The following is a 142,625-nucleotide window of genomic DNA, read 5'->3' as shown; positions in this document are numbered from 1 at the left end:
GACTGCTCCACTTCCCTTCCAGCTCCCTATTTGTGGCCTGGGAAAGCAGTTGAGGAAGGCCCAAGGCCTTGAGACCCTGCACCTGTGTGGGAGACCCAGAGGAAGCTCCTGACTCTGACTGGCTCTGGTCGTTGCAGTCACTGGGGGAGTAAACCAGCAGACAGAAGATCTTTCTCTGTCTCTCTTCTCTGCAAAGCTCTGACTTTCCAATAAAAATAAATCTTAAAAAGAAAAAAAAATGCTCCTCGGGGCGCTTGCACCCCATGTCAGAGTGCCAGCCTGGACTCACACTGCAGCTCTGGTTCCAGTCCAGCTTCCTGCTACTGCACAGCCTGGAACACAGCAGGCGATGGCGCGAATAGCAGGATTCTTCAACAAGGGAACTCTCCGATGGACATCACAGACTGGCCCAGTCCTGGCTGTTGCAGGCACTTGAGGAGTGAATCTGGATAAAATATTCTCTGTCTCTTTCTCTTTTTTTTCTGCCTTTGAAACAAACAATAAATAAATGCATGCAGAAGGCTTCAGAAATGGCTCTTTGGCCTAGTAATTGAGAGCTGCCTCTATCCCACACTGGAATGCCTGGTTCAATTCCTGATTCTGGCTCCCACCTCCAGTTTCCTGCTAACACAGACCCAAACAGGCAGTGGTTTGTCACTGGTTTTCTGCCCCCCGCATGGGAGGCCCGGCTTGCGTGCCTGACTCTGAGCTTCGGTCTCCAGCTGCAGCAACTAGTGAGCAAGGGAATGGGGCTTCTCTCTTCTTATAAATCACATGTATTTAAAAGATTGCTTTTTAGACTGTAAGATAAAGAACCTAATTACATCAAACACACTGCGGGAGTATTTACAAGAGGAAAAATGTATTTCCAATACCCTGAGTGTAAAAATCTTGGTCTTTCAGAAGCTAATTATGACAGAACAAAAACAATACTGTACTATTGCATTAATATAGGGGAAAACAGTAGGGGGGAGGAGGCCTGTAAAACTATCATAAAATAAGGAGGGAGGGAGGGAAAAGAAAAGAAAGTAGGGGAGGGAAGGAGAGAAGAGGGGAGGGGAGGGGAAGAGAGGAAAGGGAAGAAGAGGAGAGGAGAGGGAAGGGAAGGCGAACCGAGGCGAGGAGGGGCGGGGTGGGGCCGGGCGAGGCGAGAAAAAAGTGAAATTTGGAGAAATAAGTCATAAGTGCATTAAATAGCATTGACCACTAGAGGGCAGCCTAGGCCCAGAAAAGAAAAATGAGGGGCACTAAGTCGTGAATGAATTAAATAGCGTTAACCACTAGAGGGCGGCCTAGGCCCAGAAAAGAGATAATGTGGGGAAATAAGTCGTGACTGAATTACGTAGTATTGACCACCAGAGGGCGGCCTAGGCGCGTGTGGTGTACATGTCAGCCTATGGGGAGAAAGAAGTTTCCTGGGTGAGCCTGGGGTCTTGATTTGGGTATCTTTTCCCACTTTCTCAGAGACCTTCACCAAAAGGTCTCTTTTTCTTAGGACAGAATGTAAATACTGTTATCATTTAGTAGGTAAAATAATAAGACCCAATAAGATATCTATTTTCAGGATTTTAACAAATGAGGAAGAAAAAATAAACCAAAAAGAATATCAGTGAAATCAACAGGAATCTCTAAACTGCTCTTTTTTTACCTATTTTTTCAATCTTTGAAAACATTTTTAAAGATTTATTTATTTTTATTAGAAAATCAGATTTACAGAAAATAAGAAAGAACCTCCATCTGCTGGTTCACTCCACAAATGCTGCAACGGCCAGAGCCGAGCTGATGGCCAGGAGCCAGGAGCCTCCTTCCGGTCTCCCACACGGGTTCAGGGTCCCAAGGCTTTGGATCATTCTCCATTGCCTTCCCAGGCCACAAGCAGTAAGCTGGATATGAACCATGCAAGGTGAGGACTTTAGCCACTAGGCTACCACTCTGGGCCCTGCTTCTTAGCTTTAAAGTCTTATGGTTCACAGGGAGCCTCAGAAATAAGCAATCTGTTGCTTTCTGTTGTCATGCTTTGTTCTATTTTACTGCATTGAGCACTCCTCGCGTATTTTCACATCAAAATCTTCAGTCTGCTTCTTCCAGATTCCATTTCTCGACTCGTGTCCTTCCCTGTTTTCTGTTGTGGTCACAGATTTCCCCTCACGCGGTGCTTGACCCACGCAGCACTCGAGGCAAACGAGAGTCACCTTCACCTCGCCACTTCCGCTTTCTGGTGAAAAAGCATCATCGTTCATGACATTCAGACTTCAAATTTTTTTATTGTTGTTTTTAAATAAAAAGATTTATTTATTTGAAAGGTAGTTACAGAGAGCAGAGGGAGAGAGAGAGAAAGGAGGAGAGAGGGAGAGAGACCTACAGCTGAGCCAGGCTAAGCCAGGAGCGTCTCCCCAAGCGGGAGGCAGGGCCGTCTGCTGCTGCTCTCCAAGGCACATGGACGAGGACCTGGATCTCACGGGGAGTGGCCAGGCTTGGAACAGGTGTCTGTAGGAGATGGCAGAGTCAGCCCCCACAGCACAAAGCTGACCCAGACCTGAACTCTTCACTGCTGACGCACTTCTGGGTCATTTCCATCACCTGCCTCACTCTAACCCAGACCTGTCAGCAGAGTCTAGTGAGTCATTCTTCCCATTTCTTTTTAAAAAAGATTTATTTGTTTATTTACAGGAGGGAAAGAGAGAGAGAGAACCCTCCATCCACTCCCCAGCCATCCACAGCAGCCTGGGCTGGGCGAGCTGGTAGCAAGCAGCTTCTTCCAGGTCGCCCACACGGATGCCAGTGGCCCAAGCACAGAGGCCATCCTTCACTACTTTTCCTGCACTGTTAACAGTCATTCCTCTCATTTTCCCCTGAAGATTCGTTATATAAAAGGTGGAGTCACAGAGAGAGAAGATGAGACAGAGAGAAAGATCTTCCATCTACTGGTTCATTTCCCAAGTGTTTGGAATGCTTGGAGCCGGGCCAGGCTGAAGCCAGGAGCCAGGAATTTCCTACAACGTTCCTGTATTGGTGCAGGGTCCCACAGACTTTGGGTCACCCTCTGCTGCTCTCCCAGGCCAATAGCAAGGAGCTAGATTGGAAGTGGAGCAGCCATATGGGATGCTGGTGCCGCAGGTGGAGGATTAGCCTGATATGCCGCCTTGCTGGGGTGAAGCCTCTGTCCACGCCAGCCACACTAGGAAGGCCCATTAACCTCCCAGCCCAGCACACGCGCTGCCACAACAGTTCCGTTTTCATTCTGCTGAGGGTCTCTTTCACATCAGTTTCTGAGGATGTGGAGAGGCAGCCCTTAACAGGAAAAACGTCTTAGGTGGCGAGTTGGACAGGAAACGCCTGGCTCAGTGTGCCCTCAGAGGGTCTGCTCAGGAGTCCTCAGTGGACAGACCCTGGGAAGACCCTGGGTGTTAGAGGAAGTGGAGGCAGGAAGGGAAGTATGAACGTGGGGCTGGAACTTCTCAGAACTCCAACCGCACAGACACAGGAGGTGCTGACGTCCCAGACTTGATCTGGACCCCATGTCCAAACCCTAACCTACAACTCCAACATGACTGTCTGGGTCTTACGCCTGCCACTCAGAAGAGAAGCACAATGATGCATATAGTAGAGGTTTTCTGTAAATATGTAAAGGGACTTCAAATGATTAATGAAAAAAGCTTTGCCTGGACTTCAACATTTTGCACCAAAATTAATTTTTTATTCCAATTTCCTCAAGATAGATGATATGTATACTTTGATTTTTTTTTTAAGAATTTATTTGAAAGGCAGAGTTAGGAGAGGAAAAGCAGGAAGAGAGCAAAAGGGAGAGGAAGAGGAGGATAACAGGCCAGAAAGCCGAAGAGATAGACAGAAAGAATGTTCCAGCTGGGCTCGGTGCGGGAGCCTAGTGGCTTAAGTTTTCACCTTGCATGCACTGGAATCCCATATGGGTGCTGGTTCTAATCCCAGCAGTGCCGCTCCTCATCCAGCTCCCTGCTGGTGGCTGGCCTGAGAAAGCAGTCGAGGATGGCCCAAGGCCTTGGGACCCTACACCCACATGGGAGACCCGGAAGAGGTTCCGGGCTCCTGACTTCAGATTGGTTCAGTTCTGGCTATTACAGCCACTTGAGGAGTGAATCATCAGATGGAAGATCTTCCTCTCTGTCTCTCCTCCTCTCCATATAATATCTGAGTTTTCAATAAAAATAAATTAATCTCTCTTTTTTTTATGAAAAGAATATTCCATCAGTTGGTTCATTCCCCAAATGGCTATAAAGGCCCAGGTTGGGCCAGGCTGAGGCCAGGAATCAGGAACTTGTTCCAGGTCTCCCATGTGTACCGGGGCTCAAGGACTTGGGTCATCTTTCACTGCCTTCCCAGGCACATTAGAAGGGAGCTGGATTGGAGGTGGGGCAGCTGAGACTTGAACCAGGGCCCAGGATGCACTGACATCACAGGGAGAGACAACCTGCTACTCCACAGCGCAGGCTCTCTCTCTCTCTCTCTCTCTCTCTCTCTCTCTCTCTCTCTCTCTCCATATATATATGTATATATATCCTCCTACCATCTATATGGGAAATGGAACTAAATGGAAAAACAGTACCACATTTCCCAATCTCCATGTCCTCAGAGGAGTGTGGCATACATTTTACCATTTTACCGGAGAAGCTCAGTAGGCTGAGCCTCGGGAGGCGGAAGGTGGATTGGAGGCATCTCACGAATGGACATGAGTTCTGGCGGTGTTGCAGAACAACACCCCAAACTGGTCAGAGACATAGCTGTAGAACCCCCAAACTGGGTCTGCTAACCTGATGTGCAGAAAGCCAATACTGACATCAGGTGGTGGAAGAAAGTAGGTCTTTTCTGCACAGAACAAGGAGCCAGGCAGCTATTGCTTAATTCTGGGCTTCCCAAGGAGTTAGAGGTGAAAAATTCTCATAGACAGAAACTTGGGGCTGAGAAGTATGTTATGTGCGAGGTTCCTGATTGGGCAGCCATGCTGTGATATTCAGGGAGTTTAGGATGGCCTACTGTGCTCCAGCCCACCCGGGGGGGCTTAATGTGAATGTAGTCACATTTCCTCCAGGTTTTCCTTCCAGACCACACTGGCCATTGAGGTTCCTGTCTACCAACGACAGGAGACTCCCTGTGATTAGAATCTTGTAAGATCTGTTTCCTCTTATCTCAAGTCAGTGAAATCCTTTGATAAAAGGCGGGCACAGAAATCTTGTGCTCAAGGAGACAGACAAGGACACCTGCGGCTAGGGAAGGACGTGGGTCTGGGCCATGCTTTTACATTGTAGGATTCCTGTATTAGCAGCCGTGGATATGAGTGGAAGACTTTGCACTCTGGTGGGGGGATGTGGAAGGGCTGTGATGCCAGCAGAGGCTTCCCGTGAGGTCTGGGAAGATGCCTGACTTCTGGAAGTTAAGGCTGTGTGCCAGCATGTGACGCACTTCCTGACAGTGCAAGAATCCCCTGCAACAGAGTGTCTGCGGGGTTTTCTCTGTCCTAACAGGACTTTGATTGGTGTTGTCAAATTGAGTATCACTGACAGGACCTCATTCAGGTGCTTTCAAAAATTCCCTATGCACACAGGAAGCAAGTGAGAATTTAGGGAAAAACAGGAAACCATGAATAGTGTCAAAAGTAGGGACTTCTGCCCTCACCCGGAGAGGGGGAACTGAAAGTCCTTTGCAGAGTCTTCCAAATTTAGTAATCTCATGAGGAGAACCAATCAGTGTCTTAGGACTACATGATGTCACCAGTTGCTGAGCAACACCTTGGGATTGAAGGAGCCAGTACAACACAGAAAATGTCTTGGGCTTACCATGTACTTTTTAGGCAACTTATCATAATAGGGCATTATGGAAGCCAACAGCAACTGTACTAGCTGGCTTTTACCTCTGGATGAGATGGCGCCAAGTTTAAATACAGAGCCAAACACTCAGCACAGACAGAAAGTGGGGAACTCCGACCTTATTTGTTCCACACCTCAAGGAAATGGGTTTCTGAGTAATTTTATGGCTGCAGTGTGTGATGGGTCTCCTCTTCAGTGACTGAGAAGCTAACCTCAGAGGATGCTTTAGGCCCTGGGAGGTGTGAAGATACCCCATCACTGAGGGGTGTCTGCTCTCACAGTGTTCAAGGGCAGCTGCATAGTCAAGGCCAGGTGCAGCGCAGCCGTGTGGAAAGCCCTCCTTAATCATGTCAGGGCTGGTGTTGGCCATGGACTTGGAGTCTGACGGACTGCCTCACACCTAGGTGACTGTCCACTGCACCTGTCTGGATGCCAGTCCTCTCTCTACACGGTCTAACATTTCTCCTTCCTGGTACCCTACCTTATCAGAAAATGGAGAGATAGACTCATTACCACCCAGTGTTCTCTTTGGTAAACACCGGGATCTGTATTTTGGATCAGAACTCATAATTCTATGACAGGAGAGAAAGAAGATAAATGCCCTGTGGATTATTATCGTCGGTGCTCCCATAAAATGAGCTTTAATTCACTCTACCATTTTCCAGTATTGACCCAACTCCTTTCAAAGACGTCCTAGATGCCAGCCGCACTCCCTGCCATGTCTGACATGATAGAGGCCGAGAGAGGATGCCACCTTTGGACTCACCACCTCTGTTGGCCACTTCTCATGCCCAGGGTATGTATCTTTGCCATACCTCCCCAAGCCTGGGAATGTTGAAACTCAGCATTTCTTCTAGGATGTTCTCTAACTATAGGACCGTGTCAGGGAACCCAGGATCTTGATCAGGAGCGTCCTGAGTGGAGCTCTGTCACCCAGCACCACTGGGATCCAGGTACTTCTCAGGGCCCAACAGTGACCTGCTTCAGCTGGTCTACCAGCTGTCACACCACAAAGGCACAGTTTGTTTCCTTAGGATGTGTCCATTAATTCTGTCCTCACATCTGTGTTGCACACATGTTTTTTCCAGAAGCTGAATTGGGATGAAAACCTCTAGCTGATAGCCTAAACTTCTCAAATGCTTTTTTTGTTCTCTTTCAAACTTCTCTAGTGAACTATTTTCTTTCTGTCCTGTACCTGTTGCAAGGGCCCTTCCCCTAGCAACAGATGTGTCATCTCAAAACATTTTTCTGATTGGCTAATGTTCAGTTGATTTGAATTTTTAATTATGCTGGACTCTGTTGCACCCCACCTTCTCTTTCTTTTATCTTTGTCTATTCTGCCTCACTGTTGAGCTCGACTAATGTCCACCAGGGAACCCACGAAGAAAATGACCAGATGTGGAGTGCCAGTCCTGGGCCTTTTCATCACGGCCTTTCTGATGAGCCCTCAGGGATCTTGGGCTATCAAAGGTAGGTGCCAAGAGAATGGAAGGGCCGTGGGAGGCATGAGCTGGGGGCATCGGCTGGAGGATCTTTGGAGAAAAAAGAAAACTGTGACAGATGCTATGAGGGTCTAAATCCACAACAAATTGCAGGTTTGGTGGCGGGAGTCCTTCCTTTATTACTACAAGTTGAAGTTAAATTTAAAGAACAAAAGCTGAGTTGACTATTTACTAATACAACTAACTTGAGAGACTGTATGGAACCTGACTTGTAGAGAATATATACTGGCAGACATTAAGAAATTCTGTGAGATTTAATCTTTCTTTCTAGAGAATTATTAATATTGAAAACTAAAAACCTAGCATAATTTTGTTAGAATAAGCAAGAAAAAATATGAGACATTCTTGGCACAGTTTTTAGCTCAATGACAGCCACTTTGGGGATGCATATCCTGTCATCTTTGAACACGGACATTGTTGTAGATTACTAAAAAACAGTCACCCCAAAGGACGAGCTACCGAAGGGAGAGAGTGCAAACATCCCGACAGGCACCATGTGTAATTAGATGTCTCTTGAGAAAGTGTCAGCTCTCTCCTCCTCCCTGGAGTCCCACCCTGAGCCATAGTAGATCTTACATGATTTGTCCTCTCTGTTACTCAGTTGTGTTTCCAAAAGAGCAAAAAACTGAATGAGGAACTGGAGAATCTGTCATTATTCTGTCACCCACACAATGAACATTTGCTCTACAGTGATGATACGTTGCACAAAGAAAGGATTCTTCACTCAGCTGATCCCTGCACAAAAAGTGAGGGCAGGCTGGACATGAGCAAGTAACACACCAGCTCTCGGGCCCCTGGGGGCAATCGCAGGTCTCTGATGCCGTAAAGAGGCTGTGAGGATGTTTACTGGGACAGACAAGGAATCTTGGCTGAATTGAAAAAGGTCAGACAGAACTTCTGTATTTGAGCATAAATGCAAATGCAAACTAAATGCCTAGGTTTGTCAGTATACAGTCAGGTGTGTGTTTCCTGGGTGCCTCAACCTTGGTTTTATTTTCTCTGCATTTGGTCCTTAAATATAAGGCCGTTCTAATAAGGAAAGCTTAGAACCAGACAGGAAATGGTCAGCATGGATTCATATATACCTTACGAGGTAGGACACAAAGATTAGTTATTCCTCATTAGGGTTTTGAAGATTTCTCTACACACCCCTCCTAAAACTGTTCTGCACCTAAACTGTTGACAAAGGCCTTGTTAGAGTTAGAAGCCAGTTTAGACTATCCTAAAATCTGCCAAGTTCAGCAAAATTATGCTTCAACACTATAAACTGCTAAATACTAAAATGAAAATAGACACGAGACAGCTGGATAGTACGCTATAGCCATTTAAAGATGTATAGCAGCCAGTTCTGTATATAAACTAAAACTGAAATGTCAATAAAGTAGTCACAGGATGTGGTTAAGAACTTGCATTTTTTTTTTAACATATTGGTTACTCAATACCATGTCAAGTAACTCCATAGTGTTGTAAATTGACATGGACTTTTGTGGCTTTTCACTAGACGGGATGATATTCTGCCAGCTCTACCTTCAGACCAGAGATGGTCTCCCCAAGAAACCATTGAATTTATCTGGACAATAAGATGCTGGACTCTATGCTTGGTATATGTTTGCAAAGAAAAAAATCTTGACTGAATTTGAAATGTAATACAGCCATAAGGTGGAGGAATCCACCATGGAAGGAGGGCATGGGGAGGGATTGGGGGAATCCCAGAACCTATGAAATTGTGTCACATAATGCAACATAATTAATAATATATAATTATATATTATATACAATTAATATAATATATTGTATAAAATATATTGTAATTGTGTGTTATATTATATTATATATTTTATAGAGAGAGAGAAAGAGAGAGATATATAGATATATATAGCCGTTCTGATCCTAAAGTGTGAATGGTGCTTGGTACAGGCCTGATGATATACTAAGAAATTATTTTCCTTTCTCTTTGAATCTTAAAAACAAACCTATGGTAAAATCAAGACCACAGCAGCTCTGTAACAGAAAAATTGCATACATGTCGACAGAATAATTTGTTCAAGTCTACTAAGGAGCTACATAGGAATTCAAGATTGTGTTTGAGTAGTCTGTATTCCAGAGTTCAGAAACCACCCTTTGGAGCAGTGTTTCTGAGACAGTGACACCTTGGAATCCTGACTTCAGCTTGTTTAATGCCCGGGCATCAAGAATGAGAGGCCATTTCCCTTTTAGGGTCCCTCAAAAACAAAAAAAAGGAGAATCAACTGGGAACCAAACATGTTAGCAAGGCTGTGCCTTCCCGGCCCTCATCTCATTCAAATCGCCATCTCTAACACGGTGCTTTTCGCTCCCAGCTTGTTCAACACAGCTGAACCAAACTTCACCCTTCCACTTGGCATATCCGTCCACCACTCCACGAATCTTGGTCCTTTCCATCCCCGCCACTTCCTCCCTTCATGATGCGGGTTCTTCATCTCCCTCTCTTGACCCCTCCCTAACTCTCTCCTGTCATTTCAGAGGAACACGTGATCATCCAAGCTGAGTACTACATGTCACCTGGTGATTCAGGAGAGTATATGTTTGACTTTGATGGTGATGAGATTTTCCATGTGGACCTGGGGAAGAAAGAGACCGTCTGGCGGCTTTCTGAATTTGGACAGTTTGCCAGCTTTGAGGCTCAGGGTGCGCTGGCCAACATAGCTGTGGACAAAGCCAACCTGGAAGTCATGATGAAGCGCTCCAACAACACCCCAGACTCCAGCGGTACCTCTCTCTGTGTTACACTCCTGAGCACAAGAGTGCATGACTAGACTAGATGTTTTCGCTCTGTCGCAGGAGCTTCAGCTTGCCACAAGCAAGCCCCTAATTCTAATGCTGCAGGCCTGGGAAGTTGAAGGGTGTGTTCCTTTACTAGTGTGCTCAGATCTTGTCTCAGCCATCCCTGAATACTCTCAAAGTCGCTGCTTTGCTTGAGGAATGAGTGGCTTGGCCATTCGATTTCCCAATCTTGGCTCCAATTGCTTCCGCAGGGTGTCCAAGTTAAGTAAGTGGCATAGACCTCTCAGAGCAGCAACCGCCCTACAACTAAAACTTCCTCAGCTTTAGCATCTGTAGACAGGCCTGTTTCACAGCTCACAGAGGGGAGGGAGAGTGGCATGTCTGAACAGCAAATGTTAATTTCTGCCGTGTTTCCCTCAGTTCCTCCAGAGGTAACTCTGCTCCCTAGCAGCCCAGTGGAGCTGGGAGAGCCCAACGTCCTCATCTGCTTCATTGACAAGTTCTCCCCACCTGTGATGAAGGTCACATGGCTTAAAAACGGAAACCCTGTCACTGTTGGAGTGTCAGAAACAGTCTTTCTGCCCAGGGATGACCATCTTTTCCGCAAATTCCACTATCTGCCCTTCCTGCCCAAAGCCGAGGACTTCTACGACTGCAAAGTGGAGCACTGGGGGTTGAAGGAGCCAATCGTCAAGCACTGGGGTACGGACCATCCTTAGGGTCCCTTTCTTGGACAACTTCTTCCTTGTGTGTTGACCCCTGGATACAGGATGTCCCATTTCGTGAAGTCTGCAACACTTCCATGCCTGTCTTCTCTCATTACCCAGCTGCCTTTACTTTTAACCACAACTCCCTAAGCATATTTTATGCATTCCTCTTTTTCACTCTTTCAGTAATTCTTGTCCTGTTTTAGTACTTTTGCTCTCAACGCTGTTCCCTACCCACATTCTTCACCACGCACTCTGTTTTATTTTTCTCCAGAATTTGAGCCTCGAACCCCCCTCCCAGAGACTAAAGAGAACGTGGTGTGTGCCCTTGGTCTGGTCGTGGGTCTGGTGGGCATCATTGTTGGGACCATCTTCATCATCAAGGGCATGCGCCAGGGCAATGCCGCAGAACGCCGAGGGGCCCTGTGAGGCACATGGAGGTGGGTAGGTATGTATGCAAGTACTGGAGGGAGCACAATAGTGCAGGGAAAGGATGTGTGATACTTTAAAGAAAGAGATGTCGGAAGTATATTTCTCTTTTGCTGGAATGGCAGATATTGGAATCATCTGGGATCCCGAAGCTTCACAGTCCTTTATTTCCTTCCATGGCCCTGTCTCTGGTTCGCACTTTCAGTCTTGGGAATTGTCTCCAGTAGTTAAAGCCACTGTTACACCTCAGAATAGTCAGTCCAGTGACGTAAGAAAGGAAGCCTCAAGTTTGGGACCCTACTGGCTTGCAGTTCTTGAGGGAGGCCGACAGCTCAGAAGCATGTCCAGGCCTAGATCACTGAGGTTAGAGGCCATCTCACCGCATGCAATGGAAATGACTGAGACCGTGTTGTTCCTGTCCTGCCTATAAACTGATAAGAGCTCTAAAAAAAAGGGGGGGTAGAGGGAAAGATCAGAGGAAAGAATTAAATGAAAAAGCTTGGAATATTCATCTGAAGCATTTTTGTAACTGTGTGTATCTGATTATAGGAGATGACCTTTCTAAGAGAGAAGATTGAGAATTAAAATCTGAACCATGAACTTGACAGATCTGCAGTGTTTTCCACCATAAAGGCCCCAATGCCTTCCCTCATCCCTCCTTTGTGTAACTTCTAGTTGGCCCTGCCTGTTTATCACCTCCTGTTTCCTATCATTTTATCATCACTAAGTAATGCCTCTGTAATAAACCCCAGGAGATTCTTCCACTGCTACGGAACCTTTTCAGCATTTCATGAGATCATGTTCTGTGTACTTACTGCTTAGGCTTTCTCACAACTGTAATTCTTTTCTAAATATAATAAACTATTTTGATGAATTTAGTATCCGAGACAGTCTGGGGTGGGGAAGTTGGGGGAAAAGATTTGAGGAATGGATGTGATCCTTCCACCAAGAAATGCCTGAAAATTCAAAATATTTTATATACTCTGAAATTCATCAGAAATATCCAGGTTCATTAGAGCATGTGTGGTTCCATCTGAACACATCCCTGCTGCTGAGATTTAATCTTCTCAGTGAATTTGACAGCAGAGCGCAATTGTTTGGTGATCGCTGCTGAGCAGTGTGTTCAGCATCTCCTTCCAGTTCGTAAATCTCCAAGTCAACAAACTATGTGTGTCTTCAGTAGGATAAACCCCAAAGCCTGGAGTTTGGCCTCCGTAATGAGTAAGACAGAGAAGGGGGAGAATATAGTAGTGGGATGAGGAGCAAATGAGAAGAGAGCCCATTCACATTATAGGATTTACATATCAACAGTAATCACTCCAACATTAATGAAAAACGAAACAAAACATTGAAAGTTGGCATTATCCATTCCATAAAACATAGTCTCAGGTCTGGTGCAATGGCTCAGTGGATAAATCCTCACCTTATAAGCACTGGGATTCCATAAGGGGGCTGGTTTGTGTCCCAATTGCTCCACTTCCTATTCACTTCCTGGCTTACGGTCTGTAAATGCCTTGGGATCCTGCAGCCCTGGGATACCTGGAAGAAACTCCTGGCTCCTGACTTCAGACCAGCTCGGCTCTAGTCGATGTGGCCATTTGGGGAGTGAACCAGTAGATGGAAAATCTTTGTCTCCATCTCTCCTCTCCATAAATCTAATCTGCCTTTCCAATAAAAAGAAAAATAAATATTTCAAAAAACATAGTCTTGAGCACCTATTTCATGACCAAAAAAGGAGTCCAACTTATTACTGGAACCATCTTAGATCCTGAAATGTGCCATTGAATGGGAATATAGTAACGGGTAGAAAGATAAGATGTTACATTAAAATGAGAGGAAAGCATATTAGAAACACAATGAGCTATTGCTCCCTTGATTGTGACAATATGATGATTTTTATCTGTAAGATGGTGACCAGAACCTAGAAAAATGAATTACCTTTGTAAGTGTGGTAGACTGGCAAGTGCTGCTGAGACGTGTTGGCCTTGGATCTCATCCTGGCTCTATCACCCTCCAGCTGTGCCTTCGCCACATCTAAGCTTCTGATTCCTCATGAGAATATGGATGTTATTGTTTATCACACAGGGTTATTAGGAGAATTTAAAGAAAAACTCAGAAGAAGCAATTAGGTACCATATTTAATGATAAAATATTGCAAAAACTATAAAATCTGTTGTTCCTCAAAACTTACATGGTCTGATGATAAAAATCTACAAAAACCAGGACAAAATAATCACAGACTGAGGCCAAATGACCTTAAAAGACTTACCTTGATTAACTGAAACCCACTTGTCCATCTCCTACATTCCCAAAGAAAGAGTATCAGTGACCAGTCCCTAGAGGGGATAGAGTGCTGTGAGTCACCCGGAGGCCTGGGCATGAGATGCACACACAGCTCCATGTCAACTCGCAGCTATAGGAAGCCCTACCTGTGATCACATGGGGTGCCAGAGAAGCAAGGGACAACTTCCCAGCTACACACACACACACACACACACACACACACACACACCTCCTGCAACTGTTCTGATGTCACTAATGACCTTGCTGTGCAACAGGGGAACAGATCAAGGATTGAAATTATAATTGTAGGAAAAGAAAGCCAATTGTACAAGTCAGCTGACAAATAGATAACATATGTAAAAAAAGTAAAGGTCTCCCCTCATAAGTCTATGGAGAGACTCAGGTTCCATCCATGGAGAGACTCAGTTCTTTTAAAGAAAAATAAAAAGCATTTCTTTATTTTTATTTGGAAGACAGATTTACAGAGAAAAGGATCTTTCATCTGCTGGTTCACTCCCCAAATGGCCACATTGACCAGAGCTGAGCTGATCTGGAGCCAGGAGGTTCTTCCAGGTCTCCTGTGTGGGTGTAGAGGCCCAAGAACTTTAAGCCATTTTCCACTACTTTCCCAGGCACTGGATAGGAGCAGCATATGAACTGCATCCATTTGAGATACCCACACTAGAAGGAAGATTAGCCGGGAGAAACACACTGCCAGTCAGCTCTACCAAGTTCTTATCTCTGTTGAATCCTGCCTTGATGGACAGTTCAGCCCCAGGGAGAACAGCCCCAGCACCAAGCCCCCAATTCTACCTATCATCTTGGTCTTCATAGAATCAGTGTCTGCCCCTGAAAAAAAAAAAATAGCCAAATTTGGTGAGTTTACTGAAATTCAAGCTTCTTTCATGAAACCCTGAGATTCACAGATTTGACACTGCAATAAGACATCTCTACTGAAAGGAACAGAATTTGCCTTTTCTGAAAAAGGTACTTAAAAATCACACTGAGGACCCGGCGCGGTGGTGTAGTGGTTAAGGTCCTCCCCTTGCACGCCCGGGATCCCATATGGGCGCCGATTCTATCCCGGCTGCCCCGCTTCCCATCCAGCTCCCTGCCTGTGGCCCGGGAAAGCAGTCGAGGACGGCCCAAAGCTTTGGGACCCTGCACCCGCGTGGGAGACCCGGAAGAGGCTCCTGGCTTCAGATCAGTGCAGCACCGGCCACTGTGCTCACTTGGGGAGTGAATCATCGGACAGAAGATCTTCCTCTCTGTCTCTCCGCTCTATTCGCCTTTCCAATAAAAAAAATAATAAAAATAAATCTTTAAAAAAAATCACACTGAACATCTACAAGCCTCAAGCATGCAACACACTGAACATCAGAACCCTGAGATGACAGCTGGTGTGTGAGGACTCTGGGGCTCTGGGAAGGTGGAATGGGGGCTTGTCCAGCTGGCAGAGCTGATGGAAGGCAGAGCTGAAACCGGGGGCCTCTCCAACAGGAAGCCCCTACCTTGCCCCTCTCCTCAGATCTCAGTGATCCTCAGAGCAGGAGAACCAGAAACACAAGCCCAGCCCCAGAGGCAGGGATGGGAGGCCTAGAGCCAGGGCTAACCATGACCTGACAGGCATAGCCACTCCCCAGGGGTAGAGGTGTCTGTAGCAATTATACAAGGTTAACCTCAGTAATCTGTGCTAAAACAAAGAGAGAATGGAACAGATGAAAATATGGCACCAGGAGAGAAGAACAGACACTTAGAGACAAGCACAGTTCCTTCCTGGAAGAGAGGTTCATGGGTCAGGAAGCTGCTCACTCCATTCCACAATGACAGGGCTGCTCACGCTCGGGTGCTCCACATGACAGCTATAAACCTCTCCACTCTCAGGAACCGTCTCCAGCATCACCAGGGTCTGGAACGTCCAGTCTCCATTCCAGATCAGGCCTGTGGACACCACACCAGCCTCCTCTTCCTCCTCATTGCGGAACCATCGCACCTGGATGCTGCGTGGGTAGAAGCCACTCACTGCGCACACCTGGAGGTTGTGGTGCTGCAGGGGCTGGGGCTTGGCAGGGTACACGGTGACCTGTGGCACAGCTGGGAGACACAGGGAGAATGGATCAGGGAGGGAGAAGGGATCAGGGAGGTGTGCCCAGGAGTCCTCCCTGGGTGCTCCTTCTGCCTCTGTCCACACCCAGGCTCCAGTCTCAGGCAGACCTCTCTGAAAGCAAGCCATGTGCCCAACAGCTCTGAGCCTTGATTTTGATTCTTAAGCCGGGGAGCCATTAGCTTTGTTAATGTCAAGGAAAACTGTGTTCATCCAGGTTTCTCAATTTGGAGAAGTTATTCATTATTGCAGTATTTACTAATCTGCAAAACAGATAGCAAAGGAATGGAAAGGTGCTTTCTGGAGTCAACTGTTTGCATTCAAATTTTGTTTTTGCCTCTTACTACAGATCCTGGTTGAGATTTATGATTTTTCTCTAATTCAGTTTTCTCACCTATGAAAAGCTAAAGTGCACGTATTTACATCTGTGGTTGCATGAAGATCACTGCATCTAGAATACGTAACACAGTGACTAGAACTTAATCTCCACTATTAGCTGTGTGTTATCCTTGTTTTCTCTGAGGAAAAACTGTGACTCTGCAGGAAGGCAGCCTCCCCAGAAATGGTTCTAGCCTGGGGAGCAGGGATGGAGTCTTGGGGGTCCCAGAGGCAAGGGAGAATGACAGAGATCATTGAAATAACATGTCTTTGAAACTTTTAATATGGGAATAGCTTGATATTTACAAAACAAAAATTGTAAAGTGATTTATAGTCCCCATGCCTCTGCCGCTCCCATCTCTACTGTTCACATCTTATGTTAAAATAGAAAGTTTTAAATTTATCCTCAGCTGTCCCCTGCCCTTAGCATATGTAGATTAAAACCACTCTATTTTTATAATGGTGTCTTTGCAGACTGGAATTTGAGGATAAGGTCAACTCTGGGCCTCAAGAACCTGAGTGCATCACGCCAGGAACAAGCCCAGAAGCTCAGCAGACATTCAATATATGCTATAATTTTATAAGAAAAAAAAAAGATCAAGAAACTAGAGAAAACATTTTTACAGCACATAAAGTTGTAATCTTTAAGAAGGATGGAGGTTAACACAAAGGCTTAGCTGGCTAACCCTCCACCTTCGAAACCAGCATAGGGATTAGTTTGTGTTCTGGCTGTTCCATTTCCCTTCTAGCTCCCTGCTTGTGGCCTAGATATGACACCCCTTAAATATGTGTGATTTCTGTATGTCTGTTAAAATATTTTAACACAAATTTTCTAAAAGTTAGTGGAAAAGGTGAAGAAAAATAAGATTGCATGGATCTCAAAAAATTTTGAGCCACAATAAATGTATCTTTATATTCAAAATTTTAAGTTCATAACTTGGAAAATATGAGAATTAGGCTGCAAACCAGAACCAGGAGGAAATTCAGAAGCAGCTTGCAGTGGTATGTAATTCTTACTGTACACAAGGGCCTTAAATCACTGAGAAAAGAGCTAGCATGGAAGGCACAGTGGAAGACGGATGCACAAAGGGGTGATTACAAAAGGCCACAGAAGATGAGGAAAAAGTTTAGGGGCCTTACAAGTCAGCACAAGATAAATAAAATGAGAAAAGAGATCTAAATTCCTAACAGAGCATGTGACAACACCAAAGCAACATCCCACAAAGGGGCATGTGGGTTATGTTAAAACTACACGAAGAAATAATATCTGAACACAAGAATTAGAAGATGTGGCTATGGTGTCTAGACTTTAATTCTTACACAACACATAAAACCTCCTAAATATAGCGAAGTATGTATTTTTCTGGCTGGTCTTGCAGCTGCAGCTCACATTTACCTCTTACTTAGATACTAAGAGGGATCTCAGAATTCCTACATCTAGTCTATTCTCTGCAATCAGTTTTAAAGCAGCTTTCAACATTATTAACCACTCCATTTCTAAGTTCACTCTTCCTTTGAAATGCTTAGACTTGTGTATTTTAAGATGTTCTCATCATGCCTTATTTTCCCATATTCTCTCATACCATGATATATTCAATGCATAAGCTTTAATCAGGAGCTCCCCAATTTTTACGCTACTTTTGAGTAGGAGAGAAACAATGAAAGAAAAGTCAATTGACTCCCCATCTGGTGGCTTATCAAATGTTCAGTATGACCCAAAACTAGGTCGCAAGTTGAAAGCCCAGAAGTGAATCCAGGTCTCCCACATGACTGGCAGAATTCCTATAGCTTGAGCCACCACCGCTGCTTCCCGAGAGCTGTAGTCAGGAGCAAAGGTGGGACCCAACCCCAGGCATGGCACCGTGGACATGGATGGCCTGTCGTCTGCCTCTACAGCTGAAGTTTTTCAAAAGTTTATTTGAAAAGTAGAGAAACAGAGATAAAGAGATGTTGGCTCACTCCTCGCATACCAGCCAAACCAGTGCTTCCCACTCTTCCTCTCCTTGTACCACTTGTTGTTGAGATTCTCAAGTGCCAGCTGTCTTCTCTCTATTTTATTCTCTTTGCTCTTAGCTATTGGGAGGGGGGACCCTAGTCACATGAACCTAAGCTGAGTAATGCAAACCTCTGTGCACGCACCTGTTGAGCCCTCCTTTCCTTTGTTGCTCTCTGAAACGCCTTCCTTGTTGAGTGTTTATCAGGCTCTTATCTGTATCCTCTTATTGAGTTCCATCAGAGAAAGGTCCTTTCTATCACATTCAGGTAGAATTCCCTGAACCCCAGTTGTAGGCAACTGCCTAGGTTGCCTTGTACCTAGGCAAGTGTTAACACATCTGGAAGAAAAACAACCAATAGCTGGTAGACATTCTGAGCCTAGTTAATGCCAAATTTGTGTTAACTATACCAGTGTGCAAACATAGTTGTGTATTCCATTTTTTAAGGATATTTTGGGAGCAGACACTGGCATGCCAGCAGGCAGGGTTTGGGGTCATGTGTGTGAGCATGTGTAGGCCCCAGGTAGGCAGGCAGGGCCTCAGGCCAGCACAACATGCCATCAGAGGACTGGACTTGAAGATCTGCAAGCCCACAGGCATTGGGGGCTGTGGATTGCTCCAGGAAGGGAAAATGGGGATGTGTGGGAGGGAAGAAGGACTGCGGAGGGAGAATGTGACAGGTAAGGAGTGACTTCTGGGGAATTTCCACCAACCAGGCCACAGCACTTACAGATAACAGAGGGGCTGAGACCGGGTAGTTCAGAGGAGGGAAACTAGAAGACCTTTTTGAGGCCAAATTAATATACCCACCCACGTGGGAGTCCTGAACTGGGCTTGTTGGTATCAGCCACCATTCTCCCATACACATGAATGCTAGGGCTCGAGGAGCTGCCTGGTAGGGCTTGACCACAGTATCCACCAGTGAATGTCAGGGCAAGGGTTGAACCATGTTAGGTTGGTCCAAAACACTAATAGCATGTAAAAGAACTGGGTCTGGCAGCAGATTCTGTGGGGAATTTGTGGGCTCAACTCAATTGAACTGCAATAACAGACGGTTTGCTTAAGAGCTGGAAGTGGTGACTGGCGGGACTAGGCAACATCCACCAGCATACACAAAAGCTGACACTGTGGGGCAGACTGTGCCAGATAGGGACTACCACCCATTGGCATGTGTGAGATTGGGGTCTGGGAGTGGGCCTGTTGGGGGAACTTGGGGAACTCCTTAGTGGACCATAGCACCAGCTGGTGAGCACGTGAATCAGAGTTGGTCAGGCTGGGCAGGACTGCTTCACATGTCAGCAGATGTGTGGGTTGTCTCGGTGGGACAGGTCAGGCAAGGCTAGTCCAAACCATAGCACACTGGCATGTGCAAGAGCCAGGGCAGGGAGTGGGCCATGTAGAGCTAGGCTAGGCATTCATACCTACTGGTTTACAGGAAAGCCAGGGATGGGGGCAAGGCTAGGCTACAGCATACACTAGCGAAAGTTGGGACTGGCAACAGGCCTAATTGGGGAGCTAAGGGGACAGCCCAGCTAGGGATTGTGGTTCCCACTGGTGAGTGTGAGAACTGGAATAGACATGTGGTCCAGGCTGGAAATGGCTATAGTGTCCCTTGGCAATGGTGTGGACTGGATCTGGAGTGTGCCAGACTGAGCTAGACTCCAACACCCACTAGTGCTCATGAGAATCAGAGATGGTGCGGGATGGGCTGGGCTAGATTTTGGCTCCCATTGGGCCATGTGAGAGATGCATCAGGATGTGGAATAGATGTGGCTGGGCTGTAACACCCAACAGTAAGAACCAGATTGGGTGCAGGCCAGTTGGGCAAAGCTAATGTTCCTGCCAAGTTAGAAGGTAGACTAAGTCAGCCTGGGTCAAGGACCCACCAGTGTGCGTGAGATCTACCACTGGGAGGAGAGCCAATAAGGAGTTTGGGGAGTTTGGGGAACTCCTTTATTAGGGTGTAATTCCTGCAGGTGAGCACAAGAATCACGGCAAGGAACAGCCCAGATCAGGGTACAGTACCTGCTGGCACACATGTGCCTCAAGTCTGGGGGCAGGCCAGGCTTCACCAGTTCATAACACCCACTGGCAGGTCTGAGAACCAGAATTTGGTGCAGGACAGACTGGATATGGCTGCATCACCAGCCAGGTCACATTAGGACTGGAACTGGGGGCTGACTGTGCCAGATTGGGCTGCAGCATGCATCAGCATGAGCTAGAATGAGGGCAGACCAGGCCAAGCCAGGTTACAACAACCACCGGCAAATGCTGAGGTGAAACAGGCCATACCAGACTAGGCCACAATATTCACCAACACACCCAAGATTGGGGTGGGAAGGTGTGTGAGCCCAGTAAAAGAATAGTGGGGACTCCCACTGCTGGGATCCTGCTGCTGATCATGAGAACTGAGAGTGGGGGCAGACCAGGCTGGGATGGGCTATAACATCCGTTGACGTACATGTGAACTGGATTAGGAGAAGATCATGTTGGGCTGACCGACTGTATCCACTGTACAGGCATGAGCTGGAGTAAGGGCAGGTGGGTTGGGCTTTGCCACAGCATCAGCTGGCAAGTGCTGGGACTTGGAAACAAGTCCTATCAGGCTAGACTGCAGAACCACCTGGAGAGTACAACAGAGTAGGGAGTGGATTTAGTAGGGAGGCTGTGGGTACCGCTCTGATGGGCTGCAACTCCCACTAGTAAGCATGAGAACCACAAATTGTGGTGGGCCTGGCTGGACAGACGGTGGCACCCACTGGCATGAGTGTGGGCTGGAGGGTGGAGTCAGTTGGGTTGAGTTAGGCTACAATGCCCAACAATGAGTGCGAGAGTTGAATGGAATGTGGGCTATACCAGACCAGTTCACTTCACATGTTGGCAGGCACAGGAGCCAGAGTTGGGGGCCAGCCTAATGGGGGTTGTTGGGGGGTCCCTGTGACTGGGCTATAGCTTCCCCTGGTGTATATGAGGGTCAAGTGTGTGGTAGGCAGGGTTGGGCTGTGTTACGGTACTCATCGGTTTGCAAAGGAAGGCAGACAGAACAAATTGATCAACTACTCCAGTGAAGCTTAACAGCAAACTCCTGGGTCAAAGGAGACTCTGAGGTAGACTATGTCAGCCATCCGACCTTGGAAGGATTTCCTCATCCTTGGAGCAGTGATAGCAACAGCATCTCAGAATTATCAAAACCACTTGAGCAGAACCCTCAGAACATGCTCCACAATGGGGGCCCTGGGATGACACTGGGTACTGGGGAGGCTGGGCGCGTTCTCTCCCATTGTATCCCCTCCCCCAGACACAGGAAGAAGAAAAAGAAAATGTGCAAACATTGGTCTTGTCCACTTCCCGCTGATCCTTGACACTTTCCCTGATCCTCAAACCTTCCCACCTTGATCAACTATGTAAACATCGTCAAAATAAAAAAAAATAAAATAGGACAGTAAAAAAGAATCTTAAATATCTTCGAATTAACCTAACCAAAGATATGGAAGACCTCTATGATGAAAATTACAAAGCTTTAAAAGATGGAGACATTTTTTTTGTTTTTTAAATTGATTACATTTTTATCTTTGTTACTAATTTTCTCACTGTCTCATAGGTTACACAATAGCATCGTTTGCTTCAGGAAGGTCTCTGACTTTCATTTCTTCATCAGCACATTGGTCATTCAGTAGCATGTTATTCGACTTCATGTTGTTGCACATTCTTTTATTTTTCTCTGTTAATTTTGTTTTATGGCTTTTCATTTAAGGGAATGTATAGTAACTGTGCAGTAGAGACTATCACATACAGCTGTGAAGATACAATGTGGTGTACATCTCTACTTGCAAATAAAAAAATGGACTCCTGGGCCTGATATGGTAGCCTAGCGGCTAAAGTCCTCACTTTGAATGTGCCTGGATCCCAAATGGGCTCCAGTTCTAATCCCAGCAGCCCTGCTTCCCATCCAGCTCCTTGTTTGTGGCCTGGGAGTTACACGAGCATCCATTGTCTCTAGAACCCCTCACGACCTTGACAGAATGTGATGCAATGCTGCAGAGGTTTTATTGGAACGAACTTCAGAAGAAATGGCTGAGGGATAAGGTGTCTGACTTGTCAAGGCACCATTTGTGACATCTGCAAGTCCCCAAAGCGGTGGCTCCCATCCACACTTTATTTTCATGTTAATGTGCGTTCTGGGAGATTGAGTTTCTGAATTCCAGCTTTGGTTTGGCCCAGCCCATGATTGTGGACACGTAGGATGAACCAAAAGATGGAAGTTCTCTGTTTCTCTGTCTCTTGCATTCTCCCTCTGTCTTTCCACCTCTCAATCAAATACATATTTCATAAGGTTTTCAAAACAAAGAAATAGTTCAGTTGAAGACCCCTTGCACAGGTCTTACAGAAAATGTCTAGGTCCCTTAGCTATGGAAATAGTATTAGGATCCGTATGATGAAGAAGTGTGGACAATGAAGAAGATGTCAGTTTGAAAAGTGACATTTGCTGAACACATGACGAAGTTAGCTCCATGTCTTCCTTAATCTGGTGATGGCTCAGAAACCAGAGTGTGTCTTTATCTTGGCGCCCCCTGGTGAAAGCTAGGAGAAGGCTCAGCTCCATCAGAGTCTCTGACAGGTGCCGGGCAGCAGCCTCCAGGAGACCACAGGCGCAGCGCACTGCTCGTCAGCAGAGGGCTGGGTGGGAGAGGAGCAAGCAGATTTCACTCAGTGAGAACTCAGATCCTGTTCCCTTCACATCCCACATCACAGAAATCAAGATACTCAATTAGTTAAAATGTTAAACTAACACAAGTGAATTTCAGAAGAGGACCTTGACATCGAATCCTCACCCAGCAGCTTATCATGGTTTTATTCTTTGATCCTGGTTGACTGAGTCATCTCAATCAGCTACAAAGAATTAACTGCCGTCTTCCAATTCTGGGAAATGCTATGATTCTGCGGACACCGCATGAGCAGCAGCCCTAACTACTGATGTGACAGAATTAGAGCTGCCCATTAGACAGTGGAGAACTCTGAAAAGCACCCAAAGTTTTTTTAAAAAGTTCCTCAATAATCAAGGCCAGGTGTTACAAAGGTGTTTTCTTAATTAATTAATTTATTTTTATTATATTTGACTTCTGGCATTGAGCCTCAGACCAGGCACGTGCAGAGCACACATAAGGCAGAGGCTTAGAGGTGACCTACATGGACTGGAGGATCCTGAAGCTGCCTGGGTGGGACACTTAGCCCCACAACATGATAAAGACTCCAGCAGAATCAGACTGTGCATAGAGAGCTCAGAACAGGACTCAGGTTCGTCCTTCAACACAAGAGCTGTTGCTTTATGTGAAAAACCATATGTAAAAAATGTATTCACTCCCTCAATTGTGATTCCTATTATGGTTTGTCATTTTATTGAGAACCTGCTCTTTCACTATTCCCCTTTTATCGATTTATTCTAAGGAAAGATACAAGAAGACTTTACTAATGAGTATGTGAAAGAATATTCAGGAAACATTACATTACAGAAAAACTGTACATAATATCATTCAATGAAATCATATATTTTTAAAGCACTTCTACTTGTAATTATTGCACATTATATTAACATATACATAATGACTCAGATCCAGAATGTATTTGTTTTGTCAAGACGTTCTTAGTTTTTTTTTGAAAGACAAATTTTCAGAGAGTAAGAGAAGCAGAAAGATCTGCCATCTGCTGGTTCACGCCCCCAAATGGCCACAAAGGCGAAAGCTGAGCCAGTCTGAAGCCAGGAGCCAGGAACTTCTTCCAGGCTTCTCACAAGGGTGCTGGGGCCCACAGACTTGAGCCATCCTCCCTTACTTTCCCAGGCCATAAGTTGAGAGCTGGGTGGGAAGTGAAGCTGCTGGGACTAGAACCAGTACCCACGTGGGATGCCAGTGCAGATCCTGTTGAGTCACTGTGCTGGCCCCTACAATGGACTTTATAGGTCAACTGTGCATACATAATTTACATTAGTTCACATTCTATAATAGTTCTGAGAAGCCATTGTGTATGTGCTTTCGTATTTCTAGTGACAAGATAGTAACAATACAGCAATAAAAACATTACCCACACTTAAGGGCCATTGCTGCGGCGCAGTGAGTAAAGCTGCGAGTTGTAGCACTGGCGTCTCACATGGGTGCCACTTCGAGCCCCAGCTATTTCTCTTCCAATCCAGTTCCATGACAATATGCTTGGGAGGGAGGGTAGTGGAGGATGGCTCAAGTGTGTGGGGCTTCTGCACCCACGAGGGAAATCCAGAAGTTTCGGACATTTTTTCATTGCAAATTAAAAATTCCACCAAGGAATTTTTACATGTACCATTTCATTTATTCCCACATTAATATGGGGGAAAATTACCATTTACATCCATACAGATGAAGAAAAATAAAATAGAGAGGATGCAACAACTTTGACAAGAATACCAGGTAAATAACTGATCCATCTAGAAAGATCCCAGATACATCCCATTCCAAATCTCAAACACTTAATCATTCTATTACACTATCTCATGATCAATTTATGAAATTGTCAGTGCTGGTTAAAGTACTTTTTAAAATCATGTTTAACTCATGTCTAGGCATATCATCAAGACTACCTTTTATACACAACAGCATTTCCTGCATTTGGGGGCAGGTATGTGTAGCAGTGCCAGTTTGGTCCAGAGTGCCCTCTCCGGTGTATTTATCCTCTGCAGATGGAACATCAGTATTTCCATTCTATAATGACACCCACGAGTCCCACACAAGTCTTCACCATATGTAAGACAACAGTGAACTCCAAATTCCGTCAAGTCCCATCAGTTTCTCTTTTAAACATTACTTCAGATTTCACAGTATATCACACTAGAATATATGCTACTCTTTTTCAGAAAAAAATACATTTCTATCTTCCTAGAAAACTGAAAAATTCTTCAGAGTGGATGGGTAGAATTCACTTTCACTTTTGTTTCAGGATGTGAGACAAACTGGTGTCCTTAGAGCTTAAAAATAATTCAGCATTATTGGCAGTTGTACAGTTTCATAAAGAATTCCACATTTAACAGAAAAATAGCCTAGAAAATAACTGCTGTGTGTGATGATCTAGGAAAGCCAACTTAAAATGCACCACCATAATACAGAGGCTAAATCCTAGTTTGTCTGAGTCGTGACTGTAATTCTGTCTTTTCCAGTGTGTGGACAAATGGGTATAACTGGGAATACTAAGAGAGGTGTAGTCGCTCCTCTTGCGAAACACTCAAGAACAGTTTCCTGCACCTGCCTGCCACAGCAGTTTTGAGAGAATCTGAGACCTGAAACTGCCATAGTTATCCTTCTTCCATCTCAGGGAAGATGACTTGGTGCAAAGGAACAAGAAAGAAACAAGAACGAACAAGAAAGAAAGTTCTAGAATCATTAGTGATGTCTCTGGCCCACTGACCTGAGCAACCCTGGAAATGCCCTACATTGCAGCTATCTGCTATGCTTTTTGCCACAAGCAGTTAAAATAAAGCCAATTTGATTGGGTTTCTTTTTATTAGTAGCAGATAGCACCATCATTGAAATATTCCTGCCAAGTATTTTCTCTCTTCCAAAAAATTTGATATCCTGGATCTCAAATAAAATCAGACAAATAATTTGTTCATCTCAGGGGACAAAGCCAAAGTAGAAGCTATAGTTAACCAAACATCAGAGAGGATTGTCGATTTACCATATTCCTATAGAGTAATCTACTTTCCACCAAGAATATATAATAGAGTTCAAAACCAAACACATATAAAATAAACTCAGAGTCTGTCTGAATGCAAAATATGAGACATCTCATTATATTTTGAACAAATTTCTAAATTAATGGCCTGTTTGTAGTTTGATCTGCATTTGAAACACTTTAGATGGAACAGCAGAGCTCTTCATCTTAACTTATTTGTCTTTCTCTGAAAACTTTCCAACTCCTTTAAAATAGTGTGTTATTAAAATCTGTGGAATTCAGAACTATACATGGATTTATAGTTGCAGCCACACAAGGCTTTAAATAAGAGTCTTTTTCTACCCTCATATACTTCCCACCAAATTTGTCCCAGATGCTATAGTGTATTTTTTGGTGTTATGCGTTACCTACATAAACTTTGCATTCACTTTTATCTGAACTTTTTAAATTTACAAATAAAAGTTGCCCACATTTAAGGTACACAACATGATGCTTTGATACATGCATGCACTGTGGAGTGGCTAAGTCAAATCACTTAACATACGCCTCGTCTCCCATATTTAGATATGAATAATTATGTGGTGTGATCCTCCCTCCTTCTTTTCTACTACTTCTTGTCCTTGAGGCTGTGTGAAGCAGATGTGTTTTCACTTCATGTTTATTTTGAGACAAATACTTTTAATAAAATGATGTGGCACAGGCAAAATGAGATGCAGAGGAAGCAGTAAGGGTTGGAGACAAAGGGGGCCAGGAATACTGACAGGAAGGCCCTGCCATCCGTCCTGGGGTTCCAGGTCAAGGGCAGAGGCTGAGGGAGCTAACAGGGAGGGCGTCTTCTGTGGAGTCGCTGACCAGGAGGGAGCCTGTCCTGAGAGGAATGAGACCCACCAAGGAAACCTCTGCATGAGCCAGATCATGGACTGAGGGTCTTCCTGGAGTGTCGCCATCTTCATGTCACCTCAGGAGAACTGCAGATGACAGAGAAAAGTGTTATCTCCTAACTCTAAAAATGGCCTATTTCTCCCTTCTCAAGAACTCAGTCTCCTCCATAAGGAAGAAAAGGGAAAACCTGGAGCTTTCCCAGCCAAGGCTTTACTTTACCAAAGTAGCAAAAGCATCATCAGTGCAAACTGCCTCTCCAGATGTCTGGATCCATTGTCTTCCCAACATTCCTGCCTCTTGTCCTGTACCCAGGCTATCTGCTCAGGGTAAACTGACCCTATCTCTAGAGAAGACATAAGAACTGCACATATCGACCAAAGCCCACAGTCTCTTGGTAAAGAGAGGGGAAGGGTGCGCTTAAATGGCAATGAAGGCAAAACACATTTCCAGATATAATGTCCCCAGCTCCAGATCTGTTTCCTAGGATTTCTCCAATATCATCCAGGGTAGAGAGGAGAGCAGAAACTGTCAGTCATCAAATCAATTTTATCACTTTAGTGGCTTTGCTGTCATTGTCCTGAGACGCCACACTGAAGACCTCCAAGCTTGCTCATTTTCCTGTCACATCCATGATCATTCACTCCTGGCTTCTGCCATAGTAACAACCATAAACTGTAGATTCTGCATTCCCAAGACATTTGAGGTCCTCTAAGGAATGCAAGATTTTATATAGGCCCACTGGTTTACAAATAATTAATCTGAACAAAGCCAAATTTCTTCCTGCAGAAAAGGCTAGAAGATTTTCCACAACCAATACGTCCTCACCATTCTGAGTCCTGAAGTAGATAAACAGCCACAGCCCCAGGAAGAGCAGCCCCAGCACCAAGCCCACGATCCCAATCAGCATCTTGGCCTGTGCGGATCCAGACTGAGCCCCTGAGGGAGGAAGGGAATGTGGTCATTTTTACTAAATACAACTTCTATACAGAAATCTCGGAGATTCAGATCTTTGAGATTTAAATATAATTGCCCATTGCTTTTTGGCCTTTTGGCTAAGATCAAGTGTAAATATAATTGCCCAAAATACAACTTTCCTAACTTAGACATAGTGGCAGAGCTTTTAAAATGAGCAAGAAATATGAACTAGAAGCTGTTAGAAGAGTTAGCCTTCCCTAGGGGTGGGGAGGAGAATAATTTAAAACTCACAGAGCAGGTATAATCATTAGGCATGGAAAACATCCACATATCAGAGTCTCAAGATGATAGCTGGCATGTGAGGACTCTGAGACTTACAGCAGGATGGAGTAGAAGCTTGTCCAGGTGGCAGAGCTGATGGAAGGCAGAGCTGAGACTGGACTCCACTTGGCTCAGAAAGCCCCTACCTTGCCCCTCTTCTCAGATCTCAGTGATCCTCAGAGCAGGAGAACCAGAAACACAAGCCCAGCCCCAGGGGCAGGGATCGGAGGCCTAGAGCCAGGGCTAACCATGACCTGACAGGCATAGCCACTCCCCAGGGGTAGAGGTGTCTGTAGCAATTATACAGGGTTAACCTCAGTAATCTGTGCTAAAACAAAGAGAGAATGGAACAGATGAAAATATGGCGCCAGGAGAGAAGAAGCCAGACCCTTAGAGACAAGCACAGTTCCTTCCTGATGGGAGAGATTCACGGGTCAGGAAGCTGCTCACTCCATTCCACAGTGATTGGGCTGCTCACGCTCGGGTGCTCCACATGGCAGCTATAAACCTCTCCACTCTCAGGAACCGTCTCCAGCATCACCAGGGTCTGGAACGTCCAGTCTCCATTCCAGATCAGGCCTGTGGACACCACACCAGCCTCCTCTTCCTGTCCATTGCGGAACCATCGCACCTGGATGCTGCGTGGGTAGAAGCCACTCACTGCGCACACCAGGAGGTTGTGGTGCTGCAGGGGCTGGGGCTTGGCAGGGTACACGGTGACCTGTGGCACAGCTGGGAGACACAGGGAGAAGGATCAGGGAGGGAGAAGAGATCAGGGAGGTGGGCCCAGGAGTCCTCCCTGGGGGCTCCTTCTGCCTCTGTCCACACCCAGGCTCCAGTCTCAGGCAGGCTTCCCTCAAAGCTGTTAGAGTTGGGAATATCCAGGAAAATTGTGTTCACTTGGATTCCCCAGTTTGGAGAAAACGTTCATTATGGAATTTCTAAAAGCATATACCATATTAACTTAAAGTGCCATTTTGATGTTATACTGTATTCAAGTTCAATATCTAACTCCTGCTTTTGCCATGATTCTCACAGTTCACACCTACACAGAGGTGTAACAACTTCAACTTACCCTCAGGGTTATGTGAGACTCTATGCACCTACAGTATGTAAATCTACAACTGATGTTTACCCCTCAGTATGCGTCAAGTATTTATTCTCCTCATTTGCTCTTAGAGCAAACAGGATCCAAGCAACACAGCCAATGTGGAGAGAGTGGGCTCAATGGGAAGAACATGGGGACCCAGGAGTGCTGTCCTGATGCACACGCACTCTCGGGCACAGGAGATGGTGCAGCCTGAGCAGCAGGGACAGAGGTGGTGCTCTTAGGCTGTGAGCTGAGCCCCAGTTAAAGCAATCCTGAGGAGAGGGAAAGGAGCCTGGGTCCTCATTGGCTAACACATGGATACATTCACACACAGGCGAACAACCCCTTTCCTTTGCAGCACACGTGCAGCTGTTTTGAAAATCATTCCTAATTAACAACTTTCTAAGCTAACATTTGGGATCAAGACAGGAACCAGGATTCATTAAGATGAGTTCTTGATATCTTGACCATCCCTGACATTGTCAGTCTAAACAAACGCACTTTTTTTAAACGGGCAGAGACTAGGAGAGAACTTCTTTACAATCACAAAATGGCAAATTTGAGATTGGTGATAAATTGTTATGAATGATTTTCATTAAAACATTTAATTTCTTAGCATAGAGAGTAACTAGTAGAGCCAAGACATAAACTAAAGAAAATACTGTATCAAGTGTCAACAAACTGTCAATAATCTTACATTACAGAGAATCAATAAAACACTGGGAAAAACCGTGAAGGTAGGAGATAAGTGATTATTGCGCAAGCAGTCATGAAAACTCACCTAATAACTACCAAAAAAAGTTCAAGAAGCTGAGAAAATGAAGATCGAAATTTTAAACTAAAAACCATACAACTTTTTAGAGTATGGTTAGCCGTGTGTATACACAGGTGTAGTCCACAGAAACTCAAACAACCAGGCTCAGAAAAAACATTCAGAAAAAAAAAATATTTGGGGCTTTTGTTCTTTATGCTATTTCCAAAACAATACACAGTTATGACTATTCACATAACATTTACTGTGTATTGGGTATTATGTGTTGTGTGTCATTAAGAGATGATTTAGTGCATGCGTGAGGGTGTAAGCTATATGCAAATATTGTGACATCTTATACAAGGAAATTGGCATCCTGGGATTTTTATGTCTTCCAGATTCCTGGAAATACACTCCTCAGAGACTGGGAACAGGTGTATTGGCGATACTGATGAGAAAATCTAGCAGGGGAATGGGCAGGGGAATGAGTGTGTTACCTGTACAAAGAAGTAAGCTGCAACTATGTAAATACTATTACTGTGATAAACATAGTAACATCACTGTGTAAAACTGTCATTCAAAACCACCTTCATAATCACTTCAACCGTGTAATATTACAGACAAGAAGAAAGATAGCAGGAAGTTTACACCTAAAATAGGTCTGGAAAGGTCAAAAGGTTAGGTGCTGTAAAGGTTCAAAAGTTCATTCACAAACACACACACTGGTACTTTCTCTCTGTGACATCCAGTGCAGACAGCAATCTGCACTTTGTTTTCAATGGTTTCAGTGTGAGACCAGCGTCTCCATAGCCACCAAACACTCGCTTCCCTCATTTGCCCTCCCATAAACCTCTGGAAACTCCCGACCACAGGCACTGAAAATATCCCCTCTGCACATCTCGCAGACCCAGCGCAGGTGCGTCTCCTCTCCCAGTGCTGCCTGGGCACTGTCTCCCATTTGCACTCTCCCTCCTAACAAGTCCTGTCCTCCCTCCCACGCAGCCATCCCCTCACACACGTGTCCGCGTGCGCCCCACACAGCAGACCTCGCAGCATCGTCGCAGCACACAGGTGCGCTCACCTCGCCGAGGTACCGCGAAGGTCTCCAGAACTTCGTAGTTATATCTGCACCGGTCCACCGCCGCCCGCGCCCGCTCCAGGAATTCCTTCTGCTGGTTCCAGTAGGCGGCCGACTGCCTACCCAGCTCAGTGACCGCGCGGAACTCCCCCACGTCACTGTCAAAGCGCGCGTACTCCTCGTGGTTAAAGACAGCTTTGACTATGAACCGCACCTGCTGCGTCCCATTGTAGAAGTAACACTCGCCTTTCACCTGCTCCAGGAAATAAGCTGTGGGGATATAAAATCGGATTACAAGGGCTTCCCGGGACACCCGGGCTCCCCAAGCGCTGCCAAAGGACAAGAGAAACCCCTATAACCCGAAGCTATTTGTGATTCACACATAAATGTATGTGTGTTAGGAAACGTGCATGCATAAATACAAACACAGCATACATGTACCAAGCATATGGATATTTTTTAATTGCAAATGTCACAAAGAGGTTAAAACAACTGACCTTGTGGTTAAAGGTGAGAGAATAAGCGGAAGCGTCTAACACTATTAATAGAATTTCTGTAGAAGTCTGAGGTATTTTACTGAAAAATATTTGTGGCAGTCATCACTATTAATGCCTTAGAAAGGTAAATTTTTGAAAGATGAGTGAGATCATTATGATCAACAGCCCATGAAACACTGGACAACACTGCATAAGGTCAAAAAGAAAAAAAAAAGATATTCATTGTGCATTGATCCAACAACACAGTGGTGGAATTTTGCAACTGTTTTTTTACCCTGCTGATTAGCTTGTTTTGTAACAGATCAAGGTCAAATAAAACATGAAAAACTGACTTGAAGGTGAGCATCTGTACAACATGAGAGTCTAAAAGTTTTTGTTTTTAATTGAAAAGGCAGATTTACAGAGAGAAGGAGAGACCGAGAGAAAAATTGTCTGTCCACTGATCTACTCCCCAAGTAGCCACAACGGCTGATGCTGAGTCAATCCAAAGCCAAGAGCCAGATGCTTCCTTCAGGTCTTGCACGAGGGTACAGGGGCCCAAGGCTTTGGGCCATTCAGCACTGCTTTCCCAGGCACAAGCACGGAGCTAGATGGGAAGTGGAGCAGCTGGGATTAGAACCCATGCTGATATGGGATCCCAGTGCATGCAAGGCAAGGATTTAGCCACTGAGCCATCATGCTAAGTCCAAGAGCTTACATGATTTAGAATCAGCTAGAAAGTTTAAAAACTACTGGATAGTTTCCTTAAGAAAAATGTACTAGAATGTCTTCTGTATTTATTTCATTACTTCACTGACCATTTTTATAGTGAAAATATTCTGGATCACTATTTGTATCACTAGCATGAATACTCATAGGAGTGTAAACACATTTATACATTTAATCCTAGGCCCTTTAACTCACTGAGCAATTATTTGGGAAATGGACTATCATCCTTATAAAAGCTAAAATCCCCATTTCTAAACCCCATCTGTCCTCAAGAGTGTCAGAAATACAATTGCAGCTCTGGATATATTGTAAGATGTCACTAATGACAGTGTAAGATAATGATTTTGATACAGAAGAAAGGAAAGGTAGAAGAAAACGGATATAAGTGGAGGATGCTGGAGCAATCAGATGCAAGATGATGACAGGTGGAGCCAAGGCAAGTAACCTGCTACCTAGAAGGTGGCAGCCAGAGTTGAGAAACCCTCTGAAGACAGTATCAGTGGGCTCTGTGAATGGGTGAGATGGCTAACGTTTAAAATAAACATACAGTGTGGCAGATGCTATTCCCAATGCTTTACACATCATCTCTGAACCCTCCCATCAGATGTGTCTTCCTCATTACAGTTGAAGCCACTGAAGTGTAGAGAGTTAAAAGGACTTGAATACAGTCCCATAGTTAATGATAGAATCTTATAGCCACAAATTCACTACCATAATGCTTGCAATAACCAGGGATAGATCAACACAAAGTCAGCAAACAGAAACTCTATTCTGGTCTCCCATGTGAAAGATAGGGAGCCAAACACATGAACCACCATTTGTTGCCTTCCAAGATGGGAATTCACAGGAAGCCAGAATGAAAACTGTACTAAGGACTCAGATCCAGCACACAATATGGAAGGCAGGCAGTCCAAGGGGCAGCTTAAACCACTGTTCCACAATACCTAACCCTTCCCACAGGATTATTACTGGTGAAACTAATGATTCTTCCCTTGTTGATCACATAACACCCAATAATCCTAGTACTATATTAATCACAAGATGATTCTATTATTTAACAAGAACAATTTTTCATAATTATCTTTTATTAATTTTATCAGATTTTCATTTTGAACACACAAGTATAGAAACATCACTTTACGATATAATAGTGAAATATACTCAAGCCCAACCCAGAAGAATAGGTGGACATAGTAGGGGAGGCTATATATACTATGCTCCATTCTATATTATGAGCTTGAGAATTAACTATTCCACACTGGGTATTTGAACTTATATTTGAGTTGTAAATTTCAAAGGCATATATATCTTTGAAATTTACAACTCAAATATATTTCTAATTCAGTACATATAAAAAATGTAATCTTACATTGAGATTTATAGACCTGATACATGTTAACTAAATTTTATAATGCTATATACTGACAGAGTTCTAATTCGTTCCTTATTTCATCCTCATCCCCTTGATGACTGTGCATCACAGGTCACTAAGAAATAGCGACCACTTGGGTTCAAGACTTTGTGCAACCAGTCACATCAGAACCCTTCAGTGTTCCTTGCCAAACACTAAACTGGTTCTTTCTGGTACTCTAGTATTTCTTCTTTTGGGACTCCTTACTCTTTTCCTTAGTTTAGCTGGCTTCCTGACCTCAAAGCATGGTCCATTCTTGAGTCAGGCCTTATGTCTTCACTCCTCTCGTTTAGGCACTCAAGTATAGTTTACATCTGGGATATTCAACTGAATCTGCAAACTCTGATTTCATCAAACACCAACGCTCACTTTCCTGAGCTCTTGTTTCATACACCTGTTAGTGAGAGTTTCCACAATTAACTATTGGTGCTGTTAGAAAAAGGTTACTTTCTTTGACTTCCGTGTGCCACATGCTCTTGATTTTTAGCAGTAAACCTTCATGGTCTTTGATGGCCTTTGGGACTCTTTGCAGCATGTAGACTATTTCCATTTGCAACATCTTCACTTTCCTGAAATGTATCCAGCATATATCCTTCTGGTGTTGGCATCACTCTGAATTCCAGTCTCATACTCTTGACCTCTTGCTCACCACATAAATGCCTAAAAGTCACCTCAGATTAAAATAAAACTGCATTCTCTCTCATTTTTTCATAGTTCAGTAAACAGTACCAGAAAACTCTTGGGAATAAGTTTGACTAAATCTGTAAACAAGTTAGACAAAAGCATGTTCAAAATTGGTTTCCCGATTCATTGTCAATGTCACTACTGTTACTGCATCATACCATGCACTTGTCTTCCCTGGAGCTTCCTATACATACATGCTCATTCTGTCTCCTTATGCGAGCCTCAGTAATTGTATATTGTTTTTTAAAAGTTCAGTATTAATGGCCTCTTTGCAACGCTACAGTAGCCTCCCGCATCTGTTTGAATAACCTCAAATTTCTTGTTGGGGCTCTCAAGACCCACCATGATTTAGCTCCTAACTTCCTTTATAAGCAACCCCAACCTCAACCACTCCACCCATGGGACCACTTTTCTCATTTCACTTCAGCCACTCCAGCTTTCTTTCTTTCCCTTAAGTACAGTGTGTTTCTGTATGTATTTCCACCATTCTTTTTTTGTTCTCCCTTAGACACCTATCCACAGGATCGCCACCTGGCTGTCTTCTCTTTATTCATGCCTCCTTAGTCACACCAGCCAAAGGTGGATGAATCCAAACCTGCCTATTCCACCAGCTGATGTCATTTTCTCACAGGATTTCTTGCTCTCTGATTCTGCCATCCTTGTTTTGTGTTTATTAGACTATTGTCTGTCTCCTGTTTCTAGTCGCGCTCCCTCAGAGCTGGAATCTTTTCTACCTTATTAAGGTAGAATGCTGTTGAGCATAAAATGGAACCCCATGCTTAATATTTGTCCAAAAAAATCTGGGTTTTAAATGAACAAGCTAGTAGTCTGGGAATGAATCATTGTGGAGATTCTGGAAACAAGAAAAGGCCAAAGTTCCATCAGTTATCTATTCTGACAATACATTGTATCCTTTACATTTCTGGTGAAGAAGTAAGACCAAGTCTTCCTTTTATTTCTTCTACTCCAGACAAAGTCTTCCTTCTCTTCCTTCTACTCAAATTTTCCTGGATAACCAAAAGTGGTTTTATAAAAGTTAGAAATTTTCTTTAAGTTTCCTCTCTTACAGGCCTTTTACTGTGTTAAGGATCTGCGCAAATTTGGGGGATTTTCATTAATGTAATAACCTAATTTGGGAAATAATATGGAAAGGTTCAAGGTAGAGGGAACTAGCCCTAATTAAGGACAGCAAGTGGGCATGTGTAATGAACCCATGAAACTGGCACAGCACTCCAGTAAGCCAGAGTCCCCTTGATTTACTTACTTACGTTCAACACTATGAGATGTTAAAAATCTCCATATTCTCTGTACCTCCTAGTTCAAACATGTGAAATTGCTGACACTTGGCTATTTGTTTTATTTTTTAAAAAATCGAATTTTATATATCTTGTCATATACTAGTTGAATCTCTTTTTGTGACTTCCAGTCAGAAAAACAGCAGTATGGAACTATTACAAAAAGTAGGAGGGATTCTAAAAAGGCCCAAAGATATGTGTGATGAATTCAAACCTGTGCCAGGTTTTCAGAGGATGACTTCAGTTGTTTAAGGTGCTAAATGATGCCTAACAGGTATTCTTTAACTACGGGACATTTCACATAGTGAGGGCCTCTGTGAGGGTCCCTAACAGCAGGACTGCCCCCAGGGAGAAGGAAGGGACGCCAGCCTCACATTCTGTCCAAGAACCTCCAGGGCAGGGACACAGGCTTCATTACCAGTTTAGGGAGAAAGGAAAGGCGATGATAGAGGCTGGCCCTTGCTGTCTCCTCACACAGGAGAGAGCGGCACCACACGTCCCAGTGCAAGCAAAACACAGGATCTTTCACAAGTCTTTCAAATCCTTGTGATTTCCTCTGGAATTTTAAAAGGCACCCTCTTTCTATGACAACATAATAAAGGAAAGTGCAACATGAGGGATGTTTTAATATCTCTATTTCTAAATCTCCCCAAGACCCTGTGGGAATGTGGTACGAGGTTGGAGGTTTGTCAGAGGAAAATTGAGAAGAAACAGCCCCACAGAGGACACAGTTCCCCATATTCCTTTTGATGTGAAAATGATTTAGCATCCATCTAAAGGAGATATACAATCACCAAAGAAATTATTCCTGCATTCGAGGGGCACTGGCTGGACACAATGATAAAATGAGCTGCACTCCTTCCATCCCTCACCAGCTCAGAACCCAGGTGTGCACTTACGTTGGAGGTCCCTGGCCACAGTTAGGGGCAGGATCAGCAGCATCAATGACACTGTCACAGCTGTCACACTGGAGCCTCCGTGCAGCCACAGGCACGGCATGCTGGAAAGCAGGAGGGAGCAGGCAGGTTTCACCTTAGAGTAACTCACCTGCCTCCACTCGCGGCCCACACTCGAGGAACCCAGGCAGTCATTGCTTTGTCGCTGCATTGGGTAACCTCAGTGCTGAGGAATCAATCAGCACCAGAGAAACACAGCATCATCAGTTGCTTGTCAGAGAATCAGCATGAAGGTCCTCATCTGAAACTTGCATTGTCTTCATTACATCAGTTATATTAATTTGCGATCCTTAAGATTGGGTCCAAGTGGGAAGTGAAACTCTTTAACTGAGGCCCTGAAGTGACCCAACTCTTAGCTCAGCGGTGTGTTCCCAAGTTGGAGCCTTGTAGGAGCATTCATGTGTCAGTTGAGGTAAGCACTGTTCAGACAGCGGTAAGTACGAGGCTGTTAAGGGGTAAAGAGGTGGAGAGAAGATGATCTCAGGTCAGGAAATCATGAATCTTCTAATTGTGGCATTACATTGTTACAGATTTGGGGGTAATTCCTTAACCTCTCACAGGTTAATAAAAGGTGCTTCAGGTGTTTCAATACTGGAAAATGCTGTGAATTTGAAGATCCTTAAGAAGCAGCAACCCCAAGAACTGATGATGTGACAACATGAGGGCTGCTGGTTACAGCGATAAGCCTCCTTACAGTCAAGTGACGGATAAGAGATATGATCAGTCAATAACTGAACCTGAGCGGAAAGGTTTTTCATGTGCATCACAGTGATATCAGTTAGCATAGCAGTCCCTCTAGAGCACGCGTAGGCCGAGGACTTAGAGGACACAACCTGTGTGGAGTGGGGGATCTTAGGGTGCCTGTGTGTAGCACTGAACCCAACACAGTAAAGCCACTGCAGAGTCAAGTCATGCAGGATCTCGAGGTCAGCTTTTGGTACAACAGCTCTGCTTCACGGTGATGAACATTGTAAATGAACAAGGGTTCACTCCTTAAGTCACGTTTTGCAGTATGATTTCCTCATTTTATTGAGAATAAATAAATAATCCTTTCCAGTTTCGTTTTTCTTACATTATCCCACAATAAAAAAAGCAATCTGTTAATGAATGTGCGATATAATATGCAGGAACTAGAGTACTATGGTCAAACTGCAAATTATATCATTTGATATAATCATATATTTTAAAATATATTTCTACATAGACACAATCAATACATATTTTGTTAACATAACTGTAAGGTCTCAGATTTAGAATAGCATTCATAGGACAGCTTATGCTTAGCAATCTTCTACTACAGTTCTGATGAGGAGTTATTGTTTAGGTGCCTCATATTTCTAATGACACCATCATCACCATACTGTAATAAAAATAGCTAAAATTTATTGAGCAAATTTTAAGCATTTGATTTCATTCTCTAAATTTCTGTATTTTAGGATTTTTAAACATAACGTCTTTATCTAGCTCTAACATGAGTATGGGAGGCCAGTACTCTGAGCTTCCCTCCAGATTGAGAGAAAAATTGGAGAAAAGGATAATAACCAAGGCACACCAGACTAAGCGCAGTTATGTGGAACTTCAAACCACACACACTTCCTAACTCAACTTCAAAAGACAGCAATTACCATTACATTAAATCAGATCAGCATTTTAATTTGTGTATCACTACATTTCAAGTTATTTGGGCAATTATGCAGCAATGTTCATTCTTTCAAGAAAGTCCCTATAACAGTATTTCTACCCTCATCTGGAAAAGCAGAAATTGGTACTTAGCTTATATAATTCCACATGTTGCCCTCTCACAACAGTGGTTTCAAAATTCCTCAAGTATAATCATTTGTTCTCTCAAACACCATCAGGTTTTTCAATATACTTTAGCAAAATTTTGTCATACCAAAATAGAACAGAAGTACTGACTCGCTTCTTTTGGAGAGATACATTTCTCTTTATGTAGAAAGTTCAAATCTCTCAGAGAGACTAAGTGGAGTTCACTGTGTCCCTGGATTTGAGAAGAAAGTGTGTCTCCAGAGTTCAGATATAACTCAGCCCAACTGGCAGCTGTGCAGTCACAGTCAGAAGCATTCACATTTAACTTAACACAGAGAAAAAGTAACCTTTTCAGAAACTCTGATGTGTGATAATCTAGGGAAAACAATCTACTGTTTGTTAGCAAAAGAGAACAAATGACTAGACAAATAAAAAATATTCTACATCACGAATACACTGAAATACAGTTAAAAAGAACACAATCAAAATTTGGTCCTATAAATGCGACACATAAATTACAAACCAAATTTCTTTCCTTTCTTTAAAGAAAAATGGCCAGACCATACATTGGAATGTGGATAATTTCTTCAATAAGTGGTGCTGGCAAAACCGCATGGAAATTTCTCAGAGATCTGAAAATAGATCTACAATATAATCCAGCCATCCCACTCCTGGAAATTACCTAAATGCAGTGAAGTCAGCATATGAGAGTCATTTGTAACCCAGGTTTATTGCCATTCGATTCACAACAGATAAAATACGGAATCAATCCAGGTACCTGTCACTGAATGATTGGACAAAGAAAATGTGGTGTATGTACACTTTGAAATACTACTCAGTCATAGAAAGAATAAAATCATGTCTTCTGCAACAAAGTAAATGCAGCTGGAAAGCATTATGGTTAAAGAAATAAGCCAGTCTCAAAAAGACAAATATCATGTTTTCTCTGATACGTGGCAGCTAATCTAGAATACAAAAATACATGGAACAATCATCTTGTGATATGATTGCCATTTTTATTCTGTGTTTATACGCCTGTGGAACTGTGGTCTTCCTACTTTCTTACCTTTTGAATGTTATGCTTAGTGATTAATTAAACCTATGAATATAAAATAGATTAAAATTATGTCTTTGCAAAACCTGATGTGGAAAGGGAGGGAAACTAGGGATACTGTGAGGAACAGAGGAGTGCAGGAAGTGTAGTTGTCTGCTTGGAACTGTAGCTATAAGATGTTTAAGATATTTTATATTAATGTAAAAAACTGTGTAAAACACCGATGTTGTTAAACAGGTGAATGAACAAAGTTGTACAAAACAAATAACATAATCTGTGCACCAAATTCATGTGGAATGCAGGTTGCTGTCTTGTGCCTATTAAATGCCGTCCAGGGGACTCTGCACAGGTTCAACAGAGACGCTCATCCATCACCTCTACAATTGACAACAGTGCAGTAACAGATTTTCTCAGCTGAAAAGCCTCATATAAAAGGAGACAGAGCATCTGTGGCTATGAAATCTGAAATAGAAAGCTGTCCTGCATTGTCTTCAATTCAATTTCCCACCTCAAACAAGAAACTTAGAAGATCATGCATTTTTGCGATATCTGTTATAAATTAACTGATCCAAAAGTAATTGGATCTAAATCTTATATTTGCAGATAGCAGATACAGCAAGCCTGAAAGGAAACAGTCACAAAACTCAGACCCAGTTGTTGCCATTAAACATTACAGCACATTCCCTGAGAAGCAGCCATGAGACACACCCACTGGCCTGAAAGAGCTGTCCGGAAAAGGCACATGGACACCTCTGACAGAATCAACAACTGGTCTTAAACTCTTAAAAATCTATTAATAAACTTGCATTCAAGAGTTACTTTCTCAGCTAAAAGAAAAACAAATGTCCTTCGGCAAAGATCTAGCTCAGTGACGAGATATTTAACACTTTTCCTTAGTTATCTGTAAATTAGAGACATTATTGACATGAAAAATGACAAGGAAAATAAAAGGTATAGAATTGCAAAATAGCAGGAAAATGCAAGTAACAGGAAATGCACAATTACTGTACTAGAAATTATCAGTGGAAAAATTTCTAAACTTAAATGAAGAAAAATGTCTGATTTGTACATGATAAGGATAAATATTTTAACAATGTCAGTTCTCTGCAAATTAGTCTACTTCAGTAAAAAATGACATTGAAAATTATGGCAAAAGTTTAAATTTTCCTGCTTGTTTTGCTTCCTTCCTATTTCTGTTTCCTTTTACAGGGATGGGGAAATCATCATGCTGGATTAAAATGTATAGCAAATGATAAAACCTTAGATTAGTAAAGGAATAATTTGAAAAATAACAACAAAATTGGAGGAAATTCAACCCTAGATAACAAGACTTTCTACAAAGTATTACTAAAAGTAAAATAGCATCAAATGTGGACAAATTTGGCAGAAGAGCAGAACAGAAACTTTACATGCCTGTTCACAAATACAATATTCTGATTTATGTAAGCAGTTCGTTCAGACCAAGGGTAAAAGGATTGTCTTTGCAACAAAGCCCGTTAGGTATTTGGATATGCATGAAGAAATCTAGTGTAACCTTTGCTTAAAGACAAATTCAATTCCGGATGGATTGAAATCACTTAGTAAAATGTAACCCTGAAATAAAGTATGCCTTTAAGTTTCTTTGAAGAATGCTTTTAGAAAGCCACAAATTCTATATCAACAGTAGAATTATGTAGATTGTTTTTTGAGTCAATGTTGAAGAATTGTGTGTGATAGATTAAGGAAGTTTATAAGTTACTTTCTGTTTACCATAATAGATAGAGTGCATTTTCCTGGCTCTTAAATACAGCCTGACTACCTCATTTGTTCAACATAATATGTTAGAAATGATGCCTGACAAAACCTGACCTTCATCTAAAGAAATCTTGCCGTTTTTACTTTCCCTTTTTGGACAACATACTTCTGGGACCATGAGAGCTTGAGCAAGACCATTGTCTCCATTGCTCTTGAGACCACATGGACCACATAGAGACATTCTAACCAGAGTGAAAATGCCCCAGTGTCCCAGTTGAGCCTCTTTGAGGACCTCAGCCTCAGCTACCCTCCCACAGCAAGCAGAACGCCAGTGAGAGCCACCAGGATGAGCTGAATGTGTAGGATCTAATCCTAATTGGAAGTCCTGTATCATCTAAGCTAATCAGAAGGGAAAATCAACTCAATCTCTTCTTGTCATTCACAAAATCCAAACGCCATCTTTGAAGTTGATCATCATTTCACACATTTCACAGTGTTTTGAATACAGAAGTTTGTTATCATGATGAGTTTATCCTAATGGAAATCATTAGGATCTGAATTTTTTTTTGCATTATTCCAAATACTGATACAATAATTTATACCCCACCCTAATCCTTGGACACCCACTAATGTGCTTTCTATGTCTATTAATTTACTTTTCTAAACATTTCATGTAAATAGAATTATATGCCACACAGCCTTTTCATGGTCTTTTCCCCTTACTGTTACATTTTTGAAGTTGGATCATTTCCATGACATGTATTAGAAAATGGTCCTTGCTATTACTGAATAGCATTTAAATGTACTTGTATGGTAATTTTTTTTAACAAATTTGCTAGTAGATGAACACTGGGATTGTTTCCGTTGGTGGTGGCTACAATGGCTAATGTTGCTATAAACAAGCATGCATGATGCTTCATGAAGATCTATCTCTTACTTTCTCTTGGGTTTTCTACAGAGTATAATTACTAAGTCATATGACAAATGTCCCTTAAAATTGCCAAATTATTTTCCAAAATATTTATTACTCTTTATACTCTACCACCAGTAACGTAGTAATATTTAGGAAGATTTCTATTGTCATTGTGGTGTAACAATTTTAGCTTCTGCTTGGCTAAGCACCAAAGTTGTTGAAGACATTTGGGGAGTGAACCAGTAGATGGAAGAATTCTCTCTTGCTCTTACTCTCCCTTTCCTTATCCCTTTTCATCTTTGTTCTACATTTCAAATAAATTGTTGCTAAAAATTTCACACCATAGGTCTCAAACAAAATGTGACAAATAATTCATTCACTTCAGGGAACAAATAAGAGAACAGTTGTAGTCAAAGAGCAGACAGGACTATCAATTTATCATTCCTACGGGGTAATATGCTTTCCACAAACAATACAAAACAACTACAAATTAAATAACCATAAAAGCTATCTTCGGTTTGAGCTACTTGAAAGTAAAGTATAAGTATAAGTTGTCTCTACCCACAGAGAAACTGTGTGTTCAAATCATTATTATTTTGAGATACATTTCTGAATGATACACACTGCAGACATTGACACAATTGTTCTTCTTTTATAGGACTGATGGTGAGGGGACCATTGCTAGCTATGTGTTGTGTTGGAGTTATCCTAGAACTGAATGGATCCTGAAGTGCATTTTTAAAAAATATTGCTTATTTGTTTGACAGAGATGGTGAAAGACAGAATGACAGAGATGAAGATATACAGAGAATGTAAACAGATTCACTTCTCAAATAAGAGCAACACATGGGGCTGATCTGAGACTGAAGTTGGAATCAGAAATACAATCAAAGTCTCCCACAACTAGTCTGACAGATGAGCTAAAATCACTCCCTAAAGAAACGGCAGCCTCTTCAACATCACTGGTGTTTGGAAAAGAGGATCTCTGCATGCAGAAGTATGAAACAAGACATAGTACCTTATATAAAATCAACTCACAATAGAGCAGCGATCTAAATCTAAAACCTGAACGCATCAAATTACTGAAGGAAATCATAGGGAAAAGACCACAAAACATTGGCATAGGCAAAAAAATTCTTGGCTAAGACCAATAGGATTACATCAAACTAAGAAGCTTCTAAATTGCATTCAACAAAGTGAAGAGACAACTGACAGAATGGGAGGAAACAGTTGCATGCTACACAACTGATAAAGGATTAAAACCCACGATCTATAAACAACTCAACAACAGCAAAGGAAACAATCTAGTTAGGCAGTGGGCACTAGGACATAATTATGATGATGGTAAAAGTAACATAAATGACATTTTCTACAAGTGTTTCACTTTTTATGTTTAAAGTTTGTTTCAACAATGTTGAAGTAGGCATGCCTACCAAAAACCCACAGGGCTTCAGAAGGAAATTACATATATCAACATATTATTAGTACCATAAACTGTCATTTCCCCTTCTAAAATAATTCTCTTACCTCACCCACCATTACTGCCTTTAAAAAAAAAAAAAAAAAAAAAAAAAAAACAAGAACCCCGCCAGGGTCTCGGCCACAGTCCCCACCGCAAGACGGAAACAGAGACCCCGGCCTTCTCCTGGCCCAGGAGCAACTAAAGCCTCCCTCATGGGTAAGTACCCGCGGGATATGGCTGGGAGCTGGGGGTAAATTCCTAGCTCTCCCCTGCCCCCACCAGCCAAAAGCTGGTGGCAGGACAGGTAGGGCGGGTCCAGTCTCAGGACAAGGGGCAGGCTTAACCCCCCCATCAAGGTGGCACTTGTCGGGGGCACCCCTGCCGGATGGAACCCCATCGGGGTCTCGGCCACAGCCACCGCCGCAAGACGGGGGCAGGGACTCAGGCCTTGGGCGGCCAGTGCACCAAGTGGTGCCAGGCTCTGCCTGCTGGCCACCCAGTGGCGAGCTCTGGGGTTTTGATGATATGAAATAGCTGCTTAGGGACATTCATAAGTAAGACCAGCGTTAGCGTAGGTGAGACACTAATTTCTGATGATTCCCAGGACCCAGGACATGAAACCTTAATGCAAGTGTAGGACTGAGACCTGAATGTTCGGAGTGTGCAAACCTTAGTCCACAAACATGATTGGAACACAGGGTGCAGCTCAGGACATGCCCAATTTGGTTTTGGCTCCAACTGGTCCACATTAAGCACAGAGTTGAGTCACGGTGTCTAAGGCAGGGGTCGTGACAGGTAGATGGGGCTGCGGTTGGGTCTGGATACAGCTGTCGTCTCCCTTGGCACAAATGTGGACTGGAAAAAGACGTACCGGGCCAGGCCAAACCGCAACACCTTCTGGCACTTTGGAGTACCAGGGTAGATGTGGGACAGACTAGGCTAGGTCCCAACCCCAACTGAGCCATACACAAGCTATATGGGGGTGTGGACAACCGTGGCTGGGCTGAAACATCCTTACAAGAACCATAATGGATATGGCCATTAGAAAGGCACTGTTCTGCTTAGACATGAGGCCAACTGGCACATGACCCACAGTATGCACGAAACGTGCACTTGGAGGGGTTCTGATAGAGAGCCCGGGCAACTCCTCTGGCCAGACATCAACCCCCCATGTCAGCGCCAAAAATTACATGAAGTAACAGCCAAGAGGTCATGGAAAGTGTCCCACTGCATGCATTTGGCATGGGTCGGGCGGAGCACAGGCTGAAACTGCTCAGTCATCCACTGGTAAATCCCGAACGCCAGAACAGATGTGGTGAACAAGTCCAGTCGTGACAAGAAGCAACACACAATTTGAATGCCAAGGGAGTAAGCCTGAGCCGAGTGCACCGCAGCACCCAACCAGCACACAAGAGAATCATGAAGGGAGAGGCATAGCTGACAGGGAACAAGGTGTCCCTACTGAACAGCTACTTTACAACTGAGAGCGTGAGTTGGGTAGGGTAGACCAGACCAGCAGGTACACGCACCTGCGCACCTCCTGTGGACCAGAATTGGTGAAAGCCAGGCTGGGCTGACTATTCCCATTTGGTGCAAGCTACAATCAAGTAGTGAGAGTTGTTTGGGGCTCTGTCGTAGCATCAGCTGGCGAAGCCTGATACAAAGGTTTGACAGTCGATTGAATCACAGGCCAACGGAGAGGTACAACGGAATGGACGAACCTGGGAGGGAAATAGTGGGCTCCTCCTCTTGTCATCACCTTCCATGTGAGGTCACGGAACTAGGACAGGGGCTGGTGGCTAGACAGACACCCAACAACATCCGTTAGGTCCGAAAGAGGAGATGGTTGGATGGAAGTAGGTTTGCAGGACCCGATGGCAAGTATATGTACAGAAGGTATTTGGGACAGACTGACTATATGCCATACATACGGCAATCCAGGGTAGGGGTGGCCGGTTGGGGTTACTGGTGAGCCGACCGACTGGCGCAACTCCTACTTACGTCGAGGGACTATAATGTCCAGCCGAACCAGGCCCGACTACAAGAGACACGTGAGACAGAACCAACCCAACAACTGCAACCACCAGCTGACCGGCAATGACTGTGCTGCCCATGCTACTAGAACACGCAGAATCTGGACTGGAATACCTCAAATTTTTTGAGATCCCCCAGTCGAGCTCACCGACTCAAGAGTCCTAACCAAGAAAAGACAGAACAATCAAGCAACAACCTCAGCATCTTTGGCAGCAAAAAACTCAAATGGAGACTCTACAGGACTGTCCAATAACTGACTCTTCAATGACCACATCGTGCTTGGAATGGCGAGACTGTCACGACCCATGAATGTGAACTATTGGAAACCACATTGATTGAGTATCGCAGAGCAGGCCCCACATCCGGGACTAGTGGAAGGAAACTGGTGGGTTTCTTCCTCTATATCCCCCTTTAGGCCTTGAACCTTTTTTTTTTTTTACCCCAATTAAATATGTAAAGATTGTCAAAATTAAAAAAAAAAATACGAAAAAAAACCAAGTTATGACTTTTCTCCTCCCTCATGACCATGTGCTTCAGACTCCTTCCACAAGGACTGAATACTCTGCCTGAACCTTCCTGTGTAACTCAGGTTCCTTCCAGTGCCTGAGGAAATGGGTCAACTGGAAACATTAAGAAAAGTTCAGTTGCACCCAGAAGCAGCTGGTTTTCTCTAACCGTCAGAGCGGCTGTGAGAGAATCTGAAACCTGAAACTACTTACAGGTGTCTTCCTACTTGCTCTGCCATGCAGAACGAAGATGAACTAGACAGTCCCAGGATCACTGATGATGCCATTGCCAGCTAAATTAGCAAACTTGAAGATATCCAACCTAGCCATATATCACAATCAGTTAAAGGAAAAAAAACCAGGTTGAGTTTCCTATATTGTTAACAGAGGAAGCATCTCCTTTTGCAATATGCTGCCATGTATTATAAGTCTTCTGATTCATGTTTCAAATTAAATGTGACATTTTTTTTTTCATTTCAGGAAACAAAGCACGAGTTAAGTTGTAACCCTGGAATCAAGAAGTAGACATGACTATGAGTTTATTATTTTCCTGTTGGATAATCTGCATTCCATAAATGATCCATAATATATTTATTTTTAAGACTTATTAATCTTATTTGAAAGAGTTGCAGAGAAAGGGAGGGAGGGAGAGAGTTCCTCCGTCTACTGCTTCACTTCCCAAATGGCCACAATGACCAGAGATGTACTTCTCCAAAGTCAGAAGCCAGGAGCTTCTTCCTAGTTTCCCATGTGAACGCAGCAGTCCAAGCATTTAGACCATATTTAACTGCTTTTCCAGGTGCATTAGCATGGAACTGCATCAGAAGTGGGGCAACCAGGACTTGAACCAGTATCTCTATGGCACCACAGGCAGTAAGTTTTACCCACTACACTACAACACCAACCCAATGCATGACGTATTAAAAGTAATTATGAACAAAATAAACTTAGAGTGTAAGTCAATGTGAAATGCAAGATGTCTTGATACTGCTGTATTCAAATCATTATATGCTACTTTTAAATTTTTAATTGATTAATTCATCTTTCAGTTGACAATGACTATTATGATGATACACAGTAGCAGAATTCCCCATCTTCTTAATATGTTTGCCTTCCTCTTAACCAACCCAAATGCTTAAAAATAGTGTATGGAATCTGGAATGATATTCTGACTTATAACTACAGCAGTAAAATGTTTTACACTGGATCAAATAAATTCTAGGTAAAAAAATGCACGTATTGAAGGTATATAACATAATTGTTTGATGTTTATAAACATCGTGGAGTACCTAAGTTATTTACTATAGATATCATTTCAATGCTTAGTGTGTTTGAATGAAAATAATTTATTGCATTAAGATATGAATTTCCCTTATTTGTAAATATTGTTTCCTTGCAGCTGTATGAAAGAGATTGTTCCCTTCACATGTACTTGAGACAAATGCATTAAAATCTCATCGCACCAAGTGACAATCAATTCAGGAGCTACAGTGCTGGTTGAATGCAGGTAAAGGCTCGAAACCATGTGGAGAAGGCACTGTCATCAGTGTTAGGACTTCCAGGCCCAGGCAGCAGCCAAGGAGGACATGTCTGTAGGTCGCTGAATCAGGAGGGACCCAGGTTCTGAGGAGCCACTCTGGGGAAGAGTAAGGCCACCCTCAAAATTCTCATGATTAGAAGAACCATGGACAGAGGGTCTTCCCTGGGCATTGCAGTCTTCATTCCAGCCCACGAGGCCTGCAGGAAGAGCAGCTCTTCTCAGTCCTAACTGCTGGTGGCTTTCTTTGTCTCTCCCTCAGGGCTGCAAGTGATAACCCTGAAGGAAGAAGAAAATTCACAAATCTCCTTGAGTCCATGCCATCTCAGTTCACAAGTCCTTACTAAGGGCCAGAGTGTACTTCAGTGTAAACATCTGATTAGAAATTGGCTTTCAAAATTTTGGCCATTAATTCTGCCATACAGCTTGTCACCTCTGTCATCCATTCCAGTAAAACCAAATTTGTACCCGTTATTGAAATTCCCAATCACAGGCTAGTTCTATTTTTACTTTAAATTAAATTATTAATTAATTATTAATTACATTAAACTGTTTCATGCCAAAAAAACTTTCTTTCATGTCAAGAATTTGAGCAAATTATGTGGCATGTTCTTTTTCAAAAACAGATTCAAAGGACACATTAGAAATGAAAATATTTAGAAGAAATATTTAAGAAATTAAATTTATTTTTAGAACTATACTACACATAACCAAATTCACTGGTAAATTCTACTAAATGTTTAAGTAAGAAATAATAACAGAATATATTCTTCCAGGAAATAAAGGAAGATCAAATGCTTTCCGAATCATTTTGAGAAACCAGTATACCTGATGTAAAAATCCAATGAGTAAAAGAAACAGAAATTTAGAACTGTAGCCCTAATTGGAACAGCTGAAAAACCTCTTTACTCAGTATGTAGCAAATAAAATCCAGAAGAAAATGTATTATTGCATCTTTCTTTTCTTTGATGTACCTGCTCATAGTTGAGATTTCTGCTTTCCAATGTCTTCATGGCAGTAGTTATTTCACTGTTTTTCTTAGTCCAAGAAACTTTAATGGATACAATATTTAATCATCAATAATTATTTTTCTTTTTATTTTTATTAAAGTGAACAAATTTCATATATCTCATGATACAGATCTGAGACAATAGCAATACTTCCCACTCTACCCTTCCTCCTTCCCATATTGTCTACCCATCCTCCTACTTTTTACTACGGCATATTTCATTTCACTTTGCAAGTCACAGGCTTAACACTCTGTTAGTACATATCAAGTAGGAAAAAAAACCTATCACTCTTCAGGACTATAGACCAGAACTGCAAACAACCAAATCCCAGGAAGTCAGTCTCACTCATAGAGCTTACATGTTTTCACACTCTGTGTATTAGTTATCACAGAGCAGAGAAAATATGATATTTTTCTTTGGGGAGCTGCCTTCTTTTTTTCTTTCTTTCTTTTTTAAGATTTATTTTATTTTTATCACAAAGTCAGATATACAGAGAGGAGAAGAGACAGAGGAAGATCTGTCCCATGATTCACTCCTCAAGTGACTGCAACGGCCAGTGCTGCACAGATCCGAAGCCAGGAGTCCAGATCCTCCTCTGGGTCTCCCATGCAGGTGCAGTGTCCCAAGGCTTTGGGCCATGCTTGACTGCTTTCTCAGACCACAAGCAGGTTGTTGGGTGGAAAGTGGGGCTGCCAGGATTAGAACCAGGACCCATATGGGATCCCAGCACGTTCAAGGCAGGGACTTTAGCCACTAGACCACCACACCATGACTGGCCTCTTTCTTTCAGTAGGCACAATGGTTTCTTATTGGATTCATTTGAATCAGAAGACAAGGTATCATTTTTTTTTTATAGCTGAGTAGTGTTCCATAGCATAAACATGTCTAGTGTGGCCAGTCTGGAGGGGAGGTATTCTTAAAGCTTGGCTTATTGTGGAAAGTCCTGTTTCTACTTCATTTCTGAAAGACTGTTTTACTGTTCATAGTACCTCAACTGGAAAGTTTTTTCTTTCAGACTTTGAATCTTGTATCTCATTCCTTCCTACCCTGCAAGGTTTGTTGAAGGAGTGTGTATCCACATGGCAGACATCCCCTAACAAATGACTATGGAGAGCGGAGCCCCGCCTCAAAGATGGCGCTTGTTGACCACCGCTTCGTGGCATAAAGGTGGTAAACAGGTTTTGGGAAGTTACTGAGGATTGGGCCTAGCACACAGGGAAGCTACGTGACCTAAGTCATGATTGGTGTGCTTGCCACATGATGCGAGGAGCTGTGTATGGATTGGTTTGTGTAATGTAAAAAGGTCTGGGTAAAAAATGGTTAATGAGAAGATTCTCCCAGGCGGGCTTCAAGGCTAGAGCTAAGGCTATTGCTTCAAGGCTATGTTGTAGCTGCTATTGCTAGTGCTAGGCTGTGGCTGCTTTCACTTTGCTGCAATAAATCTTACAACTGTTGTAACTGTTTTTTCTTTGTAACTACACTTGAAGTCTTATCCAATAAACTTTTCAAAGAATCTAAACTGTATCAGAGTCTTGCTCACGGGAAGAGGGACCCCAATAAATGACTTGACATTTCTCTTGCTATTTTAAAGATTCCCTTCCTGTCTTTGTGTGTGATTGTGTATTTGCTTTTGCTTTTTCTTTTTTGGGCAGGATGCCTCAAAGAGGATCCTTTACGATGGAATCTGTTGGGGTCACTTAGGCTTTCTATACTGCATGTCCGTAATAATTCCCAAATTTTAGAAATTTTTTCTAATTATTTCACTGAGAGGGAGTTATGTGCCTTTTTTCTCTATTTTCCTTTTGGAACACCGATATTTTAAAGACATTCTATTCTTTAAAAAATTTTTTTTAAAAATTCTGAATGGGTTATTTCAAAAGACCTGGATCCAAATTCAGAAATCATTTCTTCTACCATCTCAATCCTGTTGTGAGGATTTCAACCATATTTAAGTGTTATATATTGAGTTCTGTAACCATAAGACTTTTTTATTTGAAAGATAGAGAAAGGATCAGAAATACACAGAGATCTCCTGTCTATTGGTTTACTCCCCCAAATGCAAGAACCCACCCATGTAAAAGAGCGAGACTATATCCCCTACTTCTGGCTTCTGCTTGGCCCAGCTCTGACACTGGCAGGCATTTCTTTCTTTCAAAAAAGGTAGGTACACTTTCCTTCATTTATCCCCATGTGCACTACTACCTCCCCACTTCCTAACACACACACACACACATACACACACACACACACACACACACGCACACACTGCCTTCCACGTCGGCACATCTCAGTTGTCCTTCTATCATCTCAGGAGTACAGGCCAACTGTACATGACGGGAATTGTAATCACAAGCTTCTCTTGCCCTTTTCACATTCTGTCCTTTTGATAAGATCACATTGGCAATTATAGACATAAAACACATATTCCTATTCTTTTCAGCTTCTAATTACAAAAGCTGGCTATTCATCTTGTAGCTACAATGGATCCAAGAGAAGAAATTTTAACAAAACACTGAGTTCTTCCAGATTTCATATGAAAGATCTCCTTGAAACTTTATAGCAAAGAAAAATGCCCCCATCAATGTTATCAGGATGATTATCAGAACAGATCCTGCAGACCACAATGAAGTTTTTTGTTTGTTTGTTTTTGTTTTTTTTTTTTTTGAAAGGCAAGTTTATACAGATGAGAGACAGAGAGTAGGTCTTCCACCCACCGGTTCACTCCCCAGGTGACTGCAATGATCAGAGCTGAGCTGATTCGAAGCCAGGAAACTTTCCTGGGTCTCCCATGTGGGTGCAGGGTTCCAAGAGCTTGAGCCATCCTCTGCCACTTTCCCAGGAACCTTTCCTTGCTACTTTTCCAGCAGGGAGCTGGATGGGAAATGGAGCACCAGGATGCACATCAGTGCCCATATGGGATGCCAGCGCTACAGGGTGAAGGAATAGCCTGTTGAGCCACAGTGCTGGCCCATGGAGACCTGAATAATAGTCAGTTAGGCTCATAATCTTAACTTTCCCCAGCTTCCTCTTCTCTGCAAATCCTCACTAGTTTGCAATATCGAAGGACAGATGTATTTGGAACTTGCCCTGCATGGCCACTCTAACGCGCTCTTTGCATTAACTATGTTTCTGTAGTGACTCTCTGGCATCATCCCACCAGAGCCTAACTTTGTTCTGGTAACAGGTTAAGTTAGAAAGTTCCATCTGGACCACGTGGTTCTATTTGCTGTGCACCATACTAAGTTGAAGAAAAACTAAATCAATTAGATTGGATTTCCTGTTATCGCTGAAACTGAGCCTCCAAACAGTGCCTTGAATGAATTAGGCCCCATCTCCTAGCTTCACCCTTCTCCCCCCTCAGTTTAACTCACTGAATTGAGGAAGGGTATAGAGTCAGCCCTAAAGGTCATAATATCTTGACAGCCTGTGTTGTCCCAAGGGGTTTTAATTTAGGGGATTTCCAGGTCTGGGCAGGGAAATTCCAGGGTCAGGACAGAAAGTACTGAAGCATACTTGGCTATAAAAAAAAAAAAAAAAATCCCTGAGGAGAACAGCAATGCTGGTCAACCAGGAACTTAGGCACGAGCTAAACGTGTAACTGGACCAAATAACCACTGGGACTCCAGCCAGCCCTTTATCACCTGGCCAGAGGTCAACATGCTCTTGTCTCATGTGTTGTGCTGCTTACTGCTGACTCCTTCCTCCTTGCAGCCTCTTTGAAAACCCAAAAACACCCTTATTCAGAGGGACAGGAGTTTTGGAGACTTCTTATCTACAGGTAAATTAAACTTTATCTTCCCATTTGTCTTCAAACTTTGTTATTTTAATTTGGCACCAGGGATAGGGACCAAGCTTTAGATCGCATTACCAGAGAAAGCATCCTCATTGAAATATTTCTGTAATGCATTCTAGCTCTTCTTAACAATTTCACATTACAGTTCTCAAATAAAATGAGAAAAATATTTTTTTTTATTGAAGGAAATGAAACAAGAGTAAAGCTAGAACCCCAGAATCAAACAGAACAGACCAATGGGAGTTTGTCACAGTCCTACAAAATAATCTTTCCACAAATATACATGATATAACCTATAAATCAAATGTGCATGAAATAAAATTTGAATTTGCTTGACAGTGAAATAGCTGTCTTTCTTTTAAGAATTGTTTATTTGAAAGGTAGATAGACAGGGAAATGAAGATAGATAGAAACAGGGTGGCGAGGGGCGAGGAGAAGGAGAGTTTCCATCTGCTGGCTTATTTACTTTCATCTGCTCTGAGAGTAGAGCTGCTGAGGGAACCCCAGAAACATTGCTGTGACAACAACATGAGACTCCCACCGTGAGAATCACAAGCAATGTCCAGGCCAGCCTGTGATAGCCACAGAGATTAACATGCAGCCTCAGAAAGCAGCCGCAGCCAAAGTCCATCAGAGCCTGTATGGAATAGGCAGGCAGTCAAATAGAGAACAAAAGACCTGGGAGATTTCTGACAGTTTCGACCTCTAGACTGCACCCCTAAATACAGCTCCTTCAGTGAAAACTCAGCACACCCACTTTCCAATGCTGCACCTAGGTTTCTTCTAGCATGACAAAGATGCCATGGACAGCATATGTATACTGAGCTCCACATGCAGACGTCATGAAAAGTTTCGCAGAGGACAGCCTCACACACAGGGAACCCCACACAAACTCCAACTCATTTGTATAGTCCATTCAGGTGCCACCTCCACCTAGCAAAGGGAGTCACCAAAAGTGGGGCATTCCTCCCCTTGTGGATGTGGTGCTTCCTCTCCTCCTCTTCCTCCTCCTCCTCCTCCCCCTCCCTGTCACACAAATATATTTTCCTCAGGATGTGGAGCTCTTTCCATGGAGCTGCCTCCACCAGCGTCCAAGGGCATACAGTGTATATAAAATTTCTTTCTTTCTCTCCATAAGTCTTGTTCCCATTTCTGTACTTTAAGCCTCTGTTTTGATGTCTCCTCTCACCTAGGGGCAAGAACCTGCAATGCAAAAAAACCATCTTCCCACAACAGAGCTAGGGAGACGTGGAAGCTCCAACCTGGATTTCAAAGGACTGGGGATGTCTCTGGATGGAGTCACTACAATGAGCCTCCACCAGGGCAATACCATGTCAAAATCTGGGGGGGACACTGCTGCAGCATTCCCATGAGCAACAACCAACAGAGTTGTAGACATCAGAGTCAGTTCCAAGAGAGAACAGAAGTGTGGGAGCAGCCAACAGGCTGCAGGGCAGAAGCTGCCCACACCACCAGGTACTCAGCCCCCAACAGTGTGTGGAGAACTCTGAATGTGGATCCTCAGGAGGCAATGTCTTCCTGCTGGTATTCAGTCTCACTTTCTTCCTGTTAATCCTTTCTACTTGCTAGCCTGCTTGAAAGCAAAATGCTTGACCTCTGCCCACCTCATCACTGAATCTTGAAAGTAAGTACCTTGTTTTCCATCACATGGGCTCACAGCCTAGGGAGTTTATCTTGAGTCTCCAATGACTTTGAAATGAATATTGCACTGAGTTAAGACTTTGGGACTTCTGTTGCTGAGGTGATTTTTATGTTGCATGTAAGAACAGAAATTTTGGACTGTGAGGGGTATGACATTATGGATTGAATAGAATGTGACTACACAAAACTCAGGCACGTACTTAAACCCTGCTATCTTAATACTAAAGGTTGATAAATTAAAGGTGGAAATTTTCTCTAATTGTGACAACTGAGAGGGAAATATCGTGGGAGGTCTTTAGATACCTGGGGTTGTACCCTTAAAGGGTTGTTCTCAATGGTGGGTTGGTTATTGGAGCCGAGTTCATCTAACTTTTCTCTCTGCTCTCTGACTCACCAAATGATTATCCCTCCTAACCCACCAAGGTCAGTCTCCACCAAATGCCAGCCATGGGGCACTGGATCCTGAACTGGAGTCTTCAAACTGTAAGAAAAAAAAAAAAAACATTTCTTTTCCAAGAGGCTACTCTTTGGAACTTAACAAAAAGCTAATTAATATTCCTCTCCACACCTGTATTATAATAGCATATTAATGAAGGCCATTGTCTTCTATATCTATATAGTGGCTTACAATTATAGTTACTGGATGATCTAGAAGAGAGCCAAGAAACAATTTTGATTTACTTTTCTGTCTTATTTCCCAAGCTTTTGTCATTTGTTTAAACTGCTACAGCATATAGTCAGCTGACCTTCTTAAAGTTCTGAATTTATCTTCTTTTATTTTTACTTGACAAGCAAAAAATTGTGTATATTTCTAGTGTGCAACATGGTAGTTTGATTTATGTATATATAGAATGACAAATCAAGGCATTAAACATCTGTATGACTTTCTCATTTATTCTATGGGAAAGAAAACTATTGTTGTACGGTGATGCAGCCTGCCCTCTTTTTTCTAGTTCTCCTCCTTGAAATTATGTGACACAGATGATATTTTGCATTATTTGTGAAAAATGCATTAAAGTAATGTAACACCAGGTAAGACCCATGCAGGGGAGGTAGTAAGGGCGTCCTATAAATGAGAGCTGCAAACAACGCAGGGAGGGCACTGCTGTGGGTACCAGGATTCCAACACAAAGCAGAGGCTGAGGAAGCCATCAAGGAGGCCGTCTTCTGTAGGTCACTGAACCACGAGGCAGCCGGGTACTAAGGAGCCACCCTCTGTGGGAAGGAAGAAGAGTCACCAAGAAAAATTTTTTTTCATTGTGAGGAGTCAGAGTGTCTTCCTGGAGAGCTGCCAACATCACCTCAGCTCAGGGTCCTGCAAGGACAGAGAAGCTTGCTTCAGACCTAGCTGGCATCACGGTTTCTCATGAAGTCTCCTGAAGTCTCCCTGAGTCAAAGCTAATTCAGAGCACACAACATGTTTAAGTAAGCAACAGAAGTTTCACTGCAAACTGCAAGGCCAGATGAATGGCCCCAAACTCTTCCCAGCACCTCTCATCTACTTAAGGTAAACAACTGTGTCAATGAGGAAACAAAGGAGCATTACCTCTTAGCTGAAGTCCAGAGTGGCCTGGGAAAGACAGGAAAGAATTATGCTTTTAAGTCATGAAGGCAAATATTTCTGTAAATATAATATCCCTTACCAAAGATTTGTCATGTTATATTTCTCTATAACTACATCCCACACACAACAAATCAAAGTCAGGAGCAGAAACTGAACACCTGTGACCAATGAAGCTGCTGTTACACACACTTTAGTTAGCCCTAGTGGTGCTTCCATTATTGCCCCCAGGATGTTGACCCAAAATATCTCTATGCTTATTAAGCTTTCCATACTCTATGAAACATAATTTGTTAGGTTTTGACACAGTAATCATGGTGATTGCATTCCAAATTTCCAAGAAATTGCAAAAACAAAGACTTTATGCAGGAGGAATGATTTACAAATAAGCAGACTTAGCAAAAGCCATATTAACTCCCCATGTAGGTCTAGGAGAGTCCTCACCGTGATCAAGTCCTCACGTTTCTGACTCCTGAAGTAGATGAGCAGCCCCAGCCCCTGGAAGAGCAGCCCCAGCACCAAGCCCCCTACTCCACTCAGCATCTTGGTCTGTGCAGATCCAGACTGTGGCTCTGAGGGAAAAAGCCAGGGTCAGACATTTTAAACACAAAACCAACCTCTCTGATCATAACCATGAGATTTAGAACTTTTAGGTTTAGTGACTTTGGTCTAAGATCAAACATTCTCAGACCTGGATACACAGAGCTTTGAGAATGACACAAGTTACCCAACCAGAAAAGAAATAGTAACTAAGCATCTTTAGGGGAAAAAAATCAAAATCATACTATTTTACAAGACTCAGGCATTTAACACCCTGAAATACAACAGCCCCAAGAAGACGCCTGCTGGTGCAGCAGACTCTGGGACCCTGGGAAGGTCACGGGTCTTGTCCAGGTGGCAAAGCTGATGAAAGGCAGGGGTGATACCTGACTCCCTGTGGGTCAGGAAGGGCCTGTCCTGTCCCTCTTCTCAGATCTGAGTGAGCATCAAAGCAGTAGAATCAGACAGGAATCCAGCCCTGGAGATACAGTCTGGATCTGGGCCAAGGACCTGGTTCAAGGCCAAAGGGTGACAAAGATGTATGATATCACAGGAAATCTCAAAAAATTTCCACCAGCCATGCATTATTGTCTTCTCAGAGAGTGGGTGCTGAAATGCCACGGTGCTCGCCCAATGATCTATTTAGAAGCAAAGAAGAGCAAGGAGCCCATGGAAATGTTTGCTGGAAGAGGAGAAGCCTGACACTCAGGGACAAGCAGAGTCCCCTTCCTGGTGGGGAGGTTCATGGGTCAGGAAGCTGCTCACTCCATTTCACAATGACAGGGCTGCTCACGCTCGGGTGCTCCACATGACAGCTATAAACCTCTCCACTCTCAGGAACCGTCTCCAGCATCACCAGGGTCTGGAACGTCCAGTCTCCATTCCGAATCAGTCCTGTGGACACCACACCAGCCTCCTCTTCCTCCCCACTGCGGAACCATCGCACCTGGATGCTGCCTGGGTAGAAGCCACTCACTGCGCACACCAGGAGGTTGTGGTGCTGCAGGGGCTGGGTCTTGGCAGGGTACACGGTGACCTGTGGCACAGCTGGGAGACACAGGGAGAATGGATCAGGGAGGGAGAAGGGATCAGGGAGGCAGGCCCAGGAGTCCTCCCTGGGTGCTCCTTCTGCCTCTGTCCACACCCAGGCTCAGTTTCAGGCAGGAGTCCAGAAAAGAGGAGAAAGGGCAAGGAGGTTTTCATTAAACTTCTCATTTCACAGCCATCTGTTTAACCCCTTTCCTTTGAACATCAAGCACAACTATTCTTAGAACTTAGGCTTTTACAGCTGTCTCTTCTAAACTGTCAGTTGATGGTCGGTCTGACCCTCAGTAATAATGTGTTTTTATTGCATGGCCAATCCCAGACACAGCCAATCTCAGTAAAGGCATTTTTGTAAAGGGACAAAATATTTTCACAGCAACATAAAATGGTAGATTCAAGAGAGATGATAAATCATTATCAACAATTACGCAATAAATTTCAATAAACAGACCTTTAAATTCTTACATTTCAAATATCAGAATCAAAATATAAACTATAAGCTGTAGAGAATGTTGAATATAATGTCAACTAAGTATTCATAATGACAGAGCAGAAGAATATGTACAGAACATGTAGAAAAACCCTCCCAAACAGACCTAAGACACAATATGTAACTGGGAGCAGTTTAACAAGTGCCAATGGAAGCAGAAAAGGCTCAATAAATATAGACATCAACAGAAACTAATATAACAAAGGCCGCTGGTTGGAGGCTGCTCCATTTCCCAGCCAGCTGCTTACTAATACACTTGGGCAAGCAGCAGAAGGTGGCCTCAGTACTTAGGATCCTGCACCTACCTACTCAGGAGAACCTGAAGGAGCTCCAGACTCCTGGCTTCACCTGACCCAGTCCCAGTCATTGCAGCCATTTAAGAAGTGAACCAGCAGATGATAAACTTCCTCTCTTTCTATCTCTCCGTTACCCTCTCTGTAACTCGGATTTCATATAAATGGAACATCCTCTATTCCTATCTCTCCTGTAACTCTGTCTTTCATATAAATAAAATCTTAGAAGAGATATCGACATTGCAAATGCATGTAAGTCTTTAGAGTGCAGCTGGCTGCAGTGGCATTCAACCCTCTAGGGATGCATGATACTTGGAGACAGATCATTGGGATTGAATGATTACAGAATTCCCTGAGCAATGATGTGCAACTTCTGCTCATACCACACTCATGCTGTGCTGTGTCCAAAATTATCTAAAGGTGATTTAAAGTCTGAGGATGAGGCGAGGCGCTATGCAAAAGCTGCCTACAAAGGACTTCAGCTGTCTCCACTTCTGTTGTGTTGGGGCTCCTGAAAGTGCTCTTCCCCTGCCTTTAATACATGAACCAACACATTTGGAAGTATTTTGTATGTATCACATGGGAAAGCGAGATAAATTGTATTATGAATGTACAAACCAAACCATGTAGCTGCTTACATTCTGTTAAAATTATTCACATCATAACATTAACTATGTTAAATTATAATGCCAAACCGGATTCAGGCATTTCAACTATGAAATATTTTACACTAAGGAAGCAAAGCAAAGATGACAGTATAATTAGACCTAAAATAAGCACCCCAAGGTTCACCCCCATCCTCTCCCTGCAGACAGGGACACTGGCAAGGTTGCAAACCCACAGCCAGCCCGCGCTCACTTCGCCACTGCAGCACGAAGCTCTCTAAGGCTAGGTAGTTGTATCTGCAGAATGTGTCCACCGCGGCCCGGCGGTCCTCCAGTTTGTCCTTCTGCTTGTTCCAGGCTTCAGCTTCCAGCCGCCCCAGCTCGGTCAGTGCCTGGAACTCGCCCACGTCGCTGTGGAAGCGCAGAAACTCCCTCCGGTTGTAGAAATGCCGCTCCACATACCGCACCTGCTGCGCGCCATGCGAGAAGCCACACTCGTATTTCATCTGCAGCATGAAACAAGCTACGGGGATACAGGTAAACAGTAGATAGGGTCACACTGGCTTCTTGCGGGGAAAGACTGATGGGGATGAGAATGGCAACAGACGCTTATGAGGCACCTTGAGAGGGGACAAGTGTCCAGGACAGCCCCATGGACCCTGGCTTCCCCAGCTCTGTGCCCTGTGTCACTCCTCAGCTGGTGATACAAACAGCAGTCAGCAGCCAGCAATGCACCTCTGCCTCCTCGCTGCCTTGCAGACCCCCAAGCAGGGCTGCACCAGGCCCACACCATCTGCTCCTGCTGCCTCACCAGGTCCCCTGCCACCTCTCAGTGCAAAGCTATAGGTCTTTCCTCCTAGGGACATCTTTAGAGCCCACCTCATGCTCAGTCTGACCTGTATCACCCCTAGGAATCTGAAGAAAAACAGAATAAACCTCTCTTTGAAGCTTGAAGCCCAACAAAAGTGATGAACAAAGAACAAACACAGAGTGTGCACGAGGACACATGCTTCTGTCATCTCCATTTATACAGACATACATACTTGTATAACACATACATGTGTATCTATGAAGAAATTCATCCTATGACTGTGCACCTTAAATTTTATTTTTCAAGTAATGAAACTGATGCAGTCATTTAAAAATTAAAAGTGGGGGCTGGCACATTAGCCCAACTGACTAATCCTCAGTTTCCAAGAGCTAGCATCCCATATGGTCACCAACTCCTGTCCCAGCTGCTCCACTTCCCACCCAGCTCTCTGCTAATAACCTAGAAAAGCAGTCGAGGCTGAGACAAAGCCTTGGACCCCTGCACCTGCATGGTAAACCAGAAAGAAGCTCCTGGCTCCTAGCTTTGGCCTGGCTTAGCTCTGGCCATTGCAGCCATTTTTGGGGGATGAACCAGCTGATATATTCTTTCTCGCTGTGTCTCCTTTTCTCTGTAAAACTGCCTTTCCAATAAAAGTAAATAAATTTTAAAAACAAAAAAGTAAAAAAGTTGATCCTGTGGTGAAACAAGTAAATGTGAGATCTGACGCTGTCAGTAGTACAGCATGTGGAATTTCTGCAGAAGTTTGAAGCAATTTGAAGAAGTTTGAAGACTGAAACAATTTTTATAGTAGTCATCACCATTTAGGCCCTATAAAAGCAAATTGTTGAAATGTAATAGAGAAGGTAATAACTCAGAACATACAAAATTCCAAATTCTAAGAATTATTGTTTCTGTTCCAGAGTACTTTGTATAGGACAAAGAACACCAATCACTTCCAGAAGAGCATCTCAAGTTCAGGAGTCTAAGCTTCATAAACATCAAAATTCAGAGAGGAAGGGGAGATGATAGAGGACAACTCACACTGACATCATCACACCTAAGGAGAAACAGCAACATAACAGATCCTGGTGAGCTCACAAGGTTTATTCTGCAGGGTCAGCATAGTGGCTAATCCTCCACCCTGCAGAGACAGCATCCCAGATGGGTGCTGGTAATACCAGCTGCTCCAGTTCCCATCCAGCTCCCTGCTTGTATCCCTAGAAATCAGTGGAGGATGGCCCAAAACTTTGGGACCCTGCACACATGTGAGAGACCCAGAAGAAGCTCCTGTCTTCTAGCTTCAGATCAGCTCAACTCCGGACATTGTGGCCATTTAGGGAGTAAACCAGCAGGTGGAAGACTTCTCTCTCAATCCCTCATTCTATCTGTCAATATGCCTTTCCAATAAAAATACATAAATTATTGAAAAAATCTTTTTCTTTAAGGATTCCTTTGTAGTTCTTTTGGTTCCCTGCAAAGCACTCAAGGAAACCCTCTTCTTCATGTCATAACCCAACAGAAGGACTGTGTGAGTTGCTATTTTAAGATGAATATTTCTGAGTGCCTTCAGGACTAAGAAAACATAGTGTACAGCTAGATGAAGTTACTGGAGGAGGCCTGGAAACGAATGACCTGAGCAAGGACACCCTGGTACAGATCTCACAGAGAGGGCAAATACGTTTGCCTTTGGGGAAAAATAATTAAGGTTGCATATAGTAAGCACAGGTGTCATTGAAGAAAATGTCATGTTTTTAAAAGGATCGTGGTGATGTCACTCCCTCCCATCCCCACCCCGTGATAGCCCAGCATCCGAAGCCTGCACTTACGTTGGCTGTCCCCGACCAAAGCCAGGGCAGAGCTCAGCACCACCAGTGTCACTGTCACAGCTGATACACAGGAACCTCTGAAGAGCCACAGACACAGCATTGCAGAGCAGGAGGGTCCTGGGCACCTAGGAGCAGGCAAGTCTCACTAAGTGACAACTCAGACCCAGACACAGCTCAAATCATAGAAACCAAGATGCTCACTGATTCACAGCAGTGTGGAGCAACGATACTTTGGAGAACCAATCAGCATCAGAGATGAAAAGCATCATTGGTTGCTGGTCAGAAATTGAGTGTGAAAGTCTTCTGAAATTCAAAGGATTGTTTCGACTTAGTGTTGTTGAGCTTGAAACTTGCAGCTGTGACACTGTCTTTTGGCCCAGCTGTGAGCCAGCTCTGAGCCTGTAATATGGGCATCTGTAATATGGGCATAAACTGAGCCCTGTTGGAGCCTTCGCCTCTTGCTTGGTGATGTTTACTAACATAGAGGCGCAGGGAAGATGACCTTCGGTCTGGTCTGTAGTGTGTAAAACTTTAGGCTGTATTCGTGAGAAGGCTACTTAGATTCTCACAGTTCAAACGTAGTCCCTTTGATCTTCTGTATTTCGATATTATTACAAATTAAGAATAATGCAAAGCTGAACTTCACTGACTGCAAGGGGTCAAGCCATGCTACTCTGCTTCTGCAGTGTGTGGCAGGTGACAAGTGGGGGCTCATTTCCCGAGGAAAATGCAACTTAATTTTTTGGGGAAGGAAGTAGGTATCAGTATACCCCCTGACCTTTATTTGTCAGCTAATTCTACATTTTTATTTTTGTGTACATTGTTTTCATATATGTATACGATTAGGAGAGATTAAATCAAGTTCATTAACACATCCATCACCTCATGAGCTTAACTTCTTTGTGCTGAGAACATCTGAAATTTACCATCTTAGCAATTTTGAAATATATATTAACTATCAAAAACTTATTCTACCTGTCCCTTGAAACTCTGTACCATTTGATCAATACCCCCTCAATTAGCAATGCATGTAATCATATTCATATTTTTACAGAAAATGAATTTATTCTTGAAAAAAATGAGTGATCTCAGAAGCAGACTGTTTTATAACTATAGGAAGAATTTGTAATATCCATGAATGCCTTGAATTGCATCCCTTTTCATAATGGGACTCTGGGAGAAATGGATACTGGTGACCATCAGCAGGCCCCAACAAAGATTTCTGTCCCTTATCCAAGCACTCTCAGGATGCTCACTTAAGCTTTCAGAGCATACCAGGAGCTGAAGATACTTGGCAGCAGATATCTCTACTCCAAAATAAAGGGAAGAGTACCTGGGAAACGCCTAAGTGCCTACAGTGCCATGATACACTTAAATCGCAGAATGTTAACCTTGTAAATATTACTAAAGGACTATACTAATGTGACAATATGGGGGGAAATGGTGGGAGGGAGGAACCACATATTTATTCATTATAACAATTGGCAAATAATTTTTTAAAAAATCCTACCTTCATGTTCCACTAGCCATGGCACAATGATTCCAGGTGTTGTGGCAGTGAAGAAATGGATGCACAATGGGAGTCTGACACAGCGGTGAGATGCCATTTGGAAAAACCACGTTCCATATCACAGCACCTTGATCTGACTGAGTTCTGGCTCTGGTCTTTTAGTATGTACCTGAGAGGCAGCAGGGGATGTCTCAAATAACTGGGTCTTTGCTAAAGCATAGGAGACTCACACTGCATTCTAGACCTCTGCTTTTAGCCTGGCCCAATCCCCCAGTCTCAGGGCATTTGTGGAGTAAAGTAGCAAATACAAGACTCTCTTTTTCCCTTTCTTTCTCTCTTTTTTTTTTTTTATCTCTCTTTTTCCCTCAGTCCCCTCTTCTGTGTATGTGTGTGTGTATCTACCTTTCAAATAAAATCAAATAGTTGGATAGGTAGATAGATAGATAGATAGATAGATAGATAGATAGATAGATAGATTTTTATCTTTGTTATTTTAAAGGATGGTGAACTGGGCCTGATGCAGTAGCCTAGTGGCTAACATTCTGACCTTGCACACATTGGGATCCCATATGGGCTCTCACTCAGGTCCTAACAGCCCCACTTTCTATCCAATCCCCTGTTTGTGGCCTGGGAAAGCAGTAAAGGATGGCCCAAAGCTTGAGACCTACACCCACGTGGGAGACTTGGAAGAAGATTCTGGCTACTGGCATCAGATTGGCTCAGCTCTGGCTGTTGCAGCTACTTGGGAAGTGAATCAGCAGATGGAAGAATATCCTCTCTGTCTCTCCTCCTCTCTGCATGAACTTTCCAATAATAAATAAATAAATATTAAAAAAAGAAAGTTGATAAATTTGTCAAACCTTATCAAACTATTGTAAATCCATCACACAAGCCCACAAAGTCATCTAAGGCTCTGTTTTCCCCCTTATCCTCTTCTCTTCTTTAGGTTCTATCTTCCACCCATGTTAAGATTCAGAAGTTTTCATATCCTTTGGGTAAACACACAATAGAATACTGCTCAGTCACAAAAAGGAATGATATCCTTTCTCAACAAAATGGATGCAACTGGAGTTGTGTTTAGTTCCTAAATCTAGTTCCCAAAAAGACAAACATCATATGTTTTCCCTGATGTGTGGTAATATACTGAGTAAAAGAGGCAATATATGTAAGTGAAGTTGACATTTTGAGATGTGCTTGTTTGTAGCACTCATCCACACCCTAGGGACCTGTGGTTTTTCTACTTACTACCTGTTGATTTTTTTAATCTAGTGGGAGGTTAAGCTTGTGATTATACGGTAAATTGAAGCTATGCCATTGTAAAAATTAAAAGAAAACTAAGAAAAATGGAAAAAGCAGTGTGAGAGTAAGAAGAGGAGGAAGGGTTAGGGAGGGAAATATTGTGTTTCTACAATGATACATATGAAATACATGGAAGTTTTTCCTTTGTATGTGAAAAGCTGCATCGAAAGATTCAGCAGATGACTCAATGCCCAAGAGCAGACATTTCATTCTGCTCAACTCAAGAAAACATGTCCAATTATAATTCGAGAATTTTAAACTTCTTAACATCTGTAATTCTTTGGAGGCTTTAAAAATAAAATTTTTCCCGGTTCATCCAACTGATTTCATTAATAACTTTTTTTTCCTCATCATTATTCCTAGTAACCTTCATACTCCTGGCAGGTGTTAAGCTTATGAGTGTTTTGTGGTTCACTCATTTTCTGCCTCATTCACTTAAAGTCCTATGTAGCATCTCATGGTAGCACATGTATATAATACTATTATTTATGTCCTTTACCAATAAATATAAAATGTATCTTTTCCTTATTTGTGTTTCTCATGTGCCGTCTTGAACACAGGTGAGACTCTATATGGGATGTGAACATCTAGGATGGAAGGAATGAGTTACTCAAACCACCCAACAGGATATCGCCATTTGTGCTCATATTGCCATGCACAACACACAATTGTCATCTTGTACTATGTTGTCACTTCAGATATTTAATACTTTTATATAGTAAGACATTTTATGATTAAGACACAATTATCATCTATTCTTCAGAGTCTGGAATGCTTTTACTTTTCTGAAAAATTAGTGCAAAGGAATGGCCTATCTATCTCTTTGTGCTCTTGAAATATTGTTTAAGATAGCTAAATAGACTTGGATTTTTGCTCTTGATAAGCCAGTAGCATTTCCATTGAAGGTTTCAATAGGTACTGCCAAGCTGCCTCCCATTCCCAATCCTAGTAATAGTGCATGAAGGAATTCATTCCCATGAAGTTAATTTTGATTTTTAAAATACAAACTACTGCATTTCTCAAAATAAACAAGTCATTGTTGCCTGAGTTTGCATTTATTTGGTTATTGGTGAGTTTAGGCTAGTATATTAATTCACAAATGGGACATTCTTTTCTGTAAATTGTGAGTCGATTTGTATCCTTGGTCTGATTTGCTGTTGGGTTAGTTATTTCATGTAATAGGAAGTTCAATGTCTGCCTTGTGTTTTTCAGATTTTTTCCTGAACTTCATGCATTTCTTACTGCTTACTTCTTCAATGAAATATACATACATACTATCCTCTCCAATACTTTCCTCAGCTATGTCCTCTAGATTTTCCGTCTTGCTTAGAAAGAACTTATCTTAAATTATTTTAAGAAATTTCTTAAGGCAAAGATATATGCCACAAATTCATTTATGCATATAATTGATGATTTGAACAAACTAACACATTTGTGCAACTGCCACAGAAATCTAGTTTTAGAATGTTTCTATCACTGCAGAAAGCACCCGTAATGAAATCCCGCAGTACACTTTAACTCTGTCTTATCATTTCACATCACAGTTCTCATACGAAATGAGCAAAAATATATTTCCTATGAGGGAAAAAAAAGCCAGATTAAGCTGTAACTGAGACCAAACAGAGCAGACCAATTGTATGTTTATCACATTCCTGTAAGGTAATCTGATTTCCACACTCATGATGTAGTTAAACATCATATATGTGAGATACTCTGCCTGAATTTGCTAGGCAGTGAGGTTGTTATCACTCGACTGGACGAACAGTGCTCTGCTGTTCACTAGTGGGATAAATTCCTGAGTTAAACACTTTTCAGATTTAGTTTGTACCTGAACTGACTCCTCAGATGGAACTTACTAGCAGGACTCTCCAACTTCTTATCAATTTACTTGCAGTTCTGGAACTTACTTTTTAATTTAATTACTTTTCTGGAATTAACTTACTTTTCTGGAACCTTTTTGTGTGGATTGAATAGATCTTAACTCCCCAAAACTCATTCAGTTGTTTAAACTCTGCTGTCTTAATGTTACAAGTTGTTAATGAAAGGCAGAAGTGATTATGGCATTTGAGGAGTAGTCTGCTGTGTTTAGGTCACTGGAGGTGTCTCCTTAGAGAGTGAATCCTGCCAGGGCATTAGTTTCTGGTACTAAATTCAGCCTGGCCTCTTTCTATCATGTGGTTCACCAAGTAACCATCCCTATATATCCATTTCAGTACTGCCAGTCTCTACCAGATGCTAGATGTAGCCACTGAATCCAAAAGTGTAGATCTTCAGACTGTAATCTTTCACAAAAGTTCTTCAAGGATATGTCAGTTACAGTAATGAAATGCTAACTAATACATGAAACTCATGCAAAGAAGTTGGATTGCAATCATTAATTCTTAACTGTAGCTGGAAATTTGGAGGAGCAGTTAGAATTGGTTTATCGGGAAAGGCTGAATTCATTAGAATGTGCAGATTAGAAAGACTTGGTTCCTGTGCAAACATCTGTCTCAACAACAGTCACTTAGACTTCACCTAGGTAATGCCAAGCAGAAAATGTGGGGGAGGAGCTGCCCCAGAGAGTTCCCACAAGGTAGTGCCTTCTGGGCTGCAGAAATGAGACTTCAGCCTGTAAGCACAGAATACAGGCTAAGGCCAGCCAAGCTGGTAGGCCTGTCCAAAACCATGAGATCTAAGAACAGTGTCCCAGGATTCTGAACTTCGGATCTTAACATTTGCCCTGCTTGTTTCAGTCATGTTTTGCCCCTATTAATCCTATCCCCTTCACCCTCACTTAGAATGAAAATGTATGCCCATTCCCCATCTCACCACTGTGTCTCAGAAGTAAGTGATGTTTTGCTTATATGGACTTTGCGTTAACTTTTCTTGAATTCCAGTTGAGAATCTGGACTATGGACTTTAAAATTCATGTTGGGCTAAGACTTGGAACTTCTGCATGGTGTTTTGAGAAATGCATACATACAAAATGTACAAATCAAGCAATTTAAAATATGTATTACTTTATATGTTAAATTTATAAGAAAGAAAACTAGTATTGGGTGACGATGATGTCATCTTCTGACTCTGTTCAGTTTCTTGCCCCGATGTTATATGACACAAGTGATATTTCACTTAATCTTTATTTTGATAAAATGTAATAAAGTAATGTGGCACAGCTAAAAGCATATGCAGGGGAGGTAGTAAGAATGGAATAGAAAAGAGCACCACAAAAAACAGAGGGCGGTCACATCAGTACTGGGACTCCGAGGTCAAGGACAAGGGCTGAGGGGCTGTCAGGGAGGACATTTTCTGCAGGTGGGAGCCAGGTCCTGAGGGGCCACCCTCATTGGGGAACTTGACAGCCACTCAAACTTCATCATGATGGACAAAATTAGCTTCTTCCTTGAGTGTTACCATCTTCTCTTCAGCTCAGGAATCCTGCAGATGCAGAGGAGAGGGTTCATTTCAAATCTAAATCTGAAATGATCATGTTTTGCCCTCTTATGGGGAAGCATGTGATCATATGCTAGCAAAGAAAATAGGCCTCCTTTTTTAAAAAAAAAAAAAAAACGAGGACAAATTTAGCAAAAAATTTCCTGATCAGAAGTCTGGATTCAAAATTTTCCCACTGCTTCAGTCTCTTGTTATACCTGCCATCTGTTCATGGTAAACTGAATGAGCCGCTGCAAGAGGATAATGGAACATTACCTGGGGGCTGCAGTTCAGTGAACCTTGGGAAGGGAGGAACATGCTTTAAAAGAAAAAGAAAGAGAAAAAGAAATAAGCAGACATTTCCCAAAAATGTGACGTCTCCTGTTAAAAATCTCTCTCTACGGACTCCTCCACCACCTTGACCTCCTCCACACACAGGCAAGTCAGAGACAGGAGCAGCGACTGCAAGTCAGAAGCAAGCTGCTGTGTGATTCAATTCATGTTATTGCCTCTAGCCTATAGAAGCTCCATCCATGAATCTCTATGCTGGTAAGCTTTTCCTTCTCTCCACGAAGCACAACTCTTTGGATTTTGTCACAGGGGCTTTGTCACATGGGCTAGAAACTAGATTTTTGGATTTCCAGGAAATTTGTGATCAACTGAAAAAGATTTCTTTACAGTCCAATGATTTAAAAAGAACTAGCTTGAGCAAAACCACATTTCTTTTCTCTAAGCCTAGAAGAGTCCTTACCACCACCAGACCCTTACTTTTCTGGTTCCTGAAGTAGATGAACAGCCCCAGCCCCAGGAATAGCAGCCCCAGCACCATGCCTCCAACTCCACTCAGCATCTTGGTCTGTGCAGATCCAGACTGTGCCCCTGAGGGAATAAGCCAGATTCAGGCATTTTCAACATAATTGCAATTACTTCAACTGAGACCCTGATGTGTGGCTGTAAGACTTAATATATTTTCCTCCAAATTCAACTAAGCCTAATACAAAACCTCATGATGTAAGTCTTTGAGCTGGAGGCAGAACTCTGAACTGGAAGAGCAACCATAAATACCTAAGTTTGGACACATATTTTAAAAATCACACTGAGCAGCTACAATCTTCAGGCATGGAACACACTGAACATCAAAACCCTGATAGGACAGCTGGTATACAAGGACCTGGAGCTCAGGGAGGGTGGGGGTTTGTCCAGGTGGCAGAGCTGATGCAAGGCAGAGCTTAGACTAGACTACCCTCAGGCCAGGGAGCCCCTACCCTGTCACTCCTGTCAGATGACACAGAACATCAGAGCAACAGAAACAGAAATATGAGCACAGCCCCAAATAAAGGTTCTGGAGCCCAGGACTAACAGGTAATCCTGACAAGTGATGTCATGGGAAAGTTCAAAAATTTTCCACCTGCCATTCATAATTGTTTTCATAAGGAATAAGTACCACAATTACCACAGCTATACAAGTGAACTATTTAGAAACAGAGAAAGAAAGAACGAGAGAGAAAGAAGCAGAGAAGGAAGGAAGGAAGGAAGGAAGGAAGGAAGGAAGGAAGGAAGGAAGAAAGAAAGAAAGAAAGAAAGAAAGAAAGAAAGAAAGGAAAGAAGGAAGAAAGAAAGAAAGAAAGAAAGAAAGAAAGAAAGAAAGAAAGAGGAGGAGGGAGGAGGAGGAGAAGGAAGGAAGGAAGGAAGGAAGGAAGGAAGAAAGAAAGAAAGAAAGAAAGAAAGAAAGAAAGAAAGAAAGAAAGAAAGAAAGAAAGGAAGGAAGCAAGCACATGCAAATATGCTGTGATTAGGAGAAGCCTGACACTCAGGGACAAGCACAGTTCCTTTCCTGGTGGGGAGGTTCATGCGTCAGGAAGCTGCTCACTCCATTCCACAGTGATTGGGCTGCTCACGCTTGGGTGCTCCACGTGGCAGCTATAAACCTCTCCACTCTCAGGAACCGTCTCCAGCATCACCAGGGTCTGGAACGTCCAGTCTCCATTCCGGATCAGGCCTGTGGACACCACACCAGCCTCCTCTTCCTCCCCGTTGCGGAACCATCGCACCTGGATGCTGCCTGGGTAGAAGCCACTCACTGCGCATACCAGGAGGTTGTGGTGTTGCAGGGGCTGGGGCTTGGCAGGGTACACGGTGACCTGTGGCACAACTGGGAGACACAGAGAGAAGGGATCAGGGAGGGAGAAGGGATCAGGGAGGTGGGCAGAGTCCTCCCTGGGGGTTCCTTCTGCCTCTGTCCACACCCAGGCTCCAGGCTCAGGCAGGAGTCCAGAAAAGAGGAGAAAGGGCAAGGAGGTTTTCATTAAACTTCTCATTTCACAACCATCTGATCAACCCCTCTGATTTGAACAGCTAGCACAGTTATTCTTAGAACCGTTAGGCTTTTTTCTAAACTGACAGTTGATGGTCGGTCTGACCCTCAGAAATTGTGAGTTTTTAGTGCCTGGCCAATCCCAGTAAAGACATTTTTATTCAAAAGCAAACATATTCATACTATTACAAAATAGTAGATTTAGGATTATTGATCAACTTTTATTAATGATTTTGCAACATATTTCAATAAAGACGTTTATATTCTTATCATGTCAAATAATAAATAGAACCAAAATACAAACTATAAACTGGAGAAAAGGTTGAATCAAATGTCAACTAAGTGTTAATAATATTGCAGAATAATAAAATTGATTGAGCACTTAGAAAACATTCTTGCCCTAGATTAAGACATAACAGGTAATTAAGAACACTGGTAAAACTGGCCAACAAATGTAAGAAATATTCAAGAAGTGTAGATATAAAGAAATCAACATTACAAGAAGCTGCTGCTGTTACATAAAGGGTTAAGCCAGCAGCAGCACCTGCATCCCATTTGGGTGCTGGTTTAAGTCCAAAGCTGCCCCCTTGGGATCCAGCTCCCTGGTATTGTGCCTGGGAAGGCAGAAGTAGAAGACAGCAGGGCTTGAATCCCACATCCAGGGGAAGATTCTGAAGTTTCCAGCTTCAGCCTAAGTACAGCAGCCATCTGGGGAGTGTACTATGCAACAAGGAGGGCCTTGCATCTACCAGTCTGGACATCAGCATGGTTCCTGACACTACTGCATCTAGATGCACAACAACTGGTACATTTGAAAATATCTGTTTACTATTTAATAAGGGAATGTTACCTGTAAATTGAGTTATGACTGTATTAGGGGAAACAGTAACTAATTAAATTCTCTTAGCATTATTGAAGTATTAATATTGGTATGCTAAATTATACTTCTATGAGTGCCTCACAATTATTGCAATTATGTCAAAAAATTACAGTGAGAAAGCAAACAATCAGAAAATGGCAGGAAAAATAAGCTTCAAAATTCACAGCATACCAGGAAGTGAAGCTATCTGTCAGAAGGCATCTCTACTCCCCAATAAAAGAGGACTCTCACTGAAACAGTTAAATACGTCTCAATAATGTTACACCAGATTCTCTATAGCTACAATGCCATGAAACAGATAAATGTTAAACATGTAACTGTTACTGGAGGACCACACTACTGTAATCATATGAAGGGAAATGATGAGTGAGGAAGGTGAGAAAGGAAAAGGAGGAGTTGCTGTACCTACAAAGCTGTTATCATGGAATAAAATAAAATAATTTGAAAAGAAATATACAAAACAAAGGAGAGAGGTGGGGAAGAGTTCACTGGCCCAGTACCCTGCTGGCAGGATCAACAGCCCAGCAGGCCAGCACTCACCCAGCCTTTGCAGCAGGTTCCCAAACACCCTCCAGTTGTGTCTGCAGACCGTGTCCACCTCGGCCCGTGTCCGCTCCAGGATGTCTTTCCGGAGGTTCCAGGACTCAGCTTCAGGCCTCCCCAGTTCGCTCACTGCCTGGTACTCCCCCACCTCACTGTCGAAGTGCAGGATCTCCTCCCGGTTATGGATATATCTTATCAGGTACCGCACTTGCTGTATCCCGTTTAAGAAATAACACTCATTCTTAGCCTGCTCCAGGAAATAGGCTGTGGAGACACAGAGACAGGGTCACCAGGTGAGAGGAGACTGGCTGCGAAGCCCCTGCATCCCATCCAGCCGCCTCAGCTGAGATGCATGTGGGACACCAGGGATCTCTAACACTGTGTTCTGGATCCCTCTTGAGCCTCAGTTGGAGGTGTCTCCAGAACAGGAAACTCCCAGACTCCTGATCGCAGGGACTCCTTGGCATCAGCGATGCCTGTGCACCTCCAAGCAGGACTGCACCAACCCCACCCCTGTGCAGCCACCCTCATTGCTTGCTCTCATGGCACCACTAGAAACCGCCTGCCCTCTCTCCCTGTGCAGCTATGGGCCTTTCCTTAAACACCTTCACCTCCTCCCCCAGCCTGGGAATGCCCATAGCTACACAGGGAGAGGGACCCTGTGAAGAGCCACATGAAGTGTAATCCCAGGTTGCAGAACCTCAGCTTCTTCAAAGCACCAAGGAACGCTACTTTGCTCCTGACCTGGAAACTCACTTCAAAAACTAAGAATCTTTGCCTGCGTTCCAATGTGCCTTCCACAAGAGAGAAAGAACACAAACTTCAGTCTCCTATCAGAGAACTTCCAGTTCAGGGCACAGGCTTCACAAAGCAGAGAGGAAATAGCAGAGGGTGACTTGGGATACTGCCTCACAGTAGGGAGTGATACCAACTGCCCAGATCCTATTGAGCACATGAGACCAGCTCTAGGATTACTTCAATCCTTCTTCCACTTACCCCAAAATAATTTCAGAGAAACTTCTTTTTTTTTCTGTAAAAACTCCACATAAAAAAGTCAAATGCTGTATAAGGCATTGATGTCATGTCATTATTTCTAAACACCTTTGAGACTCTGAGGGAAAATAGTGTACAGTTAGAACGGTTCCACTGGAGAAGGACTAGGAAAAAATAGCCTTGATAATAAAGCCCATCAAGCAGATCTCCCAGAGAGGACAAGCATACAGGTTCCTTTCAGGGGAAATATATAGGAGTCATAGGATAAAGACAGGTGGTCACTGAAGAAAATGTCATCATTTTTTAAGGAGCACAGCCCAGACCCAGTGGAAAATCAACTCCCTTCCTCCCTATCAGCATTCAACAGTTCAGCATCCAAAGTACACACTTACATTGGCTGTCCCTAGCCAAAGCCAGGGCAGAGCTCAGCAGCATCAGTGTCACTGTCACAGCTGATACATAGGAGCCTCTGAAGAACCACAGACACAGCATTGCAGAGAGCAGGAGGAGCCTGGCCACCTAGGAGCAGGGAAATCTCACTAAGTGACAACTCTGACCCAGACACAGCTCAAATCACAAAAAACCAAATGCTCATTGCTTTGTGTTTGTATTGGATAATGATGGTCTAGAGAACCAATGAGCATAGGAGATGAAAAGCACCATCAGTTGCTGGTCAGAAATTCAGCATGCAGTTCCTCTTCTGCAATTTACAGTTTCCTTCATTTAAAGGATTGTTTAGATGTAATCAAGCTTTGAAACTTGCAGTTACAAACACTTTAATCTAACCCTACTGTGAGCAAGCTCTGAGCTGACCAATTTGATAGATTTGGGAACCTTCCTCTGATTTCATGTAGAGCTGATTCAGAGGTGTGTGTGTGTGTGTGTGTGTGTGTGTGTGTGTGTGTAGGCACTTAATGGAATAGGAATGGAGGGGTCAGCATTGTAGCATAATAGGTAAACATATCGATTGGGATACAGGCATCCCATATGGTGTCATTCCAAGTCCCAAGGCTCTACTGATTTTTAACTTTCCATGTAATTTACTTAAATTCACAAACATTGCAAAAATATGATGTGTAAGAAAACAGACACAAGTTACAGTATTGCTAACAAAAAAAAGCAGCAGTCGCTGCCACAACTAGCCAGGTTGCCAAAAACATAAAACTCAAGCTCAACCAGAGAAGAAACAGCTGAAAATGTGTGTTAATGCTGCACGTGGAAGGTCCTGACATCCACAGAGAAGCTCATGACTTCTTTGCAAGATTCTTCTTGTACATGACACTTTCTTCCAAAGGGAGCTGGAGCAGCTCTTTGTCAAATGTCAAACCTCCAAAACTAAACAGTACTGCAGGAGTACAGGCAAATCCTAAAAAGTACATGGTCTTCTGAGCAAGCACCAAGACTGGGTGCAGCTGCTAAATGAGTTGTTCACCCATACAACCCTTCACAAATACTGCATCTGATTCATGCACATCCATCCTTTAGTGGAAGAAGTCATGAAGAAATGGATGAGAAAGGGCTATTGCTTTTAAACAGTATCCACAGTAAAGCTATTCTACCACCGATAACAGCCTAATTGCATTTTACAGAAACTATGCTGGATAGGGAAAGAAGCCTGCCATGAGTAGGAGCACTACTGACAGGGGGCTCACACATCCCTCCTCATCCAGTGCTGAAAGAACTGGACTATTTTATACTTGATAAAAGGAGCACGGTAGTCACTCTCTCACTTCCCATGTCAGTGGCCAGCAGAGAGTACCCATCTCCTCAGTAGACGAGGCCACTGTCCACATCATGGAAAGGTTGAGTTACTCCAACACTTGTTGGCTGCTTGGGGGCAATGCCATGTTGCTCTGATTCCCTGGTTGTTCCCTCAAACAAGACACCATCAAAGGGTTTTGTCAGGAGTGGAGAAAGAATATTTTTCGGTCCCCATAGCATTTATCAGTGATCACATTAGTACTCTGTACTACCTGGAAATCAAGTAATTTCCACCTGTTACCTAATGAGTATAGAGTGGATAAATCCATATGAGTCTCTAATGGAAACCTGCTTTCTTTCAGAGCACGGATGATCTGGCACATTCACAGACATGGTCAATGAGGCTGTACTTCAAGCAGGTGACTGAGCTTTCTGCTCTATAGAAACCCTTTCTTTCAGGAGATTAAATCTGGCTACACTGAACAACAGCAATGACCTTGCCCAATTCCCTCCCCCTTCCTGAGTTCCCCTCTATCATTATTATAGTATAGTTCTTCATACACAGTCATATGTCCATTATTGTGGGCATGGACAATGGCAAAGAGTCCAACATCCTATTGTCAAGATATAGTAAACAGTGTAATTGGGAGTTCATCTTTGGAAGTAGAGGTGCATACTGCATTGTATCCTCACATCTGGATATGATAGTCTTCATTACACAGTTACTATACATCCCCTTTGGTTTTTCTTTTCCCAGCTGACCACAAGTTTCTAAGAATTTCATTTATGATAAGTGTAAGAGGTATTGTATATGTAAAGTACCTTGATATAGGTATTCCATTTGTGTACATGTATCAGATTGTCAGGCAGCGTGCTAAAGAAAGGTGCTATTTTCCCTATCAGTTAATTTTTAAAAAAGGAACACATAAATGGGAAGTTTAGGGAGGCAATGCATAAAGAGAGAATAGGCTATAGCAAATGCAGCAAACACCTAGAAGTATGTCCTGGGAAACAAGTAAAAAGTCCATCAAAACAGTTGTTGGCCTTTACCTCAAACAACTACAGTTGTAAACACTGTTTAGTGCACTTCATTCATGTGCTATTGTAAAGTTGAGGAGGTGTAAGAGTCAACATTTTGTGTAACTGAAATAGGGCTTCTTTTGAAGGAAAAGGTTTATTTCACCTTACATTTTGGAGGTGGCAGTCTGGAATGGGCAATGCCATATCTGGCTTGTGATGGAGGCTGGCAATGGTGGAGTGGGTGCACAGGGATGAGCATCTTGTGAGCAGCAGGCAGAGAGAGAAGCTAGGAGGGCACGGGTCCATTCAGCAACCCTCTCAAGAAGCACACTGTGGTGGCACATCCCAAATGATTCAAAGCCTTCTCATCATTCCCAGGTCCCAATTGCCATAATTAGACCAAATCTGAGATTTCTGAACACATAATTTAACACAATTAAGGCATAAAAATGGAAAACCTGAATAGACCAATTACTAATTATGATGATCTCAACAGATACAGAGAAAGCATCCTATCAAATACAGCATCCCTTCAGGAAAGCAACTTAAAACTGTTGAGTGTAGGGTCCAGAGCAGTATCCTAGTGGCTAAGGTCCTCGCCTTGCATGCACTTGGATCCTATATGGCACCATTCTAATCCCAGCGGTCCCACTTCCCATTAAGCTCCCTTCTTATCACCCAGGAAAGCAGTCAAGGATGGCTCAAAGTCTTGGCACCCAACACCCATGTGGGAGATCCTTCCAGCCTTCCAGCTCCCTGCTCTGGGCATTGTGGCCACTTGGGGAGTGAATCAATGTGCCTGTAGCTACACAAGTCTCTTTAGAAATAAATTAAAACTTCTTGTCTTGATCACCGTGGTTTAATCAATGTGATTTGGCTGCTTTTTTTCTAAATTCTAGGCTATTCCACTTTACCCATTTCCTCCTGCTGATGGGCATTTCGGTTGCTTTCATGTTTTTGCAATTACTGATTGTGCTGCTATGAACATGGGGGTGCATGTTGGTTTGTTGGAGTGCTATTGCTGGATCATACTTAAACAACTCAAAATCTGCATACCCATTTTCTCCTAATACCTCTGTCACTAAAGGCTCCTTACAGTCTCTTAGACAGTACTAGCTTTATTACATTTCACCCATTCCTCCAACCCCACAGAGCTGATCTGAAGCTGTGAGAAGGTGGGAGATTCCAATCCCCTCCAAACCTAACCACAATCTCTTCTCACACCATTCATTGCTGTGAAATTTTGCTCTTGCTAAACATTTTTTGGATTATAATTTTCTCCTGTCATTAATTAGGTTCCAAGAGATTAGACGTCCTTTGCATTATATTAAGATTGAGTTATAAGCTAGACAGAATCTGGGATTTAATATTTGCTGGGACTAAGTCCTGTGTTCTCAATGAAAATCTAACATTCAGGGACTCTGTGCAGGCATTCCTGTTTTCATTAATACCTTTTATTCTCCCACTTCCAGATATGAAGACAAGCTTTCTCTGTTTTCTCCTTCTAGTCAGAAGGACACACAGATGAGGAAAACATGATTTCCAGAAGGAATATTTTCATTGCTTCCTCTCCTTGGGTAGCTCTCTGGCACTGCTGAGAATCTGTGTGAAATCAGGTAATTTTAGTAACTAATGCTGCAGCTGGATATAGAATAGGGAGTAAGTGATCAATGATTAAATCAGACATGGTTAACTGAGAGAACAGAGCATGATGAGAAACCATGAAAACTGGGGTAGGACCAGGAGGCCAATGAGTTCCCATGAAATCTTTGTTGCCGTTCAGCACTGGGGATGTGAACAACCTGCACTATGTCTCTGACACATGAATATGGTGTGTAGGATGACCTATGAGTTTGATGAATTTGTTCTCTTTTTGATTTGCAAGGAAGAATTCCATGTAAGCCACCCTACATTCTTTGAATTCCTCTTGTTGGGACTCAGCCAGAGAATCTGGAGACATGAGGGAAACTTACAGAACAAAAAAATCTCCTGTGGATATGGAAAGAACTCTACCCTCAGCCAGGCTTCCAGAAGATGCTTTTAGTTTTACAAGGTACCAAAGAACAATAAAGATCCTTGCTTCAGTGGCAAGGGGCTTTCCATGACAGAGAGAGGACACTAATCTTAACTCTGATCAGAAAACCATTTACAACCTTTATTAATGTGGAGAAAAGTAAGGAGCTCACAGATGAGAGTCCATGATTCATCCCCTATGGAGTGACACCAACTCCAAGAGAATGTTGAGCACATAAGGCTGGTTCTTTTAGGATCCTTCAAATTCTTCTTGGGTCCCCACAAAATATTCAAGGAATCTGCTTCCTAAAGAGCAGTGCTGAGATAACGTGATAAAGGGTGAGAGCAGTGAGAGTGAGAGAGAATGGGGAAGAAATGGCCAAGATCAGGAGTTCCTTTTATGCAGGTCTCATAGAGTGAACAAGCACCCATATCCCTAAGGGAGAAATATTTTAGAATTCATAGAATAAAGTTACATTGTCATTGAAGAAAATGGCACAGATGTTTAGGGAACTCGGTCCACAAATTTACTTGTGTCCTCCCATACCATCCAGATGAGTATAAGAGCCCAGCAAACAAAATCTGCACTTACATTGGGTGTCCATGGACAAAGCAAGGGCAGAGCTCAGCACCACAAGTGTCACAGTCACGGCTGATGCGCAGGAGCCTCTGAAGAGCCACAGACACAGCATCGCAGAGAAGGAGGGCTTGGTCAACCAGGAGCAGGCAAGTCTCAATAAATTACAACTCTGACCCAGACACTGCTCAAATCTTAGAAAGCAAGATGCACACTCCCTCATGACAGTATTGAGTAATGATAACTTGGAGAACCAGTCAGCATAGGAAATACCATCAGATGCTGATCACTCAGTATGAATGCCCTCTTCTAAGATATACAATTTCCTTCCTCTAAAAGAATGCTGAAATTGGGCCCGGCGCGGTGGCGCAAGTGGTTAAGTCCTCGCCTAGCACGCCCGGGATCCCATATGGGCGCCGGTTCTAATCCCGGCAGCCCCACTTCCCTTCCAGCTCCCTGCCTGTGGCCTGGGAAAGCAGTCGAGGACGGCCCAAAGCTTTGGGAACCTGCTCCCGCGTGGGAGACCCGGAAGAGGCTCCTGGCTTCGGATCGGCATAGTATCGGCCCGTTGCGCTCACTTGGGGAGTGAATCATCGGATGGAAGATCTTCCTCTCTGTCTCTCCTCCTCTCTGTACATCCGCCTTTCCAATAAAAAAATAATAAAAATAAATCTTTAAAAGAATGCTGAAATTTAGTGCTGTCCAAGTGTGAACCTGCATCAACAGCACTGTCATTGGGGTTCTCCTGTGACCACCTCTGATCTGACCCTTGTAGCCGTCACGTCTGAAGACGCAGGTGTGCATACAGGTGTGTTTGTGAGAATGCTTATAGTTCGCGGCTGAAGGGGTGATGACAGCACATCTACTCTTATTATACCAGAACATAGTATTGTAAATTTGAGACAGCTTGGAGCAGTGGCATGGGTGGCTGGATCCCTCAGTCATGTGGCTGTAGCTGAGGGTGCCTTTGTTGGCCCAGGCTTCCTGCTGGGGATTCTAGCTCCCCACCCACTGCTGCTAGGCAGCGGGAGGGTCCTAGGTTTGTTCAAGCACAAGGTCTGGTGTTTTCCTCTGTTCACAGCGACCAGCTGGAGATGGATCTCAGACGGATTGGGCATGCTCAGGATCATGGCTCTGTGTTGTGGGCTAAGGAGTTGATTAGCACTAGTTGAGCTGGGCGGGAACAGGAACTGGGCTTGTGGCTAAAAACACCTAGACTACTTGGACTCATCTGTATCCAATTTCCTGGCTAAATTAGGACTTTGGGGGGGGGAGAGCATATAAGGAGAGGTAAAGGAGCAATAAAGAGAGACTTTGCAGAGACATCTACCATCACAGGTCTCCTGTAGGTGCTTCATACCCAGACCCTCTGCCTGTCCACATTACTGCTCTGCTGGTCAGAGCAGCTCTGCCCCCTGCTGCCAACTTGATGCATGGAGTGCAGGTAAGTCTGAGCAGCAGCACAGGTGACTGTGTCTTGAGGTACCCATGCCAGCCCAGGCTTCCTGCTGGGGATCCTAGCTAGGCAGAGGGAGGGTCCTGGACTTGCAGGTGGCCAGAGCACCAGGTAGTGCTGGACTCTGCCTGCTGGCCACCCAGTAGTGAAGTCTGGAGTCTTAGGGTTCTGGAATTACTGCCGAGGGACATCCATGGATAAGGCCACTGTATATTTAGTTGAGGAATGAATCCTGAAGGATACCCAATGACAGGGCCACTGTACTTGTAGGTAAGCAAGGAAATTGAGACCTGGTGGTTTGGAGGGGAGAGACCTGAAGATGTTTATGGGTCAGGCTGATGCACCAGCCCATATGGAAGTCCTAAGTTGGGCTTGTTAACATGGAACATGGCTGACCACCACATGCCAGCACACACACAAGGTTTGGCTGGGGGTCTGTCTGGCAGGGCTAGATCCCAGTACCTGACACTGAGTGTCGAATCAGGAACTCACTGATGCTCACAGGTGCTGGGACTGAGAACAAGCAGGGCGGCTCCAGGCTGCAGCAACTACATGAGCACCCTAAACAGGGTGTTGGGTGGGCTGGGCCGCACCAGATCATACAAAGGGCAGGACAGATGGGCAGATCACATCATGTAAGGGCCAAGCACCCACTGGCATACATGAGACCTGGGTCTGGGAGTAGTCTGAGCAGTGGAACCTGGGAAATTCCCCTACTGGGTCACAGTTACCACTGATGAACAAGTGTTACAGGCCTGGATGTTGGGCAGGTTGGGCAGGGTAGCTCCATCTGTTGGCTAGGGTGTGAGTTGTTTTGGAAGGGAGTGAACTGGACAGGGCCAAGAAAACCATAAATCACTGGCAAGTGCAAAAATCAGGATGGAGTGCAGGTCATATTGGGCTAGGCTGTCACACCTACTAGATTGCATGAGCCAAGGATGAGATCAGACTGAGCGGGGCCAGATTGCAACACCCACCTGTGAGAGTTAGAACTGAGGCCAGGTGGGCCAGGCTAGGCTATAGCATCTGAAGGCAAAAGAGGGGGAAGAGATTATGCCAAGATGGGTCAGAGCAACTACTAGCACGTGCAAGATCTGTGTTGGGTTCAGGCCTAGTTGGGGAGCTAAGGGTATGCCCTGGCTAGATTGTGGTTCTCACTGGTGAGCATGCAGGCCAGAGTGGGGGTTGCAGTCAGGTCTGAACATGGATGCAGTCTGCCTTGGCAAGGGCGTGGACTGGGTCTGGGGTGTGCAGGATAAGTTAGGTTAGACTGCAGCACCAATTGAAGCTCATGAGAACCAGGATGGGTGTAGGATGGGCTAGGCTAGGTCACTGTCCCTGCTGAACCATATATGAGCTTTGATTTGGTATGGACCACACTTGGCTGGGCTGTAGCACTCAACAGTAAGAACTGAAATGGGTGAAAGGGATCAGGAAAGCCCGCTGTTCCTGCTAGGACAGGAGGTAGACTAACTTGGGTTGGCCCATGAATCCACCAGTGTGTGCCAGATCTGGCATTGGGAGAGGTTCTGACGGAGGAGCTTTGCAATTCCTCTGTCAGGACACAGTCCCTGCAAGCGAGCACAAGAACCAAGAAAGGGAGCAGCCCAGACCAAGCCGGGTAACCATACCCACAGGCTTACTTTTGGCTCAGGTCAGGGCAAGCCAATTGGATCGTAGTGCTTTCGCAGTTTTCCCTATTACGCATATAGAAACTGCTAGTGTATTTTGCTCACCTCATACGTAACAGGTGCCCTGTTGTGCTGTATCCTGTGTTTTTTCTGTGGTACCTTCCATTCAGGAACAAAGAGCACCACGATTCCAATCTTGTGTGTATTTACTAACCGTTCCCTGAGATTTGTCTATGTTGGATATTGTGATGTTTTAGTCACTGAGTGTACAAAAGAGAATTCAAACAAATATTGCTGTTATCCAGTTTTGTTTGTAGAATTTGAAGTTACTCCAAATTAAAATAAATTACTGGACTGTGGGGAAAAAAATCCAACATAGATCTGCTGACTAGTGTAGCCTTTGTCGGCGCTGACAGTCTTACATGATCACATACCAGTATTTCTGCTGTAACTTTTCTTTGGATAAAAGACTTAAATGCATTTAGACATATTAAATGCATTTAGACAGCTTACATATTGTAAACTGTTTACATACACTAAATTTAAGAGATTCAGTATTGGAGTTTCTTTGCAATGAAAAATTGTTATGAGCAATTTTGCATATATATTTACTAAGTAAAAACTTAATTTCTTATCATGACAAGTCATCTGTAGAATCTAAATATAAACTACAAATCTGAGAAAGTAAAGAATCAAAGATTAGCAATTTTTCATAATGTTGCTTAATATGAAAACCATGAACCACTTGGAAAAACTGGAAACCCAGAGGTAAAAGACCATAGACAATCCCAGAACACTCATAACAATTAGCCAATAAACATGAAAAATACGATGACAGTGGTGTGATTTATTGGGTTAAGCCACCACCCAGAGCACTTACATCCCATTTGTATGTCAATTTGAGTCCTTACTACTCTACTTCCAATCCAACTCCCTGCTGATGACCTTGGAAAGTGGCAGAGCATTGCCCCAGTCCTTAGCTACCTGTCGCTACATGGGAGACCTGGAACAATCTCCTGGCTCCTGGCTTCAGCCTGATCCCTTGTGGCCATTTGGGGAGTGAGCCACTAGAGGAAGATCTCTCTGCCTCTCTCTCTCTTTCTGCCACTCTTCTCCCCCTTTCCCTCCCGCCCTCTCTCTCTTTCTTCCACTCCCTCCCCGCCTTTCTCTCTCTCTTTGCCACTCCCTCTCTCTCTATAACTCTGACTTACAAATACATAAATAGATCATTTAAAATTGTGAAAAATACTAAGGAAAACTAGAAAAAAAAAGAAATGGACAATAAAAACAAAGCATGTGAAATGTTTTAGAGTGTAGTAGCAGTGTGCTGTCTGGATCCTCAAGCTTGGTCCTGCAAAATTCACTCCTGCCAGAGAGCAAAGATCTCTTTTTTGGGAGAAGAGAGGGTGGGATGAAAGGTTATTGACCATACTGAACACTTACACATTTCTTTCTTGTCATAATTTCCATGTTTGCACAGCATTTACTCTGTGAACATTGGTATCCCCAGCTACCTAGAGATGCTGTGAAAAGGAGGAGAGGTTGTGTATAGATCATGTGGAAGACTGTGCCATTTTATATAAGCATCTTGAGAGGCTCCAAAATCTTTAAAAGATTGATGTCTTCCTTTTTACTTATTGATTTAAAGGATACAATGAGATTGAGAGTCTTCCATTCACTGGTCCACACCCCAGTGAGGAAGGCCAAGGCTAGGTCAGGTCATAGCCCTCCCCCAGCAACTTCATCTAGGTCTCCCAAGTAGGTGAAAGAGATCGCAGTATCTGGGCCATCCTTTGCCACTTTGCTGGGCAGCTTTACCAGGATTCCAACTGGCCCTGTAGCAACTGAAGTCATGACTTAGTGCAGGCGTGAGAGGCGGTGGTACTAGGAGTGTTCTCAACCTTTCATCCGAATAACTGTGAAGCTCCTGGAACTGCACCACCCCCAGAAACACAATGGGTTTGGGAATAGCTTTTAAAAATATAGAACAAAGGGGAAGTGAGGCAAATTGCACGCTGAATCCATATAAGAGTTGCATGACTAATTCAATCCTGCTGGTATTATTATAATACTAACGTAAGGATGTTAAATCAAATTGAAGCTCTAAACAGGCTTCCCATGACATGGAGAAAGTGACAGTGAATCAAGGCAAGTAACTCAAAGCTAAGATCAGAATCACAATGGGCACCTCCAGGGCCCCTTCACCCCCACTCTGCTCTGCACTGCACCGAGAAGCTCTAAACACCGCATAGTTGTATCTGCAGCCCACTCATTCTGCAGTTTTTCCTTCTGGTGATTCCAGTCCTGGGCTTCCGGCCTGCCCATCTCCCTCAGTGCCTGGTACACTCCAAAGTCACTATCAAAGTGTACATACTCCTTCTGGTGGTAGAAATATCCAGGAATCACACCCACTGCTTCCCATTGAAGAAATGACATTCAACCTTATACTGCTGCAGAAAATTGGCTGCGGCGACACAGAGACTGGGCCCCATGGGTGGCCTCCAGGAGGAGACTAATGGTGACACCCACGCTGAGGGCACCTGGGTCAGAGTGCACATAGAAACCCCACCCCCACCCCATGGACTACTTCACTCATTGGCTCTGCTTCATGTATTGGCGCTGCTTCACGCATTGGCATTAGGGAAAGTGAGACCTTCTTGGGGGGTGGGGGAAAGCCTTTCCAAGACCTCTGCGCCTTGATGCTGCCTGGGTACCCACACGCAAGGCTGCACCTTCATCCCTGCCCCACCCCTGCCCAACCCCACCTGCCTCCTCACCTGAAGCCACCACCAGCTCTCACCTCACTGCTCAATGCCTGTCACCACCACCTCCTGGGAGCATCCCGCAGTGTCCAACTGGTCAGCCTACACTTACAACCCACCCTGTTCCCTCAAGAAGGAAACTGACATCGCCCCACCCGTACAATACTTGAAGCAGAAGCCAACACTGACATATCCAGCTGTGAGCTGAGTGAGATGTGTAGAGTCGGGACGGGGACTAATGGCTAAGTGCAGGCACTAAGGCACCCAGGAAGTGTAAAGCAACATTAAGATTGGCCTTGAAAAGCTACCACCATTGTTGGGAATCTTTACTGCCAAAAGCCATTGCATATCTATAAGAGCATTCCTGGTCTATATAAAATTATCAGCTTAATCAGCCAGCCATAGATTTGTTAATTTTTGAATCCCATCTGGAGTTGCCCTGCCAAAGCCAGACCAAGTGACCTCATGGCCTGTTCCCCCAAGGAACAAACCAGAATTATGTGGGGATCCTGGAAAGCAAGAAGTCTCTTTTCTCTTTAACACATTGTATCCCACACCTTCTGTGGAAATTCAAGACTCTCTTGCCCCTCCTTGTGGTCAGGATTATTCATAGGTTACAAAGGATGATTTTTAAAAAGAAATTTGCATTCCTGCTTCTCCTCTGATGGGTTCCATGAAGTGATGAGCAAAGTCAGGTGTTTGAGGTCATAGTCATGGCAGAGGAAGAACGGGGAGGGGCTGGTGAGAGAGGGAATGAGAAGAGATGGTTAACTGGGGAAAACTGTGATCATGAACACAAGGGATCCGGGATAAGACACCTGTAGGCCCTTCTCTTCCTTAAAGTTGGAGCATGGGTAGTGTTAGCCACCTGCACCTCATCTCTTCTGCAGAGTGTGTAGTTTGACACATGCGACGCTGCTGCTTTCTGATTTGACTTACAGAAATAGGATTTAATGTGATGTACACTACATTAATGGGACACCTTTTGTTGGGACTTAGCCAGAGAATCTGGAGAGATGAGGGAAACTAACAGTACAGAAAGTCTCTTGTGGATTTGAAAAAGAATTCTATCCTCACCCAGGCTTCCAGAAGATGCTTACTGTTCAACAAAGCACCAAAGAGCAATTCACAGATGCTCTTTATTTATCCAGCCGTGGCAGACATTCATGATCATTGCTTCAGTTCCAAGGGGCTTTCCACAAAGGAGGGAACATTAACCTCAACTAAGATCAGAGAATTCTCTATACACCTTTCACTAAAGTGGACCAAAGTAAGGAGCTCACAGAGGAGAGCTCATGGTTCTGCAGGGAGTGACACCAACTCCAAGAGCATGTTGAGCACATAAGGCTGGTCCTTTTAGGATCCTTCAAATTCTTCTTAGTTCCCCACAAAATATTCTAGAAATCTGCTTTATTTGGCATCACTATTAGCTATGAGCAGTGCTCTTTAGGAATTACTTTAGGAGCACCCATTCAACACTCTCAAGATCATAAAGTAAATTGGTATAGGACAGAAAGGATGAGAAGGGAAACAGGTTGGGGAAAACAGCCTAGACAAGATCCCTTTATGCGGATCTCACAGAGTAAACAAGCACCCATGTTCCCTTTGGAGAAATATTTTAGAATTCCTAGGATAAAGTTAGGTTATTATTGAAAAAAATGCCACTAATTTTTAAAGAACACAGTCTAGTCACAATGACAAATTTATTTGCTTCCTCACCCATTATCCAAATGGACGTAAGAGCCCAGCATACGAAGTCTACACTTACATTGCTGTCTCTGGACAAAGCAAGGGCAGAGCTCAGCACCATCAGTGTCACTGTCACAGCTGATACACAGGAGCCTCTGAAGAGCCACAGACATAGCATTGCAGAGAGCAGAAGGAAGGGCCTGGCCACCTAGGAGCAGGCATGCCTCACTAAGTGGCGACTCTGACACAGACACAGCTAGAATCAAGATGCTCATTCCCTTGTGCCTGTATTGGACAATAACTTAGAAAAGCAATCACCATAGGAGATAGCATCAGTTTCTGGTCAGAAATTCAGTATGAAGGCCCTCTTTTGTGATGTATAATTTCTTTCATGTAAAGGATTGCTGAAATTTAGTGCTATCAAGATTTGGGGCCCAGCGCGGTGGCGCAGTGGTTAAGGTCCTTGCCTAGCACGCCCGGGATCCCATATGGGCGCCAGTTCTAATCCCGGCAGCCCCGCTTCCCTTCCAGCTTTGTGCTTGTGGCCCGGGAAAGCAGTCGAGGACGGCCCAAAGCTTTGGGACCCTGCACCCGCGTGGGAGACCCGGAAGAGTCTCCTGGCTTCGGATCGGCATAGCATCGGCCGTTGCAGTCACTTGGGGAGTGAATCATTGGAAGGAAGATCTTCCTCTCTGTATATCCGCCTTTCCAATAAAAATAAAAATAGATCTTTTTAAAAAAATTTTTAAAAAGATTTGGATCTTCAGCCATGTTATGTAATTAGGATCCCTATTCTGACCACCTCTGAACTGTTCATAGATATGACCCTTGTAAATATCTTATCTGACTGAAACACACAGCTGTGTGCGTATTTGCTGCATGACAATGTTTGAAGTACAAGGCTAGAGAGAAAAGACAAGTGCAAGTCAGCAGCTCATTAATCACTCCTAGTGTAACACAACTTAGTGTTACAGATTTGAGGAGATGACTTAACTTCTCACAGTTGAGGTTACTTCAATCTTTTTAACATTTTAATATTAGAAGATGCTGTGGCTTTCAGGAAGCCCAAACATGGCTCTGACCCTGCCAGCTGTGCACATTGTCTGTCGCTGTTACCTGGTTCACAGCAGCATGAAAGCCCATCAGCCATGGAGGTGCCAGTCAAGTACAATGCCAGCTACCACCACAGAAAACAACCTGTCTGCCAAAGTACAAAACCTCAAGGTCAAACAGAGGAAGAGCAAGCTGAAAATCTGAATACTAAAGCTGAACAGGAAACCCTGAAACTCTCAGAGAAATTCACGACTGCTTTCTGAGGTTCTTCCTGGTCTGAGAGACCGTAGTGCTTCCTGTCTAACGTAGTTGGCATCATTACCACCAAATCCAAATTCCAAAATTCAAGAGTAATACAACAGGAGTAATAGTGGATCCCCCATCATGTGTGGACTTGAAATCAAGCAGAGACAAGAATGAAGCTACCAGATGAGTTAGCTACCAAAAAAAAAATTTTTGAATACTGGAAGATTCATTCATTTTTTAAAGACTTATTTATTTTTATTTGAAAGGCAGATTTACAGAGGAAAGGAGACATAGAGAAAAATCTTCCATCTACTGGTTTACCACCCGCCCCCATGTGGTCACAATGGCCTGAGCTGAACAAATCCAAAGCCAGAGCTTCCTCCAAGTCTTCCATGCAGCTGCAGGGTCCTAAGGCTTTGGACCATCCTCCAGTTCTTTCTGGATTTGAACTAGAGGAACCAGGACATGAGAAGGAGCCCCTATGCTGTGCCAGTGTGCTTGTGTGTTGGAGACCAGCTCCAGCAGAGTTTGGAGCTCAAAAAGGGTGTGTGGATTTGGCAAGAAAAGAGAATGGACCATGGTCACTTGGTGCTCAGAATGAACAGCTCAAGAATCACTTGGTACTCAGAATGAATACCTCAAGAAGCTGTCTTCTTGGAGAATCAAGATGGTGGAATAGGGTAAAGACACATTTAAACAGACGGAGAAACATTACCCAAGGTGAAGCAGAGAGAACACATTCTAGGAAATAGGAGGGGACAGGCCAGTGGCAGAGTGGCACCTGGAGACTTATGGACACAGGAAAGCAGTGGAGATAGTGGTTGTTGCAGTGACCAAAATACCCTAGCAGCATTCAACAAGCAGTGATCTGAACTCCATCAGCAGCTGGAAATACACAAACAACCAGGTGGAAATGGAAGTTTACCAGGACCTTGGGAGGTGAACCCAGATGAAGATCTGCTTTCATTTGATTTGACCAGAAAGATAGACAGAACAGCAGATTCCAAACAGGTGGCACAGAAACAGGGTGGATTTCACAGCCCAGACCGCCACTAGAGGCAAATCGGGTGACATCATGTGTAGGGAGGCAAAGACAAAGTAGAACAGGACTGCACATGCATTAAGCTGGGAGTGAACTCATTTCTGGATCAGTGTATTACAATAACATGGCATCCTACAGGTTCCATCCAACATAGGACTGGGTAGTCCCCAAAACTAATGTCCAGTAGATCCAGATTGCCACCAGTGACACATCAGGTGCCATTTTGTACAATATGGCAAAGACTTTGAGAATGCAGGGATAAAAGTAGGCTGTGCATGTGCTGACCAGGGAGTGACCTCACTGAACTCAGTGCATTGCACTCAACCCACAATAAAAATAATAATTTGGGCAACTTATGACTCAAAAGAGGTACATGTGGCCCTCAGGTCTAACAGCCAGGAGATTTTGGCAAGAACAGTACCACCAACAAACTATTTAGGAGACACCTATTTAGGATTAGATGTCTCCCTAATCCAGAAGTAGGGAAAGGTTATACAGATAATGGCACAACAGCACAGGATCACAGGAGGTAGAGAGAGGTGAACCAGGAGCTGGAGCTCAGAATCCATGGTGAAAGTCTAACATAAGAGCCCAGACCTGGAACTCACTGGAGGGAGTGACACAAGCGACTGCAAATAAAGAACCAATTACTAACCACAATCAGTAAAACTGAATTGGAGGCCTGTGGGTGACACAGCTTAGAAATCTGTCTCAAGGAGAAGACCAGAAGTACAATGACCAAGAGCAGAAGAAGAGACAGGCACAGTGAATACTGCTGAAGACTTGCAAAAGAGCAAAAGCCTTTGCCAACTTCTGAGTTAACTGAAGAAGACATTGAGAAAATGGGGGACACAGAATTCAGAAAACTCATTATAAAGCTTCTGACCAAAAACAAGAAGCACCTAAGACAAATTCAGGCAATTTAAGGATTATGTCACACAGGAAATGAATCAAATGAAAGCTGATATTTCAGAAGTTAAGAATACAGTGTAGCAAATTAAAAGTACAGTGGAGAGTCTCCAAAATAGAATGAAGGAAGCACAAGAAAGAATCTCAGAATTGGAAGATAGTTGCTGTCACCAGGGGAAAACAATCAAAAAGCTGGACGCAGAGCTGGGCCAAGCTAAAAAAATGTTTCCAAGAATTAAAAGATATGATTAAAAAGTTCATAAGAGTTATGGGAGTTTCAGAAAGCACAGAAAGAGAAGCTAGGATTAAAGGTATATTCAATGAAATAATACAGGAAAGGTTCCCTGATTTGGAGGAAGAATTGGGAAACAACATCCAGGAGGGGCACGGAACTTACAACAGGATTGATCAAAAGCGATCTTCACCAAGACACATGATAATCAAGCTCTCTTTAATTGAACATAATGGAAAGATCCTTAAATGTGCACATGGAAAAAGTCAATTGGCCTATAGAGGAAGGCCAATTAAGCTCATAGCTGACATCTCACAGGAAACTTTACAGGTCAGAAGAGAATGGAGTGACATATTCTGGATTCTTTTTTTATAAAGATTTATTTATTTTTATTACAAAGTCAGATATACAGAGAGGAGAGAGACAGGAAAATCTTCCCTCCGATGATTCACGCCCCAAGTGAGCACAACAGCCGATGCTGCACTGATCCAAAGCCGGGATCCAGGAACCTCTTCCGGGTCTCCCGCATGGGTGCAGGGTCCCAAAGTTTTGGGGAGTCCTCGACTGCTTTCCCAGGCCACAAGCAGGAAGCTGGATGGGAAGTGGAGCTGCCGGGATTAGAACCGGCGTGATATGGGATCCCGGGGCGTGCAAGGTGAGGACTTTAGCAGGTAGGCCACACCGCTGGGCCCATATTCCGGATTCTAACAGCAAAAATTGTTGGCCTAAGATAACATACCTAGCGAAGTTTTCCTTTGTCTTTGAAAAGGAAATAAAATTCTTCCACAGTAAAGAAAAGTTAAAAGAATATGTCTCTTCCAAACTTGCCCTACAAATGATACTTCAAGATGTTCTCTTGACAGAGAAAAGGAATAGCACCCACCAAAACCAAAGGCAAATGTGAAGCCCATTCCAGTAAGATAACAAAGGAAGACTAAATCAATGAACAACCCATTACTAAAAAACAATCAAATTACCTCCTATATATATTAACCCTGAATGTAAATGGCTTCAACTCATCAATCAAAGGTCACAGATTAATAGACTGAATTTTTAAAATATTTGTTGCCTACAGGAGACACATTTCACCAACAATATCAGCAGAAACTACATCTCATGGATTTTGATGTTTTTTGTTAGTTTCATTTCTTCCAAATGGTTTTTTTCCTCATTAAGTTCTCCACCCACTCATAGGTCATAAAGTAACATCATTCTCTTCAAGAAGGTTTTTTCTATTCTTTTTCATTTCTTCAGCAACACATTAGTCATTAAGTAGCATATTCTCTAACTTCATGGCATTGAAAATTTCTTTTCGGTATGGGAGGGGTGGGGGGAATCCCCAGTGCCTATAAAACTGTATCACATAATACAATGTTAATAACAATAAAAAAATAAAATTAAAAAAAAGAAAAAAAAGAAAATTTCATTCTTCTTGTTTTGTTTTGAGGCTTTTCACTTGGGGGATGTATAGTGACTCTGTAGTGGAGACTGTCACGTGCAGATGTGAGGACACACTCACATCAGTGTGTATCTCTACTTTCGGATTGAGGATGGACTCATAGTGAAACTGTTGGATGTGTCTTGACAATAGGATGCCATTGTCACTTTGCCATTGTCCATGCCCGCAATGAAGGAACTACACTGTTGTAATTGTATGGGGGAACTCAATGAATAGGGGATTTAGGAAGAGAGCAGGGGAAATCCCAGAGCCTATAGAACTGTACCATCAAATGATCATAACAGGGCCCAGCACAATGGCCCAGCAGCTGGGATATAATATGGGCACAGGTTCTAATCCAGGCAGCCCCACTTTCCATATTTCTCCCTGCGTGTGGCCTGAGAAAGTGGTCGAGGAGAGCCTTAGGTCTTGGAACCCTGCACCCACATGGGAGACCCGGAGGAGGCTCCAGGCTCCTGGCTTCAGATGGGCTCCACTTTGATCATTGCAGCTGCTTGAAGAGTAAATCATCAGACGGGAGATTTTCCTCTGTCTCTCCCCCTCTCTGTATATCTAACTTTCCAATAAAAATTGAAAAAAAATATTTAAAACAAATGATAATAATAAAAATTGAAAAACAAACAGAGAAAGGAATTACTGGTACTACTTTACACAACATCTTTGGAACAATTTATAAAGAAAGCAAAATTGTCACCCTGCGGGGCCTGCAAGGACCCAGCTGGGGGGACAGGAAGGGGCCAGAGGATGGTTGGTGGTCGGCTTTCTCCTTTGCCTTTTCCTCTTCATACCGCCATAGTGAGGAGCGAGCTCTCTGGCGACAGCTCCAGGGTGGAGAGATGAACCCCGGAGTCGGAAGACAAGCTGGCTTTGCTTCCTGGGCCTGGTCCCCAGCTGGCTGAGTGACCTTAGGCCGGGCGCTCTGTCGCCTGTGTGCGCCTCAGTTTCCTCCTCTGCCTATCGTGTGTGGGATTGAAAATGCTTTGGTCATGGCAAAATGAGAAGGAGCCCCTATGCTGTGCCAGTGTGCTTGTGTGTTGGAGACCAGCTCCAGCAGAGTTTGGAGCTCAAAAAGGGTGTGTGGATTTGGCAAGAAAAGAGAATGGACCATGGTCACTTGGTGCTCAGAATGAACAGCTCAAGAATCACTTGGTACTCAGAATGAATACCTCAAGAAGCTGTCTTCTTGGAGAATCAAGATGGTGGAATAGGGTAAAGACACATTTAAACAGACGGAGAAACATTACCCAAGGTGAAGCAGAGAGAACACATTCTAGGAAATAGGAGGGGACAGGCCAGTGGCAGAGTGGCACCTGGAGACTTATGGACACAGGAAAGCAGTGGAGATAGTGGTTGTTGCAGTGACCAAAATACCCTAGCAGCATTCAACAAGCAGTGATCTGAACTCCATCAGCAGCTGGAAATACACAAACAACCAGGTGGAAATGGAAGTTTACCAGGACCTTGGGAGGTGAACCCAGATGAAGATCTGCTTTCATTTGATTTGACCAGAAAGATAGACAGAACAGCAGATTCCAAACAGGTGGCACAGAAACAGAAAGAAAGAAAGAAAGAAAGAAAGAAAGAAAGAAAGAAAGAAAGAAAGAAAGAAAGAAAGAAAGAAAGGAAGGAAGGAAGGAAGGAAGGAAGGAAGGAAGGAAGGAAGGAAGGAAGGAAGGAAGGAAGGAAGGAAGGAAGAAAGAAAGAAAAGAAGGAAAGAAGGAAAGAAAGAAAGAAAGAAAGAAAGAAAGAAAGAAAGAAAGAAAGAAAGAAAGAAAGAAAGAAAGAAAGAAAAGAAAGAAAGGAAGGAAGGAAGGAAGGAAAGAAAGAAAGAAAGAAAGAAAGAAAGAAAGAAAGAAAGAAAGAAAGAAAGAAAGAAAGAAAGAAAGGAAGGAAGGAAGGAAGGAAGGAAGGAAGGAAGGAAGGAAGGAAGGAAGGAAGGAAGGAAGGAAGGAAGGAAGAAAGAAAGAAAAGAAGGAAAGAAGGAAAGAAAGAAAGAAAGAAAGAAAGAAAGAAAGAAAGAAAGAAAGAAAGAAAGAAAGAAAGAAAGAAAAGAAAGAAAGGAAGGAAGGAAGGAAGGAAAGGAAGGGAGGAAGGGAGGAAAGGAAGGGAGGAAAGGAAGGAAGGAAGGAAGGAAGGAAGGAAGGAAGGAAGGAAGGAAGGAAGGAAGGAAGGAAGGGAGGGAGGGAGGGAGGGAGGGAGGGAGGGAGGGAGGAAGGAAGGAAGGAAGGAAGGAAGGAAGGAAGGAAGAGAAAGAAAAGAAAAAAAAATCATTGCTTATGTTAAAAATATTTCTTTTTTGAGTTGTGAGAGAACTGACCAATTGCCCCATCCTAGGATTTCCCACACCCTGAGAAACCTTGGATTGGAGCTGGAGATCCCCAAATTTGTATGCGGAAGTTTGTGCAGAAGTGCATTCCTCATTGCTAGCAGGTTTTTCTCTGTGGGCCATGACTCCAGAGGCTATTAAGAGCCACAATTCCTTGATGCCACAGGGAGGAAACTGAGGCCTAGGTGTCATTTGGGACCCTTCGCAACCCATTTAAACACCCTTGTTTGAGTCCCTGGGATTATGTGAGCTGTTTCAATGCATAATGGATATTGGGGGGTAACCAGTGCTCCCCTGCTTGGCTTCTATTCCGAATCCCTTCTTTCTGCCACAGGGTTCCTAAAGGGTAGCTGATGCGTATATATATATGGTGCAGTAGCACCCAAGGTAAAGCAGCTACAAGAGGAGAGGATGTGTTCCATAGAATCAAGAAGTTCGTTTAATCTTCTTTGAGCCAGCAAATCCTTTGTGTTCCGCTGTTTATACTGGTGCCTGACCACCTTTCCCCATTCTTTATTGACCTCCCTCCCCCCCAGTGACTGTGTTTGCCACCTGTTCCTTGCTCTTATTTTGTCTCCCTGGTCTGTGTGGTTGGTAGTGAACAGGCTTACTTTCAGCAGGTGCTGCCAGGCCCAACAAATACTGATGCACGGGGGTTTTGTGTTTTGGTTTGCAAACGTGCTCACTGGAACAGACTGAACCTGGCATGGAATTCCTGAAGATGTGTTTGGGGGAGATTTTCTTTATTTAAAGTTAACCTTCTTTGAAAAGTTGTATTAGAACTGCTGAACTTCAAGATCACCAGATTTGGAAGTTATTCCAAATCTTTAACTTTCCTTCAACCTGCCTTGTATTCTTATTGCTTGTGTGATGATTCAGATGGCCAAACTGCCAATTTTTGCTTCTGTGTTAATTGTCAGCTGCTTTTATCAAATTCCAGGCCATTATCCAGTAAACACTATTACAAAAATGTTTGAACGGTTGGATTTCAAACATTTTCACTTTGTGGAGTGGTGCTTAGCAAGTGGTACAGCTCTAAGCAAGTGAACACAGACACATTTCAGTGTATTTTGTCTGATTGGAAATTAGCCAATTCTGCTATTTTGTTCAAATGTCTGAAAAAAGTATCAGTTGGATTATCCCCTTTATCTAAAGGGCAGAGACAAATTATCTCAATTCCAGAGAAATGACTGTTGGAGAAAAATGTGTTGGTCTTTTAGCTGTTTTGTAATTTAATCTGGATGTACCTCAAAAGAACCTTAAAAGTGTGGTGATAAGGTGCTTTCCTCAAGAGAAACGAGGAAATAAGCAACTGGAACTCAAAAGCTTGAAATTCTGAGACAGAACACAACATGTCCAGGATTGGGATTTGAAAAGGTTTTTGCTGCAGCATTCTACAGCAGTTGAAGCAGATATCTTTCAGTGCAGCCACAGTGAGCAATGACAGATTTTCAAGAACTTGACCCAGAACCCAGAAGAGTTTGTCGGGTACTGGCAGGGACTCTGGAGGTAGATTCTTTTTGTACCAGGAACAGGGACTGTTGACCTTGCTGTGAGAAAAGAAGCAACAACTGAGCAACACTACCACCAGCGCCATTTGAAGACCTGAGTTTCTGTCCAGACTCAGTGCACACTGATGGCACTCCATCCAAAGTGAATTACGTCATGTGCCTCCTCTGATTGCTGAGTGTTCACATGGACCTTCTGATCACCTTCCTTGTGCTGTTCCATTGGCCTACAAATCTGGTACTGGATTTTTACCCATGGTGATTTCTACCACCTTACTACTGATGAAGACACCATTCCAGCAGACCACTGTGATCCAAGAGGCATTCAGCCATCATGATGTGGCCTTTACCTTGTTCCACACAGATTCAGCACAGCCTTTTATAGTCATGTCAGAGTCCTCCAGCCAAATAGCTGAAATGATTTCATCACAAGGAACCAATTTCTTGCATAAATACGCATTTCATTTCTTCAGTTAAAGCCTTCAGAGACACATAAGTTTGGATCAGGGGATTTTTTTTTTAAGTTGTCTATGCTTTCTGAAGAAGGCAAACTCTGTGAACGGCATTGGATCATATTCCACAGTATCAAATGATTGAAGTTCATGAACTGGGATTCCATCAAGGTCACTAGACCCTGTTCATTTTCTATATCTGTAGTAGCCTATTGAATAAGAAAGCAAAAATTCTGACCCGTTGGAATCAAAACAAAGGCACAGTGAACTCAACACCCTCTTCGGGATTACTCAGAAACCAGAACTGATTTTCACACAAATTATAAGAAATTCTACCAAGGAATCCCTTTTGCCAGACAGCATTTCACAAGCCTCCAATCAGATTCCAGAAAAGACTTCTTGATACATCAAGGTGAAACCTATATGGTAATCCCTTCTGTTTATATATAGCACTTTACAGTTTAAAGCACTTTTGCATGCATTTAGCTCACTTATCAAAATAATATAAAAATTATCCTTTTGTGAAATGAGGAAATAGAAATATGTAAAGGTTAAGCAGCTATCCAAGGTGGCACAGCTATAAAGTGGCAGAAGCTAAGCCTTCTGACTCCTAGTCCAGTATTCCCCTTGGAATTGGCCTCATCGTTACCTAAAGCATTAAAATGGTTAGAGACTGAGATCCCCAGAAGAATTTCTAACTTCATTTTTCAGTACCCTTAAGGCAAAACAAAAATATTTACATGATAATAGTCATGATAGCTGCATCTAGACCAAAATCTCCACTTCCCTGAGATCTCGAAGCAAACTCCTGGTGGCAATAGATGCTTCAGTCATTAAGGCTGAAGCACAGAACTACTTTCAGATCTTTAGTTACTTTCATGGTCTTTCCAAAGATGGTCTAACTGGTTGGGAAATCTCTGTTCATATTATTTATATGTATGGTTTTAGGGTTTTTTTTGTTTTAATACTCATGAACACAAGAATATATCTGTGGTCTGTTGTCCAGTAAGGTGGTAAAATATTATAAATTGTCTCCCTTCTCCTGCTCAATAGCATAGCAGTGTGTATTAAATATCTTCATACTTGCAGCAGAGAGCCCCATTTCACTGTTTAGCTCACTAAGTCCCAAGTTGAATCATACATAAAATAATACTGTTTCAGCATTCCTTTTGATGGAATGGGAAAACTGCTTTAAAGCACTATAGCCAGTATAACTGACAGCAGATTGCTCTAGAGATTCCATAATATGCAGAGTATGGGTACACAAACACCACTCGTTTCACCTTGTCATGAGTTGCTTGAATTAGTGTGTTTCTGAAGATTCTACATCTTGAATGTTATCTTACATTCTGAGGGGAATAGGGCAAAACTAGCCAGCCCCAAAACTGGGCAAATTCCATGATATTTAACAGCATACTTCTTTGTCCCTACACTTGTGCCATAAATTTTGCTTTTGAGCATTGCATCTAGGGGGTGGATAAGGAACTTGGATGGGGAGAGTGAGAGATGGGATGGAGAAAAAGATAATTTTGAGATAGTAGGAGTGAGTTGTAGCCCACTGAGATTTTTATCATTGCTTGAAGAGAAGTCACCTAGCCACTGACTTCTTGAACTAAAATTGACAAAGAAATGGATTCATTTTATAGCTGTATGTGGGCTAGGGCGGGAGCAAGGAAAACTAACCGCTATGGCAGAATAAAGCCAATAGTTTTGTTCTCCAATAGTCATTTAAAAGCCAGCTTCAAGGAATTAGAATTTGTAATAGGCTTTGCTCACAGTTTCTGGTTTCTGTGATCTATTTTTTTCTATTTCAGCATTTTGTGAACAGCTTATTCTTAGATCATTGGTTTTCCAAAGGCTTTGTAACCCTGATGCCCTTTGAATGAAAAGTTTACAGAAGCCCAGAATAAAAGTGAAGCTCTTTGGGTGAAGCAGTGAAGCAGTAATGGGGTCTTGAAACCTGCCAAAAACATCTTTACCACCGTGGTGACACCTATGGGGACTTCTTAGAACGTCTAATACTCTAGAGAACACAGTTTGAAAACCACTACCCTAAGATAACATTGTTGACCTGAATGACATTATGATGTTTTCTATACCTCTACTCAACTTGCTCCTTGTCTAGTCGATGCTGTACATTGTTAGGAATACTTACTGTGTGCAATCTTAAAAAAGTTGCAAGAAGATGAACATGAACTCAACATTAAGGAACTTTTCTCACACCAGAAGTTCTAGTGGTACTTGCAGTAATGACATTGAAGTCTTGGCCCTTCAGGATACTGGTATTGAAGCTGATACCTCATTGAGGCCATCTTAGACCAGCTTGTACATTGGACCTCTCATCATCAGCCATAGTACTCTACTTCATGTGCAAGGGAGATCCATTAATGATGAAAGCAGAATTGCAGTGTTGGCAACATTTTCTAAAGTGGCTTAATGTCTGATTATTTTTTCAGACTACAGCTTGCTACATGATTGAACTAGTGGCAGTTACACTAGTTTTTGTTCAGTTTAACTGCTGTTTCCAAGATAAATCACCTAAGTACTTTAAACCAAAATAATTCCTCCATCACTGTTATATCTGTCCATTCTACAAAAGTGTGGCTGCTCGTAACTGCTGCTCCTCAAGAGATAATCTTTGAACATCCCCTCTCACGTGTGATTGAAATTTACATTTGGAAAGTTTCCTTTGGGAGATGTTCTTTCAAGGTGCAACTTGATGTCTGATAACAACTACATGTGGAGTAGGGATAAATGGAGGAAGTCCCTTTGACCAAGCCATGATAGCTTACTTGCTGGTCATTTTTAAATACTCGTATATATGTTTTGTTTTTTGGCTTTTTTTTTTTCTGGAAACACAGACTGACTTGAAATCTATAAAGATTGCAGCTAAGAATTTTCAGTAGGGATAAGATCTATTGTTGTGGATGTTTAAAGGAAACACATCTGTCTCAATACTGTTATTTTACACTGATTGAAAGCAACTGACTCTAATCCTTGGCAAGAAATCATGCTTCGATATTAAATCAACTAAACTTTCTACAAGAAGGATTCACTTGAACTCTCAGACCAAATCATGTTGAACAGAGACTAATTTATAAGAAAAGTTACATTCCTTCAGTCAACTTAAGGGCCAGCTGTCAGCTACTCTGTTGAATGCACTGGTCAAATATGGAAATGGTTTCTTTATATCCTTTCTCCTGATCCTCTGGACTAAGTGTTGGGTATGTGATTCACTGCAAATCATCAAGCAAGGCCTAGGTCTGGTTTTTCTACATTACTCACCTTCAACAAATGAAAATAAAATCTGAATAACTAAAAAAAAAAAAAGTAAAGAAAAAAGAAAGCAAAATTGGTCATTTAGAGTGCAAGTTTCAAGTCATCTAATAATGTGCAATTCCCTATGGAAAGCTCACATTTAGAAGAAATAAAATCTATTTTTAAATGGAAATGACTGACAAACTGTTTTTAAAATTGCGAGCTGTTGGGCCCCACGGCATGGCCTAGTGGCTAAAGTCCTTGCCTTGAACATGCAGGGATCCCATATCACGCCGGTTCTAATCTTGGCAGCTCCACTTCCCTTCCAGCTCCCTGCTTGTGGCCTGGGAAAGCAGTGGAGGACGACCCAAAGCCTTGGGACCCTGCACCTGTGCAAGATGCATAGCATCGGCCGTTGCACTCACTTGGGGAGTGAATCATCGGACGGAAGATCTTCCTCTCTGTCTCTCCTGTCTGTATATCTGACTTTCCAATAAATAAATAAATCTTTTTTAAAAAATCGCAAACTGTTTAGAAGCCAAACTAACTATAGCTACTGGTACACAGTATCTGAATAGTCTATATAATGATTTAATTAAGTAAATTCTGTTTTTTCCTCAGACATAAAAGGAAGCTGTGTCTTTGTTTTCACAGAAAAATTAATAACCACAAGCTTCTACACAAACATCTAATTGTTATATTTTTTGCATCATGTCTAAGCAGGCATGCACAGACATTCAATTGTTTTATTTTTTCCTTCATTGTCAAGCAGATATTTTTAAAGATAATTCTGCAAAATACTATAATCATTTTTTTTAAAGCAAGCCATTACTCATCCTTCAGTAGTAGCCACTGGGAGACAGCCAGGACTCCAAGGTCAAGGCACATGCGGCCACCTCTTAATCAGTAATACACTAGGACTACATTTCTGTTTCTACAATTTATCTACCACTTAATGGGAAAAGGATGTCACAAGTGAAAAAAAACATAAATTTCCAAAACAAAAGTTTCAAACATTAAACCCTCCTACAAACTAGGAGCTATATAACCCCATAAACAATCAAAAAATAAAAATATGCTTCTATAATACTGTATAAGCAACCTTTAACTCCTCTAGCCAAAGTGTTATAAAAGCAGCTGAAGCAGATACATTTTCTATGCTCTAAAGAGACTGCAAAGACCAGCTAGCCCTTAAGCTTATATTTATCACTGTATCAGTTTTGGCTTGTACTCAAAATATTTTTATCAATTTTTAGCCATTTCCCAGAAGCCATGCTGAGTATTTGGGCCAGGTTTCAGGATTATAGTTACATATACAACAAGGTATCCAGAATGAAAGGGGCTAAATTATGCATTAATTTTCATAAATTGTTAAAGGCCAACTCACCAGGATAGTATTAGCAACATCAGCTCCTAAACTCATATCAGTTGCAGAAACCATCTCACAAGAACAAACAACAATGCCTCAAAAGATTTCAGAATTCTTTTTTTTTTTAATTTTTTTTTTTAATTGGAAAGGCGGATATACAGACAGGAGAGACAGAGAGGAAGATCTTCCATCCGATGATTCACTCCCCAAGTGACTGCAACGGCCGATGCTATGCCGATCCGAAGCCAGGAGACTCTTCCGGGTCTCCCACATGGGTGCAGGGTTCCAAACCGGCGCCCATATGGGATCCCGGGCATGCAAGGCGAGGACTTAACCACTTGCGCCACCGCACCGGGCCCGATTTCAGAATTCTTTAACAGGGTGGCTAATTGTCCATGGAAACAGGGTGAAACTACGCTGAAGCAGTTGGAGAGATATCCGCCAGGCCTTGCCATACAGCTGGAAGCTTCTCGCAGTCTTGCCAACAGAGCAGCTGTTCTCTTTACACTTTTGTGTCATTCACCCCTCTGCATGACCCCTAGCACTGGTGCATGCAAGCCACTGAGCCATCATCCCAGGCCCAGAACATTCATCCTTTTTTTTTTTTTTTTGGAAGATTTATATATTTTTATTGCAAAGTCAGATCTACAGAGAGGAGAGAGGAGGAAATACAAAGAGGAAGAACTTCTGTCTGATGATTCACTCCCCAAGTGAGCGCAACAGCCGCTGCTGTGCCAATCCGAAGCCAGGAGCCAAGAAATTCCTTCAGGTCTCCCACGCAGGTGCAGGGTCCCAAGGCCTAGGGCCGTCCTCGACTGCTTTCCCAGGCCACAAGCACGGAGCTGGTTGGGAAGTGGGGTGCTAGGATTAGGAGGGGCACCCATATAGGATCACAGTGCATTCAAGGCAAGGACTTTAGCCGCTGGGCCACCACGCAGGCCCCTAGAACATTCATTTTAAAGGGCTTTCAGTTTCACACAATATCCACAGCACAACTGCTCTACCATGAACCGCAGCTCAAATACAAGTTATACATACTAAAATGAGAGGAAAAGAAGCCTGCCATGAGATGGAGCACTACTGACAGATGGCGCACACATCTTATTCTCATGCAGTGCATTGCAGATCATGTTCTGAAAGAAACAGGATATTTGAAAAAAAAAAAAAAAAAAAACATGGAGTGGCCGTTCTGTTCTCTGCTTTCTTACTGCCAATGTCAGTGGTCAACAGACAGGACCTTTGTCCTCAAGAGGTAGACAGCACTGTCCAGAGTCATGGAACCCTTGGTCACTGCAACCCCTTCCAGCTGAGTTAGCAAAGCAAGATTGGTCAGATATGCTGCTTGGGTCCTCAAACAGACAAGGCCACCAAAGCGCTCTGTGGAAAGGAGAAGCAGAATCTCATTTGCATTCCACTAGCATTTATTAGTGATTACACTGAGGTTCTATAGGAATTGGATATCAAGTACTTCCAAACATTAGCCAGTGAATGCAGAGTTGATCACTTCAGAAGAGCAGAATCTCTCCATGGAAAAGCATTGTTCTCTAAGGCCCAGGATGACCTGAAGCCCTCTGACATTCAGTAAATGTTGTGCTCCAAGTAGCTGACCCTGGGTTGTCTGTTCTGTATAAACCCTGTCTGCAGGAAGATTAAATGCTTTGGCAGCCAACAGCAGTGTGATCCTTCCCAGGATCCCCAGGGGAATTGACAAAGGACCACCTCCATACCTCCAGTGTGTTACTTAGAGATCATGAAGTAAAACCACAGGAGAGGAGTTTTCACATAATTAAAGAAAAATGCATATTGGAAAAAACTATGCAACTGGATCACCAAGCCGGGCCAGACCCCAACACCATCTGGTGTCCTGAAGGACCAGGGTAGATGTGGGATGGACTAGGCAAGGTCTCAACCCCTACTGAGCCATGTGTGAGCTGTGAGTGGGTATGGATGAGCTGTGGCTGGGCTGAAACATCCAACAGCAAGGACCAGCTTGGGTTGAAGGCCAGTCAGGAAAAGCCGCTGTTCCTGCTAGGACAGGAGGTGAAATGAGTAAGGCTGACTCATAGACCCACTGGTGTGCGCAAAATCTGGCACTGGGAGAGTTTCTGATGGAGGAGCCTGGGCAACTCCTCTGGCAGGACACAGACCCTGCAGGTAAGCGCAAAAAACATGATAGGAAACAGCCCAGAAGAGGCTATGGAAAGTTTGCCACTGGCATACATTTGGCATGGGATGGGGACAGACCAGGCCTGAATCTGTCCACATCATCCACTGGCAAATCCAAGCACCAGAACAGTGTGGGTCGAGCCAGGTTCAGTCACAACAAAAACTAATGCACAATATGGAATGCCAAGGTGAGGTTGCCTGTACTGGAAGTGACTGCAGTGCCCAACCAGCAAGCGTGAGAACCAGGAAGGGAGGGGGGTTACCTTGCTGGACAGCTACTCCCACTGGAGAGCATTAGCTGGGATGGGGGCAGACCAGACTAAGCAGGGCTACAACACCTGTGGGCCTCATGTGGACTAGATCAGAGAAAAGCCAGGATGGGTGGATTATTCCTACTGGTGCAAGCATAAATTAGAGTGGGTGAGGGTTGTTTGGGACTAGCCACAGCATCAGCTGGCAGAAGCTGGCACTGGGGGCTAATTCTGTCAAGTCAAACCACAGAACCACCTGGAGAGTGCATAATCCGGGAGTGAAAGAGACCTGGGAGGGAAATAGTGGGTTCCCCCTCTTGGGTTACCACTCCCATGGGAGGGCACAAAAACTAGGACAGGGGCTGGGGTGGCTAGACAGAGAGGCACTCAACAACATCCATGAGGGCTGGATAGTTGAGCTGGTTAGATGGAACTAAGCTTCAATACCCATCGACATGTACGAGAGCCAAATGGGATATGGGACAGACTGGACTAGTCTGCTACACATACTGGCAAACCAGGGTGGGGGGTTATTGCGGGTTGCTCTGACTAGGCTGCAGCTCCCACTGGTGCTGGGGTCCATGTGATGGATGTGGAAGACAGGAAGGTGTGAAGAGTATCGTTCTATTGCAGGCAAGGCCGCAAGGAACTTCCCGCTGTGTGGCAAGACCCGGCGGATGTCTCTACAACACCTGAATGCAGCTCTGCCTCCCTTTGCATGGACACCAGACAACCCCGCTGAGTATTCTGTAATCTATGTAGGCATTGCCTGCCTCTGCGGAGTTACTGTTTAATATCAATAGGAACTTAGAAGCTAATGTTGCTGGTGCCGTTTTTAGCCAAAGAGCTATTATCGCTGTTAGGGCTGCATCCTGTGGCAATATGCTAATAAAGGGTGCTAACTCCCCTTTTGATCCTATGCTAATCAAGGGTGCTCTGTCTTCAGGTGTAGTGGAATCTATTCTTTCCCTCTTTCTTTGATCTTTTAGGTCCCTTCCTTCCTTGACTGTCTCAAGACCTAGCTGTAAAGTAATTGTGGTAAGAATGTGCTACTGACTGATATGCATCATCTATTGAAAACCTTTTCCTAGCCAGGCGCCAGGCACCAGGTGGTTAACATCCTAGCCTTAGGTGAAACAAATGGCAGAGTTATCTTTAGAAACACCCACTTGACCATGACGTAAAAAGTCTGAGCCAGAGTTTGACTGATTTTGTATAAATAAAGCGGACAGCTTTTGTGCGTGGTCCATTATGATGATGAAGAGTTACTAGTGGTCCGTCGCTTTCTTTGCGCCTCATCCACGCACCCTTCGCGAGTTCCGAACTCAGCTGGGGCTGGACTCCGGCACACTGGTTTATGCGAGGGCTGAGTATGTGCTGGGCAGAACCAGGCTAGACTGCAACACCCATTGGTTCCAGTGGAGGTCAGGGCTGAAAATAGAACCAACCCGGCAATTGCAACCACCAGCTGAATGGGACAATGGACTGTGGTGAGCCCTGTGCTTGATAGTACATACAAGAATCTGGTCTGGGAACACCTCAGAGTTTTTGGGGGGATCTCCCCAAACTGCCGGACTTAGAACCCTATCCAAGAAAAGACAGAAGACAGAACAGGTCAATCAATCACCTCAGCTATATGTTGGCAGCGAAATACTGGGCAAATGGAAACTCTAAGATGGACTACGTCAATCAGCAGATTCTTCAACAACCTCATAGTGCTTGGAGTGGCAAGATTGGCAGCAATTCATAACTGGTGAACTATCAAAACCACTTGAGCAAGAATCTCGGAGCATGTCCTACATCCGGACCTGGGGTGGGTGGGAAACTGGGTGGGCCTTCTCCCTTAATAACCCCTTTTAAACATGAAGGAAACAATAGGGAAATAATTGTCTTGCTCACTTTCCTATAGCCCTTGAACCTTTTTACCCTAATTAACTATGTAAAGATTATCAAAAATATGATTAAAAAAAGGGAAAAAAAGAAAGAACTATGCATTTCAACACAGATTTCAGACTTTTTGTACCAAAGTAAGCTTCATAACATTTTTCCATTAGCTTTTTGAAGTGCCCTTGTAAATGATGCAATTACACACGAGCTAAATTTTAGAGGGCCCAACCCTGAAATCTTTGCTGAGTGATTTCTACTTTGATCAGTCTTTTAGGAAGCTGTCAAATTCCATCTCTCTGTGTAGAGTAACATATGTGGAATGCCCACTAGGACATGCAAAAGTGAGCTTTAAAATAATCTTTGCATCTCTATCTTTATTACAGATTTACTTATGTTATCTAAAGCCTCCTGCTTTAGGTAAGGAGGGTCCACTCTGTAGGGGTCTTCATTGGGAATGAGATTCATTTACAACCTTGTGCATATAGATGCAGCTCATAATGAACTCAGCTGAGCTTATGAGTATAACCTGACTCAGGAATGGAGCTGATCTTCCCATAAGCCCACGGGTGAGTGGATGTTGATGAGACTATAAGGTGCCTGTGCAGGCTGATTTTTCCACTATTCTCTAGTCAGGTGGATATTTGTGTATTTTCTTTTCCTCCTCAGAGGACTGAATCAAGGACACATTTCCCGCATTGCTCTAATATCACACAGGCACAGGAGGCTCACAGTCAAGTAGCAATCCATGATGTGAGAGGAATCAACAAAATCTTCTGAGCACATTTCAGCTCTAGGATTTGTTCTTAGAATAGCACTAAGGACATTTTATACATCACGTTCTTATTTCCAGCCATCCCTGCAGAAGCAGAGAATACAACTATGGTGATTACAGATTTCCAAAATGACCATATGTGTTAAATGACACCCCACTAAACAAGTTCTGTGATTCCAGATTCCCTAGGTTCAGCCATACCTCATACAGCATCATGTTCACTTTCTGAAGACAACCAATGATTCTCTTATGAAAATCACTTTTATCAGTTTAATTCATGGGTATGCCTGATGCCTAATCAAAAAGATTACCCACTTGATTGAAGAGCAAAACTTCATAGAGTTCAGGCCAACAATGAATAGCAACTTTAACTCCTTCTAAAAATTTCCCTCATCACCATTGTCACTCTCCTCTGCAAATGACATTATTTCGTTTATCTTCTAGAAAGTCATCCTTTGTTCCTGTCTAAATCTCACTCTTGTTAAAGACAATGTTGCCTCAAAATTCTGAAATCCAATTATAACTCTCAGTAATAATTTCAGTATTTAACAATCAGTGAATTCTTACCAAATATGCTTATTAAAACACATCTGTCATGGTTGGCATAATAGCATAGCACATTAAGCCCCCACTTCAAAGGCTGGCATCCATTTCAGAGTGCCAATTACAGTTCCAGTTGTTCTTTCTTGATCTGGCTTCCTATTCATGCAGCCTCTCTGGAATGCTGGTGATTGCTCCCAAGACCCTCTCTGCATCTGCCTCTGCCTCTCGCTCCCATGTGATCATCCCAGGGCACACCCCACCACTGCCAGTCTTCATTACACAGCAGACTAAGGGCTGCCCAGTCCAGAACTGTGACCTCCTAACTGTGAACCACAATAAACCTTTCCCTACCCAGAAGTAGATTTTGGCTATTTTATTAAAGCAACAAGAGCCGACTAATACATATCACCAACACCTCTAGAACACTAAACTAATGAAGCTGATGAAATTTAGATGTATGTGGTGCTTTCCGACTGTGGTTACTCCACATTTTACACAAAGGCCAAAACGTTTTTTGACTTTCAACATGTTGCTCATAATACCACCTTTTGTTGTTTAGTTCCATTGTTACATCCTGTTTTCCATTTTTATTCATGGCCTTCTTAAACTTTTCACTGACCTCTCTTCTTTTGCTTTTATTTTCTTAGTTCACTGACAAGAAAATTGTGTATAAAGTGAGCTGCATGATGTTTTGATATCTATACATGTGGAATGCACAACACAGACTATTTGACACATACATCATTTAACATAGTAAAGAAAACTATCATTGCATGTTATATGATCTTCACTCTCCTCGTTTCTTCTTCTTGAAGTTGGAGCAAGCAGAAGATATTTTTATTTCATGTTTATTGGGGAAAATGTCATAAAGTAATGTGAGATCAGAGCAGGGGAGGCAGTAAGGGTAAAACACAGAGCCAAACAGCAAGCAGTCAGGGAAGGCACCGCCCTCAGTATCAGGACGTCTGTGTCAAAGTCAGAGGCTGAGGAAGCTGGAGGGAGGACTCTTCCTGCAGGTCACTAAATCACACGGGAAACAGAACCTGAGAAACCAAAATCTCCAGAGAACAACAGGGCGCAAAGAACCTTCCTCTGATATGAAGCCAAGGGCAGAGGTTCTTCCCTGAGTGTCGCCATCCTCACTTCAGTTCAGTAGCCCTGCAGATGACAGAGAAGAGTGTTGCTGTCAGAACTAACTTTGAAAACTGTTGTTTTTCCCTCTCTCATGGCTACATGTGATCACAGCACAGCGAGAAGGAAGATCAATCTTTGCTTCCCTCAACATAAGTCAACACAGAGCATGTGCCTCTTGATGAATGAAGAGTCTCATGCAAACTTCCTGATCACAAGTCTCATTCCCATTTGTTCCCCATTATTTCTGACTCACATTGCCTCCACTCAGGGTAAACCATATTTGAAACTAGAAGAATATGAAAGTGCATTACCTGTTGGCTGAAGTCCAGAGCGCCCTGGGAAGGAGAGAACATACTTGCTTAAAAGATGTGGAGATATCTCAAGACCCAAAATATAAAGTCTCAGTCCAATATTTGTCAAATTAGGCCTCTCTACAAACCACATCCCGCACCACACACATCAGAGATTAGAGCACAACACAACAGCCTGGGAACAAGGACGCTGCTGTCACACAAAGTTGGTGCAACTTAAATTGCCTCAGTGGCTACTCAGTGCTTGGCCCAGGTTCACAATCCACCAACCTATCTTTATTAACTTTTCATTATCTCTATGAAACATAACCTCTTCTGTTTTGACCCAGTCCCTTGCACTGTTGATGTCTATATTTTCAGGAAATTTAGGATCAAAGGGTAAGTATAAAGTGTCAATAATGAACACATAACTAAGCTGACGAAACATCCTATCTCTACCCCAGCTAAGGCTAACAAGGTCCTCACCACGAACAGGTCCTCACCTTTCTGGCTCCTGAAGTAGATGAACAGCCCCAGCCCCAGGAACAGCAGTCCCAGCACAAAGCCCCCAACTCCGCTCAGCATCTTGCTCTGCGCAGAATCAGACTGAGCTCCTGAGGGTGAAACCAGAGTCAGGCATTTGAACATAAACCCAACCTCCCTCATGGAGACCAGAGACCCAGGGAAGTAGCCTGAACCAGAAGAGCTACAGGAACTGGCCAATGTGAGACAGACTTGAGAATCACACTGAGCATCTACATGCCTCAGGCACAGAACACACCGAACATCAAGGCCTGAGACAACACCTGGTGTGTGAGGATTCTGGGAGAGTGGGTTCTGATCCTGTAGCAGAGGTGAGAGTGGACTCCTCAAGGGTCAGAAACCCCTGCCCTGACCCTCTGCTCAGATCTCAGTGAGCATCAGAGCAGCAGAACCAGAAACACAAGCCCAGTACTGCAGGCAGGGTCTGGAGCCAAGGGCTAAGGGGATGACCGCGATATGTGATGTTATGGGAAGGTTCAAAACAAAGACAATCTATTTGTGCCATGTGGGGGCATTCCTTTCCACAGAGGTAAAGGTAGAACCTTCTACAGGGTTTTCCCCGGTGACCTGCACTAAAGGAAAGGTGTCATGGTAAGGAGAGGCCTGACACTCGGGCACATTCCTGGTCAGGCAGGGGTTTGTAGGTCAGGAAGCTGCTCACTCCATTCCACAGTGACTGGGCTGCTCACGCTCGGGTGCTCCACATGACAGCTATAAACCTCTCCACTCTTAGGAACCGTCTCCAGCATCACCAGGGTCTGGAACGTCCAGTCTCCATTCCGGATCAGGCCTGTGGACACCACACCAGCCTCCTCTTCCTCCCCATTGCGGAACCATCGCACCTGGATGCTGCCTGGGTAGAAGCCACTCACTGCGCACACCAGGAGGTTGTGGTGCTGCAGGGGCTGGGGCTTGGCAGGGTACACGGTGACCTGTGGCACAACTGGAAGACACAGGGAGAAGGATCAGGTAGGTGGGCCCAGGAGTCCTCCCTGGGGGTTCCTTCTGCCTCTGTCCACACCCATGCTCCAGGCTCAGGCAGGCCTTCCTCAAAGACAGCTGTGTGTCCTACAATGCTGAGCCTTGATTTTGATTTTTTGTTTTTGTTTTGTTTTTTAATTTTGATTCTTATACCAGGGAACCTCTAGTTTTTAGAATGTCAAGGAAAATTGCATTCATCTAGTTTTCTCAACTTGGAGAAATCATTCATTATTGAAGGGTTTACTAATCTGCAAAACAGACAGCAAATGAATTAAAAGGATACTGCTGGGGTCAATTGTCCACATTAAAATTCAGTCTTTGCCTCTTAGTATGGATCCTGGGTGAGATTTATGGATTTTCTCTAGTTCATTTTTCTCACCTAGGAAATACTGAGACTGTGGTGACATGGGGATGAATGCATCTAGAATATATAATGCAATAACTGGAATTTACGCTCTGTCAGCTGTATGTCGTCCTTGATTTCTCTGAGGGAAAATGTGACTCTGTACCACCTGCTGCAAAGGAAGGTTGCCTCTGCAGACTCACAGGTTAGGACACCCCAGAAACATTGTTATTTTTGTTGGCTGCTCTCTGCCTCTGCCCATACCGAGGCCCCAGTCTGGAGCAGGAGTCCTGAGCAAAGCGAAAGGAGAGAAGAGCCTATATTCTGAACAGCTCAACAACCACTGCTTGCAGAAGAAACACAACTATTATCGTCAGGGTTTTACAGCTATCTCTCTTTCTAAACTTGAGAACAGTGCATGGTCTGCCAATCACCAACATGTATTCTTAACACCTCTCCCATCCCTGACACTGACAGCCTCAACATAGCACTTTGGCTGAGAGAAACCTGGAGGGGACATATTTAACACACAAAGTGATAGATTTAAGACTGCTGAAAACTCATTATGAACAATATCACAATGCATTTCACTAAGTAGAACATTACATTCTTATTATGTAGAGTAATATATGGTTTCTAAATATAAAGTATAAGCCAAAAAAAAAAAATCAGAATCAAAGACCAACAAGTGTTAAAATGCTGCTCCATATGAAAACCACGGCTCAGAAAAACTCAAAACCCAGAAGTAAGACAAAATAGGTAATCACTGAACAGTCACAATTGGCCAGTAAATGTGAAATAGAGGGGAGAGTTTCTGTGGCATAGTGGGTAGAGCCACTGCCTAGAGCATCTGCATGCTTTGGGTACCAGTGAAGTCCTGGCTGCTCCACTTCCCATCAGCTCCCTCCTGACAGCCTGGGAAAACAGTAGAGGATGGCCTGGTGCTCCAGATCCAGAAACCATATGGCAGAACTGGAATAAGCTCCTGGCTTTGACGTCAGATCAATTTAGTGGAAATAGCAGATGAAAAACCTCTCTCTCTCCTGCTTCTCTCTCAGTGACTCAAAAATACAAACAATGAAAAGCTTTCAAAAATGTGAAGAATATTCAAGAAACCTAGAAACAAAGAAACTAGACATTAAAAGTAAAGTATATGGGTCCAGTAAGGTCGCCTAGCGGCTGAGGTCCTCACCTTACGCGTGCCAGGATCCCATATGAGCACTGGTCCTAAGCCCGGCACCCTTGCTTCCCACCCAGCTCCCTGCTTGCGAAAGCAGTCGAGAATGGCCAAAAACCTTGGGACCCTGCACCACGTAGGAGACATGGAAGAGGCTCTGGGCTCCTGGACTCTTGATCAGCCCAGCTCTGTCTATTGTGGCCACTTGGGGAGTGAGCCAGCAGACAAAAAATATTCCTCTCTGTCTCTCCTCTTCTCTGTATATCTAACTTTCCAATAAAAATAAATAAATAGATAAAGCAATGTGAAATGTTTTAGAGCACCATGTGCTGTCTGGATCCTCAAGCTTGGTCCAGTGAAATTCCCCCTGCTAGAGATCAAAGGTATCTGGTGGGCAGGGATGGAACTGACCACACTGAACACTCACACCTCTGATTTTGCCACAATTTCCTGAGCAACACTGTGTAACCAGTGTTTGCCTGGTATTTACCCTGCCAGTCTTGGCATCCTCAGTGCCCAGAGACGCTGTGAAGGGGAGAAGTTATCCACAGGTTGTAGGGAAATACAGCATCATTTTATACAAATAACTTGGGCATCACCTGGTTTTTAAATGATTCACTTTTTAAATTTTTATTTATGTATTTGGAGTCAGAGTGATAGAAATGGTGGGAAAAAAAGAGGTACAAAGGATGTTCTATTCGCTGGATCACTCTGAAAATAACAAGAATGGCCAAGGGCGAGTCAGGCCAAAGCCAGCTCTGAGCAATGGCATCACGAAAGAGCAGCTGCATGGAACATTCCTGGAAAATCATTTGTGCTGGCTCTCCCAGACAGGTGCAAGAAATCGCAAGCACTTGGTGCATCCTCAGAAGCTTTCCCAGGACCATTATCATAAAGCTGGATCCTACATGGAGCAGCCTGGATCAAACTAGCTATGGGTGTCTTAAGCAGCTGCTTAACTTCAGGCCAAAACGAGCACCCTGATCCTTGGACCCCACATCTGCTGTGGCTCGCCGAACAATCCCCCCCCCCCTTGCCTCCCTGACACATACGCGCGAGCAGCGCGCGCGCGCGCGCACACACACACACACACACACACACACACACAGAGCAGTGTAGTGAGGAATATTTTTAAAACACGAAACATGGGTCTGGTGCGATAGCGTAGTGGTTAAAGTCCTCGCCTTGCATGTGCAGGGATCCCATATCGTGCCGGATCCAATCCAAGTGGCCCTGCTTCCCATCCAGCTCCCTGCTTCTGGCCTAGGAAAGCAGTCAAGGATGCCCCAAAGCCTTGATACCCTGCACCTGAGACCCTGCACCTGTGTGGGAGACCCGGAAGAGCTCCTGGCTCCTGGCATCGGATTGGCTCAGCTCCGGCTGTTGGTCACTTGCGGAGTGAACCATCGTACAGATCTTCCTCTCTGTCTCTCCTCCTGTCTGTATATCAAACCTTTCCAATAAAAATAAATAAATCTTCAAAAATATATATGAAACAAAGGGGGAATGTTCGGTAAATTGCATCAGGGATACACAAAGGGAAATATCTGACAAATTCAGTGCCACTGACATTAAAATGTTAACATCAGGATGTTAAGTCAAACTAACTCTAAGCCAGCTTCGTGGTCCTTTTAACTACGTAAACACCTGACACGGAGAAAGAGACAGTGAAACAAGGCCGGTAACTCAGACCGAAGGTTCTCCTCACAGCGGGCAGCGCCCGAGGGTCCCCACCCGCCCGACCCGCTCACCTTGGCGCGGCACCAAGAAGCTCTCACTGATCTCGTAGTTGTGTCTGCAGTACGTGTCCACCTGGGCCCGCCGGTCTTCCAGAGTAGCCGGCTGGCTGTTCCAGTTCTTAGCGCTCGGCTCGCCCAGCTCGGTCACCGCCCGGTACTCGCCCACGTCGCTGTCGAAGCGCACAAACTCCTGCCGGTTGTGGATGTATCTGTCCAGGAACCGCACCCGCTGCGTCCCGTTGTAGAAGTGACACTCATGTCTAACCTGCTCCAGGAAAAAGGCTGCGGGGACAGAGACCGGGTCACAGGGGCGGCCTGCGGGAGGAGACTGACGCCCACGCCCGCCAGTAGGGGGCGCCGGGGAGCGGCGGCCTAAGACACCCGATGAACCTCGGCGCCCCAGGCTGTTTGTCCCTTCTCGGCTCCTGAGGGTCCAACACGGGGCGGGCAGCCTCCTGATCAGCAGCCATGCTGACCTCAGTGTCTCCCCGCTTCCTGGGGACCCCAGTGGGGGGTTGCACTGCCGGAGGCCAGCTAGCTCTAGCCAAGTTCGGAACTGGGGAAGGGTGGGTGGAGTAGACATAAATTAAAGACAAATGGACAGCCACAATTTTAGGATCATAATGAATAATGTAAGAAGCTGTTCCCTATATACAGAAGCAGTCGCAAACTCTGACACAGGCTTTTTATGTCATGGTCAAATGGGTGTTGTGAGAGAGGAGTTAGACTAGGTAGGAGGCAGTTAGGGTTTTCTGGGTCTCCAAGTCATCTCTTTTTTTTTTTTTTCTCTCTCAAATATAAAAGGGTATTTGCCCCACCACATCTTGGATTCACCAGAGACAAGTGTATATTTTAACGTATCAAGAACACGCTTCCCAAAGAGACAAGGGCGATATTAACATACCAATTCCCCACCTGAAGTGTCATCCCAGTTCTGTCTCTGACCATTGCCAAGGGAGAGGGCCTCAGACTGGCCTCTTTATCATTAGAAAGGGACCAAGGAAGTTGGCTGGTGACACCTTTCTGATCTTTTGTCCAAGGCCAGGTACTATGGAAACCAGAAATTCTGCTTGTTTAAGGAGAAACATGTTTGAAGCGAACCTTTAAAACCTGCTTTCCCTGCCATTAATACGGGTTTTTTCTTTTCCACTTTTCCTCCTGCCTCTATGGCAGAGATCTAGGGTCTTTCTTTTCCTCCTCCTGCCACTTAAGACAGGAGGTATGGGTCTTTCTATCTCCAAGCCCCTCCTGTCACTAGGACAGGAGCCTCCTTTCTCAACTTTTCTAATAAATCTTGCTTTAAGACTAAACTATGTCCGCATGAAAATTCTTCTTTCCCGTGAGACAAGAATTGAGATTGCTGCCTTGTTCGGGGTCAAAAATCCTATAACAGTTTCAAATATAATTCTGTCGTTTGTTTCACCTTAAAGCAGGATTTTATCCATCCTGACCCTGTGGTCGGGAAGTTCTCAATAGCCAGCACACATCAATCAGTAACACATTCCTACTGCAATCCTCATTCTACAACTTAACCTTGAATCAGTTATGGGAGGAATTGCATCACAGAAGGAGGGACCTTAAGATCAAGGATGGTCAATGGGGGCAGCAGAGAGCTTGGAATTGTAAAAGGTCCTTTTGCCAAGAGTCATCAGCAACGTCAACTTCCAAGCGCACATTGAAAATAAAAACCAACTCCTCAGCTGCAAACAGTGCCTCAATAGATCACAGAACTCTCAGCTGGGTGGTCAGGTGTCCATGCAAAGGAGAGTGGAACTGCCTTGAGGTGGTTGCAGAGACATCCACTGGGCCTTGGCATGCAGCAGAAAGCTCCCTGCAGCCTTTCCTGCAGGGAAGCTGTGCTCCTCACACCTTCCTGTCTTCCACACCCACTGCACTGACCCCAGCACTGCACCTTCCCCCCTGCCCCACCCAGGCACCCCCACCTGCTGCCTCACCTGTAGCCAACACCTCTCACCGCGAGACTCCAGGTCAGTCCTCTAATGCATCAACCACTTCTTCCTGGAAACATGCCCTAAGGCCCATCTGGTGCTCAGCCTGCACTTAGACCCCATATAGTTCCCCCAAAAAAGGGAACAACTGACATCATCCCTTCCCTCATGACACTTAAAGCCAACCAACCTGCTGGACAGGGAGCCAATACTGACCACATCCAGGTGTGAGCTGAGTGAGATGTGCAGAGTCTGGGCGGGGACTAATAGCTGACCCAGGGAACTCAGAGTGCCCAGCAGGTGAAGAGCAACAGTAAGGTGGGACTTGAAAAATTATCGCATGGTGAGGAACTGCCAGGGATCATTGGATATTTATAACAGCATTCTGGCCCATACAAAACCATTGCTATTCACCCAGCTAGACATAGTGAATTTTAATCCTGCCTAGGATTGCCTTGGGAGGCCAGACCAAGTGATCTCATGATCTGAGGGCCAAAGGTTCCCCAAAGAACAAACCAGCATTCTGGGGTCCCTGGAAAACAAGAAAGAACCCAATTCTGCTTTTTCTTTTTAACACATTGTATCACTCCACTTCTGTGGAAATTCAGACCCTTTTACCCCTCCTATCAGAAGTATTCACAGATAAGGAAAGGATGATTTTAAGAAAAAAATGTTCGTTCTTGCACCTGCTCTAATGGATCCCCTGCAGTGCAGAGGCTCTCAGTAAAGTCAGGGATCTGTAGTCATGGTAATGACAGAACTGGAGAAAGGATGGGGAGAAGCTGGTGGGAAAGGGAATGAGAGATGGCTAACTAGGGGAAACTGTGATAATAAACCCAAGGAATTTGGGATAAGACACACCTGTAAGCCAGGAAGTTCTGTTCGCTTCTTTAGGGTTTTTAGCACGGGCAATTTTAACAGCTTTTACCCCATCTCTCGGTATCACACAGGGTGTGTAGAGTGACACACACGACATTGCTGATTTTGTTTCCATCTTTGACTTGCAAAAATAGAGCTTCATATAATTTACCCAACATCAGTTGCCCGATCCCCCTTGGTGGGCTCCACTCAGAGAATGTGGGAAACACAGTAGAAATTTACAGTGTAAAAGGTTCAAATAGTTTGCAGTGAGCGGCCACCACCGCGGGCCTTCAGAGATGCTTCACGTTCTTAGAGCACCAAAGAACAACTCAGCTTTGCTCCTTAACTACAAGGTTACTCCAAGCACCAGGATCTTTGCTTCAGTTACAGAATGCTTTTCCACAACAGAGAGAAGAGAGAAAGGAGAGGAGAGAAAAACTAACCTGGCTCCTGTCAGAGAACCCCTGAGCTCAGGGTACGAGCTTTCTGCAGGTGGAGTTCAGGGAGGATAGCGAGCAGGTAGAGGACTGGTGATACAGCCCGCACATCGAGAGGGACACCAACCCCACAAATCCTGTTGAGCACATTAGGCCAGTTCTAGGATAACTTTGAATTTCATTTGATTCCCACAGAAGTTTCAGACACACTTCCTTTTTTTCTGGCTAAACTCAGTGTAATGAAGTGAAGCGCTATTTGGAGACTTTTTTTCATCATCATTATATCTAAGCATTCTAAAGACTGAAGACGCATGGTGCATGAATGGGGGGGGGGGTAAGACTGGAGGAGAACTGGGAAAAAACAGCCTGGAGCACAAGCCTCTTAGGCAGATCTCACACAAAGAGGACAAGCATCCACTCTCCTTTGGTGAAATATTTAACAGCCAAAAGATAAAGACAGGTGGTCACCAAAGATAGTGCCACAATGTTACAAGGAACCCAGCCTGACTCCATGACAAAGTAACTCCCTTCCCTCCCCACCCAATAAGAACCCAGCATCTAAGTGTGCACTTACGGGTGTCCCTGGCCAAAGCCAGGGCAGAACTCAGCAACACCAGTGTCCCTGGCAGGGCCGCCACGCAGGAGCCTCTGGAGAACCACAAACACAGCATTCTGGACAGCAGGAGCAGCAGCTGCCAGAGGAGCAGGCAAGTCTCCGTGACAACTGTGACCCTTATCCACCTACATGCCAATTAATAGAAACAAAGATATTCATTTCTTTAGGCCCAGATTGGATAATCTCAGTGTTGAAGAACCAATCAGCATCGCCGGTAAGAAACATCATCAGTTGCTGGTCAGAGTGTCCATATGAAGATTCCCTCCTGAAACTTTAATTTCCTTCCTTAAAAGGTAAAAAGGGTTTGACCCCATTGTGTTCAAAACAGGTTAATTTGGCTTCTATTGTACCCCAGCCTTGTGTGCCTGTGTGTCTTGTGCCTTGTGTGTCTGAGGTGTTTGGGAATATAAGAGGTAGAAAGCAAATCAGTCCAAATGAGAAGACTTTTAATCTGGTTCTGGCATTATACATTGATGTTGTAGATTGGGGAATTACTCATTTTTATTAATTAATTTTATTGGTTAATTATTTTTAAATTAACTTTAAATTTAAAAAGTAATCAATTTTAATTAGTTTTAATTAATTTTAATGTTTAGTTAATTTATTAATATTTATTAATTTAACTGAAGGAAAATTATCTTTCCTTATAGTGGGAAATGCTGTAATTTTGTGGGCACAGCAAAGTACAGCCCTGCCTGGTAATTGATGATGTGGCAAAATCAAGGCTGTTTACTAGAAAGAATATCTTATACCTCTTTGGTGATAGGGATGTTAAGCTAAAACAAATAGAATGCTAGCTAATAGTTTAACCTCAGTGTAGCAGGTCTGCTGAAGCTGCCCCTCAGTCCAACGACCCCTCCAGAACAGATAGGCCAGGCAGCTAGAGGAGGTGACCGGTGTGGAAGGGAGGTTCTTGGAGGTGCCCATGCATAGCACTTAACCCAACCACATGATCAGGACACTTCCGATCAGTGTCTTCAAGGCACTGAGAGACCCAGGAGGGCTCAAATTCAGCTTTAGACACATCTCTGTTTTAAAACAAATAACATTTTTTTAAAGAGTTATTTATTTTTATTGGAAAAGCAGATTTACAGAGAGGAGAGACAGAGAGGAAGATCTTACATCTGATGGCTCACTCCCCAAGCGGCCGCAACGGCTAGAGCTAAGCCAATCCAAAGCCAGGAGCCAGGAGCTCTTCTGGGTCCCCCACGTGGGTGCAGGGTCCCAAGGCTTTGGGCCATCCTCAAGTGCTTTCCCAGGCCACAAGCTGGATGGGAAGCGAGGCCGCCGGGATTAAAACCTGCACCCATATGGAATCTCAGCACGTGCAAGGTGAGGACTTTAACCACTATGCTATCGCACCAGACCCACAAATAACATTGTACAAGAGGGTGTTTAACCTCTTCTTCATACTTCCTATTTTTTCCTTATTTTGATTGTATTAATCACTTTATTATTTTTATTCTCTTGCTTTATCATAATGTGTGATATAATCATAATTAATACAGCATGTTCAGGAAATAAAACACTATAGAAAATGTGTGGATTGCATCATTGGTATGTCACATAGGGCCTGTCACAATGCCTGCATGATGGCTCAATTGGCCAAATACTCCACCTCCAAGCACCAGGATCCCATATGGCCATCAGTTCATGGGTGTCCCAAAGCCTTGGAACCCTGCACCCATGTGGGAGACCAGAGGAGGCTCTTGGCTTCTGGCTTTGACTTTGCTCAGTTCAAGCCACTGTGGCCACTTGGAGAGTAAATCAGCGGATAGAATATCTCTCTTTTTGTCTCTCCTTTTCTTTGTAAATCTGCCTTTTTAATAAAAATTTTTTTAAAATCTTAAAAAAAAAAAAAAAAAGTAAGGTCCTGGCTCAGTAGCCTAGCAACTAGAGTGCTCACCTTGAATGTGCCAAGATTCCATATGTGCGCCGGTTCTAATCCCTGCCACCCCTTTCCCACCCAGCTCCCTGCTTGTGCCCTGGGAAAACAGTCAAGGATGGCCCAAAGCCTTGGGACCCTGAACCCTTGTGGGAGACCCGGAAGAGGATCTAGGTTCCTGGATTTGGATTGGCTCAGCTCCAGCCATTGCAGCCGCTTGGGGAGTGAATCAACGGACGGAAGATCTTCGTCTCTTTCTCTCCTCTGTATTTTACTTTGCAACTAAAAAAAAAAATTTTTTTAAAGCACATAATGCTATTTTGGATAATTACGTATTACATGGGTATTAATGAATCATATTCTTTTTTTTAATTAATAAATTTTATTTTGACATTCTTTACATAGTTAATTAGGATAAGAAGGTTCAAGGGCTACAGGAAAGTGGATAATACTAGTATGTTTTCCATATTGTTAGCTTCATATTTAAAGGGGGGTATTTAAGGGAGAAGCCCACCCAATTTCCCACCCTCCCCAGGTCCCGGATGTAGGGCATGCTCCGAGGTTCTTGCTCAAGTGGTTTTGATATTGCCACAGTTATGAATCGCTGCCAATCTTGCCACTCCAAGCACTATGAGGTCTTTGAAAAATCCACTGATTAACATAGTCCATCATATAGCTGAGGTGGTTGGTTGACCTGTTCTGTCTTCTCTCTTTTCTTCGTTAGGGTTCTGAGTCCAGCATTTAGATTAGGAAGATCTCCAAAGAAACTTCTTGTATGTGCTAACAAGTACAGGGCCTGGCACCGTCCATCGCTCCAATCAGCTGGTAGTTGCAATTGCTGGGTTGGTTCTGTTTTCACTCCCGACTTCCACTGGAACCAATGGGTGTTGCAGTCCAGCCTGGTTCTGCCCAGCACATACATGGCCTTCACATAAACCAGCGGGAGCTGCAGCCTAGGTTGGAGCGACCCACAATAACCCCCACCAGGCCCACCCCCTACCCTGGTTTGCCAGTAAGTGTAGCAGTAATCCAGTCTGTCCCACACCCCATTCCACCCCAGCAGCTGTCTTAGTTTTAGCTGTCCTCCTGTGGGAGTGGTGACCCAAGAGGGATGAGCCCACTATTTCCGTCCCAGGCCTCTCCCACTCCCAGATTCCAGTTGATGCTGCGTCTAAGCCCAAACAACCCTCGCCCACTTTAATTTTGTTTGCCCCATTGGGAATAATCCGCCCAGCCTGGCTTTTCTCTGATCTAGTCCACATGAGGCGCACAGGTGTGGTAGCTCTGCCTAGTCTGGTCTGCCCCCATCCCAGCCCATGCTCTCCTGCGGAAGTAGCTGTCCAGCAAAGGAACCCTCCCTTATTCCCCTGCCGGCTCTGCCCACTTCCTTTCTTGTTTTCAGGCTGGTTGGACGCTGCGGTCCCTTCCGGTACAGGCAACCTCACCTCGGCATTCCATAATGTGCACTAGTCTTTGTTGCGACCGAACCTGGGTCAACCCACACTGGTGCCTGGATTTGCCAATGGATGATGTGGACAGATTCAGCCTGGTCTTGCCCCCACGTCTACCAATTGTATGCCAGTGGGTAGCTTTCCATGGCCTTTTCTGGGCTGTTTCCTATCATGTTTCTTGCGCTTACCTGCAGGGTCTGTGTCCTGCCAGAGGAGTTGCCCAGGCTCCTCCATCAGAACCTCTCCCAATGCCAGGTTTCACGCTTACCAGTGGGTCCATGAGCCAACCCTACTCAGTCCACCTCCTGTCATAGCAGGAACTGTGGCTTTTCCTGACTGACCTTCCACCCAATCTGGTTCTTGCTGTTGGATGTTCCAGCCCCGCCATGGTTTGTCCATACCCACATATGGCTCACACACTAGGCAGGGGTTTGAGACCCTGCCTAGTCCATCCCACATCTGCCCTGGTCCTCCAGAACACCAGGGGGAGTCGGGGTCCAACCCGGTTCGGTGCATCCAATCCCAGTCCACACTTGTGCCAAGGGAGACTACAACTGTTTCCAGATCAGAACGCAGCCCCCCTTCCAGGCCACGCGCCTCTTGGTGGGAACCTCAGCCCAGCTAGGGTTGTCCCCTTTGCTCCCCAACTGGGTCTGTTCCCAGCCATAGATCACATGCCTGCCAATGGATGCTCTGACTCAGCTTGGCACAGCCCCTCCCCTGTCCCGAACTCTGCCTTAGACACTGTGACTTAGCCTCCCTGGCTCCCACGGACCAACAGGTACAAGAGCCTAGCTCGGCATGACCTTTGCTCCCTCCTGGTTTCTAGTTTTACTTGTGGGCTAAGGTTTGCTCAGTCGTGCCTAATCTACTCTGTTCCATTACCAGTTGACACATTGGCCAACTGTTGGAGCTACTTTTGCAGGACAAGCCCCAAGCCCTAGCTTCTGCATGACTGGTATTTGGTGCTCAGCATTATTAGTGATTACAAGTTTTGCTAAGGAAGAGTTACTGCCTGTTTCAGGTCCAAGAAGCACAATGGGTTCAACCTGGACCTAATTAAGCAGCAACTCAAAGAACCAAATCCCCAGAGCTCCCCGGCCGGGCGGCCAGCAGGCAGAGCCTGGCACCAATGGCGCACTGGCCACCCGGGAACAGCTCAGCATGTGCACATGGCGGCTGTCTGGGATCCAGGCATGAGACGCCCCGTCCTGAGACCCACCAGCTGCCAGGAGGCTGCTGGAGGTTTAAATAACCCAGGCCCAAGGTCGCGCCCCTCCCAAATCCCATTCACCGCCCCATGAAGGCGGCGGGTGGGTCCCGGACCTGCCCAGTCCCAGAGGCCTCCCCCCCTCGGTCTACTCACCCCGAAGGAAGCGGCCCCCGAAACCCAGCAGGCCCAGGAAAACAGCTCACCATGTGCACATGGCGGCCGTCCGGGATCCAGGCATGAGACGCCCCGTCCTGAGACCCACCAGCTGCCAGGAGGCTGCTGGAGGTTTAAATAACCCAGGCCCAAGGTCGCGCCCCTCCCAAATCCCATTCACCGCCCCATGAAGGCGGCGGGTGGGTCCCGGACCTGCCCAGTCCCAGAGGCCTCCCCCCCTCGGTCTACTCACCCCAAAGGAAGCGGCCCCCGAAACCCAGCAGGCACAGGAAAACAGCTCACCATGTGCACGTGGCGGCTGTCTGGGATCCAGGCATGAGACGCCCCGTCGTGAGACCCACCTAATGAATCATATTCTGAATAGAATTATAAGTGATAGCTCCACATATGAAGGACCCATTAATTCACACTGCATTATAGTTTTGAAAATGCGGTAATTTTTAAAAATTTATCTACTTACTTGAAAGGTGATTTACAGAGAAAAAGGATAAGCAGAGAGAGAGAAGACAGATGCTGGCATGCCAACAGACAGGATGTGGTAACCTGAGCGTGTGTGTCCTTGGACCCTGGGTAGGCATATAGTCCTCAGGTTGACACAGCACACCACCAGAGGACTGAGATCAGAGGGCTGTAAATTGCATAGGCAAGTGTGTCTGGAGATGTGTGTGAGGAAAGACTGCGAAGGGAGGACATGACAGGTGAATAGTAACTTCTGGGGGACTTCCACCAACCTGGCTACAGCACTTGCAGGAAAATGAGGGGGACTGACACCAGGTGGTTTGAAGGAGCAAAACCAGAGGAACTTTCAGAGCCAAAGCATTACAGCCACCCACGTGGGAGGCCTGAGCTGGGATTGTCGGTATCAACCACCACTTACCTTCCCACACGAAAGCCATGGCTAGGCGGCCTGCTTGGCAGGATTCAACCACAGTACCCGTCAGTGAGTGCTGGAGTAGAGTGTGGACCATATCAGGCTGGGCCACGACACTGACCAATTCAAAAAAGAGCTGAATCTGGGAGCAGATTCTGTGGGAAATCACAGGCTCACCCCTAATCCCTGTGGGACAGCTGTCAGCTGGTTTGCTCGAGTGCTGGGGAGGTGACAAGATGAGCTAGGCATGACCGTGGAACTCACCAACACACATGGGCACTGGGGTTAGGAATAGGCCAGGTTGCTCCAGGCTGTAGCATCCACAGACACAACCAAAGATTGGATGTGAGTTGGATCAGGTAACAACATCCACCGATACACACAAAGGCATACACTGGAGGACAGACTGTCATGTAAGGGACTAGTACCTGCTGGCACACATGAGATCTGCGTCTGGATATGATCTGCTGGAAGAACTTGGGGAACTTTCCTGATAGGTCATAGCTCCTGCTGGCGAATGCATGAGTCAGGGATGGGTGTTGGTCAGGCTGGGCAGGGCTGCTTCACTAGTTGGCAGGTGTATGGGTTGGCTCTGTAGGGAGTGGACCAGACAGGATCATGCCAAACCGTAACACACTGGCATGTGCAGGAACCAGGATGTGGTATGGGACACGCAGAGTTATGCTACGTTATCACACCTACCAGTTTTCCTAAAAGCCAGGGATAGAGCAAGCTGGGAAGGGTTAGGCTAAAATCACAGGATCTGTGGTCTAACAATGGAGCACGTGTGTCAGAACTGGATCTGCACAATTGCTGAGGCCTGTGCGGTCGGTGACATGCCCAGATGCTCGCGGGGGACATGGCAACCAGTTCATTGAGACCTGCAGAGGATATCTAGTACCATGGAGGACAGAACCAATTGGACAGCTCTCCTGGACAAGTATCTAGGTGAATCGAGACTCTATACTGTGGACTATGTCAGCCAATGGACCGTGGAAGGATTTCCTCAGCCTTGGAGCATGAAATCAACAGCATCTCAAAACTATCAAACCCACTTATGCAGTAACCATGGAACATGCTCCACATTAGGGGCCCTGGGATGACATCAGTGGCCTTCCCCCATTCCTGAGTATGGACGCAGTTAGGTTGCTGGGAGCTGCCCTCTTTCCTTCTCTCTCCATTTTCCTCAGATACCAGAGTAAAAAGGAGACTGGAGGTCGTTGTCTTATCTACTTTCCCCGATTCCTTGACCCTCCTCACCTTGATTGGTGGTCCACATGGCCATTGCATACCACTCAATTATGTAAACATTATAAAAAATAAAATGAATTTATTATTTTAAACATTAGTAAAATCTATTAGTAAGTTTTTAAGCATTTTATTTGACTCAGAGTTATCCTAAGGGCATTATTCATTGTATTTTAATTTCGTGTTCCCTGCTTATGCCCTGAGAAAACAGCAGAGATGGCATAAAGTTCTTGGGACTTTACATCCAGTTGGTAAACATGGAAAAAGCTTCTGGCTCCTGGCTTCAAAATTGGCTCAGGGCAGCCATTGTTGCTATTCAGGGAATAAGCCAGCATATAAAAGATGTCTTTCTCCTTCTTTCTTTCTCTGTAACTCTGTCTTTCAAGTAAAAATAAATAAATTTTAAATAGACATCACATTATGGTTTTTATGGTGAGAACATTCAAAATGTAATTATTTTGGCAATTTTGGATACAATACATTGTTTAGTCACCATGCTCTGCAATGAATCTCAAAAAATTATTCCTCTTCTTTAATTGAAAACTAACTTTCTTAAATCACTAGCTCCTCTAAAGTCTTAGAGATCCATTGGTTGTGTAGAAGACAGGACTGGAGGCAGAACCTACCCAGCAATTATAAGCACCAGCATATGCATAGGCTGATTGGAGCAACGGACTATGCCAGACCTTGTGCTGGCAAGCACACACAAGAATCTGGCTGGACTCAGAACTCCAACCATGAAGAGAACTATAGGTTCCATGATTTGACCATGGAGTCCATGTGTCAAAGCTGAGCCTCCTCAGTGGCTCAGACAGAGCAGTGAACAGCATATCCAGGTGCACATGGAGGATATGACAGCACATTGGAGCCTGCATAGGACACCTGGTACCACAATAGAGGAAAGAATAAATTGATCAACTACATCAGTCAAGTATTGCCAGTGAATATCTGGGCAAGTAGAGATGCTAAGATGTACTATGTCAGCCAGTGGATTCTGAAGATTTCATCATGCTTGGAATGGCGAAATGGCAACAATTCAGAACAGTTGAACTATTGAAATTACTTGAGCAGTGCTTTCAGAGGAGGCCCCACATCGGGGACCCTGCGATGGTTGGGAGTGTGGGTGTGGCTTCTCCCTTTGTCTCTTCCCCTTTCCCCAGATACAGAAAGGAAAAAAGAGAATGTGGAAACAATTATCTTACCCACTTTCCTGTAGTCCTTGATCCTTTGAGCCCTAATCAACTATATAAAGATCATCAAAATTTTAGGAAATTAAAATTAAAAAATAAACTCTTGGAGACTGGAGGCTTACCCATTGTACAGACTCATATACAACCAGCCTGAAAGACTGCAATGTATTTTGGAAAAGCTGATTCCTATAGTTATTAACAGGACACAGTTGAAACAGAATGTCTGCCACCTGTCCAAATACTTTCAGTATACTTTCAAAAGGTTTCAGAAAGCAACCACCACAAATCCAGAATTTAAAATGGTATAGTTGTGCTGATTTCTTCTTAGCATGGATAATACACAATTGCAATAGGAAAAAAATGCACCATTTAAAAGTTTGGTCTTCACAACTCATTGCCTGGATCTTCTTACTTTGTTTATTTCAATATGTAATACTTCTATGAAGTTTATCTAAATTGCATGATTCTAAGCCAGGGTGTGCGTGATCTACTTGAAATTTGAGGAGACCTATGAAGAAAATCATACCTTCTGAGGGAGTATCTTTTGGGCCCTGTGAGAGGTTGGTCATGATTTTCCTCCTCTTGAGCTCTGAAGGATATTCTCCAGCTCCCTTGAGCAGTCATGCTGCCACAGCCCTTGATGGTCAGTGATACCAGGGAAGCAAAGACCATCATCACCCACTACCTGTCCTTTCTGGGCCTCCACTGTGCTCTGTGTCTTGTCAACTTGATTTGGTCCTTTTACTCTGAGGAATTCTTTCACCCCATTGTTGTGGTGGGTGGTGTGGTCCAGACCATTCTGTACCATAACTTCTATTTTTTTTTAATTGGAAAGGCGGATATACAGAGAGGGGAGACAAAGAGGAAGATCTTCCGTCCGATGATTCACTCCCCAAGTGAGTGCAACTGTCGATGCTATGCCAGTCCGAAGCCAGGAGCCTCTTCCGGGTCTCCCACACGGGTGCAGGTTCCCAAAGCTTTTGCTTTCCCACAGGGAGGGAGCTGGATAGAAGCAGGGCCGCCGGGATTAGAACCGGCGCCCATATGGGATCCCAGGAGTGCAAGGTGAGGACCTTAACCACTGCGCCACTGCGCTACTGCGCCACTGCGCCGGGCCCCATAACTTCTGTTTGTTCATTACAAAAGTGCTCAAGAGAAGGAAGCTCAGCTTGCCAGCATAAGTGCTAACGAGCATCACCAATGACCTCTTTTTTAGGATGCTCAGACAGAATTCTAACTGCAACAAAGGCATAAGGTACTTACATGAAAGGTCAGAAATTGAACTTTTCCATGATATATCGCCATCATGAGCTCTGTAAGGACAGAGAGGAATAGAACCAGAGGGTTCTGTTTAATACATCTTGCCTTATGTTTTTTTAATACTACTTACCAAAACTTTTTTATATGAAGAAACTTAAATATGATATTAGTAATTTCAATGTGTAGCCTCAAATAGGATAGTTCTGAAATTAAAGATTTGGGGAAGCAAATAAGTCCAAACTTTTTAATTCTCTGAAACTGTTGATTATTTATTTCTACAATTATATTCCTGGTAGTTGGTAGATTTTATATTCTTTCACCTATCAAATTATTATTCTATTACATTTACTTTTTGCCAAAAAAAATGTATTTGTTTGAAATCTGAGATATTACATTCAATCTAGCACATTTGTTCAAGTTTATTCTCACCCAATAGAAATCATTCTTTGAGTATCATGACATTTAAGATTGATAAGGATGACTTGCAAGTTCAGCGCTTTTAATAAAAAATACGTAATTATTTGAAAGATTTAGAGAGAGAGCAAGAAAAAGAAAGAGAGAGAAATATCTTTCACCCATTAGTTTACTCCCACAATAGACTCAAAGACCAGATGGACCAGGCTGAAGCTAGAAGCCAGGAACTTCATCTGGGTCTCCCATGTGAGTGGCAGGATCTAAAGCACTTGAAGCGACTTCTGTAGCCTTTCCTAGGCACATTTTGATAGAACTGGCTCTAAAGTGAAGTAGCCAGGACACAAACCAGGCCCATTTAGGATGTTGGCACTACAGGAAGCAGCTTCACCCACTATACCACTATGCCAGCCCCAAGTCTTATGCTTTTCATCATCAAATTTTTGAGGTTCTGCATATAGATGCAAACTCAAATAATGGTCATCAGAGGTATTTGTCCTCCTCCCCTACTGAAAAGAGTCAGTTTGAGACTTCCAAAGGTGCTAAATAATTAAGCGGGCAGCAATGCTCTGAATGTGGGATGGGAGGGACACAGAATTATTCAAGGTAATCCAAGTCCTAACAACTATGCCAAGCACCCATGGCAGAATACAGGTTTAAGAGACTCCTCCAGATATCTGAGATGAGAGGAAGAAAATATATAAAGCATCTGCACAAAACTTGAACCTCTAATATCCAGGTCTTTTGTGACTGTGATTAATCACTGGATTATGAATGAGGATTGTGGAATTTCACTTGAAACATGATTATGACACTGTTAACTCCTTGGTCACTAGTTAGTTCATTCTGTCATTTTCTAAGAAAAATAGTTTTGTGCTTCTATATAGAAAAAGTTATTGCTAGAGCTACGTACAGAAGCAACATTAACAAATAATTTTGGAGAGAATTTTGTAGACAGAATTGTCGCTCTTGAACATATTTCTATATCTACTATCCTCAAGGTGGAAAAAGCAATCTCAATATCCATCTCTCATGTGTTTTACTGCAATGATGTTAGCCAGCCACTATTTAGCACATTCCATATAGGATCTGCAAGTTTCGTTTGAATATATATGTACAATTTAGTTGGTAACTAACTAAAAGCTTATTGAGTTCTTCCTAAGCGAAAAGCATTCTTTTAATACAGAAAATGCAAAGATAGAAAAGATTTAAATCCTACTTTTAAGGAAATGAAAGTTGATAGTTAATATAGATTTTAAGTATCAGCATAAAACAATGTAATAAGAGCAATACAAGAAATATCTTAAAAAATAATCAAAACACAAATCAGTGCCAGTAATTATCATAACAAAACAAGTAGTCAAAATTAAATACAAACTTGTATTTGCAATAAAAAGGAAGCATTTGTGTAGATCTGAGTTCCAGAGAAAGTGAGACCCAGCACATAGAGGAAGGAGCTTCTTCAGTGGGTTAGAGACTAAGCTGGGGAACAGGAACAATGACGAAAACAAGAGTTAGTGGATAGAACGGAGGCCCATTAGACTGGAATTGAAATTCCTCATTATGCAATGCTGGTAGAGCCAAGTGGCTGTGCAAAGTTTAACAAATGCTAGGCAAAGTATTGAAAGTTGGCAAAGAAGGTATATCTTTTAGAATGACAAGAATAATAACAGAAAAATTATCAACTGGGAAAACATATCAACTCAAGGTTTAATTATGAAGGGCTGAGCACAGAGATTAATATTGGGACAACAGAAGTATACAACAAGACCACTGTTGTAGGTTTAGATTCCCCTGAGAAACATTAGTAACTGCACAACTAAGGGAGAAACCTGAGGACTTTTAGAAGAAACATATTTTTTTTTGGAGGTAACACTCAAAGGGATCAATTCTTATATGTCTGCAAGTGATGATACTTTCTTTCTGTGTGAGACGCTTTGGAGAAAAAAGAGAACAGCTTACTAGAAATCCGCATCGCTCTAGGGTCACTGATTCTGTGTGTGTGTGTGTGTGTGTGTGTGTGTGTGTGTGTATTTCTTCTGCAACCAATGGGGGTAGAGAGTGGGGAAGGATCACTTATCTCCAGCAGATGCATCATACCAGAAGATCTTATATGAAGTCTTGGCAAGAAGTCAAGAGAGGATGACTAAGTTAGGCATTGATAACAAAGGTTTGAAGCTCCAACTTGTGGAATAAATTATAACATGCGCAGTTTCAAGTATGGAGTGTGTGCATGGTTGCAAAGAAGGGGTATGTGAAGATTAGAACAAAACCTGGGGTGAGGATTGGAGGAGCTAGGTATTGGGGTTCCTGTTTGGGAAATCCTCACTAATATTAAAAGCACAAATTAAAACCCTGGTATTCATCTTTATATTCATGATAACTTTTATATCCATATCACAGAATAAAGAGATGAAGACCTGAGAGAGTTTTACTGTCTCAACTCTGACTGTCATGGGTTTATGTATAGAAAAGGCACTAAGTTATACATTTCCAGATACTTTATTTCCTTTAATTCTCAATTATCACCTTGCAATAAGTATATGGTAACACACTGAGTTTGCAGTTGACTGCACATTGGAAAATATTGATCATTTAGTACTCTCTATATAATTATTACTGTTTTTGACCAGCACAGGTGTACTCAGCTGGGCCTCGTGGGAGAAGAGATCCATCAGGCCTTCAGGTTCTCCCTGGCCAGGAAGCTTTTGCCTGGCACAGGCACGTTCAGCCCTTGGGCCACCCTGCAGTGCACTCTGGGGACTTGGTGTGTGGATATACAGGGAGACCGGGGGTTTGCACAGGTGGGGTGAGTGATGACCTGTGGGTTCATGCCCAGGTGAGGAATTACAGCTGGGGGACTCCCATGGATAGAGCCACTGTACGTGTGGGTAAGCGTGGGGCTGAGACCAAATGGTGTGGAGGGGGGAACAGGAGAGCCTGTAAGAGTCAGGCCTGTGGGAGACATGAACTGAGGTAGTCAGCATCAACCATTACTAAGCACCACTCACTGGCATACATTAAAGCCAAGGCTGGGGCCTGCCAGTGAGAGTTGGAACAGGAGACAGGTGATGTTAGGGTAAGCAAGACAATAGCTAATATGTGAGAGAATCAGGTCTGGCAGCAAAATCTGTGGGGATATGTGGGCTCACCCCTGTAGAACGTCAATCTCCACTGGAATGCCCAAGAGCTGTGGATGGGAACAGGTCTGGCTGGGGAACTAACAGGATGTCCCAGTTGAGTTATGGTTCCCACCAGTAAGTGTAAGAGCCAGGTAGGCAGCAAACTGGGCTAAACATGGCTATAGTCTCCCTCAGCATAGGTGTGGACTGGGTCCAGTAAGTGACACACTGGGCTATACTCCAGCACCCACTGGTACTCATGAAAGCCACGATGGGTGTAGAATAGGCTAGGCCAGGCCTTGACTCCCAACTGAACCATACAAAAGCTGTGTCTGGGCACACACCAGCTGTGGCTTGGCTGCAACACCCAACAGTAAGAACCAAAATAGGTGTGGGCCAGTTGAGCAAGGTCACTGTTCCTGCCAAGACAAGAGGTGGGCAAAGCCAGTCTGGGCCAAGGACCCACTGGTGTGTATGAGATCTGCCACTTGGAGGAGGCCTAACATAGGAGCTTGGAAAACACCTTCATAGGGATGTAGTCCCTGTAGGGGAGTACAAGAACCAAGGCAAGGAGTATCCTAGTCCAGGCCAGTTTACAATACCCATCAGCGTACATGTGGCTCAGGTCAGAGGACAGACCATGCTGGGCCAGTTCATAACATCCACAGCAGATGTGAGAATCAGGACAGGGTACTGGAGGAGCCAGGCTGGGCCACAATGCCAGCCAGTTCATACTGCAGCCAGGACAGGGTTTTTGGCTATACTGGGCTAGGTTGCAGCTCACACCAGCAGGAGCTGGAACTGGGAGCAGGCTGGACTGAGCCAGGCTGCACAAAGTGATATTGGGTACTGAGGTGAGGTAAGGCAAGCCAAGCCACCCTGGGGTCAGTGAGTGCCAGGTTCATGAGTCCATGAGATGGGGGATCCGGCGAGGCTCGGGCCATCTGGCCCAGGTCTCTGTGCCCATCTGTGAGGTAAGTGCTGGGTTTCTACAGGGATGGGGGATCTGGTGGGCCTCAGGTCACTTGGCTAGGGTCCTTGTGCACACCTGTGAGGTGGATACCAGGTTCCTGAACCCTGGGGTAGGGGATCCGTCATGACTCAGTCTCCTGACTCAAGTCCTTGGACCCACCTGGGAGGGGGAGCTGGGTTCCTGAGCCCGAGGAGCGTGGAATCTGGTGGGGCTCAAGTCACCTGGCCTGGGTCCCTGCGCCCATCTGCGAGGTGGGTGCAGGGTTTATGATCACCTGGGGTGGGGGATCTGGGGGATTCAAGTCATCTGTCCCTGGTCCTGGGCCTACCTCATGATGGGGACTGGGTTCCTGAGCCCCATGGATGGGGGATCAGGCAGGGCTCAGGTTCTTGAGCCTGTCTGCAAGAATATATCCTCCTCAGTGAAAAAGCAGAGCAGTGGATGCAGATCCTGATGTTCATGGAGAATATGGCATCCCATTTAGTACCATAGTAGAAGGAGAGAAGAACAAATTGGGCAACTAATCAGGTCAAAAAATGACAGCAAAAATCTGGGTGAATGGAGTCTTGGGGTTTACTACGTCAGTCAATGGACTTTGAGAGGGCTGCAATATCCTTGTATCGGCAAAATTGACAGCATTTCAAAACTATCCAAAGCTCTTGGGCAGAACCCTCAGAACATGCACACGTTGGGATCCTGGGTTAATATCGGGTGGTGGCTCACCATCCCTGAGTACTAGGGACATTTGGGAGACTGGGTGCAGCTTCCCCCTTTATCTCTCTCCTTCCCCCAGAAACAAGAAGAATAAATAGCAAATTTGGAAATAATGATTTCACCGACTTTTCCCTAATGCTTGATTCTTTCCACCCTGATCAACCATGTAATTATCATGAAAAATAAAATAATAAATTTTTTTAAACTATTACTAAGACTTGGTGAGGAAATTAAACATTTTACATTTTTAAAACTATGTGGTAAGGCCTTCCACGGTAGCCTAACGGCTAAAGTCCTCACCTTGCACATGCCGAGATTCCATATGGATGCCAGTTCTAATCCCAGCAGCCCTGCTTCCCATCCAGCTCCCTGCTTGTGGCCTGGGAAAGCAGTTGAGGATGGTCCAAAGCCTTGGGACCCTGCACCCACATGGGAGACCCAGAAGAAGTTCCTGGCTCCTGGCTTTGGATCAACGCAGCTCCGACCATTGTAGCCACTTAGGGAGTGAATCAATGGACATAAGATCTTCCTCTCTGTCTCTCCTCCTCTCTGTATATCTGCCTTTCCAATAAAAATAAATAAATCTTTAAATAAAACTGTATGGTAAACTAGAATATATATATATGTAGAAAAGTACATAAAGCACACATCATTAACACATGCAGCCAAAGCAACCATTACAATGCCAGCATTCAAATCCTACCACACAGATATTAAAACAAAAGTAACTCATAACCCCTAATATGCCTCCCTTTAGCCCCACTATTTTCCTTTTCCAACAAGGAAACTCACTATCCAGACTTTTGCAGCAAATGCTTCTTTGCTTTGCTCCATCTTTATTCCTAAGCATGCTCAATAACATCTCACAAATTAAATTGCCTATTATGTTCTCTTCTGTGCTTTTTGATGTCTAGTTATTATATTTTTCAAAGATCCCTTTTTGTTGTTTATTTATTTGAAAAGCAAGGAGGCAAATAAAAAGAAACAGAGAGACAGAGAGACAGAGAGATCTCTTTCCTATGCTGGTTCATTACCCAAATGGCTGCGCCAGGATAGAGCCAAGAACTAGGAACTCCAACTGAGTCTCCCCATGTGATTGGCAGGGTCGTAAGCACTTGGGCCATCCTCCACTGCCTTCCCATGCACATTGGGAGGAATCTGGATCAGAAACAAAGCAGTCAGGACTGGTACTCTGATATGGGGTGCCAGAATCACAAGCAGTGGCATAACACACTATGCCACAATACCAAACCTTTCTAAGTATTTTCAGTTGAACATTCAGGAAAGGGTAGATTTGACTATCTGTATGTAGGATTAGTCGGATTTAAACAAAAATGAAACATGGGATACACATTTTACATAGTGACTAAAACCACCATCTGACACACACATCTCCTATGACAGAGTGCTTCAAGTCTCAGCTCAGTTCCTGATTTCAGATTCCTGCTAACACACTCCCTTGGAGACAGCAGGACATGGCTCTGATAATCAGATCCCCCACCCAAGTGAGACACCAGGATTACATTGTGGTCCCAGCTCCAAAATGGTGCTCTCTGTGGCCATCTATGCATCTAGTTCTAGCTATCTCTGTCTCCTCCGTCTCTCTCTTTAATAAATACATAAATGCACAAATACAAATTTTTCCTCATCAAACACAAAATTAATTCCAGCAAAATTGTATACTTATATGTGAAAATCAATGCAATAAAACTACAAAGTAATAGGGAATATCATCATGGCCAAGAAGTGAAAACTGCTCTTTCAAGTAGGATACCAAATTAATAGTAAAGGAAATGAATTTGCAGTCAGAAATACAGTGTGTTAAGTAGAGAGAATAAGGAACTATGGAGCATGCTAGTGGGTCGCCTAAGAGGCTCTGGGAAAGCTAATGATGAGGATGGTGAATGGGATCAGTTTTTATAGCTAGGAAATAGACACACATGGAGGAGACCTTCCCTGGATATTTTAGAAGCCACAGAAGGGAACCATAGGAGAATCTGGGGAACAGTAGTGCACATGCGATGAAGGACTTTTGCGGTATGATGAAGAAGCAGTGAAGGACACTCCAAGAACTCCAGGAATATTGTGTGATGCCTGGATATTCCTGATGGATAAGGCCAGTTCTGCCAAACGTTTGGGTGACTAAATTATTCTGTCCTGTATTTCAGACACTTTCCCATTGAAAAATAGGCCTGTGGAGGCTTCATAAAGTCACAAATGTTCATTGCCTTCTTTATTTTGTTTTTAATTTAATTTCGTTTTATGACACTGTTTCGTAGACTCTGGGATTCCCCCAACCTCTCCCCATTCCCCCTCCCATGATGGATTCCTCCACATTGTTGCAGTAGTACAGTTCAAATTCAGTCCTGGTTCCTACATTGCAAGCATGTACATGCATAGAGCCCAGCATCTTGTTGTCCAGATAAATTCAACAGTTTCTTAGGGAGACCATCTCTGATCTGAAAGTAGAGGTGGCATAATATCATCCCATCCAATGAAAGGCAACAACATAGCATCAACAACAATTTACAACATTATGGAGTTAATCGACAATGGTATTGAGTGACCAATATGTCAGAAAACGCATTGCCTTCTTCAGGGTGTTGATGAACTGGAATATGCAAATGCAAACAGTGGTGAGAGAGTGACACAGCAGAGGTGTCACTGCAGTCAGAAGAGGAAACTCCAACTTGATGTCAGTCTCAATTACCTATTGCAGCTGTGCTTTAAAAAAATTTATTTTATTTTATTTTATTTTATTTTATTTTATTTTATTTATTTGAAAGGCCAAGTTAGAGGCAGGCAGAGAGAAAGACAGTATTTCATCTGTTCATCTGCTGGTTCACTCGCCTTCCTATCCATTCATTGGTGAAATACTACCACCTGGTTCCTGTAACTCCAAGAATGTTGCAACAGAGCCAGCATTAGTCTAGTTTTAAGACCCAATGACAAGGTGACATACAGGGCAGGTTATGAGTTATATGGAAAGCAAACTCTGGAGTTTGTTGAGGAAATAGGATATGGTTATCTGTCTTTCCAAGAGCTTCGTCCTTTTTGTTTTCAAAGCTGTTCTGGATGGGTGTAGATACTGGACTCAGGAGACTTAGTCCTTTATGGCCCAAGGAAAGCACTTGTCCAGGATTAAATCAAATGAAAAATGCTATGATATTAGTATTTAGCTTCCGGTGGAAAGTTAAAATGTGTGATGGAAATGAGATTGTAAAGAAGAGCCTGGCAGGGCCTGGCGCGGTGGCGCAGTGGTTAAGGTCCTCGCCTTGCACGCCCGGGATCCCATATGGGCGCCAGTTCTATCCCGGCAGCCCCGCTTCCTTTCCAGCTCCCTGTCTGTGGCCTGGGAAAGCAGTCCAGGACAGCCCAAAGCTTTGGGACCCTGCACCCCACCCGGAAGAGGCTCCTGGCTTCGGACCGGCATAACATCGGCCATTCTGCTCACTTGGGGAGTGAATCATCGGACGGAAGATCTTCCTCTCTGTCTCTCCTCTCTGTATATCCGCCTTTCCAATAAATAAATAATAAAAAATAAATCATTTTAAAAAATTTAAAAATAAATAAAAAGAAGAGCCTGGCGGCATGGCCTAGCAGCTCAGGTCCTTGCCTTGAACGCACCAGGATCCCATATGGGCGCCGATTCTAATCCCGGCAGCTCCACTTCCCATCCAGCTCCCTACTTGTGGCTTGGGAAAACAGTCAAGGACGCACCTGTGTGGGAGACCTGGAAGGAAGTTCCTGGCTCCTGGCTTTGGATCAGCGTAGCATCGGCTGTTGCGCTCACTTGGAGAGTGAATCATCGGACGGAAGATCTTCCTCTCTATCTCTCCTCCTCTCTGTATAGCTGACTTTGTAACAAAAATAAATAAATCTTAAAAAAAAAAGAGAGAGAAAGAGATTGAAAAGAAAGAAGAAAGAGATTTGTCAAGCGTCACCAACACATCTGCTGGTTTTCAGAAGAAAATGTGGAGACAACAATGGAAAAGGAATCTATTGTTCTATTCCCTTATGAAGCATTGTTTCAATGAACTCATCTAACCTTTACATCAACTGTCCAAATAACATTTATACCAGTTCTGGAAGGTGCCATAGAAATGTCATAGCACAACAAAACCTGTAGTCCATTTGTTGATAAAACATAAGAAGAGCATAAAATTAGGGATTATCAGTTTTCAAAAACAGAAAAAGCATTAAAATGTTCAAACCTGCTGGAACTTTCTAAATTAAAAACTGGAACACTCCATGTACATGAGACAGACTCATGAAAAGGAGGTAAGTTAAGTATGTTTCAGGGAGGAAAGAGTAAACAATAAAAATGGTACCGCAGGAACAGCAAAAAATGAAAGGCACAGCTGTGAGAGGAGTCCTGCCGAGGTGAGCAAAGGTCTTCCTTAAGGAACAGAAGCGGTGTACGGAGGGAGCCGCCCCACAAAGGCAAGGGCTGCAAGGGAGGGAGTTTGGTGAAGCAGGTAGAGACCACTCGGGAGCTTGCATGTGGCATCTGAGGGCTCACTTCCAGTCCCAACCCCACTACTGAGTCAGCTCAGAGCTAATGCATGCACGGGGCGGCAGAAGATGATGGCTCAAGTACCTGGGTCCTGGTCACCCTTGTTGGAGACCCAGGTGGAGCTCTGAGCTCCTACAGTCCTGTTGCAGACATCTGAATACTGAACCCATGGATGAAAGATCTCTATGTCTAAGTCCTTTAAATAAAGTAAAAAAAAAAGTTACAAATAATACTAATAGCAATTTTTAAACAATTATACAGTTGCAGATACAAAGTAAATTTAATAAGAAAATCACTTTGGAAATTCTATTTAGAAATCTAAAACTGTGGGCCTGGTGCAATAGCCTAGCAGCTTAAGTCCTTTCCTTGCACATTCGAGATTCCAAACGAACACCAGTTCTAATCCCAGTGACCCCGCTTCCCGTCCAGCCCCTTTTTTTGTGGCCTGGGAACATAGTCAAGGACAGCCCAAAGCCTGGGACCCTGCACCTACGTGGGAGATCTGGAAGAGGCTCCAGGCTTCAGATCGGCTCAGCTCTGGCCATTGCTGCTGCTTGGGAAGTGACTCATCAGACGCAAGATCTTTCCTCCTCTCTGTATACCTGCCTTTCCAATAAAAATTAAATAAATCTTTAAAAAAAAAAAAAAAAGAAGAAGAAGAAATCTAAAACTATGGGGCCAGCGTGGTAACCTAGTGGCTGTATGCACCAGGATCCCATATGGGCTCCAGTTTGTGCCCTGACTGCTTTACTTCCCTTCCAGCTCCCTGCTTGTGGCCTGAGAAAAGCAGTAGATGATGGCCCAAAGCCTTGAAACCTTGCACCCACGCGGGACACCCAAAGGAAGCTCCTGGATCCTGGCTTCAGATAGGCTTAGCTTTGGCCATTCACTTAGGAGTGTAGTGAGGTAGGCAGCCAGTTCAGGGTCACGAGCCTGGAAGTCACTTGCCAGCACCTAGGTGTTCCCTCCTGCCCACCTGACTCTGAGCTATCACCTGAGAGGGGGCAGTATTGCATTCTTGTCTAGCCACTCCCCTCACAAGCCCCTATAAAGGCTCATGTTAAGGAGGGGCCAGTGCTGTTGGTCGTGTGCTCCCATTACTCTGGCACTCTGACTCTTGGCCTCCCCAGTATCACTGAGGACAGGTATCCCCTGAGCATGGCCGCAGTGTGTCTGTATTCCTCACCCTTTGTTTACTGCTTGGGCAGGACAATGAAGATAACAATATTAACATGCTTTGTACTTTTTGTGTGCTGTCGGGAGTTCCAGCAGAGGTCAGGCCTAGCAGTAGTGGAATGTGGGCAGAGAGGCCGGGGAAAGATGAATGTCTGTGAGGAACCTCAGTATCAAAATCCCAGCCACTTGCTCATGGCTCATTACTACTAAGAAACTGTGTGAGCTTGCAGGCCAAACGGCCTATGTGAGCTTTGGCACCGATGGGCCCCAATTCTTATGAATCGAGGCCCTCCTTAGCCTGGTTATCTCACAGGTGACTCCAAGTAATTAAATGGGTGCTTCCCTTAGTTGCTGGAGGTACGGGCTGTCCAGCCGAGACAGGTAGGGAATGTGTGGTATTTCCCCTCACCTTATAGGCAATTGTGAATCGCCCCTTTCCAAGCTATGGCAGACTGCCCCTATAAAAACTATGAATGTGATGTCTGGAGCCACACTCCAGTAAGGGGTGTTGGTCCTGGCCAGCCAGCTGGCCGGTCAGTCTGCCAGCTGCCTGCTCTCAACCAAGAGCCCAATCTCGGACATGCCAATGTTGAATAAACCATCCTGTACACTTGGATAGACTTCAGACTCCTGGTGATTTCTGGGGATCTCAGAATCTGGGCACAACAGCCTGCAACTTTGTAAGTGTGGCCGGGTTGCTTGCTGCATGTCTCTTAGAATAACTTATATTGTTGGGGAAGCTGGGACATAGGTCTTCAGCTTAATCCTTCCAGTTAGGGTTACGATTGATTGGCTTGCCATATGGACTTGTGATTTGCTATTTCTAGTGGGCCCTGTTCTCACCAAGCTTGGTTAATAAAGAGTCCTTAATAAACCTTAGACATGTTTGGTGTGATCTCGCTCATACCCCACAACAGGGAGTGAAGCAGCAGATAGAAGATCTTTCTCTCTATCTCGCCTTTCTGTAACTCTGATTTTCCAATTTAAAAAAAAATTTTTTGACACTGTTATGTGAGGAGTGATTCAAACAGCACATCTTGGACCTTGTGCCATTTCCTTCTTCCCCTTCCCCACAGCTCACAGAACTCACGCTGTCTAGGTTATCCACCAATCAGATGTAACCTGGCACATTACCTGAGAATCCCACTCCCCAGGGGGCCTCTCCTGCCCACCCGTGGCTCAGATCTTCTCAGTCGCCAGTCCCTGGAACCAACACACAGCCCCTCCCTTCTCCTCTCTTCTCCCCCTCTCTCTTCCCTTCCCTTCTCAGGGCTCTCCCCATCCACTCCATCTTGTCCTTTCCCTGGCCCTGGCAGCCCCCATCATGCCACCATGGCAGGAGGTGTGTCCCTTCCAGTTTTCTCCCCCTCCACACCTGCTCCCATTCCTACCCTGCTGGAATAGGGGACCTACTAAGCATTTTGCTGCATCTGGGATTTTGGCTTGAGGTAAACTAATCGTGAAAAGAGGACTTGGCTGCGGGAATTAGCTGCATGTAACAACATAAGAACTTAAAGAATTTTAAGTGAGAGTAAAACCTAACAGTTAAAATTGAGGGTTTGGGTGTTTCCAGTACTAACATTGTCATCATCATACTACAAAGTATCACTTGATGAAGAAGGAAATATGAGTCCTCGCAGAAGAAATACATCTTTTTTTATAGGCAGCACCCACAGGCTCAGCCTTCCAACACCAGATTTTACCACATCATACTCAGTACAGGCCAATTCCTGTTGCAGAGGCATTTTAGTTTTCGTGCTGAGACATTTTAAGAAAAGCATTCCTGGAAATCCCCAGCCCCTCCCTGCCGTTTTTTGATTCAGCCAATAGCGACAGAGAACATGGCAGCATCACTAGTCTCCAGCAGACTCTTCACTTCAGAAGGTCTGGTCTGATCTCAGATCTTGGGGAGAAGGGACAGGATGACATGCACTGAGAGGAATGACCTAGTTCCACGGAAAGAAATGAGATACCTTGTGTGGAGAGCCAAACACACCACGTTTTAAAAGGCAAGGCAGAGTGGAGCGTGAGGATTAAAGTATCTTGCGCTGAGGGGGGAAGGGGTGGTAACGCATGTTCGGTCTTGTATGGGAAGTCCCTGGTTGGTTTTGAAAGGGAAGGAAATGGCCGTGACGCTGGACTCTGCTGGCTGCTGATGCATTGGTACCTGTGGTGGATGAAATGGAACTGGTGAGAAAGTCCGGGATCCCACCTGCTGATTGTCATAGGACAACCTATAAAGCTCCTATAAAGCAACACCTCCCATTGTACAACTCAGTTCATCTTCACAACAGAATCGTAACTACTGAGTCTGACATGCAGGGTACTTCTCACATTCAATAAATGTTTGTCAGATTTAACCAGTAAGTAGTGGTCTAAGAATTGCTCATTTCAACAGATCCAACATAGTCATTTTTAGGCTTTAAATCCAATTTGAAGCTCACGAATTTAAAGTACTTATTCAGTTGGATTCATTGTAGAATATGATTAAAAGTTCAGTGCTTCTCCCAACTTCCCTCCAATAAAAAGCACTATCTTAGCTGACCCAAGATAAATGCTGCAAGAGCTGCTAGTGAAATACAGTTACCTGGAAAAATAGAGCAGCGCCGTGTTCCGGGTTGTGAGGCAAGAGTTCTAGCACTCAATAACCCCACTGATCAGGCGCCTTACTCCTCTGAGCTTCCATCTCGTCACCACTGAAATGGAAAGACTGAATTACAGAGTCTCCTATGTCAACACCTAGCTGCCTGCAACATGATGAATATTACCAAACATTTAACTTGTTATTCCACTACTTTGGTTATTTCAGTAACTGGAAATGTCTACTGAAAGAAAGACCGAATGCTCTGAAAACTAAGTTTAACAACAACAACAACAAAAAAGATAACACATTTAAACCGTTCCAGAAGAAAATAATTCCTCAATATGACTAAACAATGTTAACTGATTTTAAAAAGCTCCTTTTCAATTCTTTTTCATAAGTCCCTTAGAAGAAAAATAAGACCAATGCTCACTGGAATTATTTGTACAACAATTGTGCTCATTAGAATTCAGGAATTAGCTAATACTCTGCTACTTAAAAACATAATTATGGGATGGAAACTTCCCCTTCAGCTGGGAAATACAAGAAGTTTCAGAACTTCCTTTTTCATTATTATGTGCTTGCTAGCTGTCCAGTTCTTCCCTTGGCCACTGACTGTACGTAGGTTTATTAGTAATTCCTTTTATAAATCTATGTAATATTTCTAAAGAAGATGGACAATTTCATAACATTCTCAGCTTGCCAGTTTCTGGGTAACGATAAAAAAGAGAGAGAGAGAGAGAAATTTCTGTTTTATATATGAACCAGGAGTTGGAGACATGGTTCGAATCTTATGCAGATGGAAATATCCTTAAATAGCATTTATGGAAGGCCCATCTCAATTTTCTTCAAGAATACAGGAAAATCAGTCAAAGGAGAGATCTGGCATCTTCAGCACTGAAAAGAAAAACAGTTATCGAATAAGAGTTCTACTCTATGACTTAAGCCTTGCCCCCAAATAAACTCCAGCTCTGCATCAAGAGGACAAATCTGTTCTTGAAAGTGTATGTCCTAATTATGTTTGCTATAATACTTTTATTAATTAAATTTGTGGATTTTAGTACAAATACATATGCATAGCATTGTAAAAAATAAATAAATAAATAAGCAGAGATGTCCTGTGACCCCTCCTACCTAGGTAACATAAGGCATAGAGCATTGTGTGTGTGTGTGTGTGTGTGTGTGTGTGTGTGTGTGTAACCTGCACAAGGAAGACAAGCACACTAGGAAGTAATGAATGTATAATACAACATGCAGCTTTATTCCCAATTAGTAGTGGGATTGCCACTGATACCTATAATTAAGCTATATTATAATTTTATATACATATTATGCTGTAATTATACTATACTATATCATACCATATTTTCTATAATTTCCTATACATATCATGTCATTATACATTTATACACACACATATATATACATATACACACACTTATATATACATGTATATATATATATATGTATATATGTATATAAGAAAGTTTCTAAGGATGAACTGAGTGAATGCCTTTGTGATAATTTGGGGAAGGAAGAAAAGATGGGAAGAGATGAACCTCTATGCTTATAAAACTGCATTGTGGGGCCCAGTGCGATAGCCTAGAGGCTAAATCCTTGCCTTGCCCACACCAGGATCCCATAAGGGCACTGGTTCAAATCCTGGCTACTTCACTTCTCATTCAGTTCCCTGCTTCTGACCTTAGGACCCTGCACCCATGTGGGAGATCTGAAAGAAGTTCCTGGCTCCTGGCTTTGGATCAGTTCACCTCCAGTGGTTGCAGCCACTTAGGGAGTGAACCAGCGGCCTGAAGATTCTCTCTCTCTCAGTCTCTCTGTGAATCTGATCCACCGTTCCAATAAAAATAAATAAATCTTTTTTTAAAAAAAACTGTATTGTGTAAAAAATAATTTTTAAAGCTTCAATATAATATCATTACCAGGATATTAACAACGATCCAATCAAAATACAGCATGTTGCCGTCACCACAAGAATCACATTGTCCTTTTATAACCACATCTACTTCTCCATCACCATTCACACTCACACCACCCTCCTCTTAACCATTGGCAACAACATGCTTATTCACTTTTATAATGTTTTCATCTCCAGAGTTTTATGTAAAGAGGTAGATTCTTGGCATAACACTGGAAGGCATTCCACTGACCTTCAGTGCAAGTGAAAAGTAAAAAACAAGTGTTTAAGATCTGCAAGTATTCTGATGACCAACATCAAGTGAAAATTATGAAAATCCATTAAGAAAAGCAAAAGTCTGTGATATATGATGAAGACTATGCCTGTATTCATACTGCCAGATTCACAAGACAGAAATTCCATTCTAAGCATTGTGGCACAGCAGGGTTAGTCACCAATTGGGACCCTGGATATTCTGATCCAACTCACTGCTAATGTGCATGGTGGGGTGCAGCGGCAGAAGGCCCAAGTGTTTAGGCCATTGCAAGTCATATGGGAAACCCAGATGGGGTTCCATTCTCCTAGCTTCAACCTAGACCAGCCACTTGGGGACTCAACTAGCAGCTAGAAGAACCTCAATCTCACTCTCTCTCTCTCTCTCTCTCTCTCATTCTCCTACTCTCCTCTATCAGTCTGTCTTTCAAAAAACAAAAACAAACACACAAACAAATAAATAAATGAGAGAGGAAGGTTTCGCACCAGATCTCTGCTGCCAAGGACAAGGAATCCCTCTCCACACAGCTCCCAGTCAGAGAGCCTTATTCTTATAACGGACAGGATTTCAGAATTTCTCATCCCACCCCAACCACCTACCTGCATGTTGTGGGCACTAAATCCCAGTTAAGCACCATTGAGAAGTGAGATCCCCCTTCTTACACCCAGCCCTCATTTGAAGAATGGAAGATCTACCACTGGTGTGTGACATATTGGAAGTACTTCCGCTGTAGTAAATGTCGCCTTGACTTAGGAAGTGATGATTCCACTCTGGAAGAGGCAAGCTGAGACGACAGCAAGCTGTTGGCTACCCTCTGCACTCTATGTTCAGTACCAATAGATGCACATTCTTCGCAAGCACATATAAAACATTCTCCAAGACAGACCATGTGCTGGAATATAAATCAAACCCTGCTGAAGTTGAAATCACATAGACTTTGTAATTAATACGAATTATGTCCTTGTACCCAAAGGAATAAAACTAGAAAATTTTATAAAACTCACAAATAATGGAAACCAAACAACACAGCTCTAAATAAGCAGGGAGTCCAAGAAAAATTTCAAAACATAGGCCAGAAAGTATTCTGAAATGAACAAAAATTAGATTACAGTATATCAAGGCATTAGATGCAGCTCAAGTAATGCTAAGAAAACATAGGAGAAATTTTTCACTAACCTGGACTTGATAATAGACTCTTAAATGGCACGAAAAGCCTGAGCTACAAAAGAAATGATAGATAAGCTGTATTTGTCAAAATTAAAAACTTAGAGCTTTGAGTGACACCAACAAGAAAGTGAGGAGATACATTGCCTAGGCTGGTTAAAAAAATCTGATCATATAGCTAATAAAGGATTTACTAATAAAGAACTCTTACCATTCAGTAATAAAAAAGACAAATAACAATTTAAAATGAGCAAATAATCTGAACAGATATTTCTCAAAAATAACACACATTAGACCATAAGCACATGAAAAGATGCTCAACATCATTAGACACCAAGAAAATTAAAAAGCAATGTCACAACGAGACACCATGTAATATCCATGAGAGTGGCTACAAACACAAAGTCAGATATTAACAAGAGCTGGTTTGAGCATTGAGAAATACATTGCTAGTGGGAATATAAAATAATATAGCTACTTTGCAAAATAGTCTGACAGTTCCTCTAGCATTCTCAAGTAAACTGTATCATTCACTCGAACTCTTACATTTTATAGAGGAAATTGTCCAAAACTGGCATCAAGGTTTTTCTTTAAAGGCCTAATAGATGCTTCATTGAAACCATCTAGGTCAGGAGATTTCATTTTGGGGAGATCTTCACGTGGATCCAATTTTCACAACAGTTACGGATCATATTCAAATTGTTCAGGAGTGTCTATTAGCTCTCTGTAGCTCCTTCTCTCTCTAAACCTACCTTTCCAATAAAAATAAATAAATCTTTAAAAAGAATCATTTTATCAGTGTTTGAAGCCTAAGGCCTCAAGACATTATCAGAAATACTATTTACTAAGAGAATTTTCATTCATTGTCCTCCTAGCTTCAGGAGCAAGGAAGAACATTCTTACATTGCTCAGAATTTTCTCACCAGTGCTTCAAGGTTAAACAGTGAAATTCTAGTGTTTGAAACTGAATTAAAAAGAAAAAGACCTTTTCAAAATATTTGTATTGGAAAGGCAGATTTACAGAGAGAAGGAAACACAGGAAGATCTTCCATCTATTAATTATCTTTTCTTAGTGTGAGATCTTTGCTGTTAGAGCGATTTTCTGTTGAAAACTTGGACATTCTGAAACAGGTACAACTCTGGAGCTTATTTAAGCTTTCCCTTTTAGTTGAATTCTCTGATGTGACTCAACAAGGAAGGAGAGAACACTTCCTCATTACTATGTAGAAGAAAATGTTCAGCCTTAGAGGAGACTGAGAAGAGGGGGCTTTGTGCTACTGTTGGGTAGGGAGGGGACCTACAAAGCTCCCACGTAAACCTCCATAAGGGTGGCTGAGTGCCTCATTGCTGTCTCCATGTAGCTTTCACTGACATGCAGGTGAATGGAGTTTCCTTCTGTGAAAGAAGCCTTTACAGTGGGCTGGGAGAGAGGAAGGGGACACTTGTTATGGACTGACATGATGGAAGTGCAGTCTCCCCACGCAGTCTTATTAGTGTGTGTACATGAGCCCACAGTCTATGTTTGATTTGATTTGGGCTTTTTTTTTTTTTCTTCTGGCATGCAACTGCAACAGAGTAACTACTTTCTGAAAGGCTCCCATCTTTCTAGGCTGCTTCCTTCAGTCCTTTGCTACAAGGAGCAAGCCTTTGTTAAGGCTTCATTGGTCTGCATTTTAAGAGTTTCTAACTTGATGGCTTCTTCCACTAGTCTGGGATAAATGAGAAAAAAAGAAAACCCTGGGAACTTGTCATCAAGTTGTGAGTTCCCAGCCTAGGGGCCTTTTTCTGTCCACCTTCAGAGTATTTTCAAGGCTACCTGTATATGTAATGTCCAGTGTTTTACACTGTAATTAACAAAAGGAATAAGGATAAGCACAATTGAGCCATATTTCCAAAAGCATAAATTCTCAGTCTATTTTTATAACTGTCTCCTAAATTGTAAATTTAGTTAAAATTCTCATCACCATACATTTCCTACATTCCGTATTTTAATTTTAGTTGCTAACATATTCAATGTGATTTCTAGATACAATTCTAAAATACATAAGGATACTTCCTTCATTCATCCATATCCCCCCTCCCCAATCTCCTACTAAATGAAAACTATTCTCTGTGGATTTAATTTGTTGGAGGATATTGTACTTTGTATGAAATTGGCTAGTTTACACGAAGGTGTAATCAGTTTAGACTCCATCCTGCTGCAAATTTGTGCGTGAC

General features: G+C 43.7%; 5 protein-coding genes, 1 long non-coding RNA gene and 2 pseudogenes across 18 annotated transcripts; 4 read left to right on the top strand and 4 right to left on the bottom strand.

The window, feature by feature from the left end:
• Positions 1–7,145: 7,145 nt before the first annotated feature.
• Positions 7,146–12,115, top strand: LOC121158241 (mamu class II histocompatibility antigen, DR alpha chain). Of its 3 annotated transcripts, none has more exons than XM_040982912.1 (5): positions 7,146–7,310; positions 9,845–10,090; positions 10,526–10,807; positions 11,087–11,252; positions 11,791–12,115. In XM_040982912.1, the coding sequence occupies exons 1-4, from the start codon at positions 7,202–7,204 to the stop codon at positions 11,239–11,241; spliced, it is 792 nt and encodes a 263-aa protein (XP_040838846.1). In that variant the 5' UTR covers positions 7,146–7,201; the 3' UTR covers positions 11,242–11,252; positions 11,791–12,115. The 3 variants fall into 3 exon arrangements, with proteins under 3 accessions (XP_040838846.1, XP_040838847.1, XP_040838848.1); XM_040982913.1 differs by having other exon boundaries at positions 11,087–11,256; XM_040982914.1 differs by having other exon boundaries at positions 11,087–11,260.
• A 2,133-nt stretch (positions 12,116–14,248) lies between these two features.
• On the bottom strand, positions 14,249–16,531 carry LOC121158232 (HLA class II histocompatibility antigen, DR beta 3 chain-like). The gene is made up of 3 exons (XM_040982889.1): positions 16,522–16,531; positions 15,337–15,618; positions 14,249–14,373 (listed from the first exon to the last, which is right to left on the bottom strand). Exons 1-3 carry the CDS (start codon positions 16,529–16,531, stop codon positions 14,249–14,251), a joined length of 417 nt encoding a protein of 138 aa, XP_040838823.1.
• A 9,883-nt stretch (positions 16,532–26,414) lies between these two features.
• Positions 26,415–36,347, bottom strand: LOC121158239 (HLA class II histocompatibility antigen, DRB1 beta chain-like). Its single transcript, XM_040982910.1, has 5 exons — positions 36,227–36,347; positions 30,736–31,002; positions 28,264–28,545; positions 27,403–27,513; positions 26,415–26,663 (listed from the first exon to the last, which is right to left on the bottom strand). Exons 1-5 carry the CDS (start codon positions 36,324–36,326, stop codon positions 26,650–26,652), a joined length of 774 nt encoding a protein of 257 aa, XP_040838844.1. The 5' UTR covers positions 36,327–36,347; the 3' UTR covers positions 26,415–26,649.
• An 18,238-nt stretch (positions 36,348–54,585) lies between these two features.
• LOC121158240 (HLA class II histocompatibility antigen, DRB1 beta chain-like) lies at positions 54,586–61,076 on the bottom strand. The gene is made up of 5 exons (XM_040982911.1): positions 60,926–61,076; positions 58,521–58,811; positions 56,622–56,903; positions 55,778–55,888; positions 54,586–55,070 (listed from the first exon to the last, which is right to left on the bottom strand). Exons 1-5 carry the CDS (start codon positions 61,023–61,025, stop codon positions 55,063–55,065), a joined length of 792 nt encoding a protein of 263 aa, XP_040838845.1. The 5' UTR covers positions 61,026–61,076; the 3' UTR covers positions 54,586–55,062.
• Positions 61,077–66,873: 5,797 nt separating this feature from the next.
• Positions 66,874–114,393, bottom strand: LOC121158238 (H-2 class II histocompatibility antigen, E-S beta chain-like). Of its 11 annotated transcripts, none has more exons than XM_040982903.1 (6): positions 114,226–114,393; positions 110,420–110,689; positions 106,829–107,110; positions 106,128–106,238; positions 105,646–105,669; positions 105,033–105,358 (listed from the first exon to the last, which is right to left on the bottom strand). In XM_040982903.1, the coding sequence occupies exons 1-6, from the start codon at positions 114,323–114,325 to the stop codon at positions 105,345–105,347; spliced, it is 801 nt and encodes a 266-aa protein (XP_040838837.1). In that variant the 5' UTR covers positions 114,326–114,393; the 3' UTR covers positions 105,033–105,344. The 11 variants fall into 11 exon arrangements, with proteins under 11 accessions (XP_040838842.1, XP_040838837.1, XP_040838834.1 ...); XM_040982906.1 differs by lacking the exon at positions 105,033–105,358 and adding an exon at positions 114,018–114,020 and having other exon boundaries at positions 105,445–105,669; positions 114,229–114,393; XM_040982905.1 differs by lacking the exon at positions 105,033–105,358 and adding an exon at positions 113,697–113,699 and having other exon boundaries at positions 105,445–105,669; positions 114,229–114,393.
• LOC121158227 lies at positions 72,515–73,866 on the top strand (annotated as a pseudogene).
• A 6,247-nt stretch (positions 114,394–120,640) lies between the features above and the next one.
• Positions 120,641–123,483, top strand: LOC121158231 (annotated as a pseudogene).
• A 12,914-nt stretch (positions 123,484–136,397) lies between these two features.
• On the top strand, positions 136,398–138,018 carry LOC121158228. The gene is made up of 3 exons (XR_005884173.1): positions 136,398–136,500; positions 136,590–136,837; positions 137,909–138,018. It is a non-coding gene; the product is annotated as an uncharacterized LOC121158228 (long non-coding RNA).
• Positions 138,019–142,625: the final 4,607 nt, after the last annotated feature.

The sequence above is a fragment of the Ochotona curzoniae genome, unplaced genomic scaffold (genome assembly GCF_017591425.1).
Source record: "Ochotona curzoniae isolate NIBS_2020 unplaced genomic scaffold, NIBS_Ocur_1.0 contig_3703, whole genome shotgun sequence".
Lineage (NCBI taxonomy): Eukaryota > Metazoa > Chordata > Mammalia > Lagomorpha > Ochotonidae > Ochotona > Ochotona curzoniae.
Note: the sequence above shows the minus strand (reverse complement) of the source record. Positions and strands in the feature narration are given on the sequence as shown.

Bases quoted from the DNA above. Each gene is read 5' to 3' on its own strand.
- LOC121158241 (XM_040982912.1), top strand. From the start codon at position 7,202: ATGTCCACCAGGGAACCCACGAAGAAAATGACCAGATGTGGAGTGCCA. The intron at 7,311-9,844 runs GTAGGTGCCAAG...CTGTCATTTCAG, and splicing joins GGGATCTTGGGCTATCAAAG to AGGAACACGTGATCATCCAA. The intron at 10,808-11,086 runs GTACGGACCATC...ATTTTTCTCCAG, and splicing joins GCCAATCGTCAAGCACTGGG to AATTTGAGCCTCGAACCCCC.
- LOC121158232 (XM_040982889.1), bottom strand. The intron at 14,374-15,336 runs GTGAGCAGCTTC...TTTTTTTTTCAG, and splicing joins CCCTGTCATTGTGGAATGGA to GGGCAGACACTGATTCTATG.
- LOC121158239 (XM_040982910.1), bottom strand. From the start codon at position 36,326: ATGCCGTGCCTGTGGCTGCACGGAGGCTCCAGTGTGACAGCTGTGACA. The intron at 28,546-30,735 runs GTGAGCGCACCT...TGTGTCTCCCAG, and splicing joins CTTCGCGGTACCTCGGCGAG to CTGTGCCACAGGTCACCGTG. The intron at 27,514-28,263 runs GTGAGCAGCTTC...TTCCTCCCTCAG, and splicing joins CCCAATCACTGTGGAATGGA to GGGCTCAGTCTGGATCCGCA.
- LOC121158240 (XM_040982911.1), bottom strand. From the start codon at position 61,025: ATGCTGTGTCTGTGGCTCTTCAGAGGTTCCTGTGTATCAGCTGTGACA. The intron at 58,812-60,925 runs GTAAGTGCAGGC...GTATCCCCGTAG, and splicing joins TTTGGTCGGGGACAGCCAAC to CTTGTTTCATGCTGCAGATG. The intron at 55,889-56,621 runs GTGAGCAGCTTC...TTTTTCCCTCAG, and splicing joins CCCTGTCATTGTGAAATGGA to AGCCACAGTCTGGATCTGCA.
- LOC121158238 (XM_040982900.1), bottom strand. From the start codon at position 114,325: ATGCTGTGTTTGTGGTTCTCCAGAGGCTCCTGCGTGGCGGCCCTGCCA. The intron at 110,676-114,205 runs GTTCTTATTGGG...TTTTTCCTGGAG, and splicing joins AGTGCACACTTAGATGCTGG to CAGGTTAGACATGAGTGTCA. The intron at 107,111-110,419 runs GTGAGCGGGTCG...TGTGTCTTCCAG, and splicing joins CTTCTTGGTGCCGCGCCAAG to TTGTGCCACAGGTCACCGTG.